At 44.8% G+C, this 111,803-nt stretch overlaps 10 protein-coding genes and 1 long non-coding RNA gene across 16 annotated transcripts; 8 read left to right on the top strand and 3 right to left on the bottom strand.

Annotated features, from left to right (window-relative positions):
• Window positions 1–367: 367 nt before the first annotated feature.
• Window positions 368–4,574, top strand: matn3b (matrilin 3b). Of its 4 annotated transcripts, none has more exons than XM_047016490.1 (6): window positions 368–649; window positions 1,407–1,982; window positions 2,416–2,535; window positions 2,659–2,784; window positions 3,713–3,817; window positions 4,130–4,574. In XM_047016490.1, exons 1-6 carry the CDS (start codon window positions 442–444, stop codon window positions 4,180–4,182), a joined length of 1,188 nt encoding a protein of 395 aa, XP_046872446.1. In that variant the 5' UTR covers window positions 368–441; the 3' UTR covers window positions 4,183–4,574. The 4 variants fall into 4 exon arrangements, 3 of the variants coding, with proteins under 3 accessions (XP_046872446.1, XP_046872434.1, XP_046872425.1); XM_047016478.1 differs by having other exon boundaries at window positions 1,407–2,024; XM_047016469.1 differs by having other exon boundaries at window positions 1,407–2,090.
• A 416-nt stretch (window positions 4,575–4,990) lies between these two features.
• Window positions 4,991–18,605, top strand: wdr35 (WD repeat domain 35). Of its 2 annotated transcripts, XM_047015867.1 has the most exons (28): window positions 4,991–5,314; window positions 5,641–5,758; window positions 6,838–6,909; window positions 7,486–7,578; window positions 7,754–7,882; window positions 8,143–8,276; window positions 8,733–8,898; window positions 9,155–9,300; window positions 9,667–9,792; window positions 10,027–10,212; window positions 10,586–10,618; window positions 10,702–10,762; window positions 11,475–11,619; window positions 11,888–11,957; window positions 12,215–12,268; window positions 12,377–12,486; window positions 12,634–12,853; window positions 13,016–13,096; window positions 13,477–13,613; window positions 14,509–14,712; window positions 14,897–15,043; window positions 15,317–15,449; window positions 15,595–15,705; window positions 15,852–16,016; window positions 16,131–16,265; window positions 16,532–16,688; window positions 17,337–17,577; window positions 17,712–18,605. In XM_047015867.1, exons 1-28 carry the CDS (start codon window positions 5,291–5,293, stop codon window positions 17,860–17,862), a joined length of 3,549 nt encoding a protein of 1,182 aa, XP_046871823.1. In that variant the 5' UTR covers window positions 4,991–5,290; the 3' UTR covers window positions 17,863–18,605. The 2 variants fall into 2 exon arrangements, with proteins under 2 accessions (XP_046871823.1, XP_046871833.1); XM_047015877.1 differs by lacking the exon at window positions 10,586–10,618.
• On the bottom strand, window positions 13,620–16,593 carry LOC124464029. The gene is made up of 3 exons (XR_006955687.1): window positions 16,507–16,593; window positions 14,696–14,741; window positions 13,620–14,145 (listed from the first exon to the last, which is right to left on the bottom strand). It is a non-coding gene; the product is annotated as an uncharacterized LOC124464029 (long non-coding RNA).
• A 1,405-nt stretch (window positions 18,606–20,010) lies between the features above and the next one.
• Window positions 20,011–20,485, top strand: LOC124464020 (histone H4-like). Its single transcript, XM_047015901.1, has one exon. The coding sequence runs from the start codon at window positions 20,025–20,027 to the stop codon at window positions 20,457–20,459; it is 435 nt and encodes a 144-aa protein (XP_046871857.1). The 5' UTR covers window positions 20,011–20,024; the 3' UTR covers window positions 20,460–20,485.
• A 1,425-nt stretch (window positions 20,486–21,910) lies between these two features.
• Window positions 21,911–23,258, top strand: LOC124464013 (histone H1-like). The gene has a single exon (XM_047015888.1). It carries the CDS (start codon window positions 22,134–22,136, stop codon window positions 22,767–22,769), a length of 636 nt encoding a protein of 211 aa, XP_046871844.1. The 5' UTR covers window positions 21,911–22,133; the 3' UTR covers window positions 22,770–23,258.
• Window positions 23,259–24,721: 1,463 nt separating this feature from the next.
• LOC124466109 (histone H2A-like) lies at window positions 24,722–25,710 on the top strand. Its single transcript, XM_047017792.1, has one exon. The coding sequence runs from the start codon at window positions 24,740–24,742 to the stop codon at window positions 25,124–25,126; it is 387 nt and encodes a 128-aa protein (XP_046873748.1). The 5' UTR covers window positions 24,722–24,739; the 3' UTR covers window positions 25,127–25,710.
• A 240-nt stretch (window positions 25,711–25,950) lies between these two features.
• On the top strand, window positions 25,951–26,539 carry LOC124466102 (histone H3). Its single transcript, XM_047017781.1, has one exon. The coding sequence runs from the start codon at window positions 26,090–26,092 to the stop codon at window positions 26,498–26,500; it is 411 nt and encodes a 136-aa protein (XP_046873737.1). The 5' UTR covers window positions 25,951–26,089; the 3' UTR covers window positions 26,501–26,539.
• Window positions 26,540–27,070: 531 nt separating this feature from the next.
• On the bottom strand, window positions 27,071–33,314 carry hhipl1 (HHIP-like 1). Of its 2 annotated transcripts, none has more exons than XM_047017772.1 (9): window positions 33,154–33,314; window positions 31,502–32,148; window positions 31,200–31,343; window positions 30,633–30,961; window positions 30,129–30,255; window positions 29,251–29,396; window positions 29,029–29,110; window positions 28,307–28,389; window positions 27,071–28,105 (listed from the first exon to the last, which is right to left on the bottom strand). In XM_047017772.1, exons 1-9 carry the CDS (start codon window positions 33,154–33,156, stop codon window positions 27,495–27,497), a joined length of 2,172 nt encoding a protein of 723 aa, XP_046873728.1. In that variant the 5' UTR covers window positions 33,157–33,314; the 3' UTR covers window positions 27,071–27,494. The 2 variants fall into 2 exon arrangements, with proteins under 2 accessions (XP_046873728.1, XP_046873721.1); XM_047017765.1 differs by having other exon boundaries at window positions 32,617–33,313.
• Window positions 33,315–33,891: 577 nt separating this feature from the next.
• ccdc85ca (coiled-coil domain containing 85C, a) lies at window positions 33,892–69,049 on the top strand. The gene is made up of 6 exons (XM_047018218.1): window positions 33,892–35,326; window positions 58,640–58,719; window positions 61,379–61,480; window positions 64,759–64,851; window positions 64,989–65,087; window positions 65,991–69,049. Exons 1-6 carry the CDS (start codon window positions 34,621–34,623, stop codon window positions 66,078–66,080), a joined length of 1,170 nt encoding a protein of 389 aa, XP_046874174.1. The 5' UTR covers window positions 33,892–34,620; the 3' UTR covers window positions 66,081–69,049.
• A 507-nt stretch (window positions 69,050–69,556) lies between these two features.
• Window positions 69,557–74,758, bottom strand: LOC124462581 (cyclin-K-like). Its single transcript, XM_047014208.1, is given in 11 exon segments — window positions 69,557–70,368; window positions 70,370–70,743; window positions 71,639–71,710; window positions 71,793–71,820; window positions 72,018–72,274; window positions 72,362–72,531; window positions 72,936–72,993; window positions 73,166–73,271; window positions 73,359–73,490; window positions 73,603–73,684; window positions 73,938–74,758. Coding segments are annotated over 11 exon segments (1,668 nt in total). The 5' UTR covers window positions 74,135–74,758; the 3' UTR covers window positions 69,557–70,176.
• A 435-nt stretch (window positions 74,759–75,193) lies between these two features.
• setd3 (SET domain containing 3, actin histidine methyltransferase) lies at window positions 75,194–94,643 on the top strand. The gene is made up of 13 exons (XM_047014218.1): window positions 75,194–75,279; window positions 79,384–79,520; window positions 79,949–80,041; window positions 80,218–80,366; window positions 80,805–80,877; window positions 81,131–81,387; window positions 86,648–86,706; window positions 87,533–87,647; window positions 88,529–88,603; window positions 89,480–89,646; window positions 90,812–90,897; window positions 91,925–92,085; window positions 92,297–94,643. The coding sequence occupies exons 2-13, from the start codon at window positions 79,418–79,420 to the stop codon at window positions 92,954–92,956; spliced, it is 1,998 nt and encodes a 665-aa protein (XP_046870174.1). The 5' UTR covers window positions 75,194–75,279; window positions 79,384–79,417; the 3' UTR covers window positions 92,957–94,643.
• The last annotated feature ends 17,160 nt before the right edge of the window (window positions 94,644–111,803 follow it).

Below are 111,803 nucleotides of genomic sequence, written 5' to 3'. Positions count from 1 at the left end.
TGGAGTTAAAACTAACTCCAATAAACTATAGATTATGTTTTTTGTCACGAAATATAAGTAGCAAGTCATATCAAATGCTGTTTATTGGTGACACAGAGACCGAACAATAAAAATAATATCAGTAATATTACCAAAATTAGTCTATTGACAACGTATGGTTGTTGGCACATAACTGAAAACATCTGTCATGACTACATACTAGGCTAATAACAATTAACAGACGTTTTGATATTTGTTTGCCAACTTCATTTTCTAAACATGCACCCCACTGCTACGATGCGATGTCCACCCTCCCCCCCCAAAAAAGAAAGTTTATTTAGCCCATCTCAAATTCGATTGGACAATCATATCCCACGTGTCGAGCATGGATGATTAAAATTGCCCTGAGAGAGCTGATCTTTCAGAAATCAAGTTATTCTCGAGACGAATCAAAACTCAACGATGGGTTATAAGACGACATCCGTTATCAGTGGACTAGTTTGGGTCCTGTCCATTCTTGGTTTGGAGGTGAAAGGAACGAACCGACGGTATGGATATCAACCTCAGTACCTCGCTGACAGCCCTGATCTGATGCAACAGATTCAAAAGAGTGTCCGTCGACCTGTTGAACTACAAACGCAGATATTCCAGAATGCTCTTGATTCAACAGGTTGGTTAATTGCATTTTTCTTTTAATTAAATTCACCGAGCATCCTTAAGCACGGGTTTTGCGCACGATGATCAACGCGCAAAGCCACTGCGCCTTGGCATCTCTAACATGTATTTTCAAGATTAAGGTATTATTACATTGTTATCAAAATTCATTTGGCTGAAAGAAACGGTTTTATACATGATTTAAACGAGCTACATGCGTCTCAATTTGTTTGAGGTGTCAGTAGGACATACATTCTGTTCCACTCTTTCACCCTTATTTACTTGGGGACAAAAATAAACTGACATAATTATTAGTTTTAGGGTACCCAATTGTCATGTGGTACCAGGAAATGGGAGCAACAGCAAACCCTTCAATTTGACAGCTGGTCCTGATACCCCTGGGGACCTTTCCACCCTATAATGGCTAGTACATAGTAGTACATAGAACATAGAATAGTAGTCCTCACCCTTAAACTATTAGTCATATCCAGAGAATATGTGTGTTCAATGCCCATGATGCATTTGCCTAAAAGAGTGTCTGATCAACACTGATGTTCAATTGTTGTACATGTGTGGCAATATAGTTAGATAATTCATCTCTTAAAACTATCCTCCATAGATTTTATTGAGGTGAAATGTGCCCTCTTCCCAGAAACACATTTACTTTCTTACATATAGTTTCTATTCTTGTAGGCTACTTGATTTATGTATTAATTGTAAATGCCCAAGCCTAAAAGAAAGCCTACAACCATAAAATATCTTTTTACTTAAAGGGTCAGGAAGGCACTGCAAAAGCAGACCTCTGGACTTGGTCTTCATCATAGACAGCTCCCGTAGTGTTCGGCCTGCAGAGTTTGAGAAGGTCAGAATCTTTTTGACCGACATGGTGGACACACTGGATATTGGCATGGATTCCACGAGAGTGGCTGTCGTCAACTATGCCAGTACAGTAGAAATCGAGTTCCTACTCAGGACGCACTCGGACAAGTCAAGCTTGAAGCAGGCCCTCAGCCGGATCGATCCCCTGTCCACCGGCACCATGACGGGTCTTGCCATCAAAACGGCCATGGAGCAAGTCTTCACGGAGGAGTCTGGGGCCCGTCCCACATCACAGAGCATCGCCAAGGTGGGCATCATTGTGACTGACGGCAGGCCCCAGGATACGGTAGAAGAGGTGGCCGCCTTGGCGCGCGCATCAGGAATTGAAATGTATGCAGTAGGTGTGGACAGGGCTGACATGCAGTCTCTCCGTCTCATGGCCAGCCTGCCGCTGGAAGAGCATGTCTTCTATGTGGAGACCTATGGGGTCATTGAGAAACTCACGTCCAAGTTTAGGGAGACCTTGTGTGGTAAGGAAACAGAAGCAACACCCATAATGAATGCAGACAATGGTGCGTCTTCCGCTCAAGACACATTTGAAAGTCCTCCTAGGGAAAATGACTCCTTGTGGGCTGAAGGTGAGCTACAGCTACATCACTTTATTACTTGCTGACAGGATGCACATTCATGTGATGAGAGATTCAGGGATATAGAAGAACGATTTCTACAGCCCTCAAGGACCGTTACCCTAAGACAACTTTAGATGTGTAGTAAAATAGTTTTTCTAAAACAATACTTCTTGTGATTATGTGTAGTAGTCTTGCTTACTCCTAATTTTTTTTTATTAAGAATTAATCAAATCATGATCAAATCATTAAAACCTTTGCGCAAGATTGTGATCACATTGCTGATGGACTAAGCCAGTAATATGTAAGGAGCTTTATTAAGAGTCTTTGTTTGCAGGTGTGGACGCTTGCTCCCTTGGACATGATTGCCAGCACATATGTATCAACAACAAAACCTCTTACTACTGCCAGTGTCGAGAGGGCTATGTGTTGAATACCGACAAGAAAACATGCTCACGTAAGAATGTTAAATAGGTGTTATTTAGAGGTCGTTTTTGTCAGGGAATTTGCTATGGAGTCTTTTGCACAATATTATGATCACATTGCTAATGGACTAAGCCAGTAATATGTAAGTCTTTAGTTGCAGGTGTGGACGCTTGCTCCCTTGGACATGATTGCCAGCACATATGTATCAACAACCAAAACTCTTACTACTGCCAGTGTCGAGAGGGCTATGTGTTGAATATCGACAAGAAAACATGCTCACGTAAGAATGTTAAATGGGTGTTATTTAGAGGTCGGTTTTGTAATGGAAGGTGCTATGGTTTCAGAAATGAGTTGACTTAACATGAACCCGGTGCATTGCATTGAGATCCTCCATTGGCATATTTACTGGAGACACCCTTGACCCAAGAAGAGGCATCGCCATGGAAGTATGATTCATACATGGTGAGATTTCTTGTTTCCACATCTCATTGTCTTTAATGGATGCCAAATCTTTGACTCACACCCGACCACACCCATTGACAATGAGTGTTGTGTACATTTAGTTTTACAAAAAAAATACTCAAGAGGAGCAATCTGTTCAACAAGTTTTCACAGTAGTAAAACCTACCATATTCATGAATGGAACATGACCATCGACATCTATCACTGTATGTCCTCCGAGAAGACTCGATGTTTGTCTAAGTTAACTGGTCCTTTTGTTAATTTTGTATTCCCAGGTGTGGAGCTGTGCAGTGCGTACATGTGTAAATAAGACAGTGTTCATTTTTCAACCGGAGCGCTGAAGATTGATAGCTGAGCCACAATAAGGAGTGTTGAAAACGATGAGCATAAGGAGCTTTAATAATGAAAAGTTGGATCCAAAAGAGGACTACAGTGCAAATTGACTGACTTGCTTCTCCTGGTCTGATGCATCAGTCACAAATTGCATTGGGGTTTTCCATTTTTTGGGAATCTATTCTAAACTATATGATTAACTGAATTCATGCACTTTTAATTTTCAGTTTGATCCTTTCATGATAAACTTGATTGAATAATTGGCCTGAAATATGACTGCCACTTAGTTTTGTATAGCTAATGACCAATTAATTCCCTTAAAACTTAGCACAATCAAGATACTAAAATGTTAACAAGTATAGTACTTTCCTTTGATTGGAAATTCAAACACAAATCCATTTTACTCTTTTCAGAGGAATTGCGTGGTGGTGGGGTGTCTGAAAATGCCTGCATGTGTGAAGCCCAGATTGCATTCCAGAAGAAGGTCCAGTCTACCATCCAGGATCTCAACAGCAAACATATCCTTTAATAATAATCCTTAAAACATACCCCCCTCCCCTTTGAAATATTCTGGTCAATACATTCTGGAATTACATTCTATTCTAAAATCCTTGCTGCAGAAGCACCTCTTTTAAAGTAATGTAGAAAAAGTATGGAAAGTTTGAAGATAATTCAATTGTTAAATAAACTGTTTTATTTTAATTTGTACTTAATTGTTATTATACAGTGCCAAGTATACTGTATGACAAACCTTTAACTTTGAAGGGTTTGCATTTCAACATTTTCTTTTGTATAAGGACCAAACATGAATTCCTTGACTTTGTGTCCACTTGATGACATTTCCAGGAAAGTTCAACAATTCGAAGATGGCGGTGGATTCTGAAGTGGGACCAGGAAACAATTCTGAGCACTTCACTGTCTTTTTTGTGTCACAAAAATCTGCTAATTTATAAAAAAAGGCTAATGTATGTCTTCTTGCTAAAACTTAAAGTTAAGTTGTTGTGACTGGGCCAGCAAAACAAATGACCATAAATGAGGATGACAGTTGATATTTGCACAGTGATTTAGCCTTCAGATGACTGAATGGCATTGTTATGGCCAGGGATAGAAGTCTATTCAGACTGAAGCTGATTTTATCAATAACATTTACATTTATTCATTTAGCAGACAATAACATGTTTAATAATGTGCAATACGTTGTCTTATATTGTTCATGCTTGTGGGGTAAATAGAGGGCACATCAAATTGTTTACTGGAGTATTGGGTATTGGATATTTGCACAACATTAAAATGAATATTTTAAAATATTTCAATGTATATTGTCTTACTTTTAGTTCACTAATGAATCATTTCTATGAAACTCAAATAAGGGCACTTAACACAGATAAACAGACTGGCATTGTTGACTGACACACTAAACAGTTATCCACCTGTCAGAAAGATTGAGTCAGCATGTGCAGCCCCAGAATTTATGTACTTGGATTAATAAAAGTGACGTCCTTTAGCCAATGATGTATGTATTTACTCCTAGCTTGATAAATTAAGATAAGTTATGAATACAACCGAAAAGAAAGGTTTGAACCCCAGCCATTACCACAATCATATATCTGCTGCAACCGTTCAACCAAAGCACAACTTCAGAAAGGACTAAAGGAAACCGCCGTTACAGTTTCCGGTTTACAGTTACCTTGGATACCGAGGAACGCCTTAGTGGTAGCAATTAGCTAACGTGTTAGTGAGCAACAACCTTATCTACATTTGAGAATAAAATCCAGACTTTAAGGAAACCATTTTTTAATTGTGTTTTCTTCCAATGCGTTCTCGCAATGGAACAGATATGTAGCTAGCTGGAAAGTGGTGGTTGCCTTGTTTAATGTGGTTGATATCTAGTTAGCTTTGTGTACTCTCGTGCTAGGTTAAACATTTGAAAAACAAACTAACGTGCTACTTTGCCTGCAACATTACGTAGATAGCTAGCTAATAGCCGAGCGATGTTTATTTATCTCAGTAAAAAGGTAAGCTATCATATTAACTAGTTGGTTTTTATTGACAGTATTGAATCGTTTTGAGAGATTTGGTTGAACGTTTTCTACACCCCTTAAAAAGTTAGCTTGTTCGCATCTTATTCGCAGCACCATTAGAGTAAGTTAACCTTGGAGGCAATGCATTGTGTTGTCTGTGTACCTCTCTTTGTGACGTTAGCATGTCCCCCAAAATTAACATTGATAATTGTAACATTGGCTAATCTAGCTACCTTAACTTGGCCCTCTATGTTTCTATGTGTGACAAAGGGCTTGCTAATACTAAAAAAGGTTGTAATTATGCTGAATTTATGTCCCAGATTGCCATCCCCAACTCCATACACTTGAAGTGTGTATCCTGGAACAAGGACCAGGGTTTTATAGCTTGTGGAGGGGATGAGGGTCTTCTTAAAGTTCTCAAGCTTGACACTCAAACTGGTAAGCATGCAGTTTCATATGTAGTAAAGCTGTGTATTGTCCAGGCATCTGCTTTGTGTCCAACCATGCCAGTTCTTTCAATATGACCACAGTGCCACCAGCATATTGTGAGCACAAGTCTATCACATCTATGAATGTATCTCACTCAGTTGGTGTGTAGACAAGTTTCTTTTTAGTTATTTAGAAAGCACATTTTAAAACAACTGTTGACCAAAGTGCCACAGGCTGAGTAGCAAAAGCTATAAAACAACACAACACATACACAAAAAAAAAAAAAAAAAAAAGGAAACATAACTGTCATACTGTGGTACAACACACAATACCCATGTTCTGTTGGTTTTGAACAGCTACTGTAGTTTACTGTAGTTTGGTGATAAAAGAAAACTAAATCTTTCATGAGATTTGGCCGTGTGTACCGCTTGTTCCTGGAAACATTTCCTCTATTTTCTCTGTTGTAGATTTAGGTGCCTGATTTTAAGCTGTCGGATTTGTTATCAAAAGCCTTGACAATTGTGGACTTTAATCAGGATGGAGAAAAGCGTACCACGAAAAGCGTACCGCGAACAGTGTAAAAGGATCTAAGACCCAATTAATTTACCCTAATGCCTCATGCATTGTTTTGCACCAATTGTAAACAGCAAACCTCTTTGTATGCAAAAAGATCAGCCAATATGTCTTTAGTGTTGAATTTTAAAGGAACATGGTATGATTTCTTTCTGATTTTGTTTTGTTTTTGTCCCCTATAAACACTTTAGCTAATGAGACCCTCTGTGAGTTGTTTAGCTACACAGACAGCTCAGCGTCAGGGGAATGTCCACTTCTAATTTTTGGTGTGGCATGCTACTATCCAGTCAGTTATATTACAGCATTCCTCTTCCAGCCAATCGTCTTCAGCGAGGCGGGTTTTTCTCCATAGCTTTTTTTATGAGATCACTATCAATCAAACTTGAGATGGAAGAAAGTGACAAAGTTCAGACAAGAATTGGGGGGCTGTTGCTCATATTTGAATTAATTAATTTGAGATTGAGAGTTGGTTTAAGAGTTGATTTTGATTATTGAATACTTCTCTTTCTCAACAGATGATGCAAAACTCAAAGGACTTGCAGCACCCAGTAATCTATCAATGAACCAGACACTGGAAGGACATAGTGGTGAGTTAAACACCTTGGGGAAAATGCATGGATAGGAAGCTGAGTTAAACACCTTGGGGAAGATGCATGGATAGGAAGCTTTTGTGCCTTCATTGCTCCTTTCTCTCACAACGAAAGTTGCTTGCTGGGAGGCAGTTTACAATTATGTGTTTGGGGATGTAACTGTACAAGAGTAGACCTTATTCTTAGCATCAGATACTTTCCCTGGCCCTTTCTTTTAGGTGCAAGAGCATTTCTCAAAATAAAATAAAACATTCCAAAAGTAATTCTGGACAAGCAGAGTGGGTTATTTAGATTTGTACACATTAGGATATTATGTACAACATATTTTGGACTAAGGCTAAACATTTAATTCACTATGTTAGTACTTAAATGAAAAAGTATCACTTTCCGCAGATTACTGTCCGTTTTAAACACAGAATACAATATGGACACTAGCTTACTATAATGATTCATTATTCATTTATTTCAGTGGCATAAAACTCAATGTTCATTTTAAGTTACTCTAATTTGTTGTACAAAAAACCCCACGACAATTACATTACTTCTAATTGGCTGTTGAATGCTGTGACACAGGAGCAGTGCAAGTTGTCACCTGGAATGAACAGTACCAGAAGCTCACCACCAGTGACCAAAATGGCCTCATCATTGTATGGATGCTCTACAAAGGTGTGTACGTGTTTGGTCTACTAGTATTTGGTCAGACGCATTGTTTTTATGTCCACTGCAATTGGGTTTTGGAGACAGGTTGCAATGGGGTTTCATGTAGTGACAGATAAGAGCATTTCATTCTGATTTCCAATGAAAAGTGACATGTGTTTTGTGCTTTCCTGAATGGTGTCAGGGTCATGGTACGAAGAGATGATCAACAACAGGAACAAGTCAGTTGTTAGGAGTATGAGCTGGAACGCAGATGGCCAGAAGATCTGTATCGTCTATGAGGACGGTGCTGTCATCGTTGGATCCGTAGATGGTAATAAATGTGCCTTTTGGAAAGCAAGGACATGTTCAACATCAACCTTGCATCTTCAAGGACTAGAACCTTGCAATGCTTCTGGACTAGAACTTGAAACAGTGTGTATGATCATTGCAGTCTTCATTGATGGGGATCACAACCAATGTGTCAAAAGTACACAAAGAGAAAATAATGTATAGGTCCAACTGTACAACTCCTCCTCCATCATAACACATGTTATGATGGAGGAAAGTCTGTAATGTATTTGGTTTTCTTAGGTAACCGGATCTGGGGAAAGGAGCTAAAGGGAATCCAGCTTGCTCATGTGGCTTGGTCCCCAGACAGCAAGATCCTCTTATTTGGAATGGCTAATGGAGAAATACATATCTATGATAATCAAGGAAACTTTATCGTAAGTCAACCTACAACATTTGTTAGGTCTCACTTCTAATGTTGGTGATTTCCCCCAAACCATTTGTAGACTTGTTTGAACTGTTTATGGGAAAACAGGAGAAACTAATAGTGGAGATCATTGAAATCTCAGAACATTCAAACCTCAGCTAACAAGGCTGGAGTTGCTACACTGGCTTATTCAAGACTGCTAAAAGTTTAACTGTAGCTGGTGTTGCACAAAAAAATAACATCACATTACAACTTCTCATAACTGGAGTAAGGGGGTATATTTCATACAGTTTCTATATTTATCATTAGCATACAGACCCACATCTGTAGATAAAAAAAAAAATCTGTTATAAGGAGTGATTGCTAGTACTCACTCCTTAAGTACTAGATTTCAGTGTCAGATATCAACTCTCCCAACTACTCTGTAATCCGACACGGTCAAGTCATTGTTGCCGCTGTGTTGCAGATGAAGATGACCCTCAACTGTCTTCACAACGTGACGGGAGTCATCAGCATTGCGGGGATCCACTGGTACGCAGGGACTGAGGGCTACGTGGAGCCAGACTGTCCCTGTCTGGCCATCTGCTTCGATAACGGCAGGTGCCAGATCATGCGCTACGAGAGTGATGACAGTAAGTTTCAGGCCTCAGGTCACACCTTGCCCCCTGCAACCTTGTGGTGACCTGAGTTCATCAGACAGGTGGACGTTTTGATTGCGGTGGTGTTTGCTTTATATAAAAGCATCTGCTAAATTAATACAATGTTATTTAATCAAATAAAATAAACTGTGTTTAAAGGGAAGTGTGGGTGGCTGATGATAACTTTCAGAAACCAATTGTCAGGACCCCCATCATTTTACTCAACCCATCATTTTATCCCTCTAATTAGAGCCCGTGTTCATAGACACGCTCATGAACGTGGCCAGTATCCAGTGGAATCAGTGTGGCAGCGTGCTGGCTGTGGCTGGCTCCCTGAGGGTCTCCACCCTGGACAAAGAGGTCAACGTGGTTCAGTTCTACACTCCGTTTGGAGAGGTGAGAGACAGCACTTGGTAGTTGCTTGTGGTAGACTGGCCCATTCCTAATGTTACCTTTGATTACCTTGAAACCTTGAAATGTTATGATTGGATTAATAAACAAAATAATAGCGAATGCTATTATTGCAGTACAGTACATACATTGCAAATTACTCCTTAAAGAATACCCAAATTAATTCTAAAATAATTCATCTATTTATGCTTTAACACAGTTACTGTCAAATGCCATATCTTCGGGAATCAAAAAAGAATTGGTACCCTGTATGAGAGGCATTTCCAAATAAAAAAATCTAATTAATTGAGGGATTAATTATTCTAGGATCAGCCCCAATATGACATTCTTTATTCCCATGTTTTTTGACAGCATCTGCGGACTCTAAAGGTTCCTGGGAAGCAGATGACAGCTGTTGCCTGGGAAGGAGGAGGACTTCGTATTGGACTGGCAGTGGACTCCTACATTTACTTTGCCAACATCAGGCCAGATTACAAGGTACAAATCTGGTTTAGGTCATCTGTGCCTTACTGCCTCACTGCTGACTGAGGAATACTGTCCAATTAAGCACAATGTCAACATAAGATTCAAATAGGTCTGATTAATTCTAAACAACACAGAAAATCTCTAGTTTGAGAATCCTAAATATGCATAGTCAGAGGAAATGGCAGACTGCTGTCATTTCACAGTAACTATCTCTCTCTCTCTCTCTCTGTCTTTCTCTCTCCACAGTGGGGCTATTGCTCCAACACAGTGGTGTACGCCTACACAAAACCAGACCGACAAGAGCACTGTGTGGTGTTCTGGGACACCAAGAACAATGAGAAGTTTGTGAAATACGTCAAGAGTCTAATGTCTATCACCACTTCAGGAGACTTCTGCATACTGGCCACCAAGGCAGACGACACACATCCTCAGGTACACATTCAGGAGCATCATACTGTCACATCCTCAGAACTAGGACATGAGGGTCATTTTCTGATCTGGACCAAGGGATTAAAAGTGCACCACTGTAAATGGAAGAGTCAGGGACTATGAGGTGCATGCATGACATTTCCCTGGACTACACAACAAAAGATCCTACACACTTCAGATCAGGGCCATATGCCGATTAAAAAAACATTCAATGCATATGGAAATGTTCCTACTACCCCATTGGTCATATTTGACCAATATACTTGTCATTCAGTAATCACATTGATTCACCACTGGCCTCTGATTACCATCATGCATGTTGGTGTACTGTAATAATGTCCTTAACTCTCTGCACGCCCTACTTCTTGTCACAAAGGAGGATGCTGAGTTAGAATCGGGGAGTGCATTGGTAAAGTATACTTCTGATACATTTAAGGTGGTCAGATTTCTTACAATGCTGGCATTAAGTGGCCATTAATGATGTTTTTTCAGTATGTGTTGGTTCTCTGTAACTCCATTGGGACTCCACTGGATTCAAAGTACATTGATATCGGTGAGTCCAGAAAAGTAATATTACATTTTCGTGTCAAGTAAATATTTGTCTCAATGTATTGTTGACTAAAATATGACTGAGGGAAATGTTATTCCTGTCATTGAACAAAAACAAAACGTTGAACAAAAACATTTTTGTTTAGTACAGAACGGCTTTGACCTTAAATAGTTTAATACGAGAGATGCATCAGTCGATGTTGCATCTTTCTTTCTGAACAGTTACATTTCAAAAGCCAGTCTGGATTTTTTTCCACTTTCAAAAATCTCTTTCATGCGCCCACTGTCTCATAGCGAGTGAAGGGTGGAAATCTGTCTGGCTCGCAAGCATTTGTTAGTCCCTGTCTGGTAGGCCAGGCTGATGCTACACATTTACCCAAGTCCTCATGTGAGGCAAGTTCAAAGTGAGTCAAACTGTACGTTCTGGAAAAGTTGGAATGAACTCCAGATATTAGAGTGTGCTAAATCAACAAAGGATTGGGGGATCTATGCTTTGTCTCGGACTACTGCATCTGTTCCTGTGTTTTAATTAGAAAAATGTTGCCCCTGTCGGAAATGGGGAAATATCATGTAGATTGAGAACTTTAGGTAGCCTTTTTTAAACATGGTTCTTTGTTGTACTTACATATCAATGCAATTGTGCTCCATTGAAATTCATAATTTGTCATATTTTTCTGCCTGTTTTAATTTTTTCTTGGTTGGTGTGCATTTCTTAGATCCACTGTTCGTGACGATGACAAAGACTCATGTCATCACTGCGTCTAAAGAGGCCTTCTACACCTGGCAGTACCGTGTGGCTAAGAAACTGACTGCCCTGGAAATCAACCAAGTGTCCCGGACTAGAAAAGATGGCAGAGAGAGGTGTGGTGGGGGGGGGGGGGGGGGGGGGGTGCCCGTTCAAACACCTAGTGATGGTATTGGCCTGGCATTTGTATGTGAGGGTGTTTTGACAGTAACGTGAAAAAGGTCAGAATGGCTAGACTGACCAGAGCACCAGCCCATGGACCGGCTTTGTAAGGACTTACTGTCCTGCCAAGCGTGTCTGCATGCCCAGAGGATAGTCCAACACTGTTTTCCCCTCTCTTTGTCCCTCTCTTTCTCCATGACACCCACATCCACACACACACAGGGTGTACCACATTGATGAGACTCCGTCAGGGAACACCGAGGGTGCCCTGGACTTTGCCAAGGCTTTCACAGTGAGTCACAGCAGCCTTGCAACGCCAATTAGCACTTTATCTTCAACTGGAATCCTTGTTGAAACTGAAAAAGGCCAACCATAATGTAAAAAAAAAAAGTGACATTATTCCACATGATAACCCAGAACTATGACTTCATTACTATCTGCTTCATGGCTATAGTGTGTTAGTGCTATGTCTGGCCCCCTCCCAGGCCCAGATGCAAATGCACATCAGGTGAAGTTGTAATGGCAACTGTACCTTTTTTTACTATTTAGGCAACACAAGATCATATTTGCTGCATTACAGCGACTGACAAAACTCTTATTGTGGTAGGTACCTCTACAATTGTTCATAGTCGGATTATAAGAGTCCGTTTAGAAAAGTCTGACCTGTTTTTAACTGTGTGCACTTATGTGTTTGTTCTCATGTGACCACAGGGACGTGAGTCTGGGACAATCCATAGATACAGTCTCCCTAACGTGGCTCTGATCCAGACGTACTCTCTTAACTACAGGGCCTACTATGTCTCCTTGAACTGCAACTCTAGGTGAGGGTTGACTTGCACATTAACCTGTTAACATTACTGAATGGTGTTGGGGGCTTGGGTTGGCTCGTGGACAGGAAATCAGTTCCATTTTCTTGAGCGTGTTTCAAGCTCCTTTGAATTCACTTTTTGATGTGGTCTTGTCTCCAGCCGCCTGGCAGTAATCGACGTGTCAGGAGTCCTGACCCTCCTGGACCTGGAGGTGCGCGTGTCTTCAGGAGACAGCTCAGGCAGCCCGCTTACTGTGGGGGACCCATCCAAGTTTGAGAGAAAAGATGTTTGGGACATGCAGTGGGCGAATGACAACCCTGATCTGTTTGCCATGATGGAGAAGACCAGGATGTATGTATTCAGGAATCTCGACCCAGAGGTGAGATTTAAATAGATTTTTAAATATAAGTTTTTTTTCTTCACAAAAATGTCAACCACTGTTACAACCCTCTTGGGCCAGTAGATCAAAAACATAACTCTTAACTGCTTGACAATGTTCTGAAAATGCCTCTTGTATTATCTATCTTTGTCTCATGATCAGGAACCCGTCCAAACATCAGGCTATATCTGCAACTTTGACGACCTGGAAATCAAATCTGTCTTGCTGGATGAAATCATGAAGGTACCAATTTTTACACTACATTTTCACATAAATACCAAAGTGAAAGGAACAAAATCTTTACACTGACCCAGTCTCATCTATATACTCAAACTCTGCTGATGCATCAATGCTGTGTCACAACCCGCTCCGGGCCGTGACAAAGAGGGAGTTGACACAAGGGGGTTTTAAGGGCAAAACAAAGGATGTGTTTAACGACTAGTGCAGAGCAAAACAAATCCACTAGGTGGACATCACAGCTGTAACCAAAGATGGATTATTCTAAATTATTCTTAAATCTATCTCATAAATGTTGCTTATCTAGGAGATCATGTCAGTGTCTTAAGTGGTGTATCGGTACACTGAAACCTGCTGTCTTTTTTCCTCCACCATATACTCCATAGGATCCGGAGCGGCCCAACAAGGACAACCTCATCAACTTTGAGATCCGATCCCTCAGAGACAGCCGTGCTCTGATCGAAAAAGTTGGCATTGATGACGCTTCCCAGTTCATCGAAGACAATCCTCACCCTAGACTCTGGTAAAAACATGCAAAGCTACCTCCGTGTTTACACCATGGAGTCTGTAAATAGTCTACATTGAACTACACTTTATTCTTGACAAGCATCCTGAACCATTTCTATCTGACCCCACCCTCACGATAATAGTCAAGTGTGATCAAGTGTGATCCATTAAAGCAGATTTACTGGAGAGGTGGACTTTATATTCTGGTATATGCTACCAGTTCCCTGAAGTTTGTTTGAATGGGAAGTGCAGACAGTCAATGTACATTTTGCTTAGACTTATTGCTGTATTCTGTATTCATATGCACGTCATCGAAGGTAAGCCATTTGTTTACCTTTCACGTCAACGGAAATTATATTCAAGTCTTTTTGGAGAATCCCCACACAGCTGCGACGGAGCTTTGGACATTTAGAGTGGTGCTTTGGTAGCAGAAGTCCCATTGACGTCTTGAAAGAGGAGTTTGTGTGTCTATGTTAATTCTCACAGCAGCACTAGGAATTTGTGAACCACTGAAATGTCCCCATCTGCCCTCAGTTCCGAAAACCGACCTGCAAAGCAACAAAAAAAAAGAGTTCATGGAAATTCCATTAAAGGAGATTCATTATCTATCCAATATTAATGTTAAACATTTTGTTTAAGATTTGACAGTCATTGCTGGATACATTTGTGTGGTCATTTGTCCCTGCATGTTCATATTTTGTTTGTGATAGTGGTGGTGTTTGTGTTCAACCAGGACCAAGAGAAAACCTGACATGTACACAATCTTTGTTTTCACAATCTTTGTATATAGCTTAATCGTATACCACTCACAATTTCTTATTTTTTATTTTGGGGGGGGGGGGGGGAGTAAATCTGTAGCCAGATATTTTCTTCACTGTAGTTTGCCTGCCATCCTGTTTCCTGCCGCTTAGGCGACTGTTGGCCGAGGCTGCGCTCCAGAAGCTGGACCTGAAGACTGCAGAGCAGGCCTTCGTCCGCTGCAAGGACTACCAGGGCATTGAGTTTGTGAAACGCCTGGGAAACCTGCAGAGTGAGGCCATGAAACAGGCCGAGGTGGCAGCCTACTTTGGGCGGTTTGAAGAGGCTGAGAGGATGTACCTGGACATGGACCGCAGGTGAGACGGTCCACAGCGCCACATGGTGCCTGAAAAACATATTTGATAGTCATTTCATTTCCTGTGAATGTGGTGGTATACTTTGTACAGTATCTGTAACTATTGATACTGTAGACAACTTTGTTGTGTTTTCTTTTCTTTTTTGTGCAAATTTTCCCTGGCTTGCTTTTCCTGTCTCGTTCAGAGACCTGGCCATAAGCCTGAGGATGAAGCTGGGTGACTGGTTCAGGGTTCTGCAGCTGCTGAAGTCAGGCTCAGGGGACTGTGATGACTCCTTGCTGGAGCAGGCTTACAACGCCATCGGAGACTACTTTGCAGACCGTCAGAAGTGGTATGGTCATGATTGTGTTTCATTGAAAGGGGTCGATGAATATTAAAAAGGGGTTCTCTTGTGGAAACAGTGGTGTTTGTATGCATGTGCATGTTCTAATTCAGCCTGTGCCCCTCTCACCCCCAAACTCCATTTTTTGGGAAGGTGCTCTAAATATAAAGAATAACATAATTTTCGAGCTACTTGGTCAATAGGTTGACTTAGAAGCTCTCCTCAAAGGCCACATATACATCTTATGCTGAAATATTTCTTGCCAAATCCTCCTTTCTTTAGGGTAAACGCAGTGCAATACTATCTTCAAGGACGCAACCAGGAGCGCCTGGCAGAGAGCTACTACATGTTGGAGGACTATGATGGCTTAGAGAGGCTGGCTAATTCCCTTCCAGAGAACCATAAACTACTCCCGGTCAGCTCATCTTTATTTTTTGTCCAACACTCAACACTACACTTCACAATCGCTCATGACTGATTGTTCCCTTTGAAGTGACCATGCTTACTCTGTTAAGAACTTATTTCATGGCCAACCTCCTGTTATCGTCTTTGTGTTGTAGGAAATCGGACAGATGTTTGTCACCGTAGGCATGTGTGAACAGACCGTGAATGCCTATCTCAAATGCAATCAGCCCAAGGCTGCAGTCGATGCCTGCGTTCATCTGAACCAGGTATGAAGCCGGAGCGTGTGTCTTGAACATTTGCTTAAGGAAACATAGTCCAATCTTAAGGTTCATGTAATATCAAACACACTGTATCAGATAATTTGCTTCATTAGTATTTACAGTCAAGTTAATTCTTGACTTTTGGTTCACAGTGGAATAAAGCAGTCGAGTTGGCCAAAAACCACAATATGAAAGAGATCAAATCTCTTCTCGCCAAGTATGCGTCTCATCTGCTAGAGAAGAATAAGACTCTGGAGGCTGTGGAGTTGTACCGTAAAGCACACCATTTCTTAGATGCAGCCAAGCTCATGTTCAAGGTACATTCATGGAATTTCTACTGTAGCATCAACTACATGTTGGAGGGATATTCGATGCAACGCTACAATCGAAATGAAACATGGTTATTTGACTATTGTGTGTGACCTTCTTAGATAGCTGATGAGGAGGCTAAGAGAAGTACCAGGCCGCTGAGAGTGAAGAAGCTGTATGTGCTGGCAGCACTGCTGGTGGATAACTACCATGGGCAAGTGAAGACATCACAGCAGGCCAAAGGAAAGAAATCTGAGGTAATTTACCAACCTTGGTAAAAGACTGCTGTCAATTTTTGCTTTTTTGGGGGATTATAGGTCTTTAATTAAAGGTGGTAAATGTTGTTAGCGTTTTAGAAATGAGAAACAACTTTTAAAAAGACTTAAGGCACACAGACAATCAATCATGCCTCTTCAGCAAGATTGCCTTTTTTGTTGTTGCAGATTTTCATATGATTTCAAAAGATTACCAGCCAAATGTGAAGCTACATTCTCAGACCTTTCTCTGCGTTGTTTCCGTCCAGGCCACGTCTGCTCTGGCTGGGCTTCTGGAAGAGGACGCCACCTCCTCTGATGATCGCATTGTGGACCATGCCTGGCGCGGGGCAAAAGCCTATCACTTCTTCCTGCTGGCTCAGAGGCAGCTGTACGATGGCTACATGGAGAACGCCATGATGACAGGTACCCCTTGGACAGGGATTGAGAACCGAGGTTCATAGGCAGGTTTGCAGAAGCATAGTTTACCCATTCTCTTGTTATTATCTAGATGTATTTATGTACTGTGTGTATGATCAAAGTGTGGTACTTTTAAATAGGCAGAACCTGAACATGTCAGTGGGTCATTTTTCCAAATCAGAGTTGGTTACAAACCTTAAGGATAAGAAAATGACTTCTAGACACTGTTTAGGGGTGTGACTCATTTAGCAGACACTCTTATCCAGAGTGACTAACAGTAAGTACAGGGACATTTCCCAGTGGCAAGTAGGGTGAAGTACCTTGCCCAAGGACACAACGTCATTTGGGACGGCCGGGAATCAAACTGGCGACCTTCAGATTACTAGCCCGATTCCCTAACCACTCAGCCACCTGATACCTAACATGATCTATATTAGTAAAGAACATATCCACTGTGTCACCTAAGCCTCCTAAACATGAATGGGAGGGTTGGATATAACTCTGTGATGGAGCATCTGACTGCAGATTTAAAGTTCACAGGTTCAAATTGTCCCTTTTTGTCACTTTGGGAAAAAAGCGTCTGCTATATGAATACATTACATTTCATATGTTGGGATTCCACCATGACAACTTCATCTTGTCCCTCCTTACTAGCTCTCCATCTCCGTGATTATGAGGGCATCATCCCTGCAGTGGAGATCTATTCCCTGTTGGCCATCTGTTCCTCGGCCAACCGGGCCTTCGGCACTTGCTCTCGGGCCTTCATCAAGCTGGAGTCCTTGGAGAGCCTGAGCCTGGAGCAGAGGCAGCTTTACGAGGACCTGGCTCTGGAGATCTTCACCAAGCACAGCCCCAAGGACAGCCGCAAGTCAGAGCTGGACAGCCAGCCCGAGGGGTAAGAGAGGCTAGGCACTCGTGTCTGCACAAAGCCCTTTTCAAAATGACTAGAATTGCCTTAAATATATAGTTCCTTTGTATCTTGATTATACATACGGTTAATGATCTCATCCCTGTCCATTCCCTCAACAGGGCAGTAGGGAAGTTGCCCACTTGCATTGTGACTGGGCGGATCATCTCAGAGTACCAGTTCTGGATGTGCAGTGTGTGTAAGCACTGTGCCTTGGAGCAAGAGATTGGGAGCTATAGTTTTTGTCCACTTTGTCATAGTTCATTGTCATGACATCCAGAGGCTTCTGTGCAGATCTGAAGTCATTTCAAAGATGGAGAATATTGTTTCCTTGCTGTTAGACGTTTTCAGGATTTGGCTTACGAGATACCAGATTCTATATAGATTTTGTCATTTAACTTGTTTACAATAGGTTAAAAATATGTTGTCCTATATTCTCACATAAAAATAACCTGTTTTTTACATTTTAGATATCTTGCATAACCTATCTTGTTCATTGAATGTAGCCTATTCAAACATGTATCCTCTGTTTCTTGTTTTATCATAAAATCTGATTAAAAATAAACACTATCGTGTAGTATATATATCATATTATATATCAAAACACGTTTGCAGTTTCATGCATTTTCTTGAGCATCTGTGTATCAGTAGATCCACTCAAAATGAGTTGTAACCTAAACTGTCTTTATGTTAAATGTAAGTGTAACTTACTTTATTTTAACAGCTGAAAGGTGTTCTGTAACTGTTAAAATGTTTACACAAAAGATTGACAAATGATTCACAAATGATTATACAAAAGTATACTGTTGCATATTAAAAAAATATAGTGAATGTGAAAGAAGTGTTTTGGTATGCATTTTCAGATAGATCATGCTGGTAAATAACCAGTACTTCCCACAGCCTACATTATATTGACACAGTGTAACGCTATATTGTAAACTTTATCTATCTCACTCTCGATAAACCATGTCTGCCACCTCTTGCTATGAAGTAGTATTTTAAGTGTGTTGCGGCTGTACGTGTAGCCTAGTTCGGTTATTTGAAGAAAATATAGCTGCAAGCAGCAATGGAGGGGCCAAGCAGTCCAGAGCAGGACAAGGCCTCCATAGCACTTGCGCAACAATTAAGTCACAACAACCTGTTGCACTCATGCAACACGCCAAGTTTGGTTGAAATATCTGTTTGCGTTCCAAAGTAGTGATTGTTTACAGTGTTTTTTTCTGGTATAACACCGCAGGCCTCCTCTGCTCGTGGGAACAATGGAACCCAAGTTTGGTGACAATCGCACAAATGGTTGCTGAGTTACGCTCTCACGTGTCTTTTGCGGCTTCGCCGCCGCCTTTGATCGTCTCTACCGAACAAACGGTTTTGAAAATGTAAAATCCATCCCGACACCTTTGTGAAGCTTGGTCTGAAGATCATCTGTGCCAAATTTTGTAAACATTGGACAACATTTGGGGCGTGTAAAAGGTTTTTAAACTTTTCCATGAAATCCAAAATGGCGGCCGCATCAATTCGGTTATTATGAAAAGTTATCAATGGCCAGGCTTGATATCTCACAAGACATCAACAGACAAAGAAATTACTTTATTAAGTTAAACACTTCAACGGTTATTAGCCAAAACACGTTTATGCTTCCGGCCACGCCCCCTTTTAGTCACATGACACCATTTTTGGAGGACATCCTTAGAATAAGGTTCCGAGTAGGCGTACCAACTTTGGTGTCACTGCTTCAAAGAACTGCTGAGATATGGCTTCACTTCCTGTTTGGCGGCTTTTCTGCAGAATTTGATTGGCTGTACCGGACAAACGGTTTTGAAAATCAAATATCCTTCGATAGCTTTTGTGAGGCTTGGTCTGAAGATCATATCTGGTAATTGTGAATAACATTTGACAAAATTTGTAGGAGGAGTAGGCTTTTAAAGGTTTTTGATAAAACCGGAAATAGCGGAAAATCTATATAACCGGAAATTGACGCCATGGTGTGCATTACACTCGGCTTGATCCAGGGAGTCCAATGGTACCTCACTTTTGAAAATGGGTCATACGGTTCAAAAGTTGCGTGTGTAAACACAACTCCAACTTTGACCCGTTGGTGGCGCTAGAGTGCCAAAGTATGGGACATGAAACTTTGTGACTTGAACCAGGGGACTGTCCCTAATGAGTGTACCAAATTTCACAACTTTCGACCAAGCGCTTCTAGGGGCTGCCATAGACACCCAGTCTTAAGAATAATAATAATAATAATAATACCAATTACAATAGGTGCCTCGCAGCTTCGCTGCTTGGCCCCTAATAATAATAATACTACCAATTACAATAGGTGCCTCGCAGCTTCGCTGCTTGGCCCCTAATGACAGCCTATTTTTTTTCAAAAGAAAGTGGGCTCTTTTTTTTTAAGGAAAGCTCCACCTACCTAAACAGATTCTGGCTCCATGTCCCTCCCATTGCAACGCCCACACGCAGCGCGGACTGCTTTCCATCAAGTCCGCAAATGTGCTATAAAGCCATTGACTTTGCCGGTTGCAGCCACTCCCAAGAAATTCAGCGTCAGCAACATGTCTGGAAGAGGAAAAGGTGGCAAAGGATTAGGGAAGGGAGGCGCCAAGCGTCACCGCAAGGTACTACGTGATAACATCCAGGGTATAACAAAACCAGCCATTCGTCGTCTTGCTCGCCGCGGCGGAGTGAAGCGTATATCCGGTCTGATCTATGAGGAGACACGCGGTGTCCTGAAAGTGTTTCTGGAGAACGTCATCCGTGATGCCGTGACGTATACCGAACATGCCAAGAGAAAGACCGTGACCGCTATGGATGTTGTGTACGCTCTGAAGCGTCAGGGTCGTACTCTATACGGTTTTGGCGGATAAACATACTGACAACCTCTCAACTTAAACCAAAGGCTCTTTTAAGAGCCGCCCACATTCCCGTAATGGAGCTATCCATGTTTCAAAATTTGCATCAGGACATCATGTTCCACAGACTTATAGCGGCTGGTTGACAAATGTCTTGAAATTTTAGGCTAGGTCATTTGACGTTTGACCCTCCCGATCGACTAAAATTCTGTTCTCACTTAAGCACTCGACCAAGGCAAACAAAAACTAGATTCCTAAAGTGTGCCATCCATCCTGACTCCCCCAGTCCGCTATTAATCGTCTCAGTGCCTCGAGGTGCACTGCTCAGAATCGGATGTTCTCAATTCATGAATGACATCTAGTCGTGCCCATATTTCCTCGTGCTCAGGGTTGAATTACAGCGGTGCACTCGCGTTTTATCTTTTTTGTTACATTATAAACATTAAGTCATTTAGGAGACGCTTTTATCCAAAGCGACTTAGAAGGAGCAAAAGATGCAGGTAAATTATAAAAAACGAGATGGCCCCAAAACAATGTGGGATGCCGAAACATACATTGTGAAAAGCAAATTAGAGCCAATGGGTACACAGAAGTTAAACAAGTTACAACTAAACGACATGATCCTCGAAATTATCCGTGTTAACTGGTTGAGCGCCTGAAGTGAACTAATAGCCTAATTAAATAAAAATAGGTTATGCCTTTCAGGATTATTACATATTAACTAGCATATGTTACCACTCGACACCCAATCCAGAAGATAGGTTTATAGGGAACTATGAAGGCTAAACACAATCATGCGTTGGTGAGGCCTAAACTGTCCTTGGAAAAGACACTTGGCCTATCCGGCACATTTTTGGCTATTAAAGACAAACACATTTAAACCGGCAACAAATGAACACAATAGTCAGACAACAGCTATGCCATCATCAATCTCACCAAGAACATCACTGTGGAAGTGAGGTCGATCGAATAAGCCCAGCTAACGTGGAGCCGTTGACCTCCAAATCTGTTGGTCGAATCGTGCGTTGTGATGCAACTCTGATTAATTGTCCAAAGGTGACAACCACAAAGAGTAGCCAAATGATGTGTCATTGTTTAAAAATGTTGACACAATTGCGAAAGAGAAGCCTAGGCCTATTAGCCTAACTCGACCTGAGCCCCGGTTTCAATACTGTGTTTTACATCCCACACAGAAGACCCATTTTAAAGGCACTGGTACTGAATCTGGGTATTCTAACGTTGCTTAACATATATCCAAACAACTTAGCTCACTGGAAAACGTTTGTTGGTCGATAAAGCATGCACTTTTAGACACTTTCGTAGACAATTGGCACAGGAAAACCAATGTGCCCTGCTCCCTCCGCGAGACCAACGGCGATGTTTTGAGCTTGCCACAAAAGAGCTCTTGATAATTCAGGTGTCCACGCGACTCTCTTTTGAACATTAAAAGGGCTACTCACTTTTCCAATTTTCTTTTGGATCGTAGCTTCATTAAAAATAGGAATTTTAGGCTATTATTCGCAAAGAGAAAACACAAGTGTCAGGGCATTGCAGCAACAGAGCAGCCGACCCGGCAGGGTTGAGTCTACACAGTTCTCATGTCGTGTTTAAGGACAGCCCACTGCCTCTTACCCAGCTACAGTCATAGATTCAGACGTGTGTGATTAGTGCTTACCGAGAGATAGAGACATGGCAGAAGTCGCTCCAGCCCCCGCTGCAACCGCCGCCCCGGCAAAGGCACCCAAGAAGAAGGCAGCCGCCAAGCCGAAGAAAGCCGGACCCAGCGTCGGTGAACTTATCGTCAAGGCTGTGTCCGCTTCCAAGGAAAGGAGCGGTGTGTCACTAGCTGCTCTGAAGAAAGCCCTGACGGCCGGTGGATACGATGTAGAGAAGAACAATTCACGCGTCAAGATTACAGTTAAGAGCCTTGTCACAAAGGGTACCTTGGTTCAGACCAAGGGAACCGGCGCCTCTGGGTCTTTCAAGATTAACAAGGCTACCGAGCCAAAGGCAAAGAAAGCCGCAAAGAAGCCCGCCAGTCCTAAGAAGGCAGTCGCAAAGAAGCCTGTTACAGCCAAGAAGCCCAAGAAGGCCGTTGCGAAGAAGCCTGCTGTCGCAAAGAAGTCTCCCAAGAAGGCTAAGAAGCCCGCGGCAGCCAAGAAGGCGACCAAGAGTCCCAAAAAAGCCAAGAAGCCCGCAACACCCAAGAAGGCAGCAGCTAAGAGCCCTAAGAAGGTGGCTAAGCCCAAGGCAGCCAAGCCCAAAGCTTCAAAGCCTAAAGCAGCCAAGCCTAAGGCAAAGAAGGCAGCCCCCAAGAAGAAGTAAACATTTTCAGTATCATGTACTACAAAAAGGCTCTTTTAAGAGCCACCCACCTGTCCATAAAAAGCGTATCACCATTTTGTTTGCAGCACACAGTTGACACATAAGTCAATTAGAATTTGGCTGGCGCATTGTCTTGAAATAATGTAGCCTATCTGCTGTCGTTGACAGCAACCGGTTTGGCTGATTTACCATAAAACCCTTGCCGATTGTCTACGAGTTTAGGACTAACTCGTGTCTAAGTGACAATAGCCTAGCTAGCCTATGTAAAGAGATGGGTAACATTCTTATGTGGATTATGAGTTAGGCATGGTACATTCGGCGTAGGCTAGTAGCCTACTTTTCAATGTCATCCACTAGCCCGTTTTTAAAAAGTATTGTAGACATTTAACTGAAATATCTAAAACCATTAAATCTGCGCGCTTTTTTTCAGTAGCCTAATGGATTATTATAATTGGCGCCCAAAAATATGACAAATAGTTGGTCCCTCCTGAGGGTGGGGTGCAAGAGCGTCAAATCCGAAAGGAGAAACTGCCTTCTGTCGCTCGCTGTTTGGATCACGCCACATCGGGTTTGTGACCAATCAGTGCAATTGAGAGGAGCGGAGCGCTGTTCACCCATATGGGGTGGAGCTCCACGAATATTTGTATCTGTGCAGTCTTTTGAATATCATTGTAAAGCCTACTCTACAGTAAGCAAAGGCATTATGAGTGGAAGAGGCTAAACTGGCGGCAAAGGCCAAAACCAGGTAATCTCGCGCCGGTCTCCAGTTCCCCCGTGGGTCGTGTCCAGACTTTTTCCGAAAGGGCAATTATGCCAAGCGAGTTGGCGCTGGTGCACCGCTGCCCTGCTCGAGTAGTCCTACTGCTGAAATTCTGGAGCTGGCCGTTAACGCAGCCCGTGACAACAAGACTCGTATTATTCCTCGTCACCTGCAGAACCGCAAAACGATGAGCTGAACATGCTCCTTGGTGGTGTCATCATCTCTCAGTGTGGCGTTTTGCCCAACATCCAGGCTGGGCTTCTGCCCAAGAACACTGAAAAATACATACATTTCAATTCAAAAACCCATTGTTTCCCATTTCACACAATCCGCAGTTGCTCCCTAAACTGTAGTTTAAGCATGGATTTTCAAACATCAACTTTTTCCAAGGACCCCCCCCCCCCCCCCCCCCCCATAGTCGAAACACCCATTCAGCATTCCCTTTGTGCTTTTAAATTGAAAAATATGCTTGTTTTATTGGTGCAAATGGTCTCCATCTGTACATTATGTTTCATTTTTTATGATAGGCTACAGCACCATTTAACAATATATAGTTTATGGCTATGGTTCGCGGACCTCACTTTGAGAACCTCTGGTCTGAAGGACATGTCATGAACATTTCAACATGACGTTGGCATAGGCTAGCCTACACATTTTATCACTTATGATCAAAAGTGTCTTAGCCTAAGACAAGCTTTTATTTCAGTGATTACACAATGTATCCTACTTTCGATAACGTATTTTACTTTATAAATACCTGGCACCCAAAAAGAGCGAAAACCTGAACTCAGTTTGGGTAGCCATAGTCTCACAAGCCCTGGAGTTTGTCTTAGAGACTGGACACACTTTGCCCGAGCAGCAGATGGCACTAGACTCTTTGACAGACTTAATAGCCTAAATCACATTTCTTTCAATTCAAACTTACAACGAAAATGTTACCGATAGGCCTATCATAGCCCTGGACTAAAGTTAGAAACAATGTAGCTAATTGTTGTTGCAATCTACCATAACATCAACAGAAGGAATGGGGGTTGGGACTGATTGATGTGTAAAAAGTCCGACTTCCTAGCTAAAGTAGTTGTTCCTTCTGATTGGATAACACCACACCGGGCCCGTGGCCAATGGGCGCCATTAATTCCATGGTATATAAACTGTGCTTCGGTCAAATAGACCACGCATTCTAACTGTATAGCATTTGTAATATTTTAAAATGAGTGGAAGAGGTAAAACCGGAGGGAAAGCCAGGGCCAAGGCAAAGACTAGGTCATCACGTGCTGGTCTTCAGTTCCCGGTAGGTCGCGTTCACAGACTGCTTCGGAAAGGCAACTATGCCCAGCGAGTTGGAGCTGGTGCGCCGGTGTATCTTGCAGCCGTGCTCGAGTACCTTACTGCTGAAATCCTGGAGCTGGCCGGTAACGCAGCCCGTGACAACAAGAAGACTCGTATCATTCCTCGTCACCTGCAACTCGCTGTCCGCAATGACGAGGAGTTAAACAAACTCCTTGGTGGCGTCACCATCGCACAGGGTGGCGTTTTGCCTAACATCCAGGCTGTACTTCTGCCCAAGAAGACCGAAAAGGCCACCAAAGGAAAGTAATTGTGTTGCGTAGACTTCGAAGTGTATCACCCATCCCAACCCAAAGGCTCTTTTCAGAGCCACCCACACCAATCTCAAAACCGCTTTCTTCCATCCTGTCCAACAATGTCTTAGTTGTTGAAATGATGCGATTCTCAAGTAGAAATACATGTCAGAGTGAATACGAACCGCACTTGTTTTGGCTAGACTTGAACCCATATGATCAAATATAAGTCTGCCGGTTAGTGAGATGACTTGATACAAAGAGAGCGTCGATCCAACCTAGAACTGGAAAGTCGTTATACAAGCAAAGTTGGCTATCTTGTAGCAATCAAACGGACTCGAAATGTTACAAAGGACTTTTGATAGCCTACGTGTAGAGAATAAACACTACTCTAGAATTAGGACCATCACAGCCTTACCCTCTACGGTCCATAAACCTTATGTTGAAAATAAATGTGCCTGCTGGTAGCCTCCTTTAGGACTAAAATGTTATTTTAGGGTTTGAGTTTGGGCTGCATGAATAATAAAGCTGTATTTGTTGTGCACTAGTAGGCTAGGCTGCAGGAAATGGGAATGCTCTTGTAGAATGTCACAGTCATATAATGTCAGGAATACATTATTTTTATTTAATCTGTCTTTGTTTCAATCTGTTGCGCTATCAATTAGGCCTATTAAGGTTCAATAAACAGTCAAGTCAGCTTCGTCTAAAAATTGAGCGGCCTTATTATGCACATCAATAACAAAGTAAATGAAATGAGCTTGGAGGGAGGCTGGGGCGGGGTCTTGGGTTCAAATTTTAGGCGGGCAAAAGTTACTCGATTTCCGCGACCAATGGTCATCAGAGGAGTAACCGACAGCCTGCCAATGAATTTGCTGAGAGAGGCCGTCGAATCAGCGCACGATGGGACTCAAGATGGGTTATATAAACTTCTCGATTAATAAAGTTTATAATAGCGCGACTCTCATAGAAAACGCTTAATCATGGCTAGAACAAAGCAGACAGCGCGTAAATCCACTGGGGGTAAAGCCCCAAGGAAACAGCTTGCTACAAAGGCTGCTCGTAAGAGCGCCCCAGCCACCGGCGGAGTGAAGAAGCCCCATCGCTACAGGCCCGGAACCGTGGCCCTGAGAGAGATCCGTCGTTATCAGAAGTCTACTGAGCTTCTGATCCGCAAGCTGCCGTTCCAGCGCCTGGTCAGAGAAATCGCTCAGGATTTCAAGACTGATCTTCGTTTCCAGAGTTCTGCTGTGATGGCACTTCAGGAGGCTAGTGAGGCCTACCTGGTCGGTCTGTTTGAGGACACCAACTTGTGCGCCATCCACGCTAAGAGGGTGACCATTATGCCCAAGGATATCCAGCTGGCCCGTCGCATTCGCGGGGAGCGTGCTTAAACATTACACAACCGTCCTATGACATAAATGAACCAAAGGCTCTTTTAAGAGCCACCACCATTAACATCGAAAGGCAATATTGTCCATGTTACAAGCTTTAAGAAGCTAACTAAATGAAACTATACTTGCTACGAGGGTTGTTTATTTTCAGCCAATTCAATTTATTTGGACTAATACCGTCTTCTACCTCCTGGGCTAAAATGCAGCATCAATTTAAGTCACCTATGGTGTTTTGGGTTCAGTCTGCAGTCGGTAACTTTTACACAACCAATTGTATCATTCACAACAATTCGTGTAAACTGATACATTATTGCTGAATTTCTGTGATGTTATGTAGAGCGCCCTCACCTGGCGTTCTGTGTTTACTACAGCACACTGGTATTTACTCTTGATTTATTTTTTTGGTGGGTGACCATGATGTGTAGCCTTGTAGAGGAGCCTGGTGTCCCGGGTTCAGATTGCTTTATTCAGCATAATCTTTTCTCAAGAACTGGCAACTGGTTTAAAATTCAAGGAAACAATTTAAACTAAAAGCATGGAAGAATATTCCCCTACATATCTGCTATGACTTGGGATGCTGATAAAGGATGTGAAAAAGATCAGTCGCTTTACAATCTAAAGGCCTTTTAGTTCCCATATAGAAACACCGTGTCTCAGTTCTTGTATGATACTGAAAACCACCTGTAAGAAGGGTTGAGAACCAGTTGCATAAGATATCATTTATTTCATTGTGATCATCACATTCGGTCAAATTACCTGCATTTCCAAAGACATTCATTCACTGGGTCTAGGTCTATCTTCAGTATGTTCCATGTTACACTCTGATGAGACTACTGAAGACTAATGACAAATGCAAATGTCACTTTATTGAGGTAGGCACAAGTGCCAGTCTCCACAACAATTGGTCAAAGTTAAAATGATCCTTGGTTTTAGTTGTCAAATGCAATAAGGAAACAGAAATCAACAAATTATTGGGTAGCAATTTTGTAAGGTTTTATACAACATAGTCTGAGTTACTGCAAATTACCCCAGCGTCCTCATTGTGGGCACAGTTATGCACACCCACGCCTGAGTGCTTGCAGTCTAAAAGACTCGCTTCACTGCCCTCGCACTGCACGTCATCCAGAAGAATCCGCAGATCCTTCCCTTCGCCAAATTCAGAGTGCTTGGCGGCCTTCAGCGTGTACCGGAAGCCCAGCTGCCGACACACCACCGCCGCGCTCTTCGTGTTCCACAAGTCGTCACACACCGTCCCCCACTCTCCGTCAGCAAAGATCTCCACCCTCCCGTGATCTGCAAGCTCCGCCCTGTCTCCCGCCAGCCTCACTGCACCATTCTGGGGCAACTCCATGAGTTTGGGAGGCCTATCAGTCCTGTGTTTGCCCTTCCTCCCACGGCCTCTCCGTCCTGACTGCCTGGGCGGTTTGGTCGTGGTCGTGGGGGTTGTGGTTGTGTGGAACTCTGTATTTTCCTCTTCCAGGAGGTCCATGATGTCTTGGAGCCAGTCTGGGTTGACCCCCATGTCTGCATCTGTTTGGTACGGTCCTTCAGGGGGTTCGTCTCTGTGCTGCACCTTGGACTTCTTGGTGTGAATGTGAATTAAAGCTATATCGTTGAGAGACAAAAATGTATGTTAGTGACTTGGTTTAGGTATTACGTTCTTACGTTCAAACGCTTCATACATCACCATGTAAAATCTATGAACTCAATATTCCCAGTGTCACTGATATTCAGGAGCAAATGGATTAAATACATTACAATCACAGAAGACAGACTGAGATATTATGACATAGCCAGCCCACTCACTTCCCTTCGGCTTTAACTGGATGAGCTTGCTTTTCACTCTGACAGGAAGGGGGTCATAGTGACATTGTCCTGGTGCTGCCCGTCTGAAAAAGCAAGAATGAAAACATCCTCTCCTCAGTGTTGGAATAAGAAGGGCATACATTTCTGGAAGTATCGTTTTTTTTTTTCTATTTTAAGATGATTTTCGAAGATGGAGCTTGCTGTATGAGTCACATTTTGCTCCCCTTTAACAAACATAGCTGAGGTGGAGATTAATTAGAATCAGCTTGATGGATGAGAAACAAATATCTTGACATAGTTGCATACAGCTGAAGCCAACATCTCGAGACTGAGAGAGACCGAGAGGGGAATGAAGAGGGAGAGGAACAGAAGACAGGGGCAGCCAGCCAAGACCTGTCTGGACTGATGTCAAGGAACAAGAGATGTAAATGACAGGGCTTTCGCACTGTGCCAACATTCTCTTTTCACCAGAGAGAGAGAGAGAGAGAGATAGAGAGGGTGAGCGAGAGAGACAGAGAGTGAGCGAGAGAGAGACAGAGAGTGAGCGAGAGGGAAGGAGACCTCCATGAATGGGAAAACAGATCCCGACTGCATTCATCAGCAGTAACATTGTGGGAAAACCCTGCAAATCGAATCAGGAACTGCTGTCAACTGCTACATATCTGATATATATATATATATATATCAGATAACAAAAGCCATAAACATAAATGGTGGCTCACCTTGAGGGATCCACTAGTTTGTAAACAACCCCAGAGGGAGATGTGGCGCTGGGGTTCTCAGTGGACATGAAGTAAAGCTCCCCTGATCACAAGGACAATATATGCTATAATCGATCAATGTCGTGTAGCCTAAAGACAAATTGTCTTGTTTGTGAGTGTGCGTTTCTGTACATATGTGTGTGCATGCGTACGTGCACAGGCCTGTGAGTGTCATGTTCCTACCAGCCTCGTCCTCAGCAAAGGAGATAATGTACTGGTGGTAATTGTCAATGAGTCCAGGAAAGGCGCAGGTCATGCCTACACCCATGCATATCTCCTGGTAGTCCCACTTCCCTGTGTTTCTGTTCTCCTGCAGGCTCATCATGCGCCTAACAAAGACACAGACATAGACACATGGCATTTTACACGTTAAGGTTGTGTTAACTATTATATGACTACATAGAAATACCGTTACATGGTATTTACAGAGGAACTGCTTTGCAGTTACACTTTATAAAAATGTTGTGGTACATGTTACGACATTAGAAAAATTGAAAAATCTATGCATTATGTTGTTTGTATCATTAATAATCTGTCATTATGCTGTTTGCTAAAGCTTGCTTATGCCTACATAGCCATAAGTTCGTTTTTTGTAAGATGTGACTAGGAAAGGTCTGTGACACTAGATTGTAGGTCACAATGTTACCAAAGTGTATAATGCCATGCAACTTTGAACAAGGAAAATAGGAGGAAAGTCGAGGCCATTTCTAGGAGCCTTATCTAAAGACTAAACAAAAGCTATCTAGCACCATGAATGTGGCGTCTTCATTCTGTGCTTGCGAAGCTTTGTTGATTGTCACCCCCCTCCCATATTGAGATACTATTTAACTGCCCTTCATTCTTGTATTCTTTGTCCAGTCTTTGTCTTGAACTTGTATTTGGCAACTTACTTCATTGACTTGGTACTTTCACAGCAACAGGGTACAATAATAGACTTCTTCACTACCACAGCTTATTTACTCAAACAGATTAAAAATACATAATATGTCAGGACTATCAGGCTATAACAACAGAGCAAAGGGGTTTACACTAAAGGAAATTGAAGTAGGGTGTCACCTTACCCACTCATAAAGTCTCCAAAGATGTACATGCCATTAAGGTTGGGGTATTCACAACCTCGGTAGACATAACCTCCAGTCACTGACTTGCCCATCTTGTGAGAGTATGCATAAATAGGTAGAACGTCATCTGGAATTCATTTGAAAGGGATTCTCAATTGTGGGACATGGAAATACTTTCATACAGTAGGGTATTAATGACCTATTAATGAGCCCTAACATCGATGATGGTTCAAGTCAGTGTTTGACGTCTGTTCTGATCATCTGATCTTATACTAGTGTTCCTTCTCTGTTCTCTCTACGCACTGCGAGAAACAGTTACATGGAGTATTTTTTCCGCTATTCCAAACACGCGAAGACCAAACACATTGTTTAGATTGTTTCTTTCACTGTTTTGCGAAGCAGAGCCCTAGATCAACTGTATACACTTTGACACAACCTCTCTGAAGCAGGAAGCCAAGTCACAACAGAAGCACCTGTCTGACCGCTGGCTCCAGGATGACCCACCTAGCGAGGTGTTGCTGCATAGCTTCATGTCATAACAGGAGAAGCCCTCCTTGGCCCTCCAGCCGTAGTTCCGACCCTTCTCGATGATGTCGATCTCCTCGTACTTGTTCTGGCCTACGTCGCCGCAGAAGATCCGCCCCTTGCCGTCCTTCGTCAGAGGGTCCCCGCGGTCCACAGAGCAGCGCCACATGTTCCTCACCCCGTAGGCATACACCTCGGGGCGCGCCCCGCGCTCCCGCGCAAATGGGTTGTCAGGCGGGATCTTGTACAAAGGTCCCCTGTCATTGTCATCCACGTCGATACGGAGGACTTTGCCTAACAGAGCTGACCTAAAGCAGACAACAGAGGGTGGGTAAGTGGTTATGTCACTGTTAGTAGGTAACTTTGAGTTACTAAATAAATAACAGCTTACTTAATCAGTGACAGATGTTTCCCAATATATATTATGTTACTTTCTGTTACTACAATTACAGTTACAATACAAATGCATTGTATTATTATGACTCAATATCAGACAGTCAAAACCAACATAAATCGATGTGCTCTGTGACAAGATAATAATACTACTTGTTTTGGGCATTCCCATATGTTCCAAAAGGATCTCCTGCCATGCCCCCATCCCCAGTGAAGATGTACAGGTAACCGTCGTCTGCAAACAGCAGCTGTCCTCCGTTGTGGTTGGATGCAGGCTCATCGATCTCAAGGATAATCCTAGGAAGGAATTATAGAGGGCCGTAGAAGGCAGCAAGGGTTAGCCATAATGTAAACATTTCACGTGTTTGTGGTCTGTGTGTGCGCGTGTTTGTGTGTGTGTTTGCATGTGTTTGTTTATATGTGCCTTCACAGGCCCAGCATCAGTTGGATTCCACCTCTCAGATCCATGATCCACTACGTTCATGTCTCCTGCAGATATCCGAAACTCGCTGATCCGTATCCTCTCATCGAAGCCGATTTCCACAGAGTAATACACGTACAGCTTCCCATTGTACTTGTAGTTGGGGTGAAAGGTCAACCCAAGAAACCCTCTCTCATCCCCTTCCCACGGCGAGGTCAACACTGCCTTGGTGATGTTCAGGAATGGCTTCTCCAGTTTGGACCGGTCCGGCAGATAAGTCCACACCAAGCCCACCTGCTCAGCCACAAAAAAACGGTGTGTTCCGTCGTTAGCGTGCACCATGGCTAAAGGGTTACGTAGCCCGTTGGCTACCTCTTCCAAACACAGCTGCAGGCAGCCTGCTGAGTCTGACCGGACCCTGCCTAGGTTCTGGGTCAACTGCTCGTTGCTGAGCAGGTGTGGGTAGCAGTAATCTGGGTCCACCAGCTCAAGATACTGACAGAAACGGGTCTGGTCTGTTTGTAACTCCACCAGATGCGGGTCATCTAAAAGCAAGGGGACTGTAGTTCTGCATCTCTGCCAGAACTGAGAGCAGTAGTCGGGGCAGAGACCGGGGATGGTTCTGGTTGGAGTGCTTGGGTCCTCTGCATCGAAAAGGTGAGCAGCAAATGGAGAGCATTCCTGTTGAGGTAGAATGAAAAGGGGAGTCAGGGCGGAGAAGAAAGGAGGGAGTTGCAGTAGAGAGAACGAGGGGTCAAGGGGAAGGAAGAAAGTAACAGGAAAAGTGAGTGAGGGACCACCTCCTTCATAGCTGGCTGCCTCTTGAAGACATTGACTTGGTGGTTTTGTGCACGTAGACTATGCTACATCTGGCCAGAATTACCACCATTTACGTGTTTAACCGTAATCTTAAATTTCACATCGTAACGCATTGACCTACACATTTCTCAACGATTTACAGCAGCCAGAGCCTGAGCTTTATTCGTTATAGTGCCTCGCATTCTTAATTATTTTAGACATAAATAACATATTCTAAACACGTAATGTGAACCGTATTGAACGCTGGCTATTTGAACATGCTGGTATTTGTAGGTTAACGCAACCCATGCTAAACCGACCTTTACCCAATTGGCTGTCATTCATGCTTACCTGGCAGAGAAGGTCCTGAACGTACCCTGCGCATTTAGAATATCCATCATAGTCAAATCTGTCCATAATTTTATAGAATTTGTCCATTAACTGTTGGTCTTTCGCATAGTCACAACAGCCGAAGTACTTGTACATGGAGCAAAACTGGAGCTCTTGTTGGGGTCGAAATGGGGGTTTGAAATCCAAACACTGAGGGTGTAAAATCACAGGTGCGACGCATAATCCAAACAAAAATAATCGAATGGAAGGCGAAAGCCATACACGACCGCGAACATCACAATAATGGCACATGTTGACGTTATTTAGGATAGCTACAATGCACCGGATTACATAGAACAGAAGTTATGCAAACCAGAAGAAAAAAACACTCCCGTCTCGACTGTCCTCTGAAGCACTGTGAACTTTGTCCACACTTTAATTGTCAACTTTGGTCTGGGTTCGTTTACTTTGCTATTCAGCAGACAGGACACCAATTTACTGACGTCGTTTCTCTCAATAACCAACTGGTAGGCTATGTCGTTAGTTCTTCGTCCTTACCATTTTGAGAATCGAATTGGTTGTCAGCACGTTGGCTACATCATCTCATTTCTCTCAAAGACAAGACACACACAGAAAACAAATATGTGTTATGTAATAGCAGTCTGGATTATATTCCCCATGCAGACCACCAGAGCAAAAAACCTATAGGCTAGGCCTAGGTAAAAATGAATGTAGAAATAGGTAACCATTGTATAACCTTCGTAGTGGCATAGAAAATGCATCAGAGACACATTTCTAGTAAATTCACACACATTTAGGGAGAGTTGTCGTTTAATAAAATTTCTTGCAGAATAAATTAAAATGCCACCATGGTATTGCAGAGAAGCCTAGACAATGTCACATTTAATTACATTTAAATGTATAGCCCATAAACAATTCAAAGTGTGACTTTTATAATCTCTATGCATTTGAAATGCATTTTGGAGTAAAACATGCTACTAAAAAACTAGCGTAGCCTAGTTTTGCACATTCCGTAACATGCAGGAAATGGTTTCAATATGAGTTGTTGCATTTGGCCTCTAGATGGCAACGTTCACCTGCCACATTGGACATGCTTATTATTTCCTAATCCATTTCACACTACTTGAATATCATGCATTCACCAACATGAATTCGAAACACGATCATATTTATAATATCCCCGATTAAATTCACAACACCTTAATGCCGTTATCTACAATGACATTTTGGCACATGTATATACTTTACCCTGTGTGAGAAGGCAAAAGTTGTTTGGTCCTCCATAAAAGCAACTCAAAATGCATAAACCAGTCTCATTATGGTCATTGTAGATTATAAACAAAAGGGGCGGGCTATATTGACCAATCTTGCAAAATAATTGTTAGCCTTTAGCCTACATTTTGGGAGACTGTTAAATAGGCACCAACATAAATGTCATGGGTTTTGTAGGATATAGCCTACTCAACATCTTTCTTGTGTGAGAAACGATTCCCTGCCGGTTTGAATGTTGCCTGGGATGTGAGCGCAAGCGCTGACATCACGGGCTCGCGCTGCGCCTCTACCACTATTGAGGATCAGGCTTTGACTGGTCGTGGAGGGAGATCGGTCTTCCGTCACTTGGTGAGTCCAGGGTCCGAGGGTTGTGCTTCGTGTTTCACTGGTATGTAAAGCGTGTTCGCCGTATCTACTAACAACACTTTTAAAAGTGAAGTAGGCCTACGTAAAACCTGAACGGAAAAAAATCTCGGATTTAGTTTTCTTTTTTTTCCTCCAGTTTTATACCGGTTATTAGGCTACAGTAACTGGAGGTCAGCTGCGTGCCTGTAGATTTGGGTCACCTGCTCGGCTCGCTGTAGCATCTTCCACGGTGCTGAATTTAGATACATTTTTCATTTTGGTATTAAGATTGAATTGACAATGGATTCGGTTTTTCTGTCAACTTCAATGTCGTGCCTCGGTTAGACGATTAAAAGGCTACTTCAACAACCAGTGGGATAACGAAATATGGCCAAACATTGTTCTGAGGGACCGCGGGATGATTTGAGCAAGCCCTCTGACGAGGAGCTGTCAAGGTTGAGCAAGGATGAGCTTGTTAGAAGGCTGCGGAAAGCGGATAACGAGAAAATGAATTTAATGGTGGAACACGGGAACATGATGAAAGACGTGAACCGGAGACTACAGGTTCACCTCCACGAGATTCGGAGCCTTAAAGAGGTCAATCAGAAACTGCAGGACGACAACCACGAGCTCCGGGAACTGTGCTGCTTCTTGGACGATGACCGACAGAAAGGAAAGAAGCTTTCCCGGGAGTGGCAGCGCTTTGGCCGCTACACTGCAAGCGTCATGTGGAAAGATGTTGGGGTGTATCAGCAAAAGCTCAAGGAACTGGAAATCAACCAAGATTCGGTTATGAGAGAAAACACGGAGCTAAAGGAAATAATTCTTATGCTTGACGAGGAGAGAAACGGGGCCGGCTCAAGGAGCTCCATAGACAGCCAGTCCAGCCTGACCAACCTAAACGGGGGTTCGGCCACTGTGCGCGACGTTGGGGATGGGAGTAGCACGTCGAGCGCCGGGAGCGCTGGTAGCCCTGACCACCACCACAACCACATACACAAACCAGCAGAGAGCAAGATAGCAGCCCTTCGAAGGTCGATGGACGACCTTTCAGGCACTCATCTCCACAGAAGCATCCCCAATGGACTGAACGGTGAGTTTTGTGCAACTGGCAGTGATGAGTTCATGATACTGGAAGGTCTCTGTTGAATTGGAACAGAGCATGTGTAAGAATAAAACAAGATGCTATCAGCCAGGCTTTATTCGGAATTTCAGTCCATCTACAGTATATAGGCTTGCAACATCCATTACTTGGGTTAACAGATGTCAGTCAGCCAGAATTAATCATGGCTCGATTGCAAAGCTAGATTAAGACACGTCCTGGTTATGATCCTTTGACTTCTGACAGATCCAGGGGTCAGATAAGGACATCTCCCAGCCTACTTAAAAAAAAGCCTTTATTCACTTAATTGAGAAAGATGAGGGAGATTTGGGTTATATGCATGTATGCAGCCATGTATAACCTATCAATTACACTTGAGATTCAATTGAACCTCCAAATACTTGACATCTAATATTAGAACAAAGAGTGATGGCTTTTTCCAACCAACCTCGTCCTCAATATGTATCATAGCCTATTGTCTTCAGGACTTACCAAAATGTTGAGAAACACATTCCTAATAAAATTGTGGACATTCAAAGCTGGATGAAGTTTACAAAAGTCGCAGTTTAGGTAGAAAATGCTACACTGTAACCCCAGCTCATCTTATCTTTATGACCACCGTCAAAGAGAGAATATGACAATGTGCATTACACCTTGGACCTTCTTGTTAGGATGGTGTCCTACTCTTTACTGTAAAGTTGAGCTAATGCCATTTGAATAACGTGAATAGTTTCAAGTTTACTTGCCCCTCATAAATAAGTACAGGTCTTATATTGACTGTAGTTCTATATTCCATTGTGACCTTTGGAAAGTGAGGTAATCTATAGTCAGATAGAATGGGTTGAGTAGTACACACACACAAACCAAGCCTCAAAGGTAAAGAGGTAGGAGTGTGTGCTCGCCAGGCACGAGAGACTGTTTGTTCTGCGGTGTGTTGAGAAACCATTAAGAACATGGTGTGAAATGTCCGCACACAGCAGCACTCTTCATCTGGGGAGCTGGTCACACAAGCGCTAAGGCTGAAGCTGCGTGTGCATGTGTAGACACTCTCATCCACTTTTAGGTGTTGGATAGGTACCTGGAAGTAGACTGTGTAGTCTCCTAAGGGCTCTTTCTTGTTCTATGTCACATGGTTTGATGCGGCTGCAGCATTCTCTCAGATGTATGCATCACATCGCATCTAACACCCCTTTCTATCGTCACACTTGGAGTTGCGAAACAACTTTATCTGCTCGGCTGATACGTCCGGTCCTTAAGGACGGGATGGTGTTTGCTTACACGGTGGCAGTAGAAGATGGCAACTGTCGCCCGGCCTTGCCTGACCAGATGGCCTAGCTCTAATGACCTCAGCTGGTTGCTGGTGAAGTCAGTCCTAATGAGGATTTAGCACCCTCGCAGTGCCAGCGGGATGCTAAGTAGTGTCAGCAAGTCACCTCATTCAGAACGCAGAAAGAGGTAACATAGACAGGAGTGTGGCTGTCTGTCGGGCGTGCTGTAAGACAGCAACAAGCTACAGTCGTTCATTGTTTGGCACGATCTTTCGTGCGGTTGTATTTTTGATTCCAGATCTGTAATTGTGACGATAGTGTTTGGACGTTGTAAAGACATAACTTGTGCAGTTGTTTTAGGAAAGTTCATGTCAAACTTGATAGGATAACAGTGACATGCCTGTAGTACTTGTTCACAGGACAGAACTTACGGACTAAGCATGGTTTTGTGGCCTGCTGAAATGAGAGTTAGTCAGCCAGTTTACTACCTTCTTAGGAAAGCCTTACTTATTATTCACTTACTATTCCCCCTTTCTCCACAAAACGACCAGACCCCTTCTCCTTCACACAAGGTCTCAACAACTGATAAAGCTAGTTGAGTAACACCATAGAAGGAAAGCTTGATGAAACACTGTCAGTTACAGTATATCCATTTTCAACAGTGCAGGACAATCCTGTGATGGTGGTCTATAATGTGTGCCTCTTTTGTCCATACAGCTGAGGCCAATCAATGTGTGAAATGTGCAATGTCAGATAGCTGACTGGTTGGTGGTCCCGGGTTACAAAGCACATTGTTTAAACCTTCCACAGCCTGTGATTGGGGGTTAATACACTGCAGGGCAAACAGTATTGATTGTGCACTTTTGTGTGCATACTAATTTGGCCCACTTTTTGTATCAATTTTGTGCTTCAATGTTTTTTCAGAGAGTTTAACTATGTTTTGTCATGGTTTTATAGGTCGCTAAAGGTCTACTTTACCTTCCATGTTCCACTTTTGTTAATTCTTTTTTTTTTTGCCTGTTACTCACTCATTATTATTATAATGCTTTTCCAACCTTTATTAAAGAGGATATGTGTTTTTAAGTGTTAATCTCACACTCACTTTGTGAGAAGAATTGACAGACTGAAATGCTCAATCTTCTACTCCATCTTCATCTTAATTTCACTCTTTTATTAACACTGGTGTTTCATAATTGTCCTCAGAAATTCAAAAGACACGGTGGGAGGGGCCTGTCGCAGAGTTAAGAGTTATGGCCTGTTTATTGGTTACCTCTGCTCTCAGGTTTATTAAATCAACCAATCGTACCTGTGGAATGAGGTGCCACTGTGTGGCTGACATTCTTACCCAGGGTTTAAATTTACTATGCAGGGGGTAAACAGTATATGCATGGTGTTTGTCAGGGCTGCACTTTACCCCTTCTTATTTATGTGCTGGAATGTGTATACGTGCAAGAGCCTACTTGTTGAGATTGATGCAACTGTAAATTTCCTGGATTAATTTCAGAACCCCAGAAGGAGAGGTTGGGTCTTCTGTCACTGTTCTCCATGTGTGATATACTGTACACCCTGTTCTATTCTAAAAGGTGGCTTCCGTGTGCGAGAAAAAGAGAGAATAGAGAGAGGAAGAAAGAAAGAGAGAGCAGACAGAGTGGAGCATGTGATTGAGTAAGACATATAAAGTGTGAATGGTCATATCCAAAGTGGCAAGCACTTCCATTTTACTCTGTGCTTCTGCGAGAACAATTGTGTTTCTTTCCATCAAATACATTTTTATGATTATTGCCCTAGACCTTGGACCCAGTTCCCTCACTTTTTCCTCAGTTTTCCTGGGGTGTTAGGCTTTATATTTTATCTTTATGATTTTAGTATGTTTGTGATTTTAGTATGTTTTTGGGGGAGTCAATTTTTTTTAAGAGATCCAGATCCAAGTACTTTTTAAATTGTATTTATTAAATTGTTCAGTCAGAAAGGGGTGTTAGCTAAGCAACTAGAAACTAGATTTTTCCTCCTTCCTGCAGCACCTCACACCACTTCTAAGCAATTAGATAGTTTGCTGTGCAGTGATAGCTCGTATCTTGTTTAAAGAGAAGGGGGATTGAGGGGCATTGTTGACTTTGGCAACCGGCCAGGCAGTGGTCATGATGATGAGGCTGCATAACGTTGTATTACATCTCATGTAATAAATTAGCTTTAAGTAATATGTCTGCAGAATTAACATATATATCAACTTTTTATGCATTATTAAGCAGTTTAAATAATTTGTGACCACATAAATGAGTCATGGAATAAATTGCAACCAGAATTTTTATCCTGCAAAATAGACTAAGATAAAAGGTAAAAATTACCAGCTGCAAAGTATTTGTAAAATGTAGTCTTTGCTACCTTAGCCTTTCACATTTAGATGTGTTAGCCTAGCAAGGCTAGCTTTCCTCTTGGTGGAAGGCTGATGACAGTGTTTGATCAGCCAGTGTTCTTCATGGGTTTTGGGGTTGGCCTTCTCTGGAACCCTTTTGTTCCCTGTGTGCTTCTCCAGTCCTTGTGTCCTGCTTCCCAGCTGCCCCCCCCCAAAACGTTTTATCAATGGAGTCTCTCTTTCCTTTACTCACTCATTTACTCTCCCCCCCTGCTTGCTTCCTTTCTCCACTATCACACTCAACACTCTCCCCTTTTTATCTTGCACACTCTCTCTGACAGTACACGGTATCTCTCAACCTCTATTTCACTCTCTTTTTCCCATACTTGTTTTAACTTGATCCCCCATCCCCCCTGCACTTTCTCCCCTCTCGTCCATCCGTTTTGGTTCCCACAGTGTGATTCCTGCCGAGAGTGAGTGAGGGGGAATGAGAGCACACCGGAGGACAAAAGGTCTGAAAGGGGCTTGGCTTTGACAGACTGTATGTATAGCTATGTGTATGGCTTTGTGTGTGTGTGTGTGTGTGTGTGTGAAAGGGTGTGGTAGTCCCCTTTCAGTATACCCATGATACACCCACAACACATGCCACTAACCACCCTAAACCCTTATCAACCCTGTTGATTCAGAATGAAGTGAGACAGCCATGCTTGGGCTCAGGAACCTGGGCTGGTCTCCTAATTGGATCTTTGCATGTTGTTGTTTGCATGTTGGATCTCCTCTGGCTTTCTGAGTCAGGTTACTACTCTGAATCCCGGGGGCGGGGGGCAGCACGAGGCTAGCCAGTGGAGAATCCTCAGAGGCTAAACTGAGGCCATTCACAACAAACTGCTAACAGTATCAACAGAGAAGCCATGCAGAATGATGTTGTCAAATATATACATTGCCTATTTCCACATTTAATAGCAAGCCCATGATCTGAATGACATTATATTATGTTTTATTCATTTAGCTTTTATCAAAGCAACATACAATATTGTGGTGCTTACTGTACTGTAGAAAGTATAGCAGAAGATCAAGGATCAGAAGTACACAGTTCTGTAATTACCATAGCATAATTATGATATGCTATAGAATAAACCAAAACATGTTAATGTAATTGCATTTCTATTGTTACAACTTTGGAGTATGTGGCTGAAAACCAATTGGATATTGTGTCTTGTGTCACACACATGCTCTAGGCCTGAGATAACAGTTACTTGTGTCAGATGATGCAGAGTTTGAGTTTGAATACACCAGTATGTTTGGGTTTGCATAGCTGACATTCCTTGAATCCCTGAACTCAGTCAGTCTGTCCTGGTATGTGACAGTTTGAAGTACCATACCTGAGTGCTGGTCGCCTAAAATTTCAAAATTTCAAATCTTGTCACATCCTTTCCACACAACACTGGTTTAACAGTTGTCAGAAGTGTGGGTGAACCTATATACATATATATATATTTTTTTTTTAAACAGTTCACGAATAAGGCTATGGATGTTCCATTTTTTAACCATACACATTCTTTACACTCTAATTCTTCTTCTATCTTTTTCTTGCTTAAATTAGATCAAAATCAGATGAAATGGAATGAAAGGATGTGTTGAACTTTCAATATAGACCAGCTATTCAAACATCACGAGTGGAAAGTATGACTTGATTTTACCCATATTACATGATGCCTGTTCCAGTGTCCCAGTTATTCTCTGGTGAAACATGACACCATATGGCTCTGGCAAGTTTCAAATAAACACAATCATGGGATTGATATGAAACATGTGTAAGCTAGCACCTAGGCCTACTTATAACTCACATTTGAACTGAGACTAGAGGATACAAATCCCATATTTCAGCCAAAACATGTTGAGTAAGATCATCTCTCCAGCTTGAACATAGTCAGAATGATTAAACCAGGGTATTTTGTATATATTTTTTCCTAACTCAATGGCATAAGGTGAGCTTCTCTTTTACTGAACATATGTTGGCAGGAGATTAGGGAGGCTCTCTTTGGATACTCCCACACACACTAACACACACACCATTCCCAGTTCTGATGTATAACCGGGTAGGGCTTATCTCTGAAACAGGTTGGATCCTTTCATGAACAAAAGTAACAGTAAATTAAACGTGTGTGTATGTGCGCGCACTGTGAGTATTCACAACTGTGTATTTCCATTTGTTGGTTTGCTTTACTGACATTCATACTTTAAAATAAAATAGGCTATGCTTTAATACTGTCTATTCTTTGTGTTTAATTGAGTTATTAGATATGTAGGTGGTTTGTTACCATGAGACCCACTTAGAATACCCAAACCACTTAGCTTCATAAATCAGTTTAAATCCGCACTCAGACAAAGTCATAAAATTAAAATCTGTCACTCTACCTCCCCATGATGCCAATGCCAAGATTGCTTCACCAGCTGCGACTTTCCTTTGAAGCATGTTTGTTTCTGTCTGTCTGTCTGTCTGCTAGCTTGCCTGCCTGCCTGCCTGCCTGCCTGCCTGCCTGCCTGCCTGCCTGTCTGTCTGTCTGTCTGTCTGTCTGTCTGTCTGTCTGTCTGTCTGTCTGTCTGTCTGTCTGCCTGCCTGCCTACCGGTCTATCTACCTGTCTGTCTGTTTTTGTGAGTCTGCCTGTTTGTTTATGACAGGGACTTGTGGGTTAGATGTTTTTCTCCTGTAGGGTGTGTCCCATTGTTTTACGACAGTCATATTTCCCAAATGTCATTCCACAAGGAACTACAATCTAAAGACTCTAAGTAAAGCCAGACTTTACTCAAAAAAAATAAACATCATGGGCCATATTCCCATTACTAAGCAGGAAAATAGCTTTGCGTCCTTCCTGAAGTGACCCTGGCCCCCAAGACGGTCAGCTAGGGACCAGGATAAACCTCCAACTCTGATCGGGGTCATTCAGGTTCTGTTTCAACAGAGAGATTAGGTTTCGGAATTTTCTTCCCACAGAGTCAGATTGCCATTTTAGGGGCCTTTCTGTCAGGTCTATGGGGTCTCCAGAGGCTCCCAGCAGGTAGCTTGGTACAAAAGGACAGGTTTCCTGCCTGTCCAGCAAATGATTCCATTTTTACAAAGTGCCCAGCATGAGGGTCAGACACAGAAACAGCATCTCTTCCCGCACACCAACAGTATGACAAAAATGTGGCCAGCAAATGTTCCATTGCTTTCTATGCTCAATACATGCAAAGCTCAGTTAAGCCCCAGTATCGAAAATTCCGCCAATTGTGCATTCCAGGCTGTGTTTTGATTCCTCCAAGGATCCCATGAGATCGGGGGTGTCATAGAGCTGCACATTCATCTTCAGGGGGGACTGTCTATCTGGTGTGACGGCCTAATCTCCACGCCTCAATGAGAAAGTGGAACAAACCGAATATTTATGTGCCCACAACTTGCCCGGTCAGACAAACAGGTCAAACCCAGTCCCTGTGTAGGAGGGGGGGGGGGGGGGGGGGGGGACCCCAGACATGAAGGCATTCATCTGTCAAACATAAGTAGGACATTGTGGACCAACTCAAAAAACAGATGTTTTCTTATTTGTTCAAATAACTTCTCAAGGTATTTCAACATTGTAGATTCTCTATAGGTGTTCTGTGCTTGCAGACATTTGTGTGTCATAGATGCTGTATGTGATGCTGAATGTAGCTGGGAATTAAATCCAACATTGGCTACTGATAGGATCAATGCTGGAGATGGGATCTCATAGGAAAGTAAAGAAAGAAACAAATGACCATACATACCTGTCATTTCACAGAACAGTCAGTCTCACATTGAGAAGAAATTATGTTTTAGTACACCGGTTGGAGAGCAGGAATTGTTATGTCATTCTGCTGACTGAGGTTCTGTCTCCTCTTTCTCCCTGCTGCTTGCTCTTGACTCATAAATAGGATGCTAATCTCTCTCAGTTGTTTTCACTCCCTCTAAAACAGTTTTGTTGATGTTGTCTCCCAAAGGGGCCTGTAATTAGCCTGGACCATGACTAGCTCTCGGACTAGCCACTAAGAGTTCTCTAGGGAACAGAGAAGTGAAAACACAGACGCAAGGAAGCTCATAAGAGTTTTCTTGAAGGACAAATTACATATGTCCCATTATTTCCTTCTCTCCGATCATAAGCTGGTTTTCTAGTTGTCCAATCCAATCAGAGGTCATTTAAGTCTCTGAAAGATCTCAAAGGGGCTTCAATGGGCATCGCACATAGCTGCAGACAAATCCACTAATTGGTTAACATCCAGGATACCGACTATGTTTGTTGAGGGAGACATTTGGCTTCCCGTCTCAGTGAATGACGGGATGAATAGATTCAGGTCTCCCTTCAGATTTTTCTCCTCTCCTTATGTGAACAGAGTGCCTCTTGGCCCTATTTGTGTTTTCTTGATAGTTTTTATAGTGTTTATGGGAACCGGAGGAAGAGAGACAGAGCTCCATTATATGTTTGGGGCATTGTTTGTATTTATGTGTGTGTTTCATTGTGTGTAAGAGTAAGTGTCTTTATCAGTGCTACTGCTTGTATGTAAGTGCTCAACCTGTCTGGACAGATTTACTGCCTGCATAGGAGAGAGAGCTTGGTGTTGTTATGATAATGTCACGGCATGGGAAGACCATGTTACAATGAAAGCCTGGTGAAGAAAAGGTTTGATTGTATGAGAGGTATAAAGAGGCTTTAGTGTTTCTGCGCAATTATTATCTATTATTATCTATTGCAGTCTGTCTGTGTCAAGAGTTTTAGTCTATATGCATGTGTGTGTGTGTGTGTGCAGTACTGTATGCTGTGGTCTACTCTTTTTAAACCCTAATCCATTCTCTAGTTAATGTGAGTGATCATCATTCCTCTGGCCACTTCATAGCTCCACCAAACGTTGGGCTGGTAATTAAATCTGTCTATGGAGGCCCTTAGAAACACACACACCCCCTTGGACAGCTGGACATCTGGTCAGGGCGAAGGGGAGTCTCTGGTTGCAGATTATTGAGGTATTTTCGCTTGAGTTAGCATCTTCTAGACACTTACAAAGATGAGACACTAAGATGAGGAAATTTAGCATACACCACTTGAAGCTTAAACACTGACAGGTTGTATGGTCAGCAATTTAGATTATGGATTTGTCATCTGGGTAGCGGCCAGATAAACAACATAGTTGAAGAACATAGAGTACCTCATAGCTTTCAGCGACATGAACGCTACAGATGTAGCCAATCCAATATACGTTATCTGACACAATGCACCCGTAGTTTTCAATGTTAACGTAGGCCAGAGGGTCAAATCCGACCGTTTTTCATGGTGGGAAATATTAATTTACCAAATTACATTTGGACAAATTGCTCCATCGTGGATCTATTTATTTTTTTGTCAGAAGATATCATATTTATTTAATGACATCTGCATCAGCACTCATAATATTTATAGAGCTGTCAATCTGAGTTATATTGCACATTGGCACATTTTCAACTTCACCACAGTGGGCGATAGAGCCATAAGTGTATTGTAAAAGATTGATATCATTTGAAAGCCAATGACAAAAAATGACTGCAGTAGGCAGATTACTTTCCCAGACTCTAGGGAGCTATCTAACTTCAGGCTAATTTGGCAACAGTTACTGTTGCAACGCTAGCTTTGAACGCTAGTCTTTGTGTTTCACACTTACCTTACACAAAGTTTGTAAAATTATAGAATAGTTAGAAGGATTTTAACTTCAAAAAGTCATTTATTGCATATGGATATAAGTTTCACCTAATTTATCTTAATTGTATTCTAGCTCAGTTTAGCGTTAGCTCAGCAAGCAGTGTGTTGGCAGTGGTGAAGTTGGACTCATATAAGGATTCCCTCTGCTGTGTATATTCAAAAAAGGTGCCTGGTCAGGATCTCCCACATTCTAGGACAAACAATAGGGGAAGTGCAGCTGACTGGGAATCAGTGTTGGACACGCCCAGGAGATAGTAACCATATGACAACCCTGTCGCACTTTGACAGTAACAGTGTATTCCCAAGTGTCAGAGCCTTTAAGAACATGTTTTTGCATGAAACAGCTGTAACGTTAATCATGGCAGAAACATTGTAGATTCAGAAAAGTAATCTGACTTGTGTGTTTTTTAATGTTTTTTTTTGCCAGTTTCATTTTCGCTGCTTAGACAGAATTAAATATCCAGTCATGCAGTTTGCGATGCTACTTGCTGTAACAGTTTCCAGCTCTCTTTCCATTTCCCTTTTTCTCTCTGCATTTCATGACTCGTCCTAAATCTTTCATCTTAATCCTAAGTCCTTCATCTTTGACCACTTCCTCTTTCTTTTCATCCATCCCATCATTAAACCACCTCTCTCTTTTCTAACAACCCCCAAACTGTCTTTCCCCACTCCCTCTCTTTCCCCTCTCCTCACTCCCTGCCCATGAGGAGTGAATGACCTCATTGGAGAAAAAAGGGGGTCAAAGGGGAGTGGGGACCAGGGATTGGCTGGGCTCTCGTGGCCAGGAGGAGCTGGCGTGGAATGCCATAGCAACAGCCGATTATGAAGCGGTTGATTGATCCTCAAAGACAGTACAGGGAAAGAGGGGGAAGAAGATAAGAGAGAGGCTGGGGTCAACAGAGATTGAGGGGTCAAATAAGGAGTTGTTGACTGAGTGTAATTTTAATGGAGTACATAGTGATGAGAGGAAGACCAGGCTGTAGCTGATGAGTACAAGATGAGGCAGCAGCAGGTTCGATACAAACTCAATGACCTAGCATCACAAAGGTTACACAAGGTTGGAGGCTGTGCTAGCCAGACAGATACAGCCCATTGGATGTGACACTGTGACATACACTCACACAGGCCCCATCTCTCCTGCTCTCTCTCTCTCTCTCACTCTCTCTCTCTCTCTCTCTCTCTCTCTCTCTCCCTCTCTCTCTCTCTCACCACACACGCTTGTCTACACACACATACACAAACACACATTCATAATGTTTGACTAGACAGGCCTAGACACTAGTTATATGGAAGAGCAGACCTGCATTAGAAACATGTTGTATAACCATTTGGCTGAGTCACCTCAAAAAGATTGTCTGGCAAATGCAATTCAATAGGCTTTACAATAATAGTTATCTTTCATTTAGAATTTGTCTTTCATCGCCACTTCCAAACTACCAACTAACTGGAATACTATACGGTGCATATGTCAGATGGCTAATTGGAGAAACGCCCTTGAAAATGCGTCTGACGATGGGCTGAAGGAACCTTCTAATTCCTTGAACAGTTGTTCTGGGGAGTACAAGTTTTGAGGACTTACCGGGGAAACACAGTTTATGGGGTGTTCAGTGGGAGAAAATTCAGGCTGTCTGAAATCTTAATCTTGACCTTTATTTTGTGCTTGTGTAGTGACACATATTTCATGGGTCAATACTTTGATGCTGGGTCAACAACAAGAGCAGGGCAGTACAGGAAAAGTGGTTTGTTATTCCATTATCTCAAACATAGAGCAAACTAACTACATTACTAAGCCCCTTTGGCTCCTGTGTCATATTCCAGGGGGGGGGGGGGGGGGGGGGGGGGGGGGACAGGCTCATTGTCTGCTTGTGTGCAATGTTGAGGCTGAGAACCCAAACACAATTGGCTTCTCTTTAGCAAGTTGGCTTCTTGTTTTAATCATGGACAATCTCTTAATCCCTCAGGCACTATCTGTTAGGGTCTCTCTCTGTCTCTCTCTTTATCTCTCTCTCTCTCTCTCTCTTTTTCAGTTATCATAGTTACACTGTCACCAACATTGAAATAAGTATGAGTCTCTGATTCTGCTCATCTCCAGAAGTCTTCAACTCTTATCCCACCCCAGACAGAAACCAGCAGGGTGTATGTGTGTGGTTCGAGTGGCGGGTGGGGTTGGGTGGGGGGTGGGTGGAGGGAGTTGTTAAAGAGGGTGAGGGGGTCAAACTGTACCCCTGCCACTGTCTGGTGCTGGGACTGGAGGGGGTCATAGCGATTGTGTGTGTGTGTGTGTCTGCCCTGGCCATCTGTCCGACGGTATTGTTTTGCAGACAATGGTAGAGCGGGCTCTTCAAAGGCCTACCACGTTGAATGGGAGAATGGGTGCATATCGTCAGCCCCTCAAACGAGATCTCAGCCATGGGCTAACTAGACCGGGACTGAACACACACACACACATACACACACTTGTTTTTGCTGTATATTGTGGTCCAATGGTGGGGCACCTGTTTTTGGGGACACTACTTTCTTGACATCCAAGGTATATTAACTTTACCTCACTTGAATTGTAATTAATTTACTTAAATACATTCAGATGACAATGTGAGGCCTGAGCATGTCACAATTTACAGACTTCCTTTTTGTTTATATGCATGAAGATGCTCCTGGGAACAAGTATTTATGTACAATATAATATCTGACAACCATAAACAAGATGAAGTCTCACTGCATTAGTTTGTGTCGCCATTGGGCACTGCACTTGTAGCCTAGGCTAAGTCAAATGTATCTAAATGTTTCCCCAATTGTGGCATTCTCGTCAAGCTCTTTTCTTGTTCCAGACACGGGCTTTCTGACAAACACACACAAATAGTTTATTTCTACTACTCCCAACTCTCATATGTTCTCTTTTACATCTTTATTGTTCCTACTCCTAACACAACTATTTCCCCTACTCCGGTTCTCTCCCAGTAAGGAACTATTTTTACTTGGCTGCATTTATCTCCACTCAGGAACTATTTGAGCTCAGCAGGCTAACCTTTGAGGCTCACCTCTCTTGCCTGGCTAGTCACAGATAAGACAAGGGAACCAGCAGGGTTGGCTACAGAGTTAGGCCAGGTCAAATGTCAAGCCTGTCAGAATAGCCGAGGACTGCACCAGCCTAATGCATTTAGGGTTATGGCAGCCAGCTGTGAAACTTTTATAGCTGTAGAGTGTTGTCAAGGAAATGAGTATGGGGTTGTAAGTGTCTCAACAGATACGAGTTCATAGGTTAAAGTGACAGGGTCACATAAGGGTATATGTTCTGTGCTTATCTGGAAAAGCTGCTTATATGTTTGAATTGAATGTGACCCTCACAACTTATCAAAAGTTCCCCGACTTCAAATGTTATGCCACTATCCCAAAATAGTGTCCTCATTAACGGATGAAAATATCCCTGTGTTCCACTCCCAGGGCTTCATTTTAATTGAGATAATCTGGAAATGCAATCTGGAGGCCAAATGATTATCAGATTTGTGAGCTCAGCTGAGAGGTCTGTTTGAAGAATGTCCAGGACACAGCAGGGGCAGGAGAAGACTATAATGACCGTCCATTCCAAAACACTTCCATGGCCAAAACAAGATATTCTTTTCCACTGATTGTTCCGTCATCATTTCTAGTTTCCAGTTGCTGTTATTCAATGTTTTTTAAATCTCTTTTACACTGTGCTCAATAATATAAAAGAGGTGCAACTAACCTTAAAGTTGGTTATAAGTTACAGCAAATGCAAGTTTTCTGGGGGAGGCGGGAAGGGGTTAGTGAAAGGCTGTCTCAAAATAATTCTAGTCCTGTTTGAAGAAACACAAAAAAGAGAAACAATAAAATAATCCAATGCATCATTCCCCTCGTATGTATCTATTGTGTACAGGTCATTCATATTCAGATGGTAGAACCTCCTTTTCTAGTTATTTTTACGTCACTCATTGTCATTCCAGTGCATCCACTTTTTCCCACGTCTATTGTTACTGTTCTTAAGACTCTCTCTTTCTTTCTCTATCTCTCTTTATCTCTCTCTCTCTCATACACACACACACACACACACATATATACACACACACACACACACACACAGTTACCCTCTTTTTTGGAATCAGGAAAAGGGCACACCTACTTTTGCAGTGACACCTGGAAGCCAGCACACACATTATGCACATCTTCATGACTCCCTGAGAGAGGTTGGAGCCTGCTGTGCTCTCAGGGTCAGATTCTATTGAATATGGCAAGACAGTCATCCTGAAAACTGAAATTGTAGATGTCAATGTAGCTGGAGAACATGAGCCAGGGCTGACGATGAAGACATACAGTCTGAGGCTTTAATAGATGCCTTATGATAGAAATGGGTCAGAATCTCACTCCCTCACTCTCCTGTAATTCCATTGAAAGACAAACTGAAATAGTTAGTGAAAAGTGCGTTTGACATTTGGCAAAATGTTTTCTGTCTAAGACTAATAAATCAGTTTGCAGTGTGAAATGTTAGCCTTTGCTACAATGCTAAATGGATGCATTTTCATAAATGCTACGTTACATTGCTTTTCCAACCACAAGCTTACCATGCAATTTTGCATTAGCATTATGGTAATCATTTTCTCTGATAGAAGTGAAATTGCAGCACATTTCTTTATGACATGGAAATGTTTTCTTTTCCAAGTAATTTTAGGTCAGCTCTAGTGTGATCGAGCAATCGGTTCGAATTTGCATGCAAACCTTACACTTGCCAGTTGCCACAGAGATTACATCATTATACAATGGCTTAACATTCTTTTCAACGCTACTTTTCAATTTGAAAAAGCCTTTGAGTCTGCACTGGTCTGGGGTCTGATGTGTGCCATTAAATCACATCTTCAAGCATATTGTAGGCCTAGAGTCAATTGTTCTTTCAGATATATTTCCTCCTTTTCTTCCTTGCTTCCCCTGTTTGTGTGTCTGAGAAGGTGTGCTAGGTGTAGTTCATTTTAAGCCTGTGGCTGTGTAAACACATATGTACATTCACTCACAAACTCAACGGCACACATGCACAGTTATTCTAGTCTAGTTCACTGTTAGTAATTTTTTCACACATACACTCCTTAAAACCATACGTTCAGCCATAATCAGTCAACCAGAGGACAGAAGAACCCAAAGTAGTGTCATACAGCCATGATGAGAAGCCGAACTCAAGAGAACAGACAGACCCCTAAGTCAAACAGTCAGAGCTTGTTGCTAGGAGACCTCCTTATCAATGGTTTGGTATGCAGTCTATCTCCCCTCACCACGTCTCTCCTGGTCCCACTCTGAGCTGCCTTCCATTGCTTGTCTTATTCATGTGTTTATTTTTGAATCAAGCCAAGTCCTCCATGTGTCAGACCAGCCCGCCAGCCACCCGGCAGGCTGTTTGTCTAGCTTTGTTGAATGACGGGAAGAACGCCTCAAATGTAGCCCTGTCACTCACATTGGATTATGTATCGCATGGATTATATACGCTCGCATGGATAACGTGCGATGGTATTTCAGGAAGGAGTAGAGCTGGTTTTGACAGCGCCAGCGGCCATGGAAAAGGACGTTTGCAGCTTTAGACCACCTGGTGCTACAGTATGTTGCTCAAAATGGCAACACAACTTGTGGTTAGGCTGTACAACAAGGCGCCACCTTCATGACCCTTTACGCTTCCCATTACTCACGCTCTGTCTCACACACACACGCACACATATTTATATATACACACACACACACACACACACAGGAATTGTGGGGAGGAGTCGTCAGTGGAGGTAGTGGAGAATGTAATCAAATCCAAGCAGGGGGCACAAAGGTACTTCCCCCTTCCCTGGTACATGGCCCTTCCTTCTCATATAGCCCTCCTCAGAGTGCTGTGGTCTGTGGGGGGGGGGGAGGGTTCTGTACCTGTACTGAAGCCTGGAGCTGCCCTTGAACTTTGAACAGATACAAGTGTTTGTTCAAGCTGGGCGTGCAAGATTGAAGAATGGAACTTTTTTATGATACACAATACAATACAGTCCAGAGTGTGGCAGTGTGTTGCCTATGGGCCACATACCTTCACTGTAACATTTTGTTTGCCTTCAGTGTTCTTTTTTAAGCATCAAACAAATACCACAATTGTGCTTTTTATCATGATTAAACAGCATCTTGTCAACTGCTCAGAATAGTGATTGTAACGTTTTTAAATCGTTTCAGTGAGGTTAGGCATCACTGTAAGATTCCATGCTAACCTACTATTATCTGAAGTGATTACATCCATGGCCTGCACAAAAGATGAGGGGATGAATTTATCGCCAGGGGTATTGAGTGAGACTGCAGAGGGACTCTCTCTGCGAGATACTGTGTCAACGATGTTCAAGCCTTGGGGGGCTTGAATGGGATCACATTTAAACAGCACCGTTCTGTGTCCATGCATGGGGAAATCCTGGATGCCATTTGATTCTTTTTCCGGTGCGCCTGCTGTATGGCTGCACTGACGAGAGCTCCGCTATTAGCTCAAGGGCCATCAGGCTTCTGAAAGAACATTGATATGGACATTGATACACTGTTGACACTCACATTAGTCACTTTACACACTGTCACTTCAGTTACTGGTTGCTCTTTCAGCTACTGGTTGCACAATCAGCAATATTGCACACATTGTACCTTACTTACTCTAGGTTAGTATAGGTTATAAGGTTAGTATAGGATATCATGTGTATTATAGGTTTAGTATACTCTATTGTTTACTATTTTGTATATTTAGGAGGTTTATTACATTGTATGTTATCATTGGTGTAACCTATGTTCTGAGTACTTATATGTTTATGCCAGGTAGCTTTGTGTTGTCCAAATAATTTCAATGCCCAGTCTGACCCTGTGTTGTTCTGTGCATCTGACAATAAAGGACTTGAACTTGAACTATTGTAACGGCATTATGGAGATTAGGCTACAACACATGGATTTGGTTTCTGTGTGTGTCTGTGTGTGTGTCCAGAGGAGAGAGAGAGAGAGAGAGAGAGAGAGAGAGAGAGAGAGAGAGAGAGAGAGAGAGAGAGAGAGAGAGAGAGAGAGAGAGAGAGAGAGAATAGGCTTACTGAATAAATTATGCAATATCCAGAGATTATACAGCTGTAAGAAATTAAGGCAATACATCGAAGACACTTAATACTTCAAATGCCTGAATGGAAAAAGTTGCCTCAGCATAAAAGCAATTGAACAAACTGTACTTTACTCAAAATTCACACAAATGCCCCTGAAAAGAACCAACTATTCTTACTTGAAAGCTGGAAACTTCATTGGCATCATAAAAGACTCAAACACTATCAATGGTGCAAATTCTATGGTTAAACACCTCTCACAATGAAGCATAGGATGAAACGTGGTCAGCCAGGTGGTGAACCAAAATGGTGAACAGCAAAAATGATTAGTCTTGATACCTGGAGGTACGTACACAGTACACACATAATACTCAGAGAGTTGCTCTTACAAGTGTCTTGTTTGACTTTCAGAGAAAGAAATCACGCTTTCTAGAGACGTCTGGTGATACTTTTTGTTATCAAGGCTACCGTCATTGTGTACATAGACAACACCCTATTAGAACAGAATTTTGTTAGTCCAATGAAGTGGCATGAGATACACAAACACGGTACCTAGGTGACTTATGGAAATGTATTCAAAAGACAGTTTGATTGGTCTAGCTGATTTGAATGAAAAGCAGGGAACCGGATAAGATGTGCTCTATGTTTACTTCAATTCATGTGTTTGTGTGTGTAGTGTACATGCAAATTGAGATGAGAGAGTCTGGCTGGTATATTTTGTGTGTGACTGCCTGTGTGTGTCTGTCTGTATGTGTGTGTGTGTCTGTCTGTATGTGTGTGTGTGTGCGTGCTGTGACTTAGTGTTGTGCCTCATTACTCTCCTCTCCACAGCTCTAACAGAGATTGATAGTGACAGCAGTGTGTCTGCAAGGGCATGAATGCACTCCCCTCTTCCTCTTTTCCTTCCTTCCTTCCATCCTTTCTCTCTCTCTCTCTCTCTCTCTCTCTCTCTCTCTCTCTCTCTCTCTCTCTCTCTCTCTCTCTCTCTGTCTCTCTCTCTCTGTCCCATCTTTCATTCACAGCCCCTATCTCTCCTATCTAACTTGATCACTGGATCTATCATTCTTGTGACACAGGTCATCTTGTCATCCACAACTCTTGTCCTCCTGTGTCTCTATTTCCATCCTTCTCCACTCCACGTTTTCTCTCTCTCTCTCTCTCTCTCTCCTCTCTCTCTCTCTCTCTCTCTCTCTCTCTCTCTCTCTCTCTCTCTCTCCCTCTCTCTCTCTCTCTCTCTCTCTCTCTCTCTCTCTCTCTCTCTCTCTCTCTCTCTCCCTCTCCCTCTCCCTCTCCCTCTCCCTCTCTCTCTCTCTCTCTCTCTCTCTCTCTCTCTCTCTCTCTCTCTCTCTCTCTCTCTCTCTCTCTCTCTCTCTCTCTCTCCCTCCCTCTCCCCCTCCCTGGTTCTTCACACTGTTGAGAAGGCTCCTCCCACGGGTCCTGTAGAGTAAACAGACACTCCATCACTTCAGCCATCTCTATTATCAGCTTGGTGTGTGCGTGTGCGCGCGCGCGCGCGTGTGTGTGACCATCACCTCGGGATGATGAACAGACCCAGCGAACAACAAATTCATTTCGACGACACAAGCTGTGGATTTGGAATAATGCTCCATCCCTCAATGTCATTCCGCTATTCAGCCTCCTTCTCCCTACAGAGCAGGACATATGCTGACTGACTGGAATTCTAGGACACCATCTCCTCTGCCCTGTGGTCGGCATTGGGGGGTCTAGTGTGTGTGTGTGTGTGTATGTGTGTGTGTAGTGGTTTATGTTGTTTGGGACTGTAGACCATGCCCTTAAAGGACAGGGTGGAAAATGCATGTGGTGTTTGCAAAAAGGTGTGCAAAGTTTGTATGGCTGTGCCTTTGTGTCTTTGTATGTGACTGTGAATGTGTGTGTCTGTGCGTGTGCAGGTCTGTGTTCAGGTGTTGTTATGGGTGTGATGGATGACAGTCGTGAAATTCCTTGAGCGAGAACCGTGATGACGATGTCGAAAAAAAATGAATGAATGAATGAATGACGCACTGCTTTACAGAAATACCAACTTCCCCTTTCAGTCAATTTAAACTCTCCGGTTCCTTTCTACGCTGCTATCTGCTTACAGCAGGCAGAGCATGACCTGGCCTCTTCATGCTGCCGTTTGTTAAAGAGTAACATTATCGGACTGGATAATGTATCCCTGCTGCATCCTTTCCTTAGCCCTATCCCTGACTGGCTGTACTTGGGTAGGCCTTTCTGTGGCTTCACTCAGCCAATTCGCTGTTTACTGAACCAACTTTATGAACATTGAATCCTGTCATTGATACACTGTAGGTTCTACCAACTGTGGTTTAGTCATTGTTGCCTGGACGGACGCCATAGGCAGTCTCACCAGCCGTTGACTCCGTCTGCACCCTGTTGTATGTTTCTGTGTATCAACAGTACTGTGTGTAGAATATGATGGGTTTCCCAGCACAGGGAACCAATAAACTAAAAGACTGATCCAGTATTCTACACTGAGCAGGAGGCAGGGTTGGAGCCTGTCTAACCTGCCTTGGAGTTTTCTGTGGAATTCGACGAGAATCAGACAGGGTCAGGTTACTGTAGTGAGCAGAGAGAGAAGAAGAGAGCGAGAGAGGGAGGGAGAGAGGGAGGGAGGGGGCTGGGGAGAAGGGAGAGAGGGAAAGTCATGTAAAGAGAGGAGAGCAGAGGGGCGTGGAACAATACATCTGTGTTTGTCTGCTCTAGTGGCCCCTGCTAGCCCCAGCCCTGCTTCCTTCTCCCATAATTGAAATCAGTCCCTGGCTTTGGACGCGCCTACCTTGTGTGTGTGTGTGTGTGTGTGTGTCTGTGTGTGTGTGTGTGTGTAACCAGCCCCCACCCTTTATTTCCCCAGCTAAATGTAATTGAAATCATTCCTTAGCCTCTACCTCAGAGACTTCTCAAAGGACGGTGAGGAAGAGGGTAAGAGGGAGAGAGAGAAGGGAGGAGGTTAAAGAGAGCAAGAAAGAGAGAAGGAGAGAGAGATGGTATATGTGTTTTTTTCTAAACCTCTCATCATTCGTGTATGGAGAATTGGGAGAACAGAAGAATGGTGCTACTCATGCATATTTCATAAAGAGCATGTACGTTTGGCCAGAGGGAGGGCTCGTGAGTGTATATTTTTACAAGCACTTCATACTGTGTGTGAAGGAAGGGAGGTGGGGGAGGGGAGGTGGGGGGATCGAAAGAGGGAGAGGAAGAAAAAGAGCGAGGTGCAGGGTGTGTTTTATGAGACCTCTGTGACAGCATGGGGTATTTGAGAAGGGCGAAGGGGTCTAATTTGATTTTAATTGATTACATAACCAGGGCAAAATCTTGGTCAGGGACCCATACAGCCAGTCTTCCATCCGAGGACATAATCCGTACGGTGTTTCAACAGTGTTACCAAGTTGGTAGAACATTTGTAGACATAGGTTTAGGTTTATGCCTGTACATAGGTATGTATCAGGTACCTATACAATTGTGTTGTGGTTCTCCACATTTTCTGTGGCAGGCTTTCCCTAGGTTATGGTCCAGATTATGATCAAAGATGGATTAGAGTATTGTAATCAGTCTGAGCTGAGATCAGTGTAGCACTGGACGGGATGGAGTCATAGAGAGGCAACAGAGGAGAAAGAGGGAGGGGGGAGTGTAGGAGTAGCATCCATGTAGTCAACTGTATATTCTGTATGTGTGTGTGTGTGTGTTAGGTAAGGTGTGGGGGAGTGGTCTTGTGTGTTGTGGCATGGTATGGTGGAGTGTGGTGTTGTGTGTGTTGAGTGTGGTGTGGTCTGGTGTGGTGTGTTGAGTGTGGTGTGTTGAGTGTGGTGTGGTGTGTTGAGTGTGGTGTGGTCTGGTGTGGTGTGTTGAGTGTGGTGTGGTCTGGTGTGGTGTGTTGAGTGTGGTGTGTTGAGTGTGGTGTGTTGAGTGTGGTGTGGTCTGGTGTGGTTTGGTAATCGGCTTGCATAGTGCTGCTGGTTGCAGGTCAGGTGACCAGGCTGTACTCTAGTTGGATTACAGGGTCACAAGGAAGGCAAAGAGGCTTAGTCCCACTGGCCATTCCTCAATGTTGTTTAGTCCTCTTTCTTTCTTTCTCCCTCCTTCTTTCTTTCATTTTGTCTCATTATCTCACTTGACCTCTCCTGCTCTTTTGGAGACTTCACACAGCCTTCTTTCGGTTTCCTCCTTCGGCTTCTCTGTTAGTTTGGAGCCTCTCTTTTCCTCATTCTCTTTCTTTTAGCTTTTGTCTTCTCACTTTAGTTCTTCTCATCTCTTTCTTTCTAATTTCTCTCATTCTCTTCCTCTGACTCTCTTCACCCCCTGTTTCACTCCCCAACCCTCTCTCTCTCTCTCTCTCTGTCTCTCTCTCTCTGTCTCTCTCTCTCTCTCTCTCTCTCTCTCTCTCTCTCTCTCTCTCTCTCTCTCTCCTTAGAGTCACATCATAATGTATTGAGGTGAATCAAGTTAATCACCATCAGTTCCTCCTCTTTTCTCCCTCTCGCTTTCGAGAAAGGACAGACAGCTGCAATCCACAGCCAATTAACCCTGACAATGCAATAGTATCTGCCCTAGGCAGACTGTGTAACACTGCCACATGCTGGTCACATAGGCAGGTAGCCCTGATCCAGGATCAGAGGGTGTAGGGAGTGAGGTCCAGGATCAGAGGGTGTAGGGAGTGAGGTCTAGGATCAGAGGGTGTAGGGAGTGAGGTCTAGGATCAGAGAGTGGAGGGAGTGAGGTCTAGGATCAGAGGGTGTAGGGAGTGAGGTCCAGGATCAGAGGGTGTAGGGAGTGAGGTCTAGGATCAGAGGGTGTAGGGAGTGAGGTCCAGGATCAGAGGGTGGAGGGAGTGAGGTCTAAGGTCAGAGGGTGGAGGGAGTGAGGTCTAGGATCAGAGGGTGTAGGGAGTGAGGTCTAGGATCAGAGGGTGGAGGGAGTGAGGTCTAGGATCAGAGGGTGGAGGGAGTGAGGTCTAGGATCAGAGGGTGGAGGGAGTGAGGTCTAAGATCAGAGGGTGGAGGGAGTGAGGTCTAGGATCAGAGGGTGGAAGGAGTGAGGTCTAGGATCAGAGGGTGGAGGGAGTGAGGTCTAGGATCAGAGGGTGGAGGGAGTGAGGTCTAGGATCAGAGGGTGGAAGGAGTGAGGTCTAGGATCAGAGGGTGGAGGGAGTGAGGTCTAGGATCAGAGGGTGGAGCGAGTGAGGTCTAGGATCAGAGGGTGGAGGGAGTGAGGTCTAGGATCAGAGGGTGGAGGGAGTGAGGTCTAGGATCGTGGCTAGGGATGACACCTCAGGGTTGGATGGTGTGGCTCACCCTCTGTCGTCAATACTTAAACAATGTTCCCCCTAGAGATGATGTATGGATGTAGAGACGGTGTTGTCTACTTGTGGATAGACTATGGCCAGTTTTGGTTTGGGTTTTTGGGGGTTTGGGTAAGGTCTTCTGGGATATGGTTAGGGTTGTTTTATCGTTCGTCTGATGTTAGGGCTAGCTAGTTGTGCATCTCTCGATCACCCATACAAGACCCCTTGGAACACCCCTATTGGGGATTATTTGGGTTGTGGTTCTACACACAACATGGCATTACGTGGCTTGTTTGGCCATGAGGAGACAGACTGATTTGCTAGTGTGTAGGGTGTAGGGTGTAGGGGCTCCGTCAGTGGGCTCCTCAGGCTGGTCGTCTGGGAGGCATTAGTTCCGCTGCCTCCCTGCCTCGGCCTCCTCTTCTGTCTCCCGTCTCCGTGTCCTGCCTTCCATTTACCTCTCAGTCTCTCATCTATCGCTTTCATGTTTATTCCTTCCACCTGCACTTTGCCCTGCTGCCCCATCTCTCTCTCTCTCTCTCTCTCTCTCTCTCTCTCTCTCCCCTTCTGTCTCTCTTTCTTTAGAAGTAGATCTACGAAAACAGGTGTGTTCCTGTCTAGGGTCTGTCTGTTGCATGATGGAAATGGTGGGGGACGAGTTTGCACTATCAGTAACCTCCTCCCTCCCTCCCTCCTTCCCCCCCACTCTCCCTCCCTCCCTCTCCCCCTCCCTCTCTCTCTCCAACTCTAATGGGAGCCTCTCCTCTCATTAAGAAAAGCACTGAAACGGTTGAGGGAGAATGTCTAGGGGGCCGTTGTGTGTGTTTTGTGTGTTTTTTTTTATGTGTGTGTGTGTGTGTGTGTGTGTGTGTACTGTATGGTTGCATCCTAAGCACTGTTGTTCTATTGTTGTTTGTTTACACAAACAATTAAACCACGACACGAGCACCGCTCATCTAATCCCAAACCCATTTTCCCAGTGGGTGAAACTCCATCACTTCAGCCCACGTATTCAACTTAAATTGCCAATTGAGCGAGGATGGAGCTTTGTGATGTATCGTGTATAGGCCTGAGTATCGGCATCTCGCAGAGCTAAAAGAGAGCAATTTTTGGATTAGCAGCTTTCTACTTAATCACCATGGGAAGAGTGTCAACAATGGAGGCTGGGTGGAGGGGGGGGGGATTAAGGATTTGAGGGGCGTTGAGCACCACACAAACATGTCAATCAGGGGGTGAATAGAGAAAAACCAAGGGTACAGTGTACTCACATTAATGGGTATTCACTCTGGCCGGAGTGAAACTGTTGGCTCACTGGACTCAACATGGCTTGGGTGTTCTGGTTTTGGCAAAATGGCCGCACATGTTGGTTCAGCAGTCAGTCTGTGGACACTACTAAACATCCATGGATCAAAACAGGAACCTTCATATCAGCAGTGGCTTTTATTAAAGGGTAGATACAGGGATAGATACAGTACAGGTTTCAGATGCTGTTTTTGGTCAGGGTCAAAGATTTAGGGGTTAGGGTTTAACGCTGCATTTGAAAACGGCAGAGGTCTGACAGTCTGTTTCCTTGCGTTCCAGATGTGTCCTCCAGCTACATCCGTCAGCTGGAGAGCAAGGTGAGGATACTGGAAGACGACAACAAGCAGCTGCTGGGCCAGGTACGCTGTGCCAGCTTCAATAGAGAAAGTCTCTCAAAACGATTTCTCTCTCTCGCCCTGTCACTCTCTCGCATGACAGGGCGCGTGACACACATTACACACACACACACACACACACATGCACTCCATATTCATTATTATGAACAAAGCAAACTATAAAGAGGGAGGGGGGTGAATATGCATGCTGTAGAGTTGTACACTGCAGGGAGATAAGAAATGGGGACTATATAGAGAGATACATGGATAGAAAGATATAAGGAGATATATTAGCTCCCTTGTGTGCTTGTGTTTGTACTAAACTTTTCCTAACTTCACTTCCCTCTTTAGAGAGATCAGTAAAAAAAAACAAAGAGAGAGAGAAAGAGAGAGAGAGAGCTTGTTATTCCTTTTGGATGGATGGGAAGTGATTTAAGTGAATAATTCAGTAGCGTCTAATGGCCTGAGCTTTAACTATTCATAGGGGAACATAGATAAAGAATCTGTAGAAACCGAGGAGAAATAACATCACCTGCATTTTTCATGCCTCCTATTTAGAGAACGCTGTCTGGGTCCTTGTGTCCTCATGAAAGCAATCCACAAGGATATGCACACACACACTCACACACACACACACACAAACAGAACAAACACATTCTATATTTAGAACTGGATTTGACACAAACACACACAAAAACAGACACATATACACAGACACACTCACCCACACACACAAACAGACACATATACACAGACACACTCACCCACACACACAAACAGACACATATACACAGACACACTCACCCACACACACAAACAGACACATATACACAGACACACTCACCCACACACACAAACAGACACATATACACAGACACACTCACCCACACACACAAACACACACAGAGCAAACACATACTCTGTATTTAGAACTGGATCTGACATAAACACACACATACATACAAACACACACACTAACACACACACGTACACACTAGTTCTATGCAGAATACCACCGCTACACCGATCACTTTATATTGAGAAGCAGATTCTCACAGACACTCACATACCCTTGCACACGACAAAAACCTCTCAGAGGAGAAAGAGTTTCAAGAGTTTTGATCAGACAAATGCAAACACAAGTTATTTACTCTCAGCTGGAAGAGACGGGAATGATGTCAGAAAATTCCAGTTTCCTTTCTACATAGAAGTCTCTCCACACAACTCTGAGGGTTTGTGTGATCTCTATATTTACACGCACACACACAGTTGTATAACAGTCCAATAACCATAACTACCCTCACGCTGTATTTACTGAACTTCAGTTAAAGGCAGTGAAGTGTTTGCTCTTACGTAAAGCCATTAGCAAACACACACACAGAGGGCCAGGGTGTGCACACAAGCCTGCAGAAGTGTACAGCACACATGAAACAAGTACAAAGACACAATGTTCGATGGATTCAAAGTACCCGTCAACTTCTTAGAGCCCTCTACATCCACCCTCAGGTGACAGGTAGTACTCTTCTAGGAAGGCATGACAGTGCTTTTGGAAGGTTGAAGGTTTTCTCTCCGGGTTTATTTACGCTGTAAGTCTAGTATTTCTCAACGTGGCTTTGGCGTTCGAACTTCTAAACAGCATGCAGCGTTATCGCTCTGTGAAAGAGGATGATGCATTTGGATTTGGTCCTATTTCCTTTCATCTCTGCTGGAGCCGTACCTTTCAGACCTCCTCAGCCTGGTCGTTCTAAGAGCTTGGTTTGTTTATTCCTCTGTGTTTCCGAGGAGTGGGAGTAGGAGCCACGTAGGAGACATTTAACCTCTGCCCCTAATCCCACTTTACCTGAGGGTGAACTCTGGCCCCTTTAAGAAGGAGACTGCTTTATTGTCTAAGTTGTGGAATTACAAGCAGTGTTTACCAAGGAATGGTCTGGAATGTTCCAGACCCTTGTAAATAGTCAGTCAATCCAAATCCAAACAAACAGCGTTGATTAAAATGTAGTCAGTCACACCAAACATAATTAGCTTGGGGTATTGTGTGTGCTTCTGCTTGAAGCTAGGTGTGTGTGCTGGGTGCGGAGTGTGGAGGGAGCTCATTGCATCAGTGCTGAGGGAATGTTTCTCAGAGATGGGTGAACGGCCAGACAGGAAGACGCACACAGGCATGAAATGCAGAAACGCACAGACACATGCACACAAGTAGGAAGCGCTTGCGTTGTACACTACACTTACACACTCTCTCTCTCACATACACACACACATACACACACTTGCCTTGAAAACCTTGTCCAATTTGCAGCATTTACCTCCCTCTCCCTCATGACAACTGTATGTTGCGATGCCAAACAAGACCTGACATTTATAGACTGGTATTTGTCAACTCGACGATGCACACTGGCATTTCAACTTTCCATCCAACGTCTAACCGACCCTCTAGCTAAGCTCTGCCATTTGTAAGCTTGACCTGAGTCATCACAGCACATTCAGTCTCATCTAAATAAATACAAATAGGGTTAATTTTGAAAATGTATTTGCGTTGTTTCCCCCCCTTCGTATTTATGTTTCCTCTGCCCTCCTCTTATCCAACCCATCCCTCTTCTCCCCCTTACAATCCCTCTCTAACAATCTATATCTCTTGATCTTTAATTGGGTCTCTATCTCTCGGTCTTTTCCTGTGTGTCTCCAGGCGAACGGAGGGGATCTGAAGACACTGAAGAAGGGGCTGTCTCTCTACCACTCCGAGTCTCAGCTCTCCTCACTCACACAGTACCAAGACTCACTGCATAATGTAAGGAGCAGGGCCATGTGCTCTGCTATGCTTTTGTGTGTCATTACAAGTCATGAGTTCCTCCTAATGTGTCTGTGTCTGAAAGCATGCGTGTGTGTGCATGCGTGTGTGTGCATGCGTGTGTGTGTGTGGTCTCAACACCACACCGCTCCCCTGACCCCTAACACTGCCAAATCCCACAGCTTCCCCTGAGTTCAAAGGGGGATGATCTGTTTTGAGCAGATTCTCAGCAGATTTAACGTTTCAGAGCCCCCCCCCCCCCCCCCCCCCGTCCTCCCGCCCGTCCTCCCGCCGCAATGGCATCGCTGGAGGTGGAGGCGTGAGCCTAGATTAGGCATTTGGATTTTTGTTGTTGTTTCCTGCTGAGGTCAAGGGTCAGAGACTTGTTGGATCAAAGCTAGCAAGGAGAAGACCGAGAGTGTGTCAGGGTCCGGGAAAAATGTGGTCTCTGCTCATGTAAATGTTCCTTGTGAGGCCACAGCTGTTGGTATAGTCTCTGTTTGTATGGATCCACCTCTATCGTTTGTAAAGGACATCCTTTTGGATTGCCAACCAACATTACCCCCCCCCCCCCCAAAACCCTAATATTCTTTCAGAAAGGCGATGACTCTCTCTGTTCTTTCTCTCCCTTTCATCCTCCTCCCACACTGGAGCTCACCTTGGGCAAAGCATTGTCGTCACCCCCCCCCCCTGCAGCTCCGCCCCTCGCTGCTTCTCGTCTCCCTCTTCTCTATCACCTTTTGTTCCCACTCCTCTCCACCTCTCCTCTCCCTTATCTCCCCTCTCCCTCCCTCTACCAAACTCTATCCGTCCTCTTTCATCCTCTGGTCCTTTAATCCTCCACTTGTCCCCTTCCTCTCTTCAGAGAAGTTATCAGTAGTCATGCAGGAAGAGGAGTGGAACGAGACGATTGTGGAGCAGAGAGGAGAGGAGGGGAGGGGAGAGGGAAGGAGAGAAAATGGGAGGAGGGGGAAAGTAATCAGTGTTCATCTGGTCCTGATGAGAGAGGAGCCTATTTTGCGTTGTCACAGTAACCACTATGGGTTCCACCTCCATAGAAAGGAGAGAGCAATTAGGCATGTTTGACGTAAGCTGCAGCTGTGGAGACAGAGATAGAAGAAAGAGAGTGTGTGTGCAAACTACAGTTAGTGTCACTCTCTCTCTCTCTCTAACACACACACTCATCTTCCTTGCTAAATTTAGCCGATCCACTGATTGTGCCAAAGCAAAGTCGTGACAATAGGAGCCGCAACTGAATATCAGGGAGTTAAAATCCCACCAGTCAACATTCTACTGTTTCCTCTGGTTTCAGTGAGCAAAAGGCTAAACAGATAAGATAAGAACGTCCCTTTAGCGTGACCAATCTGTAATGGGAGTGTGTCAGAAGCACATGGCCACCCCCATGGCTTTCTGTAGATCGTTACCATCGTCCTCTCCTTCAGTGGTGTCTGTCTCTGTATTGACATCGTAACCGGAGGCGCGTGTGTATTGATGAAGTAAAATAAGACAGGTATGTGTGTGTGTGTGTTGATATGGTAACCTCAGACAGATACAGTGATGGCTCTTCCTGTTCCTGTGTAGAATGCAGCTACAGCAGGTGCACTACTCCCTCCTTTGTGTTTATTGCAGATTCAGCTGGCTCTGTGTGTGTGTGTGTGTGTGTGTGTGTGTGTGTGTGTGTGTGTGTGTGCTGCTCACACTGTGGTCAATGTTTTCCCTATGGCTTTTCTGCAGTAGCCTCCTACTCTCATACACACACATGCTGTACACTCTCACACACACACACACACACACACCTGTATTGCATGCTCAGGTCGATTCACCGCTAAAGTGGGGCTCTATGGGTTTAGGCTAGAGTTATGGCTGGTGCTGGGGCTGGGGAGGGATGGGGCTGGGGCTGGGGCTGGGGAGGGATGGGGCTGGGGCTGGGGCTGGGGAGGGATGGGGCTGGGGCTGGGGCTGGGGCTGGGGCTGGGGCTGGGGCTGGGGCTGGGGCTGGGGAGGGATGGGGATGGGGCTGGGGCTGGGGAGGGATGGGGCTGGGGCTGGGGCTGGGGCTGGGGCTGGGGCTGGGGCTGGGGCTGGGGCTGGGGCTGGGGAGGGATGGGGATGGGGCTGGGGCTGGGGAGGGATGGGGCTGGGGCTGGGGCTGGGGCTGGGGCTGGGGCTGGGGCTGGGGAGGGATGGGGATGGGGATGGGGCTGGGGCTGGGGCTGGGGCTGGGGAGGGATGGGGCTGGGGCTGGGGCTGGGGAGGGATGGGGCTGGGGCTGGGGCTGGGGAGGGATGGGGCTGGGGCTGGGGCTGGGGCTGGGGCTGGGGCTGGGGCTGGGGCTGGGGCTGGGGCTGGGGAGGGATGGGGATGGGGCTGGGGCTGGGGAGGGATGGGGCTGGGGCTGGGGCTGGGGCTGGGGCTGGGGAGGGATGGGGCTGGGGCTGGGGCTGGGGAGGGATGGGGATGGGGATGGGGCTGGGGCTGGGGCTGGGGAGGGATGGGGCTGGGGCTGGGGCTGGGGCTGGGGCTGGGGCTGGGGCTGGGGCTGGGGCTGGGGAGGGATGGGGATAGGGCTGGGGCTGGGGAGGGATGGGGATGGGGATGGGGCTGGGGAGGGATGGGGCTGGGGCTGGGGCTGGGGCTGGGGCTGGGGCTGGGGCTGGGGCTGGGGCTGGGGCTGGGGCTGGGGAGGGATGGGGCTGGGGAGGGATGGGGCTGGGGCTGGGGCTGGGGCTGGGGCTGGGGCTGGGGCTGGGGCTGGGGCTGGGGAGGGATGGGGCTGGGGCTGGGGAGGAGTGGGCAGAGGACTGCAGCTGAGCCAGGGATGGTATGTGGAGGAGAATTCTAGTGATCTGCAGAGCCCCTACTCTCTGTGTCCTCCTTCGCTCTCTCAAAGGCCCCTTTGTGTGCGCGGGTCCGAGCGGTGGTTGTGACCCTGAGACAGGGACAGAGCCAGGGGGCTGGGGAGAGATGGAGGGCAGAGGGGTCCCGGCAGGGCTAGCAGAGGAGAGGGGAGCAGGCCTAGGAGGGTCATAATGAGCTCATTTAACCTCATTCAGGGGCCCAATGTGATTATGGGCTCTGTATGTTCAGCAAGGATGTGTGTGTGTGTGTGTCTGTAAACAAGTGTTTGTGTGTGGACCGCAATAGAGTGTGGACAATTGTGTGATTGTACACTTGCCAAGATCTTGTCATCAACATGAATGTCACTTGCTCTGTGTGTGTGTACGTGTGTTCACCTTCATCCCCGTGACTCTCATCCCTCATGTCTCTCCTCGGCCTAGGGCTCAGGAAGGCCTCCTAGTGGTGAGCCCTCCCCTACTGCCGGCTTCCTTCCTGCCAGCCAGAAACCTGAAGCTGTGGTCCACGCCATGAAGGTATCAGCATGTCTCACTGTCCAGAGTTTGGATTACATCTGAAGTTCTACTTTTTAACTGGGCATTCTAGATGCTTCTGCATGTGTCCATAAAGTGTGTTTATAAAAGATAACCAGTGTGTGTGTGTGTGTGTGCAGGTGCTGGAGGTCCATGAAAACCTGGACAAGCAGAAGCTGGAGGCCTACGATGAAGACCTCAGTGAGAAAGAGAAGGCCATAGTTCGGGAGATGTGTAACGTAAGGATGACAGTCTTTCTCACGCGGTCACTTTGTCTCCCACCATCCAATCCTCTCCTTCCCTCCCTTTATCTCCTCTCTTTCTCTCTGTATCTCCCACTCTGTTTGTTTATCTTTTTTCTTTTTGGGGGGGGGGGGGGGCGGGGGCTTTTAATTACTTTTCTGCATCCCTTAATCCACCCTTTCACTTTCTATCTTCCTCTTTGCGCTCAAATCAATTAAAGGCTGCAGTAAACAGGCTGTAGTTTGTACATCCCACTTGTCGGCACAATTAAAATAACTTGGTAGGAGCACACAATGGTCCCAATTGGGCCACTTTGGGCCAGAAGCCATAGACACACATGGCAGAAGCACACACACAGGATGTTCCCCGTGTGACATGCATGACCTTTTGACCAACCATACACCCAGTGGGTAGATAAAGAGAGGGAACATGGATGCACAATGCCATCATTCACATTTCTGTTCTCATGAATACATAAATACTTCTACATTATGCTTACTAATGAGGCTCAGCTACATTGGTTCTCATTCACTTGTAATCCCTCTCTGACTCATGTGGTCCAGCAAAGCCTCAATAGTGGGTGTTGTGTAACCTTTAGTCGCCCCCCTCTCCCACGCCCCTGTTGTTTTTTACATGATCAGAGTGTGTGGGAGTTTACATTGTGGACATTTTTGGCGCTGTGAACGCGTACACAGTTTTAATTGGGACGCCATCGATGCGATGCGCTATTTTCGTCTCCTGCCCGCTTTAAGCTTCAGAGGACAAATTCACGACTCACCACAACCTTTCTTTCACTTCAGAACGCCAAACATTCAGAATTCACAGGCATGATATGAAGTGTGGTGTTACATTTTTGTGTGTCCCCTTCACCACTTTGCCCTTTCATTGTGTGTTCCCAGGTGGTGTGGCGTAAGCTGGGAGATGCTGCAGGATCCAAGCCCTCTATCCGCCAGCACCTCTCTGGGAACCAGTTCAAGGGGCCTGTGTAGTCCTGAAGACGTGTGTGCTTAAACCCATGAACGTCAGCAAATAGAACTAAAAACACAACCACCACTGTAGTTCCTGGGCACAGTGTGTGACCTTCACGTTATCAACCACCCCACTTGTTTTATCCCCACCCCACTTCTTCAACATCCATGATGTTCAGCTTCAGTTCACTCATTGGTCCAAAGCGACTGTTCCAAAATGCCTGGGCATTGACCATCACTGACTGGTGTGGAAAGTGGAAGACATCTGGACCAAGGCTATTATTGTGTTAACACTCATATGTGATTTTTTTTCTCAGCTAAGCACACATTGTAGTTCACCTGAAGGGGAGGTGATATAGGGACATACACCATAATGAAAAAAAGGTTTTGAGAACATTTGTATTCCATTCCTGTCTGGTTTTCCCAGGCATTTCCAAGCATCACAGAGTCTAAACCTTAGTGACAGACAAGCTATCCAACAAGCGACTCTTTCAATATCTGAATTTCTCAATCAGCAACTCTACAGAGACCTTTAGTTTTTCTTCATGTTCACCAGTGTTGTTGTTCATCAGTGTTCAACATTGTCTCATAGCACTTTCTAGGTACACATTGACTGAAACACAGTTCGCTCATGTTGCTTCCTTCAAATCCTGATTTTTGACAGCTCTTCAAACAAGGACTACTCAACTGCCCTGTGACTTCAACAACATGAAACACAGATTTTTATCAAAAATAAACAAATAGGAATTGACTCTTATATCATATTTTCCCAATACACAGTATAGTAGCAAGCCCTAGCTTTATATTCTATACACTTCACTCTCAAGTACTCGTAGACACCTTCACCTAAAACATAAATATACAAATGTAGGCAGAAAACCCTAATTGTGTACACCTAAAATGCAGCACCATATGCTGTAAGTTGTTTAAAGTAGCACTAATATTTTGAAACGCAGTTTTCTTCTACGGCCATCTTTGTTACCACTATTATCTAGGTGGTGCACCAAATTAGGTTGCATACTTTGAGTTTAAAAGTTCACTTTCGAGTCAGATGTTAGCCTATCAAAATAGAATATCCAAAAGCTGGTGATTCATAAAGACTTCCCAAATGATGCAGTGATGTTTATGATAAGAGAAAGGATATTGCTGTATGGGAAAAGGGACTTTGATATACAATCTATAAATATTCTATGACAATCGTTAAAAGTTTTTGAAATGTAATAATGCGAGAATGTGTTTTTTTTGGGGGGGTGTCTCTTATATTAATAAATGAGAAGGTGTACAACTTCCATACCTGTAATACCTTGTTATCACACCTGTAATGAGGTCTCATAACTAAAGTCTCATTGGAGATCTATGTGTACCTTATGCAGTGTTATAACTAGCGAATGAAAACAGCTTTGGGTGTCTTAGTGTGCTCTACACATTGAGGTGGGTTAGCTGAGTCCTGTGTATACTGAACCAAAGTGTACGTTTAGACAACAGCATGCACACTTGTTGGATTTCAAGTGCATCGAAGCTTGTTAGCAGGACTTAGCAGAGAGCTAGAATGAGTTGATGAAATGTGATGTAAGACTTCATAGTACGTCTCCATGAAGCATCATAGTGACTAAGTACTCTATGATAAGTCATATGGAAGAAGATGGTTTCTGTTCAGCTTGGTTCTATAAGTTGATTGCAGTTTCTATGGATCGAGCATGTGAGTTTCACAAACAGACCATCAGATACCCTGTAAAGCAGCATCATAGAACTGACCTAACATGTTATGAAGATTTATAACAATCTAAGAAATGTATTCTATAACTGGTCTCCTATGTGTAGAAAGTTTGGACACGGAATGGAGGTTCTTCTGTGTAGGTTGTTTGTAAGTCACATAACTGATTTGTGACAAGTTATGTATGAAGTTTCATAGAAGTCTTACGAACTGTAAAAGGGCTTGTGGATACCGATAGATTTCGGAATAGATCATTTCAAACATGTATGAAAGACGCTTGCTGCATTTTCCCTCTCTTTGAATGTTATCTTGACAAATGGTCATTTGTCAGATGGATAGAAGGAATCTGATTTGTTTTTCTTCAGAATTTAAGTTTGACATATTGTCACTCTAAATAGGGTTCCACACTGTATGTGTGCTACTTTTAAATGAATTTTCAGAAGGGAATGTAAGTACCTACTGTACTCACATCCCTTTATCATTGGATGAGACATTATACAGTTTTGAGGAATGGCCAATGAGTATCTGAGTTTCAGTGAGATTCAGGATGCAGCAGGTGACTTTTATTAGTGATGTTTATATGAGCCTGACCTTTAGCATGTACGAGCCGTATGAACAAAAGACAAGCAATCATTTGAAGAACAAAGGTAACATTTGTATTGGTACACCTGATATATGGAAATACTTATTTCAATTGAGGATTGCTAAAAGAAATAATACTGTCTTGCACAGTATTTTTGGGGGAACAGAAGGACAGTGATCAGGTCTTTTGAAAACACACCTAATTAATGCATTTTTGGATAACTCCATACACACATTTAAGATCAATATTTCAAAAGTGACCTTCTAGAAACATCTGCTATATACATGCGACTACTGACCTTTTATATTTGTTGATTTGAAAGCACAAAGTGACAATTGAAAAGTTGTGTCAATTTTCCTATGGTTACTTTCAAATGCACTGCTTCTTTTGTCAAAACATGATGTGTTGACGTAGAACCTGCAATGACCTACTATATTCTCTTCTTAGCCTCTCTCTATCCCAGACACAGTGAACATGTATTTTAGGATATAGCCAGTGCTTTGTAAATAAATACTGTTCTCCCGTAGGATATATGAAAATAGCATGCCTTTATATATTTTTGTCTTTCATAAGCTGTATGTAGCTGAAATGCATCGATATTTTAGCAATTTATGAAAAGAGTGATAAATAGATTAAGAAAGCCTCTTGTAGATGATTTTTTAAATAAAATTTAAGTATACTTTCCTTTGTAAATGTATAGTGCAAGTCTCTAATTGTGTATGTTCATCAATTATACACTGGGAAAGCTACTATAGAGATGGAACAAAGCTGGAAGCTCCAATAATTACTAACTTTTTGGAACACAATTATTCAGCTTCCCTAAACTGATTTTAAAAAGAGAAAAGCTGGTTCCAAGATCCGAGCCATGAGAAAATTAGTAAGGGATTATGCATTGGTACTTGTGTATACTACCCATGTGGAACTCATGCAACGTAGCAAGTTTGTTCATTTTCTGGATTAGGGCGCACTCTTGTGGTTACTTGTCAAACAATAAATCCAAACAGCCCATTCTCAAATGATCTGCTAATGTAACCTGCCTTCCTCTTACTCTGAGTAACAACTGACCTTAATGACTGGAATTATAAAATACACACAGCCGAGTAATGGGCCTATCCAATGATGTTAGACCAGACATGACCTCAAAGATTTGGAGATTTAAATAGGGTAAAGACATACCAGTTACACATAAACAACAATATATTTAAAAAAGACAATTATTTTAATTAAAAGTTTTTTTGGACACAAACTATTCACATTTTATGACGAATGAACAACTATAAACATGTCATAGCCAAAATAACTAAACAAAGAATTAGTTATTTCAAAACACTTATTTTTCCTTGATATCTGCATGCATCTGTTATTAACTAGTTTAAAATACATACAAGTAACATGTAGGAAATAGAGCTTATGTGTGTTTTAAAGTGTTCAAACACGTGTACTATTTGACCTGGTGTATTGGTTCAGGCTAAAATGCTAAAAGAAGTAGCATAGATATAACACATTTTAGTGCATCTCATGTAAAAAAGGGAACAACTACATAACTACTGTGAAGCTGCCTTGTTCATGTTTTGGTCAAATCTTTTACCCTATTCAAAACAATAGGCTAACAATTTTACACGACTAACAAATACAACATTCCCACGAACCAGTGCAATGACAGCTTATAATAAGACTCAAAGTATATGGGTGTTGACAGATGGTAAAAGTGGAAAAACCTATCCCTTCAATGTCCATGGCCAATACGTTCAAAATACTGCTACTGTACTGTGATGGTGATGTAGTGTTGGCACAGCCAGTCCTAGCATCAACCCCCCATTTCACATCATCCAAGCTCCTCGACTCATTCCACCCATGGGGGGCATCCCAGGAGGCAACGGAGGGGGCCCCTGGCTCTGTCCACCGGGGTAGCTAGACGAGGGCATCCCCATGCCCGGCAGCCCTGGAGGCATGCGCGGAGGTGGGTAACTGTGGTTGTAGCCTGGTGGAGGGTAGGCAGGCGAGGGGGGGTGGGGGAAGACTGGGCGGCGGGTAGGAGCCGGCGGGGGGTGGGGGGGCACTGGGGGGGTAGACATGGCCGTGGTAGCCCGGCGGAGGGCCATAGGAGGGGGGTACAGGGACGGCATAGGAGGGCCCCTCGGTCTTCATCAGGGACTGCAGGCTCTGGTAGCCCTCCCCAGACATGTAGGAGCTGGAGGTGGGGATGCCCATGATGTAGGAGGAGGGGGGCGGGGGGGGCGGGCGATGGGGGAGAGGTGGGGGCTGGTGGTGAGAGGCAGAGTGGGGAGGGGGAGGTGCTAGGGCCTTGGGGGCCTCAGCAGGTTCTCCATGGGTGTCAGTCTCCCCAGGGAGGGGGGCAGCAGGGTGGGAGGCAAGGGCCTTGCGGTCTGTGGGGGACCGAGGAGAAGGACAGACAGATGGTCAAGACTAATTAAAAACAGAAGATGAATTTTGGCAAATATATTAAAAAAAGATACAGCCTTCAACAGCCTACTAACATATTCAGCATGTCAAACACACAGACACTCAAACGTGCCTAATAGCCACACACACACGGAAGTAATGAGCGTCCCCAGTTAGGTAATGTAAACAAGCCGACTAGCTACTCTAAATCTAAGGGCTCTAAGGCAATTATCAGATTTGGCGAGAAGGTCAGACCAATGCAAGAGGATCTCCCATTAATCCACCTATAGCGTGAGTGTACATTTGTGTGTATAGAGTTTCCAACAAATAATGTCTATCTATTCCATTAACCAAATGAGAAGCAGATTCCTGCTCAGGATAATATTTCCTCTGGAATGCCCTGTGTCTATCCCCCCCTGAGACAAGCTGCACTCTAGGGGTGGCTTAGATTGTGGGATTACCTGGGACCAGGGTAAATCTGTGATAATATTTTTGGGGAGTGGGCCTAATTAATGAGAGCCCTTACTGCTCTCTGAGCCACTGGGCTTTAACCCCTGAAGGACAGTCATTTGGCTGGACAGTTCTAAGAGATAAACAGTAATTGAGCCACTTAGAATGGTGAGCAGTATATTCTGCAGCCTGTTTAGCAGTCATGTAGGAAAAGAAGGACTCTTATTGTGAAGGGAAGCATTTCAACACTTAAAACAGAATTCTCACCTTGCTTCCTTAATTTTGTTAAGGGTTTTCACTGGACACAAGCGGCTGTATTTCTCGTTTGTTTTTGGCACAGAATTAGGGAAAGCGAGACGTTTAAGACTCTTGGGAGTGGGCCCTCACTTCCTATGTCTGGCTGACCGAAAGGGCAAGGAGGGAACTCACCTGGGGGAGGCTGTGTGGTGGGCAGGGGGGGCATCGGGGCCTCAAGTCTGGGGATCTTGGAGCTTACTTGCTCTGGGGATAAGCAGACTTATAAGCAGACTTGCTTACAGGGTCTACCGTTTCAAATCAAAGTCATGAACAGGGAAGTGCTTACCAGATGTCTTCTCCTCTTGAGGAGATGGCTACAGAACGAGAAAGTCATATTTATTTCAGTAATAATTGTATGCATTATACCCACACAAAAAAGCATTGTCGTGATCATACACTGTATATTGTAATGTTTTCTGAGCAGAATTGTGTCCATTTTCAATTGTACATTCTGAAGAGGGCCCCTGTCGAATGACAGGCCCCCCCCCCACAAACGATGGTCCACACTCACATGGGCTCGTTTGATCTGGCGTGAGGGGCTGGCCTGTGGGGAGGCTTTCTTGGCAAGAGGTGGAGGCGGGGGTGGTGGTGGAGGGGCGGGGGAAGGATTGGCACTGGCCTGGGCTAGGGCGAGAAGCTGGAGCTGCTGGGGGGTGGGGGTGGAGGAGGAGGAAGGGAGCGTCTTCTCCCTGTCGCCCCCCGCCACCGCGCCCTGGGGCATCTGCTGCTTGCCCTGGGAGTACAGATCCAGGATCTGATGGCAGATATCTGGGGGGTGAAGAGAGAGAAAAAGGTTGATGTCTTTCATTTTTTACTTTGAATCCAAAGGTGTTCTGGGACGCCAGCCACGCCCACCTTCCAGCAGCTCCACGGGCACATCCTGGACAAACTGCTCCCACCATCGGCGTGACGACTGCTTGGACGTCCACTCCTGGATGTCGAACTTACACAGGCGTCCCGCCAGGTACATGACCGCCACGGCGATGATCTCTGGCTCCCACTGCAGCGACAGCATGGTACACAGGCTGCCAAGATGCAGGGACAAAACAAAAGGGAGGCCAAGTTTGTTCAGGTTTCAGTCTATTCTAGATCTGATGGAAACTACCATTCGACTATACGCATGTTATGTCTAACACAACCAGTGCAGTGCTAATAATAGTTAGGGATAGTTACACAGTCGCTTGATACATAGTGATAATGTTTTGGGTAGACTGCTACAAGTGATCAGGTGTTGAACTTAAAGATCTTATAAAGTCACAAGCAGACAAGCATTTAGTTAAAAGGTCAGATGTTGTGTTGATGTCCATATTGGTAGTGGTTCTCAGTCTCCATCCCTGGCAGTGACCCAGAGAAATGCTATGGCACGAATATGTTAACAAACACACAGATGCACATAGATCATCCTCATTCTGGACTATTCTTCACTCACCTGTCATTCACAAAGGTCCAGGCCATCTGAACCAGCTTCTGCACTTTGTTCTTGTCACCTAGAACGAACACCCTCAGTTTTTCAAAAGGTTTCCAAAAAACATATTTTTTTGAATATTGAACGACATAATCAAACTCAAAGGGTGTGAATACTTGTCATTAAAATGCATTATCCTTACATGAAATCGTATACACCCCTGTAGAATGAATGACTCAGCTGTGCCTCATTACCTTTAAGTTGCTTGGCATAGCGGAGCAAGAACTGATAGGGGTGCTCCACCTGCAGGTCAAACTTAATGGTCTGCAACAAGATCCTCTCCAGCACCATCACCTCCTCCTACAGAAACAACGTTGGGATCTGCACCTGATATCTACAAACACATCACTGCCAAAAACTGCACCGTAAAGGTGGTGTATGTTTTACCTTTGGATCGTCTCCAAACTGGGCAAACTGGATGTCGTTTAGGAGGCTGCGAGCTGTCTTGATGATGTCTTTGCATTTCTTTGGGGTCTCCTCAACTTTCCCTGCTAGGAAGAGACAGCAACCTCCTGTCACCTGTGAACACAACATTCATGTTCTGGGTTAGCAAGGTATTGCAATGTACAATGTATTGCAAATTAGTTTCGATTTTATTCATAACTTGGTGTGCAGTGAACACGGTAATTACATATCTGGGGAATTGCTTGAAGGAGTGGAACATATAAAAGCGATGGAAGTAGATGATTCCTGTTGCCAGTGTGTCATAGTGTCTGGGCACGGGCTTAAGGAGTTTGTCTAACAGTTTGTGCTCTAAACTTTATATTGGTTGGGAAGACACTGTATTTTCACAACAATAGTCTACACGTCCCTATCAGGACGCCAATTTGTTTCTGGAAAAGGGAGGACAATGCTTTAATCATTAGTACTTCGAAAAACCCAAAAGTACTTGTAGATAACAACAGTTAAAGATGCATTCTTAAAACTAGTTAGTGGAAAGTTCAGCACAGCGGAAAGAAAGGATACAGTCCCAAGCGAGTTCCCACGTCGAAGATGAACCGTGCACCCTCTCTCCGGTACCTCGCCTCTGTGGCGGGGTCCAGTCCCTCCGACTGGGAGGGTGTGTGTGCTAGGTCCTTCTTGTCCCAATACCAGCATGGTTTTATGTGATCCAGACTTGCAGCCGGATTGACAGGGATTGAATTCTCCCGGTAGTCTTTCATTAACTGAAATAATTTTACACAGCGTGGTCTATATAGTCACTGACTGAAACCTTGAAGCTAGCAAGCTGGCTAGCTTCTAGAATTAGCTGACTTGCTAGTTCCGTCCTTTACGTTACGTAGTAGTGATGGAGAGGAATGATTACGATCCACTATGCAAAAAAAAAAAAATAGCACGGACTATATTGAGCTAAAACTAGTAAAACATCCATTCAATGAAAGCTATTTGAATCCATACAACAATTTACACTGGAAATTGAGTGTAAGGCGCCATATTTAATTTATTAAAAATATAGCATCCAAGTGACGTCACGAAGAGGAAGGGAAATAATTGAACTAAAACAAAGACATTAAACCGACCAAAAACAAGGACCTGCGACGACCGAAAGCTACCAAGTCGATCGATCGTACCATGTACATGATCATCTACACTGCATAATATAACAAATGATAAGATGTCAGCTTCACCGGTTATCCAGTGAGAATTAAGCAGTTTGTCAAATCTAACCAATACATGTGCTTGTTTAGCAACTTATATATCCTTAACTTTATTGGTTTAGTCTACCTTTTTCTTCCCGGCTACTACCAGTCACAAAACAGTGTTTACAGTGAGTTGTGCAACCTTAAGGTTGACCGCCTGCCTGTAAATTATGGGCACCCATGTCGTAGGATGGGCTTTTTTTTAAATCGACGACTGGCATGTTTTTTAACTAATCATGTCGTCTAAATCGTTACCATGTATGGTAATTTTAATCCCACTAAAGTAACCTTCCAATCACAACCATAAAGGGGGATGTTTATGGATGCTAAACCAATGTTTAATTTATCGATAAAATGAATGACAGTTCAACTGGCCAATGCAGTATGGAGTTATTGCCGGCCATTTTGACCAATTCATTTGACGTTTGCTCTTGCTACGTCCAACCGAAAACTAATGAAGCAACTCCCATCTTTCAGTAACCAATAGGATTCCAGAATGAACGTTTTGTTTATGTGGGCGTATAACCGTATTGCTCCAATCAAATCCTTTCAAAACTGTGTTACGGGCGTGGCTCTTAAAATTCAACATCAGGTTCGGTTTCACTGCTGTACCTTGTGGAAGAGGATTGAATTCCAGTCTGACAGGAGGATCGGCTGTCAATTAGAAGGTAACTTTGTTCTGCAAAGTGTTTTTAAATAAATGATGTCCGCACAATCATTATTAACATGTGTAAATGTTTTGAAGCTTTAGCTGCCTGCCAACACCATTGCAGGCATTGCTGCTCAGAAAGTGTTGCTTGCAAACTGGCGAACCAACCAACCAGACAGGCAGGGAGGGAACAACATAATACAGTAAAGAGCCAGTCAGATTAGCTAGCTGGCTAACTCTAATGCTCGCTGGTTGTTACACTTCAGTTCAGCTTGTCACTAGCTGGGTGAGTGAATGGTTATCTGTTATGTACGATTAGTGAGCTAGCATATGTAAATTCAAACCACGTCGTGGTTTTAAATGAATGGGCTCGTCCGTTGCTAGCAGAGTTGAGCTATCTAGTCCAATTAGATTTCGTATTCGATGGGCGTGATTCAGCTCTCTAGCTACTGGGTAACCAGCTAGGCTAGTTTGGTACTTTCCCCTGTGATCATGATAGCTAGTGCAATGTGAAGTTAAGAAACACCCGCTATTGTTAGTTTACCTGGGTCCCAATGATCTGATTAACATCCATAATAGCACAGATTAGTACTCGCTTGAATAATATCAACGATATTTCCATGCAAAATAGATTGTAGCTATTATTATTAATATGGTGAAACTAGACCATGATAAACTCACAACGTTTTATTCACGTTGTTAGCTGTCAGTTGGCAGAGAGACCTCATTAAAGAATCCCTTTCACACCGAGATGGCAGTCCTCGGCTTTCAGGTTTTAAAGTTTGGTCCGACCACATAGAGACAGCAGTGTTCTCTTCGCCCTTAATGGGTACATAGTTGCATGTGTTGGTGGAGTGGACTTTTGGCAGCCTTTCAACCATTGCCAGATTGAACTATGGCCGTGCCGTGGCCCTTGCCCGAAAAAGTGATGAAAGGAGTGCGAAACTTTGTCTGCTTGAGTGTTAGTGGTGGGGAGATTGTGCACAGAGGAGCCTCAATGTTGGGTTGTTCTAAACATCGTGTTAACCATTTAAAGCATTATTGTCTTCACAATGTGACTTCTTGAATTTGGTTAAGTATTGTAGCTCTCTGAACATTTGAGAGTAAAACTGGAGTTTTCAAATATAGCTTCCAGACCTCAATGTTATACGTGTGTAAGTTGTGTGCACATTATTCTCTCCGTGTCCTGAAAGTAGTTTGATGGCTCATATCTTTCCCACTAGACAGGGAATTTTACCCACCAAGGTGATGCTGAAGTGTTTAGTTCCATCTTAAATTGCACTTTCAAGTCAAATGCAAAGCATCAGGCCAAACTGGGATTTGGCTGTAATATTGCTGGGGAATAGGTGACACAGCTGTCTTGCCAGCAGCATTTTGAGGAGTCTGTGGACACAACATGTTGCAAAGTGACAAGAGCTGCGATTGGGTGTCTGTTTGCCTTGAGCAGCTGGTGCTTCATATAGCCCTCATCCTCGCAAATCTGCTGGAGTTTTAGTCTGTGTTTTTGACCTATTTTATCCAGGCATCAGATATCAATATAGACTTGCATGCATTTGTGACGTTCCCGGCACACTCTATGGACAAATTATTCTCAAGAGTGGTGGAACCGACTGTGTTTTGGATTGCAGAAGGGCCTCACACTGCCAACACACTGCTCTGGCCTGTAGCAGTGGCGCTGCTTTTAGCTTTAGCAAAGACTTTCAAGAAGAGCAGGTGACAGAGTGAGAATGAGGGAGGGAGGGGGGGCAGGGTTGGTCTGAGAGAGGAGGGGGAGAGAGACCAATGAAAGGGGGGAGAGAGACGGGGGGGGGGGGGGGAGCGAGAGCAGCTGCAGAGGGGTTAGACAGATAAACATTAGCCCACTTGCTAAGATGGCCAGTGGAAATGGTCTAAGGTTCAGATGTATAGTGTAAACTGACCATTGACACCGTCTATTTTAAGCCATCATTACTACCACGCTAGAAACGCTGCTTAACGCACCGCATTGTCCGTGCCGCATAACCCTAGGCTAAGTTTAGCCTATGTTACTGTATCTGCCATGCTTTCACATGTCTAGCCTAGGCCAGGGCTAAAGTGTAGTTTGACAGCATCCATCCATGGGTGTTATAACCTGAGAGTAGACTACTCTAGACTTATTCTGTGTCCCAGTCTTGCAGGAGACATGTAGACCTACTAGTGTGCTGCTGAAGGTCAGCACCAGCGTGGGCTTTGATAGTCACAGCTGAGCAGGAATGATTGATCACATCATTGATTTGCTTATTTTTCTCCTACATTAAAACAGACGTTTTAATCTAACTGAAGCAGATATTGAAATAACATTGCCTCGTCATTGAATGAAAATTTTATTTTTCCTGAGCTGAGTCAGTCTACAGTTAGGAATATTTTCTTTTCCTTTCACAGATTGACTCTTGCTGCAGCAAGGAAGTTGCACACGTGGGTCTTCATAATAAATACCCTATGCATCTGTGCCACAAGATCGACTGCAATGCTAGGACGACGCAGTGATCATGAAATTAAAATCCTGACTCAGAATGAAAGAGCACAATATCTTTCTTCGATGTTAAGACATTTTCTCAGGAGATGTTTCTTTCGTGTGAAAACCAAATGTACTGCCGGTTGCCTGGAAAAAAACCCTGAACTGGGTTAGTTTGAGCCTATGTCTTGTCAAGTGCTGAAATTTATGGTCAATTAGAGTTTCCATCACCAGTTGTTCCCCTTCATTTTCTAAAGGAAAGCTAGGTCATTTGAATGGATATCCAGTGTTTTCCACAGATTAGAAATCTAATTGTGGCGGGGAGGGGTGGGGGTTGTCAGACGGGGGGGGGGGGGGGGGTCGTAATAATTCCTTCGTTAATAATTCGTTACACAGTTAATTTGTTAATAATTTGTTACATTAAATATTAATCCAAAATGATTCACACCTTCACAAATTAACAACAACTAACATATCATTTCTGCATTATGCATGTAGCAACGCTAGTGCTAAACAACTATTTAACTGGTCGGCTCCATGACGCCGAGTAAGTAGCTAGCTCCTGAGACTTCTCACCAAAAGAACGAAGGGGAAACTTCGAGTACTGTAACTCGCTCTGGATAAGAGCGTCTGCTAAATGACTAAATGTAAATGTGAGTAAGGTACCTAGCGAAAAGTAGCCTCAACTTTCCTCGACTTTTAGCTACGGCACTAATGCTGAAGGCTCGCTGTCGGTCTTACTAGAACGGCATATGTATGCATTGTTGCTAACGTGTGCTGACGTTGTGACTGTGTGCATATGTGGGAAAGATGAGTGACAGAGAGACGGAGGGAGAGCAGGGGAAAGGAAATGCAGCTGAACGAATACGCTGCGTGTTTTAACCTAAATAGCGATAATAAAAAATTGTTTCACGAAACGCAATGTGTGGCGGCCGGTGTTGACTCTGTGGCGCACCGCCACAAATTAGTCTATGTGTGGGAAACACTGATATCCTGTGCCAAGATGAACAAAAAATAGCCTGCCACTTTTGGTCACTCTCAGCTCAGTCTACTCGTAAGAGTCGCTCTCTTGTGCCCTCTAGTGTACATCGCAAAGAACAATGCCAGACCTTTTGGGAGGGGGGGGGGGGGGGGATTTTTTGTTGCTCCAAGATGTTTCGTTGCTCTGTTTGATTGTATCCATCCAATTATGTCCTGAGGCGTTTTGTTCTGCGCCCGTTGATAAACACCCAGAGGTTCCACACTAAAACACATTTTCGAATGTGTCTGGCAGTTCCAGGCTATGGGGGAATTGATTCCAGTTTTTATTTCTCCATTACTTTGGTGTTGTTGCTAGCTGGTGTCCACCAACATAAACACCCAAAACAACAGGCAGGTAGCTCTCCAAGAACAGTTGAACCAACAGGCAGGTAGCTCTCCAGGAACAGTTGAACCAACAGGCAGGTAGCTCTCCAGGAACAGTGAACCAACAGGCAGGTAGCTCTCCAGGAACAGTTGAACCAACAGGCAGGTAGCTCTCCAGGAACAGTTGAACCAACAGGCAGGTAGCTCTCCAGGAACAGTTGGAGACCCCTGGCGTAGACTTATATATGACTAAAGGAAGTAAGTCAATGAATAATAGAATAATAACTTGAAGCATCTCTTTCCCAGCCCCTTTGCCCTTGCTCTGCTGTCCAGTTGCACCATGGGGAAGAAGAGTCGAGTGAAGACTCAGAAGTCAGGGACAGGCGCCGCGGCCGTGGTGTCCCCCAAGGAGATGATGAGCCTCATCTCTGAGCTCCTACAGAGTACGTGTACTTCCTGACCATCAGCCTGTGAAAACACTCCCTAACCACTTCCTCCCTCACTTCCTTTAATGAAGCAAGAACCCAGCATTTGTATTCAGTTAAGACGGTCATGTTAGTTGAGTGCTGTTTCAACTGGAATGCATCTCCATTAAGAGTATTGAAATGACCACATTGGGTTTATAAAGATCAGTTTCCGTTCCTGATGATGGGACTGATTATGTCCTACTTTAGTTTGAACCCTTGATAACGAAGTTCATCAAATTGTATTCTCAGATGAATGATATGAACCGCATAATAACAGTTGTTACTATGTGGCCTAATTGCCATTTTTTGTCACGTTGATCAAAAGTGTACCAGCTGAAGTTGTAAGAGGAAGCTGCTTACTAAGGTGTGTGTGTGTGTGTGTGTGTGCACCTGCGTGTGTGTAGAGTGTAGCAGTGCTGCCCCCGCTCCAGGGAAAGAGTGGGAGGAGTATGTTCAGATACGAGCCCTGGTGGAGAAGATCCGCAAGAAGCAGAAAGGTAGGCTGTGACACACATACGTATGCATATACATACATACATACATACATATGCAAACACTTCCTATCACAAATTCACACACACAAAAACTCACTATCACCAACTCCCACACACACAAGAGACAGGTGAAACGCGTGTGCGTGTCACCCCCCCCCCCCCCCCCCCCCCCCCCCAAGGACTGTCGGTGATGTTTGAGGGCACCAGGGAGGAGTACTTCTCTGAGCTCATGGCCTGGGCCCAGGAGAGCGGGGCCTCCTGCGACGGCTTCCAGATCGCCGACTTTGGAGACGAGGGCTTCGGCCTCCGCGCTACCAGGGACATCAAGGTGCGTCCACAACACCCTGCAGAGCACCCCCCCCACACACACACACACACTCTCTACAGTACCAAGTAAAACACATGTTCATTGATGTTCGATGAGCTGACCTGATGCACGGCCTCCAGACCCCACCTCCCCCCCAGTGAACACCACAGATTGATCAGCTCCTCCATTAGCAGAGCCAGGTAGGAGGCGCCCTCATTGGCCTTCTCCTCCTAATGACCCCCAATCAGCCCTCATCGACTTCTCAAAAATGCCCGCCCGCTGGGGCCGGTCGATGCGACAAAAGGCGTGCTAATCTGGCTCCTGTCCCTTTTGTCTCTCCCTCCCATTCTGGAGGCTGATCAATGGCCAACCATAGCAATAACTAAGGTCAACAATGGTTTGGAGTTGTTTTTGCTAAGGAGTCCAATGTAAACGGGGTGTAATATGTTGTGTGGGCAGGCAGAGGAGCTGTTCCTGTGGATCCCCAGGAGCATGCTGATGACTGTGGAGTCAGCTAAGAACTCTGTCCTGGGTACGTCCATGTGCTTTTAAATCTGTTATACACACACACACATACACAGGGATACACTTCTATAAATAAATAACCTTGAATAGCCTCCTAGAAACTTAAGGCTCGGCTGGGCGTTTGCCCCTGGCGCTGACCAGGGCGTGGCCTTTTCCACGGCCGACCAACACAGTGCCAACCCCCACAGTGCCCCCATATCCCAAGCACATCCAGCACTGGGGGAACTTCTTCATGTGTAGTCAAATGCTCTCCCCACCAGGCCCCCTGTACAGCCAGGACCGAATCCTCCAGGCCATGGGCAACGTGACGCTGGCTCTGCACCTGCTGTGCGAGCGCTCGGAGCCCGCCTCGCCGTGGCTGCCCTACATCAAGACTCTGCCCTCCGAGTACGACACGCCCCTCTACTACGAGGAGGAGGAGGTGCGCCACCTGCTGGGCACGCAGGCCGTGCAGGACGTGCTGAGTCAGTACAAGAACACAGCGCGCCAGTACGCATACTTCTACAAGGTGGTCCAGGTAAGCGCGCGCGCGTGTGTGTGTGTTTTGTGAGGGAGCCAGTCGCATCGTTTGGACTTTGCATCCTGAAGCCCACAGCTCCCTGGTTTGACTGCATGTTTCACAGTCGATTGAATGTAACCCCTTGGATTTGAGGTCCAGGCCCATGTCCCTTCAAAGAGGAGTTATGACCACGGCTTCTTTATTCGCCCAATCTGGGGTCTGCATTTCAGTCCGCTGCACTTGCTTTCGCTCTTTCTCTCCCTCCCTTATTTGCCCTCTTCTCCATATGACACCCTCTCTCTCGATCGCTCTCTCGCTCGCACTCTTCTCTTCCCTTGTTTGCTGTCCTCTCCTTATCTCACCTCTCTCTCTCGTTCTCTCTCTCTCGCTCGCCCTTCTCCTGTCTGTCAGCATGTCTGTTGCCTGGCAAGAGGAATCAGGCAGTAAGAGGTTTCCAGCCGTGGAGCGGAGAGCAGACGGGTGGAGGGTGAGATGGGGGCCCAGAGCAGGTTTAGAGTGCCGTCTTGCACTCAATTTCACAGGCCTCTGATAAGCTGCCAATGACACACAGAGCTGGGGGTTGGGGACCTGGCCTTGTAGTACTACAACGTCACCAGCAGGGGGGGGGACATTTCACTTTTCCTTAACTGGAAGGGGAAAATGTACAGAATAATACTACGATCATGTAAACGTTTGTATCCAAAGAGAGGATTTGAACTTGGGACCTCTTGAAGTGCAGTCCAATGCTCTACAACTGAGCTATAGAGGAGTCAGATGGCTGTGTGGTGAGGGAGTCGGGCTAGTAATCAGAAGGTTGCCGGATCGATTCCCCGCCATGCCAAATGACGTTGTGACTTTGGGCAAGGCACTTCACCCTACTTGGCTCGGGGGGATTGTCCCGCTCTGGATTAGAGCGTCTGCTAAATGACTAAATGTAAATGTAAACCCACCCTGCACAGAACTAGACATGAGCTCCCTATGCGAGCTGCAGCCAGAAACCCAACTACTACCTTGTCTTCATTGGATTTGTTGAATCCATTCAGAGTCAGTCAAATATTCAAGAACACATTTACCTGTGTTGAACACCTTGGTTCAATGGCATCCCTAAAAGAGGTTGGTCCGACATGTAACACTAGAATGTTGTTTGGAATGTTCTCTGGCCAACGTTTTCAGTCCAATCGACAAAGTAAGGCTCCCATTTTAAACGACGGGTTGTTAAAACAACAGTGTTCACCTCAGTCCTGCTGAAGCAGAGTAATAGTCCTCTCCAGTCTCCATGGTTTATTTCCGTCCACGTTTTCAGGTCCGGTTTATCTCCGGCAGTGCTATCAATTCAACACAGAAGACAGAGAGGCCATGCAATATTCCCTTTATTATGAAGTCTTAAGTGTTGGCTAGACTGATGTATTGTGATGCAAATCTCCAAATATGCTAATGCTGCGTTATTAAAACACAGCGTCAGAGTGACAATTCCTTTAGTGTCTGCTCTGATCAAAACGACGAGCAACAGCCAGGATATTTTCCTTTGGTGTCGGCTCCGTGTGTTCTGAAAAGATTTTCTCCCTAAATTATTTTGAGTTCTAGATTTTGGAATGCCTTTTGAAGTCTTCATTAGGTTGACTGTTAATTAGGCAACGCTTACAAGATGAGGCGTCACACATTTATGGAATGGAAACATTCAATGTTTTTTTCAGTTTCCTTGCCTCGACTGTCATTCTTAATTAAAAATCTATAGTTTAGTTGTCTGGAAGGTATTGTCAGTTTTATTATTTATAACCTCCACTCTTTTGAGTTGCCTATTTTAAGATCTTGAATAAACTTGGTCGTTTATCAAGGATGTTTGACTTGCACAATTGACTGAAACAATTTGGTTTCACCATTTTAACACATAGACAAAACCCTCAATATGAATACATTAATTGAAAAAGCCTTAGATTTGTTTAGGATTTTTTCTTGCTTTTCACAGTGTATGGCATGTGTCTCTGAAGCACCAAACACAGCTTGACAAATGCCTTGTTTGAAATCGATCACAGCCTGTCAGTGATGTGCAGTTCCATAATATTGGCCACTAGATGGTAGCGACGAGTTAAAGAACAGCCCAGAGCTGCTTCTGTACGAACCATAACATCGCTTAGGTAAATCCAGATAAAACTATCACAATGATACTTCTCTCTCTTTCTATCTCCCTCTCTCTGTTTCCAACTCTCCCTGTCTGCCTCGTTCCCAGCTTCTCTCTCCACCACTCTCTTGTGTTTACTTACTGTACTTACCAGTGGCTACAGTATGTGTAGATGCCTGGCCAAACATGAGAAGAATCGTTTCTGAATAACATTCAAATTGAATGATCACCTGTAGGAATTACCATTGTCATGGTATGGTATACATTGATTACTTTGATAGCAGTGAGAGTCTTATTGGCTGGTCACGAGTGTTTAAGACAAGCGAGTTTTAAGTGAACAAGGTGACATTTAAACATTGTTCTATCTCTCCCTCTCTCTCTCTCCTATCTCCATCTCTAACTCTCCTTCTCGCTTGGCTGGCACTGCGTTTGTATAGAGGTGTGTGTGTGTGTGTGTGTGCACGTGTCCCTGTCACCTCAACTACGTTTCTCTTTCATTTCGTCCACCCCTCTTCCCCCCAGTGCTCCCTCTCGTCACCCCTGTCTTCCTCTCACCTCTCCTCTTTTTCTTCCTTTTCTCCTAAACCCTCCTTTTTTCTTTGTATCTCTCCATCCCTCCTTCGTTCCTGTCCCTAGGTTTGGGGGCCGCTGGTGTCAGTGTAATGACTATTTTCAATGTCAGCCCCCCTCCCCCCCCCTTCTCTCTTTCACTCTCTTTCCTTCCTTCCGTCTCTCTCTCTCACACACACACACACACGCACAGACACCCTCTCCCCTCTTAGAGGCGGCTGCAGATGACCGGGCTGGAAAATTAGCTTGTCGCATTGGCTTTGAATTGAATTGACCTGATTGTACCTTCCCTTACATGTAGAATAGGAGACAGAGAGAGGACCTGTCTACACGGCCCCCGCCACCAGCCCCCCCCCTCCCCCCCAGTCCACCTTAGCTGCCCCTCAATGTATGCACACACTATCTCGCGCATAACACACCCACACACACATACACACAGATGAAGGGAGGGATAGACATCACCTGTCTTGGGTTGGAACAGGACTGTGGCTGTCTGCTTCTGTCTCCTACACATCAGCCCCTCCTTAGACCTGGCATGGGATAGGGTTATGTGTGAATACACAAGAGTTTGTGTGTGTGTTTGTGTGTGTTCAAGTGTTGCGTGTGCACAACCTGGGGGGGCGTGTGGCTGTGAAAGGACTTCATAAGGTGACCCCTGGTATGCACGGAACGCAGAGTAACCTTGGGGGGGTGTGTGTGTGTGTGATGACAAATGGTTGAGTCCCATAGGTGTCGTCTCTGTTACCTTCCTTCCATCCTTTCCTCTTTCTCACTCCATGTTCTCTTCCTTTCTCTCTCCCTCCTCCTCCTCCCCTCTCTCTCCAGTGCTTCCTTGATATCAGTGCGTACCACACACACAGACACCCTGGCCAAATGTGCTAGAAGGCTCTTGCTCATCCTCACCCTGGCTCGAGTCCGCTGCTTTGTGCATTCATATAGATCATTTTTACCTGGTGATTCTGAAATGATCATACCCAGGGATTAGCCAAAATAGGGGCCTGGTCATACTTGACCTAACAGTCAAGGCGTTCATCAGTAGTCTGCCGGTCTAATCTAGTGACTCAATGACATCAGAGCTGCCTTCTATCTTCTGGTCCTGAACCAATTAGCAGCCTCTTACCAGGACCTGATACCCACAAGCCTTTGCCCTGCGTGGTCTCCACGCACTAATTGTTTTCCAGGACCTGACCTCCTCCCTCTCTCTACCACCCCCTGCTTCTCCCCTTTCTATGCCGCTCTCTCCATGTAAGCTACCCCTCACTTGTTTCTGTCCCTCTCAACTCACTACACCCCCCCCCCCCCCCCCCCCCCCCCCCCCCAATGTCTCTCTCTCTCTCACACACTCCACAGTGGCTCATGATGGATGACCCTCGCCTGGTGATGCTAATGCATCAAGAGCTCAACATGCACCAGTGTGCCCCCTTTGTGTGGGAGACTGGTCCACGTCTCACTCGTGGACCAGTCTCTCCACCAAAAACGACCTCTGACGGTGTCGAGCTCTGTCTGGCTTGTCTACTTTCAAACGCGGGGCTAACGGGAAGGACGGCCCAGGCCGCTGGATGACTGTTGAGTTCTGAGAGCAGCTGGCCCCCACAGACCAGCATTGAACTCACTATGAACCCTGAACCAGAGAACTTCTTTCCTTCTGTCTATTTTCTATACTTCCTTTGTGTCTTTCTTTCATTCTTTGTTCACTATTGCTCTCCCCTGCCTCTCCTTTCCCCCTTCATCTCTCTATCCTCGGTGGCTCTCCTTCCCTCTCCTTCTCCTTCCCCTATTCTCCTTCTCTTTCCCCTGTTTTTGCTTTCTTCCTTCTCTCCTCTCAGCCCTCGGCCTCCTCCTACCACCGGTCTCTTATCTTTTAATGGCTCTCAGAGGCAGCGCGTAGAAGCTCAAGCACAGGGTTCTCCCTAACTTTACACGCACGCACACACACACACGTGCATTTTGCAAAATGCACACACATGCATTTTAGAACTAGATGGAGAGAGCAGATTTAGTATTATCATCCTTACCCCGCAACCACCTCTCTCTTCTCTCGTCTTCCGTAGCGCTCCCCTCTCTCTCTCGTGTGCTCTGCCCTCTCTCCAGCCCTCGCTCTCTCCCCTCCACCATGTAACCCCAGCTCACCAGCAGCAGCTCAGGCTCATTGCAAATGAGCCCTTGGGGGCGACCGCGGCCGCAGCATTAAAATGTAGATTCAAGTGGCGCTCCTGCTATGGGTGTGTGTGTGCGCGCGCACGTGTGTGTGTGTGTGTCTTGTCAGCCACCCTCCCCCCCTCCCCACCTCCTCAAATTGATGAAGCAGATTTATGACGGCTGCTGGGCACAACAAATTAAGTTGACAGTGATGTATGGGGGGCTCCCGCCACCCTGATCCCCCCCCCCCCCCAGCCCCATGCGTCGATGGACCATGCTCGCACACACTGCCCCCCTCACCCCTCCCCATACTCCCACACCCTTGTTAGGCGTCCGTTAGTCCCCCCCATCCCACGCATAATGAAATTTCACACACTGATTTGTGTTTTTATTTTTGCTCTCTCTCTCTATTTTTCCCCCCCTCCTCTCTTTCTCACCTTCAATCTTCAGACTCATCCCACCGCCAGTAAGCTGCCCTTGAAGGATGCCTTTACATTCGATGACTACAGGTTGGTGTGTGTGTGTGCTTATTGTTTTTTGAATAGGTGTCCCTCCTCCCTCTCATAAGACCTGTTTAAAACATGTGTGTGTGTGAGTACAAGAATCTAGAGCAACTGCCACGAGGCAGGATGGCCCCCTCCAAAACGAGGGCGTTTGTTCTCATTGTTCTTTCATTAAGAGTCAAATTATCTTTGAGGGAATAATTTATTGCCACGGCTTTCTTTTTATCCCCCCCGCCCCCCCGCCCGTTCCCATCCTCAAGTCTGATGCAAGGCTCCGCTCCTGCTGGGCAATGAGATGTGGAAAAAGGTGTCCGGCTTCCTCTTGTCAGCGCTGCCCCCCCCCCCCCCCCCCTGTAATGATCACTCTCCTGCTCACGCTCCTAGATTAGCACAAGATACGGCAGATAATAGTTTTATGACCTCCTAAATGAACGGCTGATATCTCACATGACTTATTACAACTTGCGTTAATAAACGATCACCCAACCATGATTTATGATTCACCTTGCAGGAGGCATGGCCGCATGTTCCATGACGAGAGCCGTTCCTTGGAAGTCTCCAATTGACAGTTAGCCTGGCATCGCCAAACCAGTTCGCAAATGCGGATTAGTCTGGCCATCTTGGTCGTTTACGAAAATGCCTTAGTGGCACTTCTCTGTAGAGTCATTGTATCAAACCTGCCCGATATTAGATAAATGGTTGTGATTGGCCCTCACGATTGGGACTCACGATACCTGAGTAACGAGTGTTAGCTTTGATTAGGATTAATCCAACCTTTTCCTGACTGGTGAGTGTCGTCTCGTCGTCGTCCCCCCCTTCCTCCTCCCCCCAGATGGGCAGTTTCCTCAGTGATGACCCGTCAGAACCAGATCCCCACTGAGGATGGCGTCCGGGTCACCTTAGCCCTCATCCCGTTGTGGGACATGTGTAACCATACCAACGGCCTGGTGAGTCTTTCCAGCATGCCTACAACATGCATGCACAGGTCTAGAACCTGTACTGCAACTCGACAACTGTACTGACAATAGTATAAACATATATAAACGTGTATATATACACACACAAACACGTACACACAGAATGCAAGTTTGCCAGTGAAGCCAGATCTGTAAAAAATTCCTCATTTGATTAGGCTCATCTCAAGGGAGTTGTTTTTATTTTTCTATTTATCAGGATTATTTGGCTCTGATTGTGTTCAGTGGCTGATTGAAGCAGAGCAATATCATAGCTTGTGTTTATACCCTCTAATGAGATTTAACAGGGAAGAAAGTCCTTAAAATGTGAAACTGCATCATTAAGACATGCAATGGAACGTTTTCCAATGTATTCCCCATGGTTTGGGTTTGATAAAAAGTGATGTTGTTTGCCTTGCCTCGGCAAATTTTTTGCGTATCTGCTTTATTCTTCATCAGATTTGCCGTTATTGAGAAATGATATGTGTCAACTCAATTTCCTTCATTTCAGGTCTCGCTAACTCTGTACATGGAAATCTTATTCATTGTGTGATCTTTAAATGCATGGTGCATGCTCAGTTAAAACGTTTTCTCTAATGATTTTCTGTTTTTGGCTCGCTTATCTTTTATTTTTATCATTGTCCCCTTGACGTTCTCATTTGAGAACAAGGACATGTATCATATTCTGAGGAAAAACTAGTCGTTGCAGTAAGGGTTTCCTTTCCCAAACACGTCTTGTCATAGACACCTGCTCGGAGAACTCAAGATACACTTATGAAATCATTCCCAGCCACCCAGCACCTAACCAATCCCTTTCACTTCTTATCCGATCCAAAAAGCGACCAATCGATGAGCTTGCTCTGCTCTCTGTTCAGATCACCACGGGCTACAACCTGGAGGACGACAGGTGTGAATGTGTCGCCTTGCAAGATTACAAAGAGAACGATCAGGTGAGTGCCCCCTTGCTTTCACCCACCCTCACTCACACACACACACACACACACACACTGTGGCTTGTTGGGTTTGTTATCAACCCAGTCCAGAAGAGGAGGCCGTGCCATGCGCTCAGACGGTGAGGACAGGAGGAGGAGAGGTTAGAGGGAGAGAATAAGAAGAGGGATGGATTGAGCCAGGTGTTCTTCCTCTTTAATCCCTCAGCTGCCTCTTTACAGCCAAGGGCCTTCCCCGACACACACGCGCGCGCGCGCGCACACACACACACACACACTCTTCTCCCTCCCTGTTTCTCTCTCTCGCTCCATGTCTCTCTTTACAACAGGAATTATTTGATAAGATTCAGAGGGACAGAGAGATGTGGGGGGGGGGGGGGGGGGGGGGGGCGGGGGCGCATGAGTGAAGGTGGGGGTGTCTGGGCCGGGGGGCTGCAGTACAGGACCAGAGAGGGACTCGAAAGTCTTGCCATTTCATCTCTGATCTGATCGTCCGATTACAATTTCTGGGCAGTGGAACAGCAAGAACATATGAAACTGTGTTTTTTTGTACCAGCCTTTTTGGTTTCTCTACCTCTCTCTCCTCTCCCTCTTTACTTCTCACTCTCCACTCCTCCCGTTATGGTCCATATTCCACGTATATGAGTGGGGTATTTGGAGAGAGCGAGAGAGAGGGCTGAGTCTCATACGAGACTCACGGATGTCTTCCACAAAGCACTAGGACACGACTCCACTACATTCTCAAAACACGTTGCCATTCAGATTGAAACTACCTCCACGAAGCCTTTCAGGATCAGTTCCCCCACTTTGAAGGACTTTTCTCTTTTCTCGTTTGACCTCCTATCCCTCCCCCCCCCCCCCCCCCCCCGCCCGCAGATCTACATCTTCTACGGCACCCGCTCCAACGCCGAGTTTGTCATCCACAACGGCTTCTTCTTCGAGGACAACGCCCACGACCGGGTCAAGATCAAGCTGGGCGTGAGCAAGAGCGAGCGTCTGTACGCCATGAAGGCCGAGGTGCTGGCCCGCGCCGGCATCCCAGCGTAAGCCTCCTCCCAGACCCAGGCACCAGGAGCACCCACCACCAGCCTCGCTCCTCCACAACAACACAGGGCCATGCATCATTTACGTCCGCCCCGGCACTTTCATCACCGCCGAGCTTAATCATTTTATCATTACCCTAATATTATGCAGCCCTCTCTCCATGGCATTTATAATCAGACGCCTTTTAATCTCTTATTGATGACACGTTAAATCTCAACAGTGGAAATTAAATGAAAGAATCCCCATTGTTGCTGTTGGTGCTCTATTAAACTGACAGATACAGTGATGTGTGGTTTCAAAGGAAGTGGCACACTGTCAGTTGACAGAGAGAGAGAGAGAGAGACACAGAGAGAGAGAGAGACACCGAGAGAGAGAGACACAGAGACAGAGAGAGACACAGAGAAACAGAGACACAGAGAGAGAGAACAAGGATGAAAGTGAGGTTGTCTTGCTTTTGAGCTGCTGTTTGTTGGTCCTCTTTGAATGTCGAAAAAAGGGAATTTCCAGTGTTCCACGTTCCTCCATCCATCCAACATCCTTCCTTTTCCCCTTTCTTTCTGTGTGTCTGGCCTATATTACAGTGTGGGCTCGACTCACAGCATTATGAAGGCATTCTGAACCAGGCCATAGTCTCTCAGAGTAGGCTTTGTTAGAAAGAGGTAATTTGCTTTGCTTGGATGCAGTCTCGCTGTAGCAATGGGCACAGAGGTAATTTAATAGTTACGCTGTAGAAGCTGGCCTCTAATACATGTGAGATGTAATAATGTCAGCCATGTCTATGGTTACATTGATCAATTTGTTGAAATCCAGGAAAATATTGCCCCCTGAAATTGCCTTTGTCTGTGACATAATGGTAAGATGCTATTGTTTTGCCTTGGCTTTTTTTTATCTCCTACTTTAGTTTCTGCCTTAAATCCTGTAACTTCATAGAGTGACGCGAAATAGCCCTTGTATTGAGTTTATTGGAATGATGCCTGCGTTTCTGCTGATGTTTGTGAATTGGGTGAGAGGGAATTACTGCAAGTCACCCACCTCTGACACATCAGGAGGGTATGGATTTGCTGTGTCAAGTCACCACTGTGCATGTAAGAGAAAGGTTTTGTTGGAAGAATTTCGACCATTTGTGACTTTCATGATAGCATTTGTAACTTTCTGTTCCTTTAGGTCTAGCATCTTTGCCCTGCACTGCAGCGAGCCCCCCATCTCTGCCCAGCTGCTGGCCTTCCTCAGGGTCTTCTGCATGACCGAGGGTAAGACACACACACACAACCTCAAACTTTGGCACGAGGACTTTCCCAGTGGATCGTCTTTGCCGCGGTCACAAACCCCGGTCACACAACCTCCACACGCCACGCTCCACACACTCTTCCCAGCACGCTCCTCGCTCGCTCCTCGCTCGCCCCTCCGCCAGGCGGCTGCTTCCCACCCCGGCTCGCCAGCTGGAGTCGAGCGGAAACGAAGGGTAGAAGAAGGTGGAGGTGAAGGAGCTGGGGGGGGGGTGTACTGTCCGTTCCCTTAGGTGGTTAATTGATCAAGGCAGGACTCCAGATGTGTGGAAGGGAACAATCCGCGGGGGCCTGAAATATTCATCGCCGTGTATGCAGAAACACGGGCGGTGTCATAAATCCCCAACGCGCCTGAGCGAGGCCGCATCCTCCTTAGGCTAGGCCTCCTCCTCAGGCCCACCACCATATATTATTCACACCCTTGCTGCATGTTAATTTTTAAAATGGCCCCAGCCCCTTTGGAAGTGGAGGGGGAAGCTGGGAGGGGTAGGATTAGGGGTCTTGTTCCTATACAGATGTGACACTAGGACGCACCGCGCACCACGCTAGCCGCTGGCGCGCTCCAAACCTTTCATCTTCAGCTTGTGTCATCAAAGTGCGATGATGTAATGGCTCTGATCAAACTGGTTTGGTTAAAAGGCCTGGAAAGGGAACCGCTAACGATTTAAGCTGTTGACCCTGGAGGCTCTCTCTTGCTTACCTGTTAATGAAGCTATGCTCTGGCTGCTACAGAGGAGTGAGTAGTTATCATGAAGGGTGTCGTCATGGTAAATAACCAACCCCCAGACGGCTGGAGTTTGGCCAAGCAGGTGCCCCCATGAAACACACTGTTCACAAGAGTCTTTCACTTTGACTGAAATTCATTTTTATTTATTTTCTTTGTCTGATTGCTGGGAACTCTTAAATGTTTAGCCTGCGCACAAGCTTAAAGCTTATATCCCCAAATGTTTTCCCTTGAATGCCTCTGTGTTTGGTCTCTTTCTCCTTGCAGAGGAGCTGAAGGACTACCTTCTTGGAGAGCACGCCATCAATAAGATCTTTACCCTGGGCAACACAGAGTTCCCAGTGAGCTGGGAGAACGAGATCAAGCTGTGGACCTTCCTGGAGACCCGGGCTGCCCTGCTCCTTAAGACATACAAGACCTCCTCAGAGGTCTGGAGCAGACCCTCTCCAACCACATCTCCTCTCCAATCTCATCCACTGACATTTCTTTATTTAAGTGAAACTACAGATTTTTAACACCGTCTGTGGTATCTTCTTTTCTTGTTAATTTCCCTGTCCCCCCCCTCCCCCACCTCTGTCTCCGCCCCTCGCACCCTGGTGTTTTTCATGGTATGTCCCCTACCCACTTCCCTCTATCCAGGAGGACCGGTGTGAGTTGGAGAAGCCCGACCTCTCCCTCCACTCTCGCGTCGCCATCCAGCTCCGCCTGGCTGAGAAGCTGATCCTGGAGCGGGCGTCTGGCAGCGGACGGGCCAAGCGCCTGCACTTCCAGAAGCAGCTGGAAGAGGGCGCTCCGCTGCCCCGCTACGAGGAGAGCGACATCGCACTGCTGGAGAATGCTGACGTGGATGCTAAGATACCGATCATTTTGCGCAAGCTTGAGGAGGTGGAGGCAGTTGAGCAGGAGCTGAGCCTGACCGAGGTCCTCTCCCAGGAGGAAGACCTGGGGCGGGGCGACGGGGAGAGGGAGGTCCCTTTAGTCAACGGAAATGTCAAGTTGATCAATGGTACGGATGTTAGCCCGACCGTGGATGCCAGTGAAGATGCAAGCCCGATTGTGGAAGCTAATGGAGACACTAGCCCACTGCAGGAGGCTTGTAAATTAGCTAGCCCAACTCAAGAGGTTAGCAAAAGTGCTACTTCAAAGTTGGACATAAGCAATACTGCTAACTCAATGCAAGATGGTATCCCAGAACAGGAAGTCCAAATGGATCATGAGAAGGCTGTTTCTCACATAAAAGACGTCAACAGCCTAAGTGCCCAACGAACTGGAGACAAACCCAAAGAGAATAGTAAATAGATATATCTCTATTATTGTGGAAGACAAGCCACGGCCCCTTACTGTTTATTTATTTTTGTCTTTCTTAAGTGACGCACAGAAATAAAGAAGGAGCTGAAACAAATTTAAATAAAAACCAATGGCAGAACCTTTCACTGTCTGTTCATCCAATGTGGCTATTGTTAGGTGTCCGCAGCAGAAACTGGCAGTTGAATATGTCTGTCAGAGTATCTCTGTCTTTTGAGCAGTACAGTAAGTCATTTTTAATTAAACGTGGCTTTGTTTTGTTTTTTAGAAATGCTTCACTGGTTTACATCAAGTTAATTGCAATTTGTAAAACCCCTTTGTGATGTCTTTACTAATAATGGATGTCTCCCTTACTTCCAGGTAGACCAAAAAAAAAAACATTTTGTTTTTGTTTGCTCAAGTTAATATTCCAATAGCTTCCTCTTAATGTTTGACCCAGACATCGTTATTTGTCTGAATACACATCTAGATTCAGGTTATGACATCTCTGTTGAGACCGCTGCCATCTCACTTTCCTCTTACTGTTTCCTTCTAATAGCGTTTGCAACAGAACTGAAGAGATCTGGTGTACAAGGCAGATCTCTGCACTTGACAAGATTCCTTTGAGTTTGAGCAGTTTGAAATGTGACAATCTATTATTTGAGTCAAATGAGGTTGTATACGTTGTGGGTGACTGAGCTGTCTGAACTTAATTACTTTATGAATGTACCTTAAGCTCTCAAGTTGCAGTAATGACCTAAGGATGTCTCGTCATAACGATGAGGGTCTCACTTATGCTCGCCTAAGATAAAGCCATACTGTCAGAAAGGGGATCAAAATTCAAACCTCAGCCAAGCATGACCTGTAAATTGATCCATTTATTTGACACAATCACGTTGTAATCATTTCAATTTGGACTGTTGGACAGCCATGGGTTCATCTCAACAGGGCTCATCCTATATTAGACTGCTTCTGATCATTTTGTTGTTTAGTTTTTTCTGTTATCTTTTATATTTGCAGCATTGGCTTGTGTTAACATTTGTCGCAACCTGGTGTCCAGCTAGACATGCAGTATAGTACATAAATAACAACTGGTACTGTGCTCATTTCATTTTCTAGTAGTGGTGGTGTTGGTAGAGGAGTCCTAAGTTTGTATATTTGTGTCATCTGGTTTATACAAATGTTTTGCCATGACAGGAGCAACTATTTTCAGAATTAAATAGAAATTATCTTCAACCCGGGCCTAACATTTTAATAATGCTTCTGTAAGGTCCTACTTTTCTGGATCTGTCACCAGCTTTTAGAATGAGCTGCATGTCAGTTTACAGCATACACTGCAAGTGTTAATCTGAGTACTTCATTTCAAATATTACTTGCAGCATATGTAAAATATATGATTTGGTACTTGTTTTTTAATTGTTTACATTTTCCACCCATTTGTAACCCAATCTATATGCTGCTTTTCCAAGATGATATTGACTAACTTTGTAGACCCTTACAGATTTAACAATACACACAATTAAAATATAAACCACTGTCAACAGACTCCTCTCCATCTTCCCACGATGCAGTAGTTTGAGTTGTTTTCTGCGTAAAGAAGGAGGTTGTACAGTACAGTCTATTTGGAGGATAAGCAAACTTGAGAGAAATCTGTCCACATTGAACGGGCCGGAGATTAAAGTTCATCTAATTTCTCACTTCAGTCGTGTGCCGTGTTGTTCTTTGTCTACTCCTGACCCTTTTCTTCCTTCTGGCCTTCAGATCCCATGTTCTCCTCCACAGACACAAGGTCACCATCCCCATTCTTTTCCTCCCCTTTCTCTTTTGTTGGGAGGGGGGGTAAAAAGTATTATTTAATGTATTTTCCCCTACTTTGCCCCCTGGCCCTATTACGAATTTATAAAAGAAACATTATCTTGAATCATTTAATTCGGGGCAATTAAATTTTGAAATTTCCCATTCATAATTCATTGGACTCCAAGATAAAACCCCTTTAATCCTTGAATATATTATTATAATGGGCGTTGGGGTGGGCAGTGGAGAGGGAGGCAGTCCTGCACATGTCCGGTATTGTTAGTACGGGCTGTGTCAGTGCTGGGAGCACGAGCGTGAGGACAAGGAGCAGGCCTGGGACCAGCGCTCCAAAGTAATCCTTCCCCATGAATTATACACTCAACCGCCCTATTAATATACAATGGGAGTTGGTCTCGGCCCTGTCGGCCGGGAAAGACAACTCATTGGCATGCAAGTGTTTACAAATAGCTTTCCTGTGTCCTGTTTAAGGGCAACGCTTATAGTTTGTGACCAGGGGTCTGTATGTTTGGATGGATGGTGGCAGGATTGTTGTGTTTGAGAAGAAGCTTGAACTTGTCTCAAACCGCATCTTCTTCCAACCCTGTCTGCTTACAAATGAATGTTTGTTCTGGTCGGAGGTTAGCTAGCTGTTGAACGTTATTGTCCATCTCACATGCCAAATCTCAGATTTGTAAGACATTCTATGTGGTTTGGTTTCTACTAGCCTCAGTTGGAAACTGTCAAGACTGCCTCAGAAAGCCAGATTCAAAAGGCAACTATAACATTTCCTGTCTGGCCATTTGTTTTTAATAAGTCAAGTGGTTCTCAAGCAATCAACTTTCATCAGTAGAGAACAGGTCAAAACTTTGCAGCTGGCCTGTTAGATTTATTCCAATATAACGGTTTACATTGTCAAAATCTAAGTGCCACTTTGTCGTTTTCACACTGAAAAGTAAAGACGACCTCCTCTTCAGGGTTTAAGCGAGACTTCTTCGGTCAAAAAGTTCCACCTGCCCAGACAACATCACTGATACCATCGCATGTCTAAAGACTCAATAAAAGAGATAGCAATACCACAGATGGCCAATGATCATGGAGTGACTCACTGTCTTCAAATACAAAATAACACTGTGTGTCCCTCCTTGTCCTCCGCCCCACAATTCAAACTTTCAACGTCAGATCGTCCCATCACTTCCTGTCCTGTCCTCCTATCCCCCCACCCCCATGGCCCCTCCCTGAGCATGAGTAAGCCTGCCTCAGCCCGAAGGCAGCTTCAAAGCCTATAATGAAAGTGTCCATGTATTATTGACGAGGGGGTGTACAAGACCGAGAGGATTGAAGGGGTTCTGGCCTTGCGTGACCGGTCCCATCTCAAGGTCCTCGTCCCGATGCTTCCTGGAAGTGACATGTGTAAGGAAGTGATTGGCAAGTGCTGGGTTTGGTTGAGGGGTGAAGGTGGAGGCAGGTGAAAAAAGGTGTGAGTAACAAGTGCGATCATCAGAGCAGAGTGCGTGACGACTGAATATGCAGAGTGATGGAGGAACGTAGCGGGGAGGATGAGCGTGGCTCATTTTGTGCGGCCACACATGCAGGCACGCACACATACCAAAATGCTCATGCGCTCTGTCTCTCTCTGTCTCTCTCTGTGTGTCTGTATATCTCTCTCTCTCTGAGAGCTTACTGGTCGGGGGGAGGAGGGAGAAGTTGTTCTCCAGCACCTCACGTGGGCTGCTGTTTAACATTTAAACAGAGGGGGAAACGATACCTACAACAGTAGTGAGATTCACAGGTGTATGTGTGTTTAGACAGTGACGATGGCAGGAGAAGGAGGGAGATGGGTGGGAATCAAGAAGTGACCTCTTCATACCTGCGCATTACTTACGTTTGCCTAAGAATGGACATGCAGTCAGTGTATTGTGTGAATTCTTAAGGAAGCCAACACTGGCTGAGTTTTCTCCTTCTGTGTGGACACAGAGGAGGGCACACACACACACATCTCTATCCTTCACACTCCCTCTCACGCAAAGCAACCCCGGTGCTCCCCGGTGGCCTGAATGGCCACTCTCGCTCTATCCTAGTAGCAGGAGTTCAAGCTGATTTGCTATTCCTCCTTAGCAAGCAACATAATTTAATTTTTAATCCTATTTAAGCCAACTGGAAATAGTATTTTGCAACAGTGAAACCACCGCATGCATTATGGATGACTTGTCTTTGCTAATGCATTGGGAATGTTTAGCAGCAGAAGGAGAGGCAGAGTGATGCATGGGAAAAACCCTGTGGGCATTGTGGCGCTAGGACCGGATGACCTGCCACACACAGAGAGAAGAAGGGACAGAAAGAGGGGGGTGAGACAGAAAGAAAGAGTGAAGACACAAGATAGGAGAGAAAAGAAGGGTGGAAAGAGAGATGAAATGGGTGTATTAAAAAGAGAGGAGGGAAGGGAGACAATGGCTCCCAGCAGAAGTGAACGGGCACAGAGAAAGGGGGATGGGAAAGTGATGGAAAGAGGGCGAATGGATGAAGGGGAAAGATTCAACAGAAATGGAGAGAGAATGATTGGCAGACAAGCACAAATTAGAAGGTTGGGAAAGAGTCCGAGGCAAAAACAGAGATCGAAAAAGCGATATTGTTGGAGAAAAGACAGGTAGAACAGGGTGTCGTAAAAGATCGAGGGATAAGGGAAGAAAAGAGCAGAAGAAAGAGAGGAAGCAGTGGGCCTGTGCAGCCCAGCTGAACGTAGATGCAAATGGCATGCTGATAAGGGACCATAAATTGTGTGTGTGTGTCAGAGAGACGTTTCCCTCTTCCAGGCTATCCGTGCGTCCCTGCTTCCCTACCCTGACAGATGCACACATAGGTCATCTGTCTCTACAACCCCCATGCACACAAACACACACACACACAGGGATGAATTGCAGCTTAGAAAAGGCCCAGACAATATCTAAATCTCAGCATTCTTTTGTCTTCCTTTTCAACTCTCTCCTCTCCTCAGGTGTAGGACTGTGGCCTAGAAACTTAAAATGAAAGGATGATTACCGAAGAAAGAGAAAGGAGAGAACACAACCAAGGCAGAGAAAGAGAGAGAGAGTGGCCGGTGTTGTCGCACGGCCGTCCCAGACGGAGTTGTTAATTCTGGGGCCCCCTTCACCTTCTCCCTCCTCTCCATCCACCCCTCCTCCTTCTCCCTCCTCTCCACCCCTCTCCACCCCTCCTCCTATCTCCCCTTCCTTTTTTTCTCATTCGGCAGAAGGAGAGAGGGAACATCATTCTCTATTCTCCCAGGTCAGAGAGGGAACAATTAAGTCTGGAGGGCGCGCCGAGTGGAGCGGCGAGCCGGGCAGACAGGTGATGAATGGCCGTGTAGGCTGCAAGTGACAATATGCAGACAAGCGAGATCATTTGCAAATGGATGCAGGGAGACAGAGGGGGGGAGAGAGATGGGGGGAGGGATAGAAAGGGAGCAAGGGGAGGGAAAAGTCAGGGGCAGGCAAGGGGGGAGGGGGGTGGAGAGGGTTAACCCCTTCCAGGCCTCGTTCCTTCCAAGAAGAAAGGGAGAAAGGGAGAGGAGGTGGAGAGAGAGAGAGAGAGAGAGAGAGAGAGAGAGAGAGAGAGAGAGAGAGAGAGAGAGAGAGAGAGAGAGAGAGAGAGAGAGATTGAGGGGATGCAAGCACCTGCCCAGGAGAGAAGCCTCATTTGTTTCTGTTGATGGAGAAGGCTTTCAGGCTCCTCTGCAGTGGTGTGAATGCAAATTCAGAGAAGGGACCAGCGGCCAACACAAAGGGGAATATGTACTGTATCCTGGCATCTGGCTTGTCGCATTGCTTTCTACATGAAAGCTCTGCAAATGTACCCTGGCCTATAGCTTACAGCACAACACTGTTTCATGTTGCCACACCAATGTCCAGTATGGCCAGACTCTATTTGATTCCATTCTAGTTCAAGGTGTGTATAGCAGTTTATTTATACACATTCTACTTTACCCGGCTCTTCTATTCCACACCGCATTGTCTCTATTCTACTGAACTGTTTGCACTATTGTACTCAGGGTTGTACTTTTCTACTCTGTTAAAAACTGTCCTCAACTCCACTCTCCAGTTTCTGTCTTCTTCCTGCGTCGTGTATAGTGGTGTTTTATCTTGGCTGGCTAACTGGTGATCAGCATCAAATGAAGAGCCATTAGTCTAATAGTGATGGAATAAGTCTAATATCCAGGCCAGTCTGACATTAATCACGCCTTCTCATAACACGCTCGCACCAACCAATGACATCTATATTTAACGCTACCAGAGACAGACTTATACTATGCAATGAATCACCAAGCGGCAGTGTGTGTGTGGCCGTGGGACGTGAATGTGGGAGCGCAAGAGTGTGCCTGTGTGTGCGAGAGTGTGTGTTTACGAGGAAGAAGGAGACAGCAAGATAGAGAGATGGAGCTTGTGCCTGAGAGGAGGCCGTGTGTGTATGTGCATGTGTGGAAGAGAGAGAGAGAGGTGTGTGTGGAGGGGGAGGTAGAGAGGAGGTGTCTGTGGGTCTCAGAATCCTGAATAGAGCTGTGTTGGAGTGTCAGTATGTCTCTGGTGAGGAAGTATGGCAAACTCCAGTGCACACTGATAGAGACTGAGAAAAGCAAAAAGGGAAGTGATATCAGAGAGTGCATCCAGGTCTTTAGACTTTCTGCTGCCACCCAGGAACTTATCAGAGGTACCACATTTCCTTCCGTCTGATGCGCTCCTCGTGAGTGGAACAAGTATTGGACCAACGTCTAACGATTTTGAGTTCGGAACCTTCCTCCTCCTCCTCCTTCTCTCTCTCTTTCTCACCTTTCTTCCTGTTATCCCACCCCCATCTCTCCTCCTGCATCCCCCCTGTCACCTCCCCCTTGCCCTCCTCTACCTTTGCCTCCTTCCTCGCTCTCCAGTTTTCCTTATCTCGCTCTACCTCAAACCCCTCCCCCTCTACCCACTCCTGAGCCCTCCAACCCCATCCCTGTCTCCTCTCTCTCCCTCTATTTCCACCTCCCCCATACCCCTCACGCCCCCCCCCCCCCCCCTCCACACAGGTCTTAATTGACCCTGGGGTGTAAAATGAGGTGAGGACACCTCATCCCCAGTGCTCCACTTAGGCACCTGACATGTAGATCAATCACTGTGTTGATCCTAATACCCCTAACAAGGTGTGTCTGCACTCAAAGGACATCTGCGCTCTGCCCTCCCTGCCACTGCCCCTGTCCTGCAGCCACACGTCAGGACAAACACCCCCTCATACACACGCGTATTTGCAAGTGTGCATGCACGCTGTTACAATCTCATACACATGTATATCCACAAGCACAAACACACACACACAACATGGTAATCCACATGTTTAGCAACATACACACACAGTTCCACGCAAGCATAACCAAACACACACACACATGGTTATACAAAGGCATAGCCACACACACACACACCGGGGTGTCCTTGTTTTGCATGTAGCTGCAATGAGGCTTGCATTGGCCCGTGACTGTCTGTGTGATGGATCTGGTGAGCTGGTGTATGTGATGGTAGCCGGAGACACCCACCTGGTAGTCCAGAAGGAGAGCTGCAGCATGAAATATGGTGTGTTTGCCTGTGAGAGACTTGGTATGTGTGTGTTCAAGTGTTAGGAAATCAATATAGCTTTTTAGAGTTGTGCCATTATAGCTGTACAAACTAAGATTGGTAGCAGTCATTTTGAAAGCATCGTTTCCTTGTATAATGGCAAGACTACATTACTTCCACATGTATGAATATGCATGAGACATTTATTAAACATTAGCCTGCTGCTATGATAGCTGTACTTATAATAGTCTCTGGCTAGCTAAGCTACATCTTGATTCATTTTCCTCTGGTTTCTGGATCGTTTTGAGGTTCACTCCAACGGTTGCTGAAAGAAAAACTGTAAAATAGCCCCGCCCATTTAATTAGCGTTAGACGTTTGGACACCGAATATGTTTACTGACGTTCCGAAGTGAATAAGTAATTTGAATATCCTCCCATACGCCCAGCAACTGACAAAGAGATGAAAACCCGCCCCCGCTGAAATCCAATTAGAAAAGAGACAAACTAATATGACGTTTCATTTTTATGAATAATTGCTTCCTACGAAGTCCCAGGCGGCTTAGCCTCAAGCAGATCAAACTTCTAATGCTTAAAATTGTCCGCCATTTTTTATTCATGGCATTTTATATATTTGGTTATTTCAAGATCCAAGGAAGCACTTTATTGTATTTGATGGGGATGTCTTATAATAGAATTAGCTTTTGCTGCTCTTTGTGTGAGCCCAGATCTGGTCCGGGGAGGTGCCTTAAAAACAATGTCTTAGATAGGTCTATGTGTAGTTATTCATACAGAGCAATCTACTTTTGTAAATAAAAGTTACATGTGTGTTTCTGTACACATCAACACAACTAAAGTGTGACTGGGAAATATATATCAAGACCTTTATATTTGCCCACACCTGTTTTCATGTGGAAGTGCTGTCCTTAGTGTACTGTATGTGAATGTACTGTATACTGTATGTGTGCATATATGTGCAAGCATGTGCATGGCATTATTCGAATGTTTGCATATGTGCATGCTCCTTCCAGGGTGTTTGAGTGTTTTTATGAGTGAGTGTGAGTGTGTTTACATGGCTTCACATGGCCTCTGGAGAAGGGTGCTTTGAGAAGGCTGTGACCTCTTTAGAGTGGACACAATGCCCTCAGCTCTGCAAAACCTCTGGACAAGAAGTCCTGTCTGAGAGACTCCCTGAGACATAAGGGGGAGTGAGGGAGGGAGGGAGGGAGGGAGGGAGGGAGGGAAGGAGAGAGAGAGAGAGAGAGAGAGAGAGAGAGAGAGAGAGAGAGAGAGAGAGAGAGAGAGAGAGAGAGAGAGTGAGAGAGAGAGAGAGAGGTGGAGATGGAAAGGGTAGGATATACAAATCAAGGAGAGGAAGCAGGACTGACAAGAAGAGATGAGATTGGGTCCTTTTGTTTTCTCTGTGGATGAGTTTCGATTGACTGTTAGCTTAGTAACGGTGAGATATCGAACTACAAGTGGAACGTAAGACAGCTTAAACAACACCAGGTGACTCCCCCTGTGACACAGCTCTGAGCAAGTACAAAGTAAGCATCTCTCTTTTTCTCAAGCTTAAGGACTGAGAGAAGGCATGTCCTCTCTCCCTTCCAGGTTGAACTCTTGACATGCCTCACCGCTCCCTCGCTTTCTTTCCTTTTCCATCCCCTCCATTCCTATCCTCTGATGCAGACATTCGGCCTGACAGTCAGGCTACTGGCGAAGCTGGAGAGTCCACCGTGCCACATGCCATCATGTCACACACACACACACACACCCTGCATACACACACACACACTCCGTCCACCTGAGCGGCCATTGCCTGTCACCACGGCAGCTCCGACAGGGCCTTGCCCCTGAACCGGTCAGCGGGACAGAGGAGGAATGGAGATGAAATGAACACACTCACACTCTTAGAAAAACACACACACACACACACAGGGTACTGGCGACAGGTCTGTGGTTTCTAGGTCAGGGTTGGGGGTGTGACACAGATGCGGAGGGACACAGGCACTGGCCCTTTCTCGGTGGGGCCGGCCGGGGAGAGCAGGGCTCACCGGTGGGTGAGCGGGGACGTGAGGGCCATCAGACTTGATATGAGCTGATGTTGTCGTCTCTCACCCCTCTCTCTCTCCCTCTCTCCCTGAGTGACAGGCGGGCGGGCAAGAAAGGGAAAGGGCTGTCCGGAGAGCAGAGGAGGGAACGTAAGAGAGGAAGAGGGAGAAAACCCTATACTGACTACGGAAGACTAATGAACTATGGAGGGATGACGACTGAGAAAAGGAGGGAGAGAAAGTTTTCTGGCCTTAAGAGGAGCAAGAGCCTTTCCGACCAAGTGCTTACACTGGGTCCCTTAGTTACTAACCAACCAATCAGAAAACCTATACAGTTTTGAATGCTTCCGGGTTGTGTATGCGTGTGGGTGTTTAGGTGTGTGTAGGTGAGAGAAGGAGGTAGAGAGGGGTCTTGCACTTCTGCTAATTCTCTTCCATTACTTGCTAATAGGACACAGCAAATAATCTCTTGTTGACATAGCTCACGCTCATTATTTCTTGATTAAGGACTTCTATTTAAGTTAGACCAAAGGGGTACACACATACATACACACACAAATGATTCATGAATTATTTAAATTCTATGAATGTTTAATTGTACTGGGTAATTCACAACCTTCCCATAAAAGAATAGGGTTATGCTTTCACAAATAGAAAAAGGAAAGCTGTTTTGTAGCAGCTGCAGCAGAGGTGGGGCAGTTCTTTACTTTTCAATTTGCCTTGTACAGAAAATTGGCAACATATCTACTGTGTACCTCAATGCTATGTGATGATGTGTTGAAAAGTGTGTCCATAGTTTGAGTGTTTATGTTCTGTACAGTATTCTGTTACTGTAACTGTTATAGTGCCAGGTAGAATCTCAGTATTAGAGATTTTTGGCCAGCAGAGGGCAGTGGAGGACAGTTAATAAGCCACTGCTTAATTACTGTCTGTCAGATACCCGAGCAAATAGTGAGAGAGGAAAAGAAGAAAAGGATGGGACTGTTTCACTGTGTAAAGTAACTGAGAGTGTGACAAAGTTGACTGTTGGAGTTTCACAACACCCAAGTCAATGTATAGCCTGATCGTAATCCTGTAAAATTGCGTTGATCAGGAGAATGAAGCTACATTGCATGCATAGAGTATCTATTCTTTCCCGTTCTAGATATACTATGGCCAGAGAAGGCCATTTTGAGCACAGTTTATTATCTTCCCTATCTGTGTGTTCCTACATGAGGTGCTGTGTTCAGAGGGACCCCCGCCTGAAGCCTCTTCAAGCCCAGGATAACAAATCTCCTGCTGGAACACAGGACACACACACACATGCACACACACACACACACACACACAGACACACAAACAGACACAAACATGGAGGGAGACAACTACCTCAAACACAAACACACACACACTGGACACACACACACACCTTCCCACACAACACATCCACACACACCCTCTCTCTGTGAGCAGGTTTGGTCTGCAGTGGTCTGGGGGCTAGGGGGATGTGACATTGAGACAGTAGATAAAGCTCAGTGACAGAAGGGCTGCTCGCTGTTCACCGACGCTGCCGCCACCTCCGCCATCGCATCAGTCCCGCCAAGCGGTGATGAATCACAGCGCTGGGCCAGGGATGGCGGAGCGGGCGGGTTGGGGGGGTGAAATGTGAAACAAGCAGATACGGGTCTAAGGGGGATGAGGGGGAGGTGCTGAAGAGGGGGATAGACTAAAGCCAGGGTGAGTCTGTGTCGTGGGGTGTTTGCAGAGGCCATAGGCCAGACAGGAATGATGACGGAGGGAGGAGGACACAGGGAAACGGAGAAGGACCACGAGTCTGCGGGAGACAGAGAAAAAGAGAAACATTGAAAGAGTGGGTGAGAGAGAGAGAGAGAGAGAGAGAGAGAGAGAGAGAGAGAGAGAGAGAGAGAGAGAGAGAGAGAGAGAGAGAGAGAGAGAGAGAGAGAGAAAGACAAGGATAAGATAACGAAAGGTAGAAGAGGGGAGGACTTAATCTCCCAAAGTGCTGATGGTGCTGGATGGGGTTGGGGGCTGTCGCCAGAGCTGCCGACTTCCAAAGCCAACGCCATTATTCACCATCAGGTGTGTGTGAGAGCCTAAGAGCAGGATGCGTGTGAGTGTGTGTGTGTGTTTAGTATAAGGCCACTACTATGTGGACACCTCTCAGTATGTGGACATCAGATTGTTGAACCTCTCATTCCAAAATTCAATTTATTTGGATTTGGTTCTTGCTTTGTTTTTATAACTGACTTCAATTCACCATGCAGCCACAAGAGCATTGTGGCATTATCAAGCCAAAATAGGAAAGGGCTTTCCCCAAATTGTTGCCACAAAGTTTGAAGCACAGAATGATCTAGAACAACAATCAAAGCTTTATAGCATTGCAACCAGTAGAACTAAGGGCTCCAGCCCCAAACCATGAAAAACAGCATCCAAAAAACAAGAACAAAGAGAGGTCCCTCCAGAAATGTTTTGTTGACTTCGGTGTGAAAAAAGGTTTTCTGGCCTGCACCATCAAACCTGACCGAAAACCCTTGACCTTAACACCATCAAATGCATGTATAGTTATCACCCAACATCAGTGCCCAACATTCATAATGTTCTGGTGGATGAATGGGAACAAATTCCCAAAGACACACAAAATCTTGTGGACTGCTCCTTTAAGAGGGCTACAGCCACAACACAAGGCCAATTCCATATCAATGCTTGTGGTTTTTGAATGGGAACCATTCTAGCATCCAAACAGATCTAGGTAGCAGGGTTTAGTCCCTTTTACTGTCTATCCAATAAGAACCTTCACTGACTCCCCTAAAAAGCTCCCGGCAACAAAAAAACATCCCATCCACATGGAATGGAATATTTCAACAACACACATTATTTACGGAGCAATCACACCTGCTGGTTGTACTGTAGCTTGACGTCTTGCTGACAGAATGATTGGGACAGGAGTACCATGGAAACTGTTTGCGTTTCTGTAAATGCATCATAAGGACTCATCTCAATAGTATAGACTGTCAAGCTTCAAACAATTATAAGGTATCATTTGAGGATTGGTTGTTTAGAGTAGGTAGATCCACAAGTGTGTGTGTGTGTGTGTGTGTGTGTGTGTGTGTGGAGACCATAAATCACGGTGATGAATGCAGGTGTCTTCATCTCTAGCTGCCCTAACACAGGAGTCACCTGCAGTCAACCTGATTACAGCAGTTAGAAGGTAAATAGGGGCTTCGGTCACATGCAGCACAAAAGTGTGTGTGTGGTGGGTGTGTGGGGTGTGTGTGTGTGTGTGTCTGTGGGGGGGGTGGGGGTGGCGGGGGTCGATCATTTTTGCATTCATTACTGTATCTCTCTGTTAGATCATGAGTACCATTTGCATGTATGTGTGTGGTTGTCCTCAACACAATATAGTTTCCTCCCGAAGGTCAAAGTTCAACGTTATACAAGTGACATAATAGTTTTCTTGATTTCCATGTGATGGTCGTGAGTCACAGCAACAACAACACCCGCACCAAGTTGAGAATGGACAGTATCGGAAACACAAGTCTGCGCCAATAATGCAGTCACCTAGCAGGTGGGATAACTAGTCAGTCTGGGGGGATCCAAGGTAGCTAATTGTTGTGAATACTAGGCCTTTGGCAGCGCAAAACTTCTCTGTCGAATGCCAAAGGATTTTTTTTCTGTTCTCCTTCCCTTGGTGGTGGGCCTCGAGCTTGTTTTGTTCATTCTTCCCTTCGTTCGTTTCCCCTTCTCCCGGGAGCGGTGAAAGTGGGCCTGCCGTCCGGCTGCCAAGCAAACCGATTTAGTCACACTCAGCTGCCATTTTTCTTTCCACAACAATCGCATTTAGCCCCCCTGTCCTTCCAGCCACCCCCCTAGCAGACTGTCGTCAGGGACTCTCCAAGTGTGGCCCCCCGATGGCCCGTAGTGGAGCTCCAAGGGGGGGTTAGTGGAGCTCCAAGGGGGGGTTCCTGAAGAGATCCGGCGGCCCCCTCGGCAACACCAATCTGGTTTATTTCTCATTTGGCCCAGGCTGGAGAGCAGATCACCATTAGCCGGCCGGCCTCTCGGCCTCCACATTCAATGGTGGGGAGGGGGTTGGAGATGGTGGGGAGAGAGCGGGGGTTTGAAGGAGGTGGGTAAAGAGGCTGGAGGGGGGTGGGGGGAGGGGACTGTTAGCTAAAGATGAGGAGTGTCTTGGTGCCTTGTCTCACACATCCTCTGTGTGTAAACTGTTCAGATGTTATGTTTCCATCTTGACTGAGAGGCAATTAGAGAAATGCATTCAATTACTGAGGAACATGTGTGGCTGTGCAAATGCCATAGAGAAGGAAAGAAAGTGAAATAGAGAGACAGAGTGATATAATAAAAGTAAAGATGGATTTCTATTAAGTTCCAGTATCAAAATATTTTTAAACCACTACTGTCAGTTTATTAATAATGCAACCATATTTGAGATAACAAAAGAAAAACATTTTAAACTTCATTGCAACTACAGTCTCTATAGTTTTACTGTGTTAGTTATGAAAACTATAGTTTTCAACTTTGTCTCTAAGGACATACCTAATATTAGAGCCTTTGTATGTATATATATACATACAAATACAACCCTAAATTCCTTGTTCGAATCTAAATTCACAGCATAATCTCCATATACATTATAACAATTTTCTTTTTTTCACCAAGTAACATCCTGTATTGGCTTATTATGACATCAGAAAGCCAACTCACGCAGAAATCCTGTAATTGAAGGCATACCTAATTAGGACAAGACACTTCTGGCTCTTTGAGTTCAAAACGATCCCTTTTTCTTGTTTTTAGGACTCATTATACAATACACTGCTAATAATGACCATCATGCATTAACCGCCAACCCTACATAATTGTTGTAACGTTAATTATACTGAAAATAAACCCTTTTAGAGAAAGAGCGAGAGAGAGAGAGAGCGAGAGAGAGAGAGAGAGAGTTAGCGCAAGAGAGAAAGGCATCCAGCTTGATTAAGCTTGCCAGGAGTCTATTGGAGTGGCCTTAATGAGTACTCGACTGTGCTGCGGAATGTGTTAACTTGTTCTAAATAAACCTATCATTAGCATTTTTCCCTTTAAAAGGAATTATTTCAACTTTGATATTCTTAATTGTGCTTAAGGGCCTACTCGCTAGTTTGCTTGTCCTCAAATGCTCAAACGCTCAAGACCCCCTCTTAGACCCATGCTGTGAGCGTTGTGGGGGAACTTTTCTAACATGTAACAGTTGCCTTTAGTTCTGGGAATCCATAATAAGGGCTTGCATGGCCTTTAATGGAACATTAACATACGCACACAGTAATAACTACCGAGTGAATATTATTCCAAGGTAGATATGGTCTAAAATCAACCGATTATCTATTCATTCGAAAGCTTGAGAAACTCCAGCGCCCATATGTAAAAGATACATACCACAAGCCAACGCTGTACAATGAAAGTGATCAATCATATTTAACACTGACTTTCAAATAGAGTCAGCAGATAGACATTTCTGGGACGAGGGGGGGGGTTGGGGGGGAGGAGTAGGGGGGTGAAACTGTGATCCAGGGAAGAAGAAATAGACCAGACTCGCTTGCTTCCCCCGTTTCTTCCTGTGAGAAGGGGGAGGGGTGGTGAGGTAGTGGTGGGGGTAGTTTAGGGGTGGGGGTGGTGGGGGGAGGTAAATTGCGCCAAGCTGGGCCTGCTCAGGGCACTGCAGAGGAAGAGGAAGGGGGGACTGTTGTAATTTGCATGTGGCAGCAATTCTAGCCAATAGAGGGTACTGTTGCCTTACAAGTCCAGGGGAAACAACACACAAGACTAGAGTGGAGGAATGAGTCTTTCCAATCAACTGAACAATCAAGTCCACATCTTCAAACACTGAGACCATCTCAGTCAAACAACAGGCAGAATGGATGTTGTCCAATCCAACCTCACTCAGGGTTTGTCACTTTTGGCCAAAAGCCAAACTGTACAATTTATATAAACATTGTGTTTTTGTTTTCATTGGGTACCTGCCAGGACTCAAAATACAGTTTGATTTTGACCAGGGTAAAATAACTGACTTTCATCACCAAAAACAAAAAGGTTATTTGGGATTATAATAAACCCAAAGGTATGCAAATGAAGGGCAAAACTGGGAAGCTGAGCTGAAGGTTGGAACAGGCTTCGTCCTTACACCGATCATCTCACGAGAAGAATAGCCCTCTAAACTTGAAATAAGGAGGGGAAATGATGCGATTGAGAGGTGACTGCACCTGTCCACCATCTGACTAATGGGCCAATCAAAGTGAAAGGACAAGATGCACATTCTGAGGGGGCGCCATGCGTGCTAGCCAACTCCAAATTGACTTTTTTCTTGTTGACCCCCAGAGTAATGATTGAATGCTTTGTGGGATCAAACTTTTCACCGCAGAGGCGATGATGGCCATCAAAATGTTCTTAGAAGATCTTAGAAGATTTGTCAGACGACACCCTCAACCCATCAATTAGTGCAACGGCCTCCACCACTTTCTCCCACTTCTGTTGGAGCAGTTGACCACAGACATCGTTCAAAATAATTTTCGGCTCTGAGTGTATGGGACTACCACAGTCATGACCATCCACACTTTATACATAATGATATAGGTATACATGCTGATGAGTTGTTTAAATTAGATAAAGAACAAAGGTTGATGGGATTGTAATAACTGGCCATGGTGCTGCGGTTGTGAAATATCTGTGGGTTTATCTTGTGTTTAGATTCTTTCTAAAAAATGAGTAAAAGTGTTCTAAAGTTTTATCTATGTCACCGTACTCACCTGGTTTTCCTTCTTCAACCATGTCACCCAATGAGAATCAACACAAATCACATCTAATCCCACACTGTAGCTTTCATATCCATAGCAGTTAAAACACTGGCATCGACTTCAGTCTTAAAACTGACAATGATTTACATTTCAACTTAATGCTCTCCGATTTGCGTTATGAGGACAAAGCAGTAGAAATATGCTTCTTAAATAGAAGTGGGAGTTTTGTTGTACGTGTTACAAAGGCATGATTTGGAACAACCTGCAATCCTTTCTTTTTCTTGTAAATGAGCATGGTAAATCTATTTATATACACCCACTAGAGAACGAGTGAGAGAGGGATAGAGAGAGAGAGAGAGAGAGAGAGAGAGAGAGAGATAGAAGGGAAAAGCTTGGCTCGAAGACTGTCAAGCTGGTGAGTAAAGACGCCCGAATGGCATACCGCCGCGCCAAGACGAGCCGTGAAGAAGAAGAAAAAAGAAACAGAGAAGACACTGGGACTGACAGCCAGAGGAAGAGGACTCAAGGCGGTGCGAACGGGTGCCGAACAAAGTAACAAAAGTCCAAAACGCTGTTCGCAGTCGCATGCTGTTACATGGTGCTTGTAAAACCTGCAGCAGGGCCACCATGGATTACAGAAGGCCTTTTTCACGCTAACCCCCCCCACCACCCCCTGTCCACCAGGTGAGATGATCTGCCTACCTGACAACACCTGGCAACGGAACAAACCATCTCCTCTAATCTTGATGTGAGAGGGCGGCTCAGGTAGGCCGCTGTGTAAGGGGATGTGGAAAATCTGAATACAATAAAACCTTTGGATACCAGGCCTGGAGAATCCCCCACCGATGGAAGAAATTGAGAGATTCATATAGGCTAGAAGAAAATCTGACCCTGTTACATATCCTAAATAGCCTATATACGTAAAAATTCTCAAGACACGAACAAATGTAGGGATTAAATATCTGACAGCTGTTTTGCCTCCAGGCGAGAGATAGGAGGGTTTAAGTCGTTGGCATTAGCCTATCAACGTGGTGAAACAGATTTGTGAACCGGTGGTCTCACTTTTCGTGGCAATAAACTGTTGGTTGTTCAATAGACCTCTTACACCACTTTGATATTTGTGGTTTAATTGTGTTGAAGAAAAAGTATTTCAGAGTTTGTTAGTCATCCTCAAAATTGAGTTTGTTTTGTCAAGCAGTTATATGTCCTTACAAAAATGTAAGTCTACTGTTTGACTGAGTAGCTGCAGTATGTAACGTGATCTAATTTTGCAGACATGCTTTACGGACAACACTTTTAAGGTACATCAACATTGACAAGAAAAAACTGGAAGTGATGAGAGTATACCATCCCTTTAGCCCCAAAAAAGTTGACAAACATAGACGGAGGGATGAGAAAAGAGGGATGATGAGACTAAGACACACAGATACAGACAGGAGGACAGGGGAAAGCTGCGGTTGTGTGTGTGTGTGTATGTGTGGGTGGGGGGGGGGAAGGTTAAGTGTGAGTGTTGGGGGAGAATGTGCAGCTCCTGCATTGCTCTCTATATCATAACCATATGGTCTTCCACCCGAGTACAGACAAGGCTTTATCTCTCATCTGCTCCCCAGCCTGTCTGCAGGCAGAGGAGCCCTACACGGACACAGAGCAGAAGCCCTTTCTTGTCAGCTCACACTGTCCAGTTTTCTGTTCTATTATTTCCTGATCATCAAATGTCATGACAAGTTATTTAATCATTGATTTTTGGTCACGACTCCATTGAATTCATTCGTGAATGAACATCTTACTGTGAGTGACATCATGTTTAGGGCCTACTTTGACCCTTTCATGTCCATGTTATTTGCAGTCATGGACATATGCAAGTGCACAGACAAACGCATGCTGCAAATACACAAACACACACACAGCCACACACAGACACACAGACTCCACACATGAATACTCTCTCTTCACCAAATAAGTATGCAACAAATACATTAAATAAATATGCACACACAGTCACACATACACACTTTCTCCTCAACAAACAAACATGCAGCCTACTTCAAAGAACACAAACAACCTCCAATACCCCCCCCCCCCCACACACACACACCCACACACACACTACCTACTTCCCCTTACACGGCACCCTCATGCACCTTTCTCCCTTACTGTCACCACAGTCTACCTTACATTTGCCTACCCCCAAGTTCCCCTCCTCCATTGCTGAGCAGGGATAGAAAACAGACATTCATCCCGGTAACCAGTGTCTCGTCAATCAGCTCCAGTAAGACATGCAGGGATATTACCAGCCCAGCCCCATGTAGAGAGAGCTCATCTCATCTGAAACTGAGAATTGCACTAAGTGCCTCTCATGTGTGTCACGCAGTCACCGGAGCAAGCAATACGGTTGCAACACACCGGGGGACTGCGTCATATCAGCGTTTTACAGGCTATAGCACAGTGTCGTATGAAGATATAGATTTTCACTCCTTTTTCAAATTTGTTTACAGGTGTTGTTTTGTAATTGATAAGTGTGATGTTGGTAAGACCCTAGGAATTAGTTTCTGTTTTCTCTTGGAATTTAAAATGTAGAAATAAGGCAAAGGGTGAAAACACGAGCGTTATTCAAAACTATCTTAATCTGTCATACATCGAAATATTCCAGGGAGGA

Source organism: Hypomesus transpacificus, chromosome 3 (genome assembly GCF_021917145.1).
Source record: "Hypomesus transpacificus isolate Combined female chromosome 3, fHypTra1, whole genome shotgun sequence".
In the NCBI taxonomy this organism is placed as follows: domain Eukaryota; kingdom Metazoa; phylum Chordata; class Actinopteri; order Osmeriformes; family Osmeridae; genus Hypomesus; species Hypomesus transpacificus.
Note: the sequence above shows the minus strand (reverse complement) of the source record. Positions and strands in the feature narration are given on the sequence as shown.

Bases quoted from the DNA above. Each gene is read 5' to 3' on its own strand.
- matn3b (XM_047016469.1), top strand. From the start codon at position 442: ATGGGTTATAAGACGACATCCGTTATCAGTGGACTAGTTTGGGTCCTG. The intron at 650-1,406 runs GTTGGTTAATTG...TTTTACTTAAAG, and splicing joins GAATGCTCTTGATTCAACAG to GGTCAGGAAGGCACTGCAAA. The intron at 2,091-2,415 runs GTGAGCTACAGC...CTTTGTTTGCAG, and splicing joins TGACTCCTTGTGGGCTGAAG to GTGTGGACGCTTGCTCCCTT.
- wdr35 (XM_047015867.1), top strand. From the start codon at position 5,291: ATGTTTATTTATCTCAGTAAAAAG. The intron at 11,620-11,887 runs GTGTGGTGGGGG...ACACACACACAG, and splicing joins AGAAAAGATGGCAGAGAGAG to GGTGTACCACATTGATGAGA. The intron at 12,487-12,633 runs GTGAGGGTTGAC...TCTTGTCTCCAG, and splicing joins TCCTTGAACTGCAACTCTAG to CCGCCTGGCAGTAATCGACG.
- LOC124464020 (XM_047015901.1), top strand. From the start codon at position 20,025: ATGTCCCTCCCATTGCAACGCCCACACGCAGCGCGGACTGCTTTCCAT.
- LOC124464013 (XM_047015888.1), top strand. From the start codon at position 22,134: ATGGCAGAAGTCGCTCCAGCCCCCGCTGCAACCGCCGCCCCGGCAAAG.
- LOC124466109 (XM_047017792.1), top strand. From the start codon at position 24,740: ATGAGTGGAAGAGGTAAAACCGGAGGGAAAGCCAGGGCCAAGGCAAAG.
- LOC124466102 (XM_047017781.1), top strand. From the start codon at position 26,090: ATGGCTAGAACAAAGCAGACAGCGCGTAAATCCACTGGGGGTAAAGCC.
- hhipl1 (XM_047017765.1), bottom strand. From the start codon at position 32,907: ATGTGCCATTATTGTGATGTTCGCGGTCGTGTATGGCTTTCGCCTTCC. The intron at 29,111-29,250 runs GTAGGAACATGA...CCTTGTGATCAG, and splicing joins CTTTGCTGAGGACGAGGCTG to GGGAGCTTTACTTCATGTCC. The intron at 28,106-28,306 runs GTGAGTGGGCTG...TCAACGATATAG, and splicing joins CCAGTTAAAGCCGAAGGGAA to CTTTAATTCACATTCACACC.
- ccdc85ca (XM_047018218.1), top strand. From the start codon at position 34,621: ATGGCCAAACATTGTTCTGAGGGACCGCGGGATGATTTGAGCAAGCCC. The intron at 64,852-64,988 runs GTATCAGCATGT...GTGTGTGTGCAG, and splicing joins CTGTGGTCCACGCCATGAAG to GTGCTGGAGGTCCATGAAAA. The intron at 65,088-65,990 runs GTAAGGATGACA...GTGTGTTCCCAG, and splicing joins TAGTTCGGGAGATGTGTAAC to GTGGTGTGGCGTAAGCTGGG.
- setd3 (XM_047014218.1), top strand. From the start codon at position 79,418: ATGGGGAAGAAGAGTCGAGTGAAGACTCAGAAGTCAGGGACAGGCGCC. The intron at 87,648-88,528 runs GTGAGTCTTTCC...CTCTCTGTTCAG, and splicing joins GTAACCATACCAACGGCCTG to ATCACCACGGGCTACAACCT. The intron at 90,898-91,924 runs GTAAGACACACA...TTCTCCTTGCAG, and splicing joins GGTCTTCTGCATGACCGAGG to AGGAGCTGAAGGACTACCTT.